Raw genomic sequence first — 106,646 nt, 5'->3', positions numbered from 1 at the left:
TGGTGGCTGTGGAGATATTCTCCATCTTAGCCTCAAGTGCTGGTTTACTGGGTTTTATCTTTTTCCCCAAATGCTACATTATTGTTCTGAGACCCAAACTGAATAGCAAGAACAAGCTAATCAGAAAAAAATGACATATGTTTAGTTGTCCTACAGGTTTTCTCTTATGCTTATGTTAACGTTCAATCAAAACCTACTCTCTTACAACTTCAAGATGTACTGTTTATTGGTGTTACAGAATGTGGGATGAATGCATCCTCTGCTCCCTACTCTCTGGCAACTCAGAAATTGCCATATTGGGGAGTCTTGGTAGCATAAAATGCAGATTTCAAAGTGGTTGCATTGGGAGACATAGATACAGAGACAAAACTACGTCTCCACAACTATTTCTGATGTAAGATCTCAGCCATAGGTTTCATGGGCCACTAAAAATTAAATTAGTATTTGAAGATATTAGTAATTAACACTATGTGTGCATTTTATTTCCCAGTATGAGCACTTCCAGCCTTAATTTTTTTAAAAAAAACCAGAAAGTGAAAAAGGAAGAAAGAAAAAGAAAGTGGACATAGTGCCAATTAATCTCTAAGCTATCAGGAGCTACATTACCTACATTGCCAGGAAACTTAAATCTGTGGTTGTTTTGGGTTTGGGTTGAGTTTACAAAATGCATGGTTATAATACATAGGTATACAGGGCAATACTACATTTTACATTACATGTTTCAGTATAGTTATAAAAAAGAGTTTTTAATGGTAAGAGAATTATCACAGACTCAGTAAATAGATGGGTTGAAATTGGTATATATACCAGTTATTAAAAATGGTTTCTTTTTCATATGTGATCACCTGTCAAAAATTCATAGTCAGTGTTGTGCCATCCATTGCAGTAGATACATTTGTAAGCATGCTTGCAAGAATAATTTGCAAAAGTATGATTGAGATTCTGCATTGTACTGGCAAATCACAACATTAACAAATACTCCAGGTTTTATGTCATCTGCAAGCTTGATAAGGATTCCCTCCACCTCATAACCTAAAGTCCAAAACACACTGCAGAAATCATCCAGTTTCAGATTGCTTTAATTGCCCTTTAACTGGCTCAGTGGCAGGGGAGCCTGGGAATGGCAGTTTATTGTGACACCAGAGCTCTCTGACAAAGGACTTTATCGCACACAGCTTTTTAAACGTTCCGAGGTCCAAATGCTAACAGAACGGAACGGATTTTATCACATAGCCTCATTAGCAAGACATTTACACCCGCTTCCCTTTCCGTTCCATTCACGTCAAATGTGCCCGATGATTGTCTTCCGTCCTCCCTTTCCAGAAAACGTTATGAGACCGTGAAATCCTCTGTGTGTGATATCCTAGGCATCCCAATTGCATCCCCGTCCGATCCCTACAGTTATGACATGCCATGAGACCTCTCCTCCGGACATCTCTTCCCTTGCCAGTTTCCCTTCCAAAATGTGATAACGACTTGATTTTCCTCAAAATTATAGAACATTTTGTATTGTAGACATTTCTTTATATCATAAATACAGCAGGATTCAGTATATGCTACCAGAAAAAGATTTTATGGAGGTAGGGTTGCCATAATTGTCCACTAAAACCTTTGACAAAATATAGGACAAAACTCAGCCAAAATGTAGGACATTTAAGGAAAATGTAGGGCCTTAACTTAAATGTCCTACATTTTGGGCTGTGTTTTGTCTTGCAGTTGTCCTACTGTTTGGTCTAGATTTAGTCCTACATTTTGTCCCGGGTTTTAGAGGACAATTATGGCAACCCTAGATGGAGGGCCATTTTAGAATAGATATTTTACTATGGTAAAGTTCTTATTTGTCCACCACCACCCCTTTTTTTATATAACAATATTCTGTTTGAAGGGAAAGTTACTATTAGAGGATGAAACATGGGAAATGAAATGCATGGAATGTGAATGAACTGAACACACAGGGAACGAGAGTACCCCAAGCTCCCTTTGAAAATCGCGCCAGATTCCAAAGTACGCATGCACAGAGAAAGGGGATGGTCGGGGCGCACTCGGGATGGGATCTGGCTGTGCGGTGATATCCGTTCACAACAAGGTCCAAAAACGACAACAGGTCGTATTCTCAGTTAGCGGTGTGCAATAGCAATAATTCTTTTCGCATTCACATACCACTAAGAACACTTAATGCGATAGCGTTCGTTGTCAGCCCGTTTCATGATCCGTCTGCCTCGTTAACAGGAACGGAACAGGAAAACTCTGAGTGTGATAAGGTTCAAAGAAGGTTAAATGTATCACAAAACTACAGTTCCCAGGATTTCCTAGCATTGAGCAAGGGCAGTTAAAGCAGTTTCAAACTGGTTTATTTCTGGTGTGTTTCGTGGACCCAAGTCAGTGATAAAAATGTTGAGTAGTAATGGTCCTAGGACAGAACCCTGATGTACTCCACTTAAGGACTCCTCCCAATTTGAAGTGCAACCATTTATACTGACTTTTTTAGCAGTTATTCAGCCACTTATGGATCCATCTGCCAGTACTCCCATCTATTCCACATTTAATCAGTTTGCTGTTCACAGTAGATTAAGTGTGTTGAGAGAATGCAAGCCACACTTGAACCCATTTTGATTGCTGCCATACTGCAGAATTACTGCAGTTTGCCACTGTTTTAACTGCCATGGCTCAATGCTATGGAATTCTGGGATTTCTAGTTTTGCGAGATAATTAACCTTCTCTGTCAGAGAATTCTGGTGCTATAACAAACTACAAATCCCAGGATTCCATAGGACAGAGCCGTGGCAGTTAAAACAGTGGCAAACTGCAGTAATTCGGCAGCGTAGATGCAGCCTTTAATTCACACTTGAAGTTGCCCCTTTGGAATTTAAGAGGCCTCTCTATATATATGAAGTAACTGGAAATGCAATTCAACTGTTCTGAAATCATTTTGTAATCATTTATTGCTGAATTCTGATATATCAACGTTTTAAGAACACTAACAGCCTCATGTGAAAATCTTTTGGAATCGTCTATCTGCTATGATGATTCCACTACACTTTGGGGTGAAAAAGGAATGATATAATGATGTTGTGTGAAAATCTTCATAGTCTCCAAGAAGGCCTGTTTTCATGTACCTAACAAAGGACATAATTAGAATATCTTGGAATCTATGTTTGAAATGATGGAATTCCATAACAAGAATACCCATATAGGATGGGAGAAGGCAGTGCTCTAAAGAAACTGATCCTGAGGTGCTTGACACTTTAAACCTCAAAGGTGAGATGCACAACTACCAAGTGAAGTTATTTTAACAATGGAATGCCATGCTGCAAATAACTAGCCAAGGAATATTGCAGCTGATGTTTCCAAATATTTTTCAAAAGCAGACCCACATTAATGGGCCACTCTTAATATTCATATAAAATCATTTCACTATAGTGAAATTCATGTGGACTGTTTGTATGGGTAAATGAAAAAAAAAAATCCTGCAGGATGATGTGTATGAACTTTTCTGTGTCTGTTTTCTGTCACGAGGGCAGCAGCTGTTTGCTATTATCTAACTGAATAGTTTGCGAGACAACACCTGTGCCCAGTTGATTTTTTGCTTCTGACGCCAATCTTACATGTCCACAAATATTTTAACATTACTCAGAATTCTGGGTGTCAGCTTTAATTGCCCTTGCTGGACCAGTGCCAATTTTGAATAATTACAAGGTCTTGGCCTGTTTGTGCTTATGAGGAAAGTCCCTTTGGGAGTTGGCACCAGATGGCATAAACAGTGTTTTGGGCAAACACAGATCACAGCTTCAGAAAACTAAAAACAGAGCTTAGGGTAGTTGACAACGCCAATCATAACATCGCAGCATGTCCTTGCAAACATTGTCATTGCCTTTTCTAGCCTTGAAAGGCCCCAGTCATGATTATGATAATATATACTCTGTCCTTCAAAATATCTAGTTCCTGTACCAATAGGCACTGAATTCTGTAACCTCAATCAATTAGTAAATACAGGAAATAGAGATATAGTTCTTTTTGTAATTTATTTTCTCTTCCTTTTCCCTATCAGATTACCAATATATCTCTACCAATTATACACAATTGTACTCCCATCCCCCCAAAAGAAAACAAATGCTTGATTTATGCTCTGGGGAAATATTTCTCTAGGAATTGTCATGAAATGGCAAGAACTGTCAGTGTTTTGGTATACAAAAGTTGCAATCAATACCATTCATGTAGGCAGACCTTGCACTGCTGATGCAATTCAGAAGGCTGGATCACCACTTTGCATGTAATTCATTGTCTTGTCTGATCCTGATAGACCACTGTTATATTGATGACATTGATTGCTCTGGCTGACTTACTGTTAATGAATTACAAGACCATAAGTCTGACTCACACCATTGCAATTCACTTTTACAATTGTTGTGCAAGGTTGAAATCTCTTCTCACCATATGAAGACCAAAAGTCTCCCCCCAAAAAATACATACAACAACTAGTTTTAAAGGGATCCAGCATATCTATCGACAACCATTTCCATGCCACCAAAGAGCAGGGGGATCAGTGGGGACACATCTAGCTGTTTTCTTGTAGCTGGAGGTACCATGATAGGCATCTCAAAGGAGGTCCCAAAGAACCTGAGAGCAATGTTAGATAAGGAATTAAAGATGAGGAAACTAGATAAAATAGAAAATTGGATGGATCTAAGACTAGAGAAAGAGAGTATTACAAAAATGTATGGTGGGGATAAATATTTCATGGTTTCATTGTATGAAATTAGAACAATGAATTAAAAACTGGAGAAAAGGGAATATAGAAAGAAAAAAGTGTACACAGTTTGAACAATTATTTCAGAAAGGACAAAAATGGAAGAAAATGAAAACTTGAAAGGAATGATTAGTAAGTTTAATAAAATGTTGATGGAAAATAAAGAGGGGAAACGAAGGAGAATACAGTGTGCCCGTGCCATGCATGGACACATTTTATGCAGCTTCCAGCTTACACGGAAGCCGCTTGGGGAGATAAACAATGCACATGCATGCGCCCCATTATTTCCTATGGGGCTGGAGCATAGGCAGATTTTCCCTTACACGGGAGGATCCAGAACAGATCCCCCGCATAAGGAGAGGGCCCACTGTATTTTGAGTGGAATATGGGAAGAAGAATTAGGATGTAAAATATGTGACAAGGAATGGGACAGAATTTGGGAACAAAGACATTTGAAGAGCCTATCAGTAAGAAATAAAGAAAATTTTTATAAATTGATATGGAAATGGTATTTGACGCTGGTGAGATTACAAAATATTGATAAGAATAATTCAAAAAATTGGTAGAGAGGTTGTCAAGAAGTAGTGTCATTTATACATATGTGGTGGCAATGTAAATATGTATAAGAATTTTGGGGGAAGTGATTATAGAAACAGAAAGTATTGTGAATATAAAAATAGATAGAAGTCCAAATATAGCATTGTTGTCACTATATAATTCAGATAAATGGAAAAAAGAAGAAAAAGATTTGATAACAAACTTGCTTACAACAGTGAGATTAATCATAGCAAGATGCTGGAAAACAAAAATAACTGTACAGTTGGAGGAATGGTATAAAGAGGTATGGAAATTAGTAATTAATGATAAATTGACATGCAGATTGAAAGTAAAAAGGGGATTATGGGGGGAAAGCAATTTTGATGGAATTTGGAAAGAATTCATTGAGCAAGTATTGAGAAAAGAAGATGGAAAATTACCTCCACGAGAGAAATTGATATTTTGGATAAGGGTGAAAATGGGTCTGGGGAAGGGGAGCACTGAGGTGGGATATAAAATATTATTAGTCAAGTTGTTATAGTATGTAAATGTAGAAATGGTATGTAGAAAATATGTATATGTATAGGGAATTATGTATTGTATAAAATTTATATGTATGAATTTAGTTTCGATAAAAAATTATAAAATTAAAAAGAGAAATGTGAAGTTTAAATAGGCTCAAGAGTTACACAGCAACTATTATTTTATTTTCTTTTAATAATAATGTTATTAGCTTTAAACCATAAAACATATATTAGCCAAAAAAACCAACTCCATTATATAGATAACATATAACATATTACACAAACAATACTGCATATTTTAAAATACACTTATCCTAAACTAAACTACATTAGGCACTAAACAATGTTTCCGTCAATCTCCCCTCCCCTCTATATCATCTCCTTATACAAAAGTTTAAAAAACCCTAAAATAAACTATAAAGTCCCCCCAAAACAACAAAATTTACACAAATTGTATCTACTAGTTCAGCTACTATTTGCAAGGCTTGATTTGTTGATGCAACTTAGGGATGTAATTCTTTACTGAGGCCCACTACAGATGAGAAGAAAGGGGTGGCCAGAGGCAATTTTCAAAGGCAATTCACAATTCAGGACTTACTTTGTGCAAAATTAACATGTGGTTGGTCAGTGTAGAAATATTGTTATATAATATTTATATATAATGCTATCTAGCAAAGGTTAAAAGAATAAAACCTTTATTTCACTGATAAAAGGAACACATTTGACACATGTGAACCATTAGTGTGATAAGTGAAGCAGCATAGATTCAGCAAAGGGTTTTTTTAGGAATTAAATTTTCTAAGGATTTTACTATATTTATTTATCTATTTATTTACAGTATTTATACCCCGCCCTTTAACTCTAAAGGCTCTCAGAATGGCTTACAATTATTATTATTTTTAATTACACAGTTCCCTACCCTCAGATTTACAATCTAAAAAGACATGACACAAAAGGAGAAGGGAATGGTGGTGTTGATATATCTAAAGAAATATGCATAAAAGAATACAAAAACACTAAATTTGGGGCAAAGCAAACAGGATGGAAAGGGCGGTTTGAAGCTGCCCCTTCCAAATGCAGATTGGGGCCATGGCAAATGCATGCCACAGCCCAAATCCACCTTGAAGCCAGCTGAAAAAGGAGCAGAAAAGATCCACTCCCTTTTCAGTTGGGGAAAAGACGGCTTTTCCCACCCCACCGTGGCCTCATGGTGGCTTCAAGCCGCTCCAGCAGCATGTGGCATATAAACACCATTCCGCCTGAGTGCCTTGAAGCTGTCTACATCTGGACAGCTGCACGACTTCCAGCCAGCTTCAGTATGTCATCGTGATGTGTGATGTCAAAACACTGCTCTCTGATGATGTACGTAGGGTGGCTTAAAGTGGGCATCCATTTGGGGCCTTTTTTTACCTTTCTTTCCTTAATAAAATTTCTTTGCTGTTTAGCTCAGGCCTCATTATTATAATGTATAATTTTGGAGGGAAAATAGAACCCAATAAACCAGCACCAGAGGACAGAATGGAGAAGATCTCCACAGCCACCATATGCTTCCCCTTTGTGCTATGGTAAGTTGGGACAAAGGACAACCAAACACTAAAAAACACCAACATGCTGAAAGTGATAAATTTAGCTTCGTTGAAATTGTCAGGTAACTTCCTGGCTAGGAAAGCCACAGTGAAACAAACAAGGGCCAGGAAGCCTAAATAGCCCAAGGCACAGTAAAACATGAAATCTGAGCCCTCATTACATTTCAGTATGATTATTCCATCAAGTGAATGCATGTCCACATCTGGAAATGGAGGGAAAGTACTGAGCCAAATAATGCAAACACTTGCTTGAATTAAGGAGCCAAAAAGAACAATAGAGTTCACCAGTCTTTTCTGCATCCATTTCTGCATCCTGGATCCTGGTTTGGTAGCCATAAATGCCAGAACCACAGTGATGGTTTTTGCCAACAGAGAGGAAAGGGCCACTGAGAATGCAACACTAAAGGCTGTGTGTTGCAGATGGCAGGTGATCTTTTTGGGTTTTCCAATGAACAGCAAACAGCACAGAAAGCAAAGAAGAAGAGAGATGAGAAGAATGTAGGTGAGGCTCTTATTGTTAGCTTTGACTATGGGAGTATCCCGGTGTTTCCAAAAGGTTCTAAGCACAAAAATTGTGATCAATGAGAATGAAAAAACCAATATAATAGAGATTATTCCTAATGGTTCTTCATAAGAAAGATAGGTCAGGACTAGAGGAATGCATTGATTTTTATTCTTGTTGGGATACTGGCCATTTGGACATTTGATGCAGGTAGCCATATCTTGAAAGAAAGGGAGAGAGAGAGAGAGGTTATTCCAAGATTTCAAGCAATGTTTTGAAAGAATGAGTCATACTGGCTAATAATAAAAATAAAATAAATAATAAAAATTTTATTTATATCCCACTTTTCTGTGACAAGACAATCAAAGCGGCATACAACACATTAAAATCCACATTTACAAATTTATGTCCCAAATTTCCCCCCTTAAAACAGGATTAAACAAGTTACAATTAAAACATCTATTAAAAACACAATAAAAATACAGCGAGGACAGAGCGGTGGGCTAATACATGATGTGAGGGGCAGTCATTCTGTGGCTACTGGTGAAAAAACTCCTACTCTGATAGGAAAGCATCCCCTTACATTGTTCATAGCCTTGTTAGTGCCATCCACAGTAGCCCCACTGACACTTGCTAGCCATCCCTTGTGTAAGTACTATTGATCTATGGTAGACGAATGGTGTAGTTGTTTGACTATTGGATTAAAACTCCAGGAGGCCAGTGTTCAGATCCCCACACAGCCATGGTTACCAGAAGTTGGATTTGACTTGAAGGCACCTAGCAACAACAACCATTGAATTCGATATTGCATTGATCTATCAGTAGAGATCACTTTTTGTATTCTATTTGATTTGTTGATACAATTTGTTGCATTAAATAAAAAGTAGGCTATTTTTGGCCAACCTAGTCTACATTATTTCTCCTACCCTTCTGATTAGAGATCATTCCTTTAGGGCATGGAATACAGTCATAGCAGCAAAATTTCTCTCTCTCTTTCTTTCTCTTGCTGTGGCCAGGATAACAATGATCATTACACACAGAAAGTGGCAGCATCTATGTAGAAGCATAAAAAGAACATCATTACCAAAATACGTTTTGAACTTTGGTCATCTACAGGGGTTGGTTGTTGATACACAAGAGAATTTTTCCAAGCTTAGTCTATGGAACACAAAGTTAGAATTTTCTTGTGTGATCATTAGGGGGAAATGGATATTGTTATTCTAAAAGGTAGGGAAAATATGGGGGGTCACTGCCTGCAATGCCAATGTCTCCTTGGAATTTAGGACAATATTGCTCAAATAAAAGTCAAAGAGGTCAGGGAAGGCTGCATTTTATCATCCAACTTATATGCAGAAAACTTATATGCAGAAAACATCATAAAAAGAGCAGGTTTGGACTTAGAAGAAGGAGGAATAAAGACAGGAGGAAGGAATGTCAACAATCTAAAATATGTACAATATTATTAGCAGAAATCATCATGGACTTGTAACAATCACTGAGGAATGTTAGAGACTCCTCCCTCCATAACTGCCATCCTCCGGCCTCCGAGGGAGTTGACCAGGAGGCCCAGCTCCACCAGGGCTAGCCTGAAGAAGAAGAACCCTCCCTCCACGATAATTGTCATCCTTCGGCCTGTGAGGGAGTGAACAGGCAGGCCCAACTCCACCAGGGCTAGCCTGAAGAAGAAGAGTCCTCCCTCCAGTCCATCTGCCTTGGTCCAGACCTCAGAGGGAGAGAATAACCACTGGACCTCATCCTCTTTTCCACCACCATTTCCTTCTCCTTTTGTGTCATGGCTTTTAGATTGTAAGCCTGAGGGCAGGAAACCGTCTAAATAAAAATAATAATTGTAAGCCGCTCTGATAGCCATTAGGGCTGAAGGGCGGGGTATAAATACCATAAATAAATAAAAAATATAAGTCAAGGAAGAAAGTGCAAAGGCAGGCTTGCTGCTGAACACAGAGAAAACAAAACTAATGACTATGGAAGAACTACCTAAATTCAAACTAGATAATGAGGAAATGCAAAGAGTTGAACATTTCTTGTGCATTGAACAAACATTATTCAGAACGGAGACTGCAATCAAGAGATAAGAAGAAGATTAAGAATGGGAAGGTAGCCATGAAAGAGCCTCAAGAGTAAAGATAACAGCACAGCACTGGAGTTAGAATCATCCAAGCCATGGTATTCCCCATCACTGTGTATGGATATGAGAGCTGGACAGTGAAAAAAGCAGAGAAAAGAGAATCAACTCATTAGAGGTGTGGTGCTAGAGAACAGTTCTGAGGACACTGTGAACAGCCAAAAAGACAAACACATGGGTCCTTGAACAGAACGAGCCTGAGATACCCTTAGAAGCTAAGACAACTAAACTGAGGCTGTTGTGCTTTGGCCACATCATGAGAAGGCACAACTCACTAGAAAAGACAATAATACTGGGAAAATGTGGGTGTAGCAGAAACAGAGGAAGACCAAATGCCAGATGGCTCAACTCAGGGAGGTCACAGGCAAGAGTCTGCAAAAATTAAACAAAGCAGTGGAAGACAGGGAATCTTGGAGGTGTCTTATCCACAGGGCCACCATGAGTCAAAGACAACTCAAGGGCAGTTAACAACAATCATTAAGAAAAAGGACACTCCTTGGGGGGGGGGGAGAGATGGTTGGAGGCCAAGACCATGAAAAAGTATGGCCTACAATTCCTAGGGGAATTCTGAGTTCATTTTTTTAAAGTTTTTTTTTTAATAGAGGAGGAGTAGAAGAATGGACAGGCCCATTATTTTGCATTACTCCAGGCATTATGTACCTAATCCAGACTGAGACAATAGTTTTCTGTACATTGCTGTTTTATATTACTATTTGTGTTTGTGCCTTATTTGTACATGTATATGTCATTTTTGGGACCTGTAACATTTAAACCAGCTAAAAATATTTTGTCATAAATAAAATAAAATCAAATAAAATATATATTGCCTGTTTATTGTAAATTAAATGGTTTCAATAGCGGTTTTTACCTTGTCAAAAATTCCTGAAGTTGAAAGTTCTGATAGTGCAGATATGTAGGTGAATAAAACCATTTAGCACTGAATATCTTTTTTCTTGCTCAGGAACCAACATGAATTTGAAAATAAAACAAAATTGTTCCTAATATAGTTTATTACCAGAAAGCCCTCGAAATTCTAATTTTACCAAAACCAAATACTTTATTATTATTATTATTATTATTATTATTTGGAATAATTGTATTTGAAAAACCTCAGGTTTATCTCACCTCATTAAAATGTCTGGGCCACACAATTTTATCATCATTGATGGTCAACATTTTGCCTGGAAGGGCATGGGGTTCCAGTCTTCCAACATTTACTCTGACAAAAGAGTTATTTGGGAAAGCCACCCAGTTGGTAATATCGAAGCCTGCTATAAAATATCCATTTTGATCAAAACTCACAGTATCTCCAGCACTATTGTTGAATGAGATCCTCCTTAGGAAATGATGGAGCTAGGTTAAAAAAGAAAATGAACCAGAATTATTATTATTATTATTATTATTATTATTATTATTATTATTCATTCGTTTAAAACTTTAAACTACATAGTATATCATGCAACCTCAGGGCTGTATACATGTGAAATTGATATAAACACATATGAACAATTTAAAACAGTAAAAATAATTTAGAAACACATTGATCAAGTTTCAAACCATGGACATAGGCCCAGTACAAACATGGTAGGAAGTGGCATCATGGCGGCACTCCTTCCTGTTTGCAATGCTGCAAAAAAGAAGCCACTCTAGGCAGCTTCTCTTCAGTGGTGCGTTGGTGCTGCAGCACAGATATGGGGTTTACAGGGACGACTTCTAGCTGCACGTCTGTACTGCCCCATAAACATTTTCGGATAAATCAGGCATGAAAGCATTTGTAAAAAGACCAAAGTCTGTTTTGCAAACTATTTTAAGTGGCACCCATCATTGGCCCCACTTCATCCTCCAAGGGCACAGTATTCCACAACTAGTATTCCCCCCATGTCAGCACTGTTTTGCCGACATGTAATTTTTACTATTTTTATTGTATTGTTTTTAACGTATGGTTTTGTTATTTATATTGTTATTCCTGTTGTTCACCGCCCTGATTTTCAGAAGGGCGGTATATAAATAAATTTTTTATTATTTATTATTATTATAGGGGAGAAAGTTTTCTCCTTTGTCTTCACACATTGTATTGCCTGCATTGATGGAACACAGAAGAGCCCCCCTCAGAAAATCTCAATCATACATAATATAAGACAATACACTCCTTCAAGTCTCAAGGAGTTTGTCTACATTAGCCCTATACTGCAAATTTTCCCCAGCCTGGCTGTGTGACATCTATACCATGCAGCCTCCGAACCCCAAATTGGACTTGCGCTGTTTACATGATCCCTGGACCCCCTGACCTGCATTGACTTAAATAATCTTTTGTTGCAGGTTTTCTGGATTCTTCATAACAACAATGATGGTTGCCATCACTTGTGTGGTCCCAATCTGGCCCACTACCATCACTCTGAGGTCAGAATGAGTGTCAAATTTGGAGCCAGAACACTTTGGGGACACTCTGAAGTATTTTGGAAAGTGTAGATGAGCCCTGGGTCCCCAACCATTTATGGTTTTAAATGTCACCATAAGCACATTGCATTCTGACCACCAGTATATTGGTAGCCAGTGCAATTCTTTTTTTTTCTTTTTTTAAGATCAGCATTATTTCATACCTATATGGTATTCCAGTCAGTGATGATTTTGCTCTAACTGCAGCTTCCATAATAAGGTGTTAACATTTCTTCAAGAATCTTACTCTCATATAAACTCATATGAAGTACTCACAGGGATGTTCCCCCTATAGAATACATGCCTCTGATGAAAGAGCAGGAGGGAATGAGATATTTTATACCTACATGGGACTCCCTAAAGGCACCAGATCTTGTCTGATCTTGGAAACTAAGCAGAGTCAACCCCAGCTTTTATGTTTACAGATGGAGTTGTACATAGGCAAAGCACATATCATGACACAGAGAGTATTATAGACTAGTATATGGTCCAGTAATTGGGATCATGGAGATGGGAAAGGCTAATGTTTGAATATGAGTCCGTTGTGAGAAACAAAATTCAAAAATATTCCCTTCTAAATTAGGTCAAACTACCCCATGTAAACTACAGTACATCTCACAGTTGTATGGACCTCAGGATCATTATGAAGGAGAAATGAATGTGCAAAATGTCTGCCTCGCTGGCCAAGTATAGGCCTTTATGTTTGAATTGTAATTACCTGCCATGGCTTTATATTATGGAATCCAACATTTTCTCTTTCTGTTAATCTTTTATAGTTGGATCTGGATAGATATGCAGCATGCAAAGCATGTACCACAGCATAGACACCATTGTAGACATTGTAACTGTGACCCATCATGTTCATTTCAAACAAAGTACTAGGAAGGCTCTCCAGTTTCTCTTCTCCAGTGCACCATTCCTTCTTGTCTTCCTTCATTTTGGATGGTTTAAATGGACAGTTGAATGCCTGCTCCCAGAAATTCTGGAAGAAGTTATCTCCTTTTGCCCAGGAAGGCTTTATGGTGTGAATAAATTTTTGGAATCCAGGCGGCTGCTTTGAGTGAATTGTGAAGGATATGGCACCATGGAAATTTTGTATATCCCACAATTTTTGAATAGACAGAGATTCAAAATCCCATTGGGATGTTACAATCCACACTTTAGCCAGGAGTGGCAAATTATAGAAAGGGACAATAAACAGCAACATTCTCAAATTATGCCAAGATGGGGGTTCTCCGTGTACAAAACATACATTGGCTTTTCTTTCCAAAAGAACATGATAATTTTCTAGCAGTTTTAAAATCAAACCTGTATATTCCTCTATATATGTCCGTTTTGGTGTTTGAAGTATGAATGCATAACAGATGCCATTCTGGGTAAACAGGGGCACCACTGTCTGCAAAAACATGTCCCCATAATCATCATCCGCGGCCAAAAGTCCAACCCATGTCCATCCAAAATATTGAAATAACTGTACACACCCAACATACTGATGAACTTCATCTGGGACCATCTGGTACAAACATGGGAATAGTGTTTTGTCACCATGTGGTGGAGAGAATGACCCATATGTGAGCTGAAAGAAATGGTATATCTAGGAATCAGGTGACTGAAAAAGAGAATGTATATTAGGATTTCTGGGTCCCCATGCATATGTCCTACCTGTGGAATCTTGTATGGATTTGCAATGATGGTCATAATGGCAGACACTTCAGTCACAAGTCCTCCAATAACAGCAACAATGGTCTCCTGATTGTCACATAAAAAGTTGGGGACAAATCTCTGGTGTGTAGAAAGCAAGCTCAGAATGGCCTTATAGGTCATCCTTGCAATGTAGTAGCTGTTGAGTATGTGGAAACCCAAAGTGATATTAGGTAAGATTTTCAGATGTTCATTTATCTCTTTCCTGGCAAATGCCAAGGCCAGGATATGTTGGTACATCTTTGGAATGGAACTGCAATGAGAATTAGAAGCTCCATACAATAACAGCAAGCATATCATTAGCCTTTACTATCTGGACTTCAATGTGTTGCACAGTTTGAAATTAATGATGACAACAGTGAAGCTATTTGCTCCTCCTGGAGCATGTGAAAAGAAAGGAAGGCAGGGACAGCTGGCAGCTTAAATATCAGTGAAGTGATAAATCAATTCTTGGTTTTAATGTGCATTTTAAAGAATCTATCCAAGGTGGGGAACACTGTTTCCCAAAGAGATTTAGCACTTTGACTAAAGCCACAGCAGGTTCACTTACTCCCTGCAACCAAAACCACCAGCTTCCCAGGCAAAATATGTGTGAAATAATAATAATTCTATTCTCTCTTAAGTGTGCCTCAAATCATCAAAAGTATGTCTCACTGTTACATACATCTACATCTCTGAATAAGGAAGCTTCCAAGAACACACACAAAAAATGTCCATGTTCTCTATGTGCACCATTTAAAAAAAAAAATCTCTATGTGCAATATTCCAATTTCAAACATTTTTTTAAACTCTAAAGAGGCAAAGAAATTTAAACATAAAAAGACTTAAGCTTGCTGTGGTGCTACATTTCTCATACTGAAACACAAGCCTTGGCTGTTAAGCAACCAGAAGGAAGGGAGGGAAGGAGGATAATAATTCCTTACACAACTTCATCAATCAATGTGTGCATCGGCTGTTCTATGAAAGTAGGGCTGTTGTGAAAGAAGAAGGCTTGAGAAGCAATCATGCCAATCGTAACTTTGCCTGACTGATAAAACTGATGAGGTATAGGAAGTGGATCATCATGTACAGTGCAATTTATAGACTCTGTCTTGCATACAATACGAAAGGATAGGATGAGCAACAGCAGTGCTACCATTGCCATCCTAATGCCAAAACTGTTATTCCAGTTGTACATTTTCAAAGTTCCAGACTCCAGAGTCATTGTATGTTTTGTCCTGAAAAGAGATTATTGTCTGGCATATCCAAAAAGAAATATTGCAGCCACAGTATCCCTGGCTTTTTGCAAAGTGGTTTTATTTCTAATTTTCTGCCAGCCTCACTGGACAAGGTGTTACCTCTGGATCACTGGCAAATATGCATGTTAAAATATTTATCCCATTGAAATGTTTTAGCTGCATTATCTCTCTCTCTCTCCTCTCTCTCTCATATATCTCTCTCTCTTTCTGTGACTAAGTTAATAACACAGAGTATACTTTCTCATCAGTGAGAGAAAGAAAAGTGAAGTCATGGTAAACTTTATGGTTATTTAAAAAAAAAACTACATAGATTATGGAGTGATTTAGAGAAAATAACCTAAAGTGAACTAGAGAATGACAGAGACCTGCCTATGCCTACCTTCAGTCTTTTACAATATTCTGAGCTAATATAGCATCTTTCAGACATAGTTATTGTTGTTCTTGTTCTTATCCCTTAGAAATACATTGGATAGCCAGACTATGGGGAGAACACTATAATTTTAACAATTACAGGGGATATAATCATGGTCCCTTATGTCTTGGCATTTTCTGTGGCATCACACATAAAATAGCTTGAAAAGTATATGATAATTGTTATTTTCTGTTTTGAGTTGTAGCACAAAGGAAGTGCCATGTGGCCTTCAAAGTGCAAATTTGCAGACACCAGCATAACAGACAAGATATTTTATTTATTTAATTTTCATCCCACCTTTCTCCCAGGATGGAATTCAAGGCAGCTTGCATTTAAAAACACAGGGCAACTAAAAAAGCAATACACATGTTAAATCACAATTTTATTTAGCAGTATCAAATTTATTTAGAAATTACCAAATAAATCAGGCTAATAGGGTCCTGGGTCCATGTGGCAAATGGTGCTATGAGGGAGGGATCAGAAGATCTCCATGGTCAGAGACCAGAAGGCTTTGCATCTGGTGCAAAGTGTCAAGATGCTGTGTGCGGAGAATGGAGTAGTGGGTGATAAAAGACCTTTCTGCTCCATTAGATTCCTCTTTTTGTCACTGCTTCTTGGCCCACCCTTTGGTCACTTTGTGGCTGGCTAGGAATTTTCTCCCCTTTTCCTGTGTTTTTCCCCCTGCTTAAATCACACAGCGTCTGAAGGACTTGAATAGTTTGCTATGGGTAATATTTATCAATTGATTTTCATTTGGCAGGAGATTATAAGAGTTTTTGTGTACATCTTGACAGCACTTTTGATGAGGGATAGAACTCAGAAACTGTCTCTTTAGGTTCTGCCATGGATATATAGGTGGACATTCACATGTGAATTCACATGCTAATACACTTTCATGGTTGCTGTTCCCAAGCTACATGATGATCACCGCTGCATTTGAGAGTGCCTTCTGTTACCCTCCTTAATTGGAGTCCAGGATACTTTGTCCTTGGCTCATGGGGCAAGTGGAGTCACCTGCAGGGGGTGACAGGCAAGTCTATTTAAGGCCTGGCCACTACCTCACATGTCCTTTTTGCTCATTCTGGCAGCCCAACCACTCATCCTCAGTTCAGTGTGAGCTTTGTGGTTCTCTTCGGGGCTGGGTAGGAATTGATTCCCCTTTTACCATTTTTCATCTTGTTTTGCTTTATTTCTGATCACCTCATACTATTTCTTAGGACGTTGACAATTGGGATGGAGTGGTGCTGATAAATAAGTTTCCATTTGGCAGGTAGTGATGGGGACAAAATATTAGATTGGTGTACACCTTGGCACTGCATTGTGGTGGAGGGCTGGGATCTGCAACTGCCTCCATAGGGCACAAGACTGGGAGGGAGGGGCTTGTGAAGGAGTCAGCTCTTGGGGCTGACCTGGGGTTTACTCTCTCTTATAAAGTCATGGGGCTTGGGAGGGAGCCCTCCAGGTTTTGCCCTCCAAAGATGACCATCTGAGATAGCAAGGAATCTCTTTGGATTGCTCTCAGGGTCTGGTGTTTTACCCAAGGGTTGGTTGGGGAGGTATCATAAGCTGACATCTGGCCCTCAACTGGACCCACATCAGGTGGTTCCCCCCCACCTTTGCTTGGTCAGCCCCAGGCCTTAAACATTTAAATAGGTTCTAGGTCACTATAGATGGTCCTTGTTTAACCCAATTGATTTTGTCCGGTTGCATTATTTCATAGTTGGTCAACTACATGTCAACCTCAGAAGCACCTACTTCTCTCTAGTGTTGGCTGTGTGGGAATGGTACTTGATGGAATTGTTTGCATATACCCTTCCGGGGTATTCATTTCTTTTTAAAATAACTGATGCTTAGCTAGGATGAAATTGTTACTCAGAAATTGCCTAAACCCTGCATCTGGAGAAGTGAGATATATCCACAAATGCCCACACTAAAATAAAACCCAATTAATTTTAAAGGTGCTGCTACATTCTTCCTTTCCCGCCCCCCATCCCCTCGTTTCTTTCTGTGACACTCCTACAAACAGCATTTCAAGCAAATCACATCCTAGAATAAAGAACAAATTTATGTTACTTCATATACCGTATTTTCTGGCGTATAAGACGACCCCCAACTTTTCCAATTAAAATATAGAGTTTGGGATATACTCGCTGTATAAGACTACCCTTCTTCCAGCACATACCAAATAAAAAAATTTTAAAATCAGATTTGATTTCAATATGGTAATTTTAATTCAAATGCTTATGACATGCAGGTACTTAGCAGGAAAACCTGTTGTATACAAAGCCTGCTTGGATTGGTCAGCTCTCCCTGCCTGCCCAGCCCTCCCTGTCACCAAGATTTTCTTCTACCATACTTGTACAGCACCGCCCTTGCTACTTTCATACGGTCATCACATACGGAGGGTATGCAGCCGCTGACGTTTTTGAGCTCCCCCCACCATATCTGGTGACCGCAGATTGTCCAGTCTGGCTCAGAAGTTTCTGCCCTATAAGACAACACCCGGCATATAAGACGACCGCCGACTTTTGAGAAAATTTTCCTTGGCTAAAAAGTAGTCTTATATGCCAGAAAATACAGTATTTCTTTTCATGAACTGTTCCCTGATGTTCAGTTCAGGCCTCAGTATAATGATGTAGCATTTAGGGGAAAAGATGCAACCCAGCAATCCAGCACTGGAGGAGAAGATGGAAAAGACCTGTACAGCCACCATATATTTCCCCTTAGTGCTTAGATATGTTGGAAGAAAGGACACCCAAACACTGAAAAATACCAGCATGCTGAAAGTAATGAATTTAGCCTCACTGAAACGGTCAGGTAACTTTCTAGCTAGGAAAGCCAGAAGGAAGGTGACAATGGCCAATGAGCCCAAATAGCCCCAAACACAGTAAAGTATGGAAGGAGAGCCCTCATTACATTTTAGTATAATTTCCCCATCCAATGAGTGCATGTCCACATCTGGAAATGGAGGAGAAGTACTTAGCCAAACTATACATATACTTGCTTGGATAAAAGTACAGGACAAGACAATAGACTTTGCCAGACCTCTCCCCACCCATATACTCATCTTGGATCCAGGTTTGGCAGCCATGAATGCCAAAACCACAATAATGGTTTTTGCCATAATGCTTCACAGGACCACAGAGAAGACAATACCAAAACCTGTTTGTTGGAAAAGGCAAATGACTTTTCCAGATTGGCCAATGAACAGCAAGAAGCAAAGGAAACAAAGGAAGAGGGAGGTAAGGTTAACATAGGAAATGCTTATGTTGTTTGCTTTGACTATGGGAGTGTCCTTATTTTTCACAAATATTCCAAGCACTAAAGCTGTGAGCAAAGAGAAAGAAATAGCCAAGATAGCTGAGGTTATTCCTAATGTTTCTTTGTAAGAAAGGTAGTTTAGTGCCCTGGAAATGCATTGAGTTTGGTCCTCATCAGGATGCTCATCTTCTGGACATCTGATACAGGCAGTCATATCTGGAAAAGAAGGAGTAAATGCTTTAAAATCTTGCAATTCAGTTAAATGTGAGTTAGAAGTAAATATAAGAAACATAAGAACACTTTCTATGTTTATTTCCTGCATTGGATAGCAAATATCCTTGAATGGGTTGGTCTTTCAGCCATGGAAATTCTGTTCCACAAAAGTCTGTATCTTTCTGCTCTTGTGGTTCCCCCAAAAAATTCTGCATTGTGCTAAACTGCTATATTGCAGTGACAGTGTGCTTGTCTACACTAGGGGTAAACGTTCAAATGATGTCCCCAACCTGTTCTACCCCATTCCCATCCCAGGATCCATCCCACTACCTTTCTCTGCAGGGACATCAGGCAGCTGCTGCCATTTACCTCAATGTCCTGGCCAGTTCCCAGCCCAGAATTGTTACATAATTTTTCCCCTCCTTGGTGCTGCTACCATTGGTTCACTGTTGCTTCTTCCAATGTCCAAAACAAGGTAACAAATCACAGTTCAGTGGTGGTGAGGAAGGAAAAACTGTATGTCATGTAGCCTTATTGCAGCATATTCAGGGGGTTTCCCTTGTGTAGACAAGCCCTAAATTATTTCTTCTGTAATTTGGGTCCAGCAATGAACTCACCAGGAAACCTGAAGACAAAACTATTCCTTCTCATCTTTAGCCCTCAAGCTTCAGCACAGAAATAATATTACTGACATACCAATATTATTTTAATGTCAATTGTTATTTTTAAAGTAATAATTATACTTTTAATGTTGATAATGCTGGAAAACTGCATTTGTATTTGCAAATTGCTCCAACACTAGTCCTAGGCAGACTGAGCTCTTAAATGGACTGGCACCAGCTGGTTCTAATCAGAACTTCTCCATTGCTGCTTGGCAAGGAACCTGGTTGAGTGTCATTATTCTGCTCTTCATTTTATGAATTCTCAGATTTTGGGGCTGTGCTGCTTCCCCAATTGTGCCCTCTGCCCCTTCACAGGTGAGTCCTACTTTTGCCCCTCTTCTGGATGAAGCTGCTTTTCAACAGGCAGAACTTTATAAGGGTGTTGTGCAGGCTGCTCTATACCTGGGAGACTTGCCCAAATCCCTTCTTCAAACTCTTCATCTAGTCTGACACTACGCCCTTCAATTGTTTACGTTGACAAAGCTGGTGGGAGAGCAAAAATCTATGGTTGAAGCAATACTCAAAAAGCAACAAAATACAAACCACAGACCATCTTCTCCCTCTCCATCCATCATCTTTTGTTGTTGTTAACTGCCTTGGTGTTTATCATGACCCATGGCAACCTGTGGGATCTTGTGACTTGATGAAATGACTGCCACATTGAAAGAAATATCAGAGATACATCCTCCAATGAGTGCGATCACATTGTTCTGTTTGTGACATTTGAAGTTGGGGACAAATCTATGTTGTGAGGAAAGCAGGCTCAGGGTGGATTTGTATGTCATTTTTGCTGCATAATAGCTGTCGAGGATGTGGAATCCCAAAGAAATATGTGATAAAATGTTGGGATTCTCATTCACTTCTTTGACAGCAAATGCCAAAGCCAAGATATGCTGGTAGTTCTTGGGAATGAACTGTAATAAGAGTTGCAAAGTATCTATTTTATTAAGCAGCAATAAGAACTGCAATGTCATCAAAAACAAAAATCTAATTCCACTCCTCCTAATAAATTATTCCCAGCTTGCAAGATGTAGCATAATGTTGCATAAGATGAACAGTGAAGGAAGATATGGAACAAGCCATTTGCAAATTGTTTCTCCCACAAACAATCAAAAGGGTTTTTGGGTCATTGTAGTTCTTAATAACTGACAGCCTAAATTTACAGAAGTCAGTTGCTTTGCATACAAATAACAATAAATAGCATTAAATAGCATTTTTCAAGAAAATTCTCAAACAACTGGATTAATAGAATGAGACTATTCAGTTCACTGACATTTTTTGTGCTTTTACTCAGTTTATCATAATCGTTGAGGATGTGCATACATAACCATTGCAACAAGAAATAAAATAAGAAATAAAAAGGACATAACATTCATTCAAGCAATTAATAGACACCATCCGTGTAACATGAAATCATAAACACATTCAGTGGCATTAGCCGTAAAGAGACAAATTTCTTGAGAACACTTTATCTAGAAAGTATATGGGACAATTTTTGAGGTACTATAAATTGACCTATATTTGAAACAACTTCACAGGTAAATCATATCAATGCATGATGACTATGGGGCACTTCACAAAAACGAGCATAAATCTACACACACATATATGCACTTACCTCTAAGAGACAAGATTGTGTTTGCAAATGCAATTTCTATACACAGCCACTGTCAGGGAAGCAAAATGGACTGTAGCTCTCTCCCATATTTGCTTTAGCTTTCAAGTAATGTCATCATTGTCTTTATTTGAAGTCAACAGGCTACTAAGTCACCATATTAAAATACACTTTAAAGTATGCATGTATTTACACACACACACACACACACATTCATACATGCACAACAGATTCAATGTTTATTAAAGTACATATAATATAATAATAAAGTAAAGTGATTTCGGAACTAGCATATCTAGTGGTCTATCTGCTGGACTAGTATTCTTTCGGCCTCAAAGGAAGGCAATGGCAAACTCCTTCTGAACTAAACTGGTGGAAATAATCAAATTCAAAAACATGGCCACTTGTCCATAACTGACATGGTAGAATTTCAAGCAAAAGACCCAAGCTTGTTCCTATGTAAGGTGGGAAGAGCTCTGGAATATTACTGGTAACTTCATCCAGTATAAGACAGTGATATTTCTGAAATTTAATGCAAAATGAACAATGTAATGAACAAACTGGAAGTGCATGAGGCAGAGTAGAAAAGGAGATGAGAAAGAAATGGTATGGAAAAAACGAAGTGAAGGGGTAATCGGCACTTTGCCTATTCAACAGCCCATCTAAGAAATGTGCAAGATATACTAATTGTGATGTGGTGAAAGGAGGAAAACTTGTCAGGGGTTAGGAACCCAGACATGTAATGTAGAAGCAGGGCAAAGTCAAAATAGAGAACAATGATCACAAAGTCCCAGTGCCTCACAAATAAAGTAATTACTCATTACTGAAGCCTAATGTCATATTCTCGGTTATTATGAATTAAAAATATTGCAAGGAATAATATCTTACATTGATTCACCAGTCAATATCTGTTCAGGCTGTTGTATGAAAGAAACATGATAATGCTGGAAGCTTGTCAGAGAAACAATTGCACCGATGACAAATTCACCTGGCTGATAAAATTTATGAAGAATGGGACTGTGTGACATGACAGTACAAGCACCAACTAGAAGTTGTCTGAGGTAAAAAGATGATAGAGTGATGACATCATGGCATCATGCCCGAGCTAAAGAAATGCACATGCGCCACAGCAGTACGATATGAGAACGCACTCGGCAAAAGCACCCATTCAAAGGGGGTGCTGTGCAATATATGTTCCCGATAAGTTGTCATACCATTAGTACTTCTCTAATGCAATGAGTCCCATTCCCAGCTCGTTCTGCCGCAGAACGTTTTCAGAATTCAATGGGAACGTTACTGGTTCTGATGCGATAAAGTTCCAGGTTACCTGACCTGGTTGACAGTTTTGGTACAACTAGCATCTTGCTCCAGTCCCCTTTTCCAGGATGTTGTTACTACCTCCCCGCTCTATATCTGCCTCTGTGTACCATTTCCCTTCCAGATAGACTTCCTTTACTGAATGGGAGAAACAGCTGATCATGAGCAGAAAAAGCACTGTGTGGGCTGTGAAAATGGCTGCCCACTGCCCACCTAGGGTGGAGACACCCCTCAAGGCCCAGAGATACCCCACCCGAGGGCCAGAGAAGCACCCATACAACCCAGAATGTCACCCGCTCTGCCCTCATGGGCACCTGTGCAGGCCCAAGGAACATTTGCAGGGGATGGGGTGCAGACTGGGTGTGACTCCACTTTTCTGAGGGGTCATCCAATGTCCCCCCCACACACACACACACACACATCCCCACCAATGATGCCACAGGCTAGAATGAAATTGTTTCCCAGACTTTTGCGCTACAAGTTATATCCACAAAATCTCAAGCTAAAATAAAGTGCTGCCAAATTCTCTGTTCCCCCCAACCCCTCCCTTCATCCTTTTTGTGACACACCTACCACCAGCATCTCAAGCAAAACACATAATAGCATAAAGACACAAATTGATGTCCTTCCATATATTAATTTTGATGAATAATTCCAACTCTATGATCCTATGATTTGTAGTTTCTCTCCCCTGTAATTATTGGAACATAATTGACCTGATAACCCAACCCCAAGGAATATCTGTATATCCAGGGAGAGGAAAATTTTATTATAAGAGTCTTCTCTAATGCTCAGATCATGTCAGGATAGGGAAGGTAGAATGACAGGGCACTGTCATTCTAAAACCTGAGACTGATAGGTTACAGCAATAAACCCATTCTGTCCTGTGGTTTTGTCTATAGGTGACATTTATGAGGTTCTCAGTCACTGTTCAACTCACCTCATCAGTCTCCTTTCTTCTAAAATCTTCCTTACAAAGAACACAATCCAACCTTGTTACACCTTGGAAACCTTGGAAAGTTTCTGCAAGAGGTCTGAGGTGCATGGAATAAAGGCAAGAACAGTTTAAAGAAGTGATGAATTATAAAATAAAGGAAAGGGAGCACTGGGGCAGCTACCTTGTCATATTGATGAATCAATGTAACTATGAAATCAGCAATTATTAACAAAGCTAATGTGAAAAACTGAAAGGAAGTTGAAAGAAAGAGCAAAATGTGGGTCTGGAAGGAAGATTTTGTTATGAAAATTATATTGTTAGTGCTGCTCCTTAGTCTTCTGCCTCCTATTGTGACTGAGACACTTTCCGTTCTTCCCATATTAAAGACCCATCCTGTTCAATGCAGAGTAAGTGATTCCCTCTTTACTTCACATGAATATTTTCAGCCAGGAGACCTTCTCATCGGAGGAATATCTTCCATGTTCTTTCTTTCATATTTTAAAACTGATTTCAACAAACGGCCCTCACCACTTTTAACCAAGAAGCCACTCATGTAAGGAACTCATGTAAGGAATTCTCTTGTTCTCCCTATAGCATGTATTTATTTATCGGATATAATCTAGGAACAGAAAATTAAGCGACAAAATATTTGATGAAGTTGGTGCCTGAAATATAATCTCAAAAGTAACACATTTAGGTTCTTCATTTTATGTCTCTGCTATGACTTCTTCATGATATGTTTTCTATTTAATGAGAATCAACTTTACTTTTGTCAGTACATTATTTCAATGTCATTTAGACATGGAACTTATAAACATCTGTTCTTCAATATGACATGTTTGTTTATTTTCTTATATCCCATTCATGCTTTTTACTGCTTCATTGCCATTGATGTTATCTCCATCATTCCTTCCTACCACAGACTCCAGTGGTTTTAACTTTTTTCTTTATTCAGTAATAGTACTACATTGTATATGTCTGCAGATACTTACCTTATAGTTTTGGCCCTGTGGTATTGGCTTTTCTATGGTATTTATTCTCCTATGGTTTTGGCATTAAATTTGTTTGGGCTTATCTTTCATCCAAAAGATTGCACAGGAATTTTTCAGAATCCAATTCATTCTTATTTTTAATTACTGCAAATTAGCAGTATTTGCTTAACTTGATCATTAAAAATCTCACCCAGGACATTCTTTCCACAGTTGTGAATTGACCAGGTGTTTCCACTCCCCTTATTATCCCATAGTGTGGTGATAATGATGCTACTCTATATGATAAGACTATTGCAAGAATAGCTGCTAAGTACTTTAACCAATGTAAAGCAATATATAAATACCAAACGTTATTCATAGGAGGTTTGCAAATGCTGGCCAACATACTTTTCATAAGCCAATTTCTGGTTAATAGCTAAGAACGGCTTTGAATTGTATCTGCAAAGAGATAGATGGAAAGCTCTTTGTGGCTTTAATGCATTGTTGCATGGAGAAGCTGACATTCCTCCGCAAAGTATGAAGATAGACATTAGATGTCTGGACAAAAAGTATATATTCCTTCATCCGCACAGCAGAAATAATCCAGTTTCTCACCATTTTAACTCACATTGCTCACTGCTATGGAATTCTGGGAACAGTAGCTTTGTGAGACATTTAGTCTTCTTTGTCAGAGAGCTCTGGTACCACAACAAACTACAATTCCAGAATCTCATAGCATTGATCCATGAGAGATATCAAACTGGATTGTTTTTGCAGAGTGGCTGCAGCCTCAGAGGCAGTAAAATAATCAAAGAGCAGTTTGCTTTAAGAAAAAAAGGAGGGCAGCATGATAGCTCTGCTAGGAATGTATAACAACCTCTTCCCTTCCTTAAATATCTTAATATACAAGTTACGTTATGTCCCTACACACTGCACAACGAAGTTGTTTGTCTATTTTTGCCCTTCTGTGTCTCTGTGCATGCTTAGCTTCAGGGGGAGGGGGGAATCCATTAGATATATATCACACAAATGTACAAACTATGACAGTGGGGAAAGGTGTAATGTTTCTGGATCACACTGGAAGTCAGCTCTCTTGTGGGGGCTTTCAATCTTCCACAGGCTTTCTCAACTACAAGCATGGCATTGGTAAAATTTCTCCACAACTTTGATCATGAATTAGCCATCCCACATGCCCAAGACTCATCTCCCTTGTGCAGATGCTTCAGTGTTGTATCATCCGATTGATAGGTCAAAGTTAATGATTACCCTCTCACATCAGTAAATGTTTCACACCTATGGCTTGATACTGCAATTCTCCTATCTATTTCTTCTTTATTCCTATGGTTTCCCTGACAGTCTGGCCAGAGGTTTGGGTGGGAAGGATATATCTGTCTGTGACATCTATGGCTATGTCTGATGTCTAATTTTGCTGGTGAAGGGGAAAGCTAAGGAGGGAGGAAGGAGAAAAGAGCAGGAGAAAGGAGTAATATGATATGGAAAGTTAGGCTAAACAGCAGTACACTCATCAAAAAGACTGAGTGGTACACATGCAGCAGCAAAAAACTCAACATCCATTTTGGTATGGGGAAAGACTGCTAGTTTGTAAGTGGTGGAGACCATCCCAAGATAGATTAATGGATCTGTTGTTTCACTTTTTTTTTCTTTGCTTTTCTTTCTGGTAAAATTTAATAATTAAATGTGAAGCTATGCAGTATATGACAATTTGCACTGAAGGCAGAATTAGGTCTGGAATATGTTTATACAATGAGAAAAACTGCTATTCAACATAATTTTGAAGAACAACCAATATTTCAAGAGAGATCCTCATAGCTAAGAAACCAAACTTTTCAAAGATGTTTCTACAAGAATTTTTATTGTTGTTATTTAGCATGTAATGTTTATTGCAGTGTGGTACCAAAGAACTATCAGCGTATCCTAGCCTTGGTATTTGCAGTCAATGAGATCAACGAACATCCAACAGTTTTACCTAATGTCACCTTAGGATTCGACATCTATGAGAGCTATAGCAATCCACACATGAATTATAAGACCATACTGGAACTGATTTCTAGTCAGCACAGAAGTGTTATCAACTACAAATGTGATGTCCGGAACAATTTGATAGCTGTCATTGGAGAGGTATTTCCTGGGAGCAGCTTTAACATGGCCACCATAACAAACATCTACAAGATTCCAGAGGTAGGTATTTTGGAAAGAAGCACTGAGATGTTACAACAACCATAACGGAAAAATCACATCTTTCTTAGTTTAATTCTGTATCAGGGAAGAATTTGTAGTTTAAAGGCAAAAGTAGGGTTAATGTACTGTACATATGTGTGTAAAGGAGAGGAAGGGAGGGAGAGAGAGAGAGAATGAGAAAGAGAGATCACTTCAAATAACAAACCATTTCTTATTTGATCTTTGAAGGGAAAAAGCCATTAATTTATCCAATGCAAAGTCCAGATTTTTCACAATCTCTTTTAAAACAAATTTTCATGGAGGAGCATTTCTGTAGCTTAAATTGCTGAGCATACAAAAAGATTACATATACTTGTATGTCAGTCTTTTGGGGGAATGTACAAAGAATCATAGAAGGTAAAGTACCATAGAAACATTGAGAGTATGATAGTGTTGCTCCCCAAGAAAGCCTTGAGACTGTGTAATTATTGTTGCTGCTAGCGGTGGTGCTGGTTTTACATACGAATAAGAGGAGATGAATTATTATCGTCGTCGTCATCATCATCATCATCACCACCACCACCACCACCAAAAGGAGTTATTTGGGGGTAAGCATGCACAGGGTTACCCTGAAAGTCTGAATCAAATTCCTTATTCCTTATTTAATGTATTAAACCAATTAATGCTTTCTCATTTCTTAACATACTCATGGAGTGCTGTCTATGCATATCTCCTCTGAAAGCAATAGTAGTGTTATCAATGAAACCAAATAGGTATCTTGGGGGGGGGGGGCATGTTGTGTTATCAAGTCCAAGCCATATAACACAGACACATAGCACACCATTATCCTGTTTCACTTACATATGTTCATATTCTCTTCTAGTTCAAAATTGGCTCCCTTCACCCAAAGCTTACTGAGAAAAAAATATTCCATTCCTTGTATCAGATGGCACCAAATAGCATCCATGAGTACACTGGCATGGTTCAGTTATTACGTCATTTCAGATGGACGTGGGTTGGGATCTTTACTGTGGATTATGATGTTGGAGAAAGATTTTTACAAGAATTAGTGCCACGGCTTTCCCTGAACAAGATTTGCTTGGCTTTTATAGTTAAAATGCACACGATGACTTTTGTTGATGGAATATCAGAATACCATTCTGAATTTAATAAAATTTCAGGTGTCATTGAAAGCAAAGCCAATGTATTTCTTGTCTATGGTGTTACTATAGTAATGGATATTCTGAATTGCTATTACCATATAGCCTTTCTTCATTCACCCATAGGTAAGGTATGGGTTGTGACAGGGTTTTGGGAATTCACAATAGCATCCAATCAAAGATGCTATGATATACAGTCGTTCCATGGTATGCTGTCCTTCACAATTCCTTCAAAAGAACCTCATGGATTTCGGACTTTTCTTCAGAATATAAATCCTTTCTGGGCAAAGGAAGATGGCCTTATTAAGGACTTCTGGGAGCATGCTTTCAACTGTTCATTGAGAAATTTCAACATGCAGATGGGTGGAAAGACTAAGAAAAGCTGCAGTGGAGATGAGAAACTGGAGAGTATTCCTGGGCCTTTATTTGAAATGAAAATGCTTGGTCACAGCTATAATATTTACAATGGTATCCATGCTATTGCACATATTCTGAACATGTTATATAGAAAACACATATCCAAATACAATACACGGGTAGCTAAAAAGGAGGTGACACCATGGAATCTGCAGCCATGGCAGGTAATTCACTCTAAGTAGAATTTTCCTTTCTTACCTACTGGTATGTTAGTATGCAACACTCTTTCAAACACCTGATATATATCCTCAACGTCTTATTAAAATGGTTATTGTAGGGCAATGGATGTGTCTCTATGTTAAGGCTGGATCAGGTACATCACATTCTGCCATTACAATCCGAAATGTTGGAGCATTAGAATGCATATCTGACACACAGAAAAATACATTAATGTAGCTTGTTTGCAGGATTTTAGATCTTGAGCAGATTGAGAAGTACTGTCTGTTTTCTGCTCCGTAGACACTACTATGGTTAAAATATATTTCAGATTATTTCTCCATTTCTATTTTTAAAAATGCAATTTTCAGTCATTGCTGCTCGCTCTTCTAATAATCAGTTCTTGTCCAAGCTCAAAGATGCATTCTCCATTCCTTTCTCTGTCTCTTTTCCTTTCTGTCTCAGTCCCTAAGGATTATTTCTTTTCCCTTCTCTCTTGGCCTGAGCACAATTGCCAGGATAGCACGAGCTCACCCAGGTTATCTCTGGTATGAGGATAAGCAGATATTCACACATCTGTACTTGCACTGGCCCATGACCTAAGACACAGGACCTGTGCTCCACTCCTTACCTTCCCAGCAGTTGATCCAAATGAGAAGCCTTCCGGTCGTCCCATCTGATGCAGAAATGGAGCACCTGCTTGCACCCATGTCGCCACGTGCCTCATTTCTACATCATATGAGATGACTAGAGGGCTTCTCAGTTGGATCTACTGTCAGAATTATAGGAGGGGGGGCTGTCTGAAAAGTCCAGTTTTGGAACTGAGTTTCTTAGAACCTGTAGAAGATAGTGGCTTATTTTTATACATGAAATAATATAAATGACTCTTGAATACATCCTTGTGGCTCTCAGGGTTGCAATATCTTGCTTTACCTTTCTCCTTAGCTCCACCACTTCTTAAAGACTGTTTCATTCAACAACAGTGCTGGCGAGACAATATATTTTGGAGAAAAACAAGAATTAATTAGGGGATTTGATGTTACAAACTGGGTAACTTTCCAAAATCAGTCTTTTGTTAGAGTCAAAGTTGGAAAGCTAGATACTCAGGCTTCTCCAGGAAAAGAATTAACAATTCAGGATGAAAAAATTGTGTGGCACAAAAAATTTAACCAGGTGAGAAATGAACTGGAAATGCCTAGTTCCACATTTATATATGTTTAACTCGTTATACTGACGTGATGTTTTTAATTTGGCTTTTATAGTTTTACTGTTTTTAAGTATCTTTTATGAACCACCTTGAATCCAATTTAAGAGAAAAGCAGAACATTAAACAAATAAATAAATAAATAAAATTAAGTAAATGATGAAGAGGAATATAATAGATGTTACAAATGGATCCCTCTTAAAAGAACAATTTAAATAGGATAGTATATATCTAGTTTTTATTTTGAATTCTTCAGCATTCGATGTAACCTGAAGGGAAGGAAGTCACAATATATCACAGCAAGAAAGGGAGCAGTTTAAATCGTCTGTGTAGGCACAACGTATTCTTATTCATGCCACCAAATAAAGCCACAGCTAATTTAAAGCAATAGATTCAGCACATTTTCTCAATCCTTGATGTTTCAATATAGGTACTTCCTGTTTCTCTATGCAATGAAAAATGCTATCCTGGTTACAGCAAGAAAAAGAAGGAAGGAAAACCATTTTGCTGTTATGATTGTGTTCGATGTCCAGAAGGGAAGATTTCACAAGAGAAGGGTAAGAAGATTTCAGACTAGAAAAAATGGAGGCATAATTATTAACGCTGTCAAGCATATCATGAATCATATAATGTCTGAGAAGATGAAATGTGTTTTCAAAGAAATAATGTACATACCTATCTGGCTTAAATAAACCAGATTCTGTCTGATCTTGGGAGCTAAGTGCCCAAAAGGATTGTTAACAGATAAAAAGCTTTTTGGAAAGTCACAACTAAAAAAAACCTATGTTCTTTATTTGATATGGATACCGCATCTGCATACAATTCCACTCATCCATTCAACCTTGGATGGAGGTAATGTTTACTAAAGATGATAGGCTGATGGCCCTAATGTAAGGAGAATGCATGAAATTTTGAATGCATTTCCATTCAAGACAGGCCTATGATGGTTTACCTAATGAACAACTTGCTATCTAGTGAGCTCAGAGTTGGACAAAATTTTAGACAAGCCTTTTTTGTCTCAGAGATCCTAAAATGACTAAAATATATCCCTTATTTTTCTAGATATGGGTGACTGCAGTGAATGTCCAGAGGATCACTATGCAAACTTCAACCAAAACCAATGCATTCCCAAGGTTATAACCTACCTGTCATATCAAGACCCATTGGGGATCACTTTAGCCTTGTCTGCTATAGCTTTTGCTCTAATCACCATTTTGGTGATGGCAATATTTTTGAAGAACTGGGAAACCCCTGTCGTCAAAGCCAGCAACCCACACCTCACTTTCATTCTTCTTCTATCTCTCCTTCTTTGTTTCCTCTGCTCCTTGCTTTTTATTGGTCAGCCTAAAACGGCGATCTGCCTACTACGGCAAATAGTTTTTGGCATTGTTTTTGTTGTGGCCCTTTCTTGTGTGTTGGCCAAAACTGTGACTGTAGTTCTGGCATTTATGGCTAGCAAACCCGGATCCAAAATGAGAAAATGGGTAGGGGGAAGGCTGACAAAATCTATTATTCTTTTCTGTTCCTCTATTCAAATCAAAATGTGTGCTATTTGGTTAAGTATTTCTCCACCGTACCCAGATGTAGACATGCATTCACTGAGTTGTAAAATCATAGCAGAATGCAATGAAGGCTCCTTGATTATGTTTTACTGTGTCTTGGGCTATATTGGCTTCCTTGCCATTATCAGCTTCTCTGTGGCTTACCCAACTAGAAAGTTACCTCACAGTTTCAATGAAGCCAAGTTTATTACTTTTAGCATCTTGGTCTTCTGCAGTGTCTGGTTGTCCTTTATTCTAGCGTATGTGAGCACAAAAGGGAAATATATAGTGGCTGTGGAGATCTTCTCTATCTTGATCTCCAGTGCTGGTTTACTTATTGGCATCTTTTGTCCTAAACTCTACATCATTCTGTTCAGGCCTGACTTGAATAACAAAAAGCTATTAATTAGGAGAAAAAAATAAAGAAACTTGGGTTTGAATTGCATGTTTTTCAGTATCCCACATTTTTCATGCGTGTGACCCAAGGTGTCTTACAATATGAATTTTAAAAGGATACATGAATTAAAAACTAATAATATTTTTAAAAACCTACCAGTACTTTAAAACAATAAAATATCATTTTAAAAACAAGTCAACAACAATAAAGATGGAACATTAATACCTAATTAAAGACATTTCCACATGGCTATTTAGACTGCATCCACACTGCAGGAATAATCCAGGTTGATATCACTGTAATGACCATGGCTCATTCTTATGGAATTCTGGGAACTGTAGTTCTGTGAGACATTTAGCCTTTTCTTTGAGAAAGCTCTGGTGCCACAACAAACTACAATTCCCAGAATTCCACAATATTGAGCCATGGCAGTTAAAGTGGTGTCCACCTGGATTGTTTCTGCAGTGCAAATTCAGCCTTAGGGGTGAAATGGACAGGCAGAAGATGGACTGGGGCTGCAGCAAACACATGCCAAGCCATGTTGAAGCTGGCCAGAAAAGGAGCAAAAAAGATCCACCTGGAGTCTAGGCATGATCTCAGTGGTTCTTTGGAGAAGCATTTGGTCATACTTTAACTATTTTTTTAAAATAAAAAACATGTTTCTAGCCCTGGTAGCATCAGACTTATAGGAAAAAATGTACATCCATTATTTAACCTAATTATTTTCTGAGGGTGAAATTAAGGTTAGAATGTAAAAAAAATGCACCTCCATGCATTGGAAAGCAAACACCAAAGTATCTAATCCTAACCTCAAGCACATTGTTGACAGAGCCAAACAGACATAGCATCTTGCCAAATGAAAATGTGCATGTATAGCCATATACTGGCAAAAGGATGGCTTTTTCTGTATATGAAAAATGAAACATAAATGTTAACAAACAAACATCTGTCTTAAAGAAGAGGGAATACTCTTTAATGGAAGTGAAATACTGTATACAGAATGTTCCTCCCAACTTCATCCTTAGTGCATACTCCATTTAAAACAGCTTACATCTTCATAGTATCTGTCCTATTTAGAATGGGTTGCTTTTCATGTGACAATGATTGAATCTGCACTGCAGAAATAAAGCAGTTTGACATCACTTTTACTTTTACGGCTCAGTGCTATGGAATTTTGGGATTTATAGTTTTTAGGGCACCAGAGCTCTCAGACAGGGAAGGCTAAATATCTCACAAAACTACAAATCTCAGGATTCCATAACACTGAGACATGACGGTTATAGTGGTGTCAAACTGCTTTATCTCTGCATTAAGAATGAAATAAATATGAAACAAAAGATATGAAAACTTATTTCCTCAATCTTCTTTTTTCTACTGATGTTTCTGAATAGGTGCTACCCATTCCTACATGTATTGAACACTGTTGTCCAGGCTACATCAGAAAAAAGAAGAAAAGTTAGCCGCCATGTTCAATAAATAGGTATCTAGAAAAGTTAGGACTGGTGGCCTGGACCTCTAAAAAGACATCCTGGAAGTATAGGCCTGGCCTGGACCCCTGTCCATCTTGGGGGAAAGTCAAGCTTCATTTCAAATTACAATTTGTAATCCAACCCCAACCCCTCCTCCCAAAAAAAGAAATGGCTTCATTTATATGTTCAGAAAATCATCAGTTCCTAACAATTTTGCTTGCCTCCACCGAATGGAGATCTGCCAAACTAGATCAAACTGATCAGATATGCCTCTCATGTGAGGCTTCAGTGATGTTGAGGCAACCCATCTGGATTTGAAGAGGGTAGATGGTGTGTCTGAGAGCCTGAGACTTCTAGAAAGTATGAGAGCTCTGTGGTTACTTGCCTAGAATTAGTAAATGTATCCACTAGGTTTGCTAGACCTTGGGTGCAAAAGCTGGGGGTTACCTTAACCTGTTTCTTCAAATTCTGATGCACTGGTCCAGAACACACTGCAGGAATAATCCAGTTTGAGACTGTTTAACTGCCCTGGCTCAATGATAGAGAATTATGGGAATTCGTTTTGTTTGACATTTAGCTTTCTCTGTCAAGAGTCTCGTGCTACAATAACTACAATTCCCAGATTCCCTCACTGAGTCAGGGCAGTTAAAGTGGTCTCAGACTTGATTATTTCTGCTGTGGGTTTTTGACCCTTGTCTTACTTTTGCCTTTGGTGTTGTTTTTTCCAGTGGTCCTCCGGAAGGACCGTACCATGATATGCATAATCAGTCAGTCAGTTTATTGTATTTCAAGTGAACCACCATTTAATACAATAAAAAAATGTAAATGTTTATGTAAGGCTGTGTTGTATTTGTTCCAACAGCACTGATATTAAAAAACAAAACACAACAAAGTAGTTCGCTGTGTTTTGTACTATAGCAATCTGAGCACAAAGAGACCTACTTTCTCCTCTGTATTATCTTCATGTTTCAGAGCCTTCCCAAACCACAGAGATGGGAAAAGAAGTACTGTGAATGTCTCATTCCTTGGGGAAAATGGCAGGGAATGGATATCTCTAAACTGATATTGGCCTGTTACAGACAGTCAAAATAAGCTGCTTCCGAGTACAGTGGAGGTATGGTGTTTCAATGATGCATGCGTCCTAAGGTCCCGAAGCACACACAGCCACGCTCCAGTCCTTGGGCTGGGTCTGGCTTGGTGCGACTTCTGGACTCTTAGGACGCATGCATCATTCAATACCATACCTCCACTGTGACTCGAAGCAGCTTTTTTTGACTGTCTGTAACAGGCCATTGTGATTCTTAAGGTATCAGGAATCTTATCCATGTCTGGGAAATTTTCCTGCTAGCAAATCTTTAGTGGATATCTGGATGACACAGAAGAAAATAAACACACCAGGAGAAGAAGTGCTTATAAGCATTCGGGAATTTTCAGAACTGAAAGATAGCCCAGAAGTAGACAGAGTCCTGATGGTGTGTCCTCTGATAAATGCAATGAAAAAGCCACCCCCCAAAGCATCCAGAGAACGTTGTGGTGCATGAGAATTCAGTGAAGAACATTTAAAAAATTAATAGGATTGGACACAGTGCATTGATTCTTTTATAAATTAGGTTTTGAGTCAGATGTTCAGCAAATTTATCACCAGTTCAAAACAGGATCTAACCATGCATGTTCTAGTAGGTTAAATAGTGTTACACATGCAAGAAACAAATGGAAGTCTGGAAGGGATGCTTAGACATCAAAATGCTGGTGTTCTTGATTTTGCTGTGTGGGCTGCATTTTGTGCAATTTTCATTCTATTCATCAGAGTGTGAAGACTAGCCACTGCAGTGTAAATGGTCCACTGCCCATTTCACTTGAAGTCTATCACTAGAGATCATGGGGTTGAACCATGTGCCGCCCCAGGCATTTGGCTGCCAGAGATAGACACAAAAATGCTTTCCTCCTTTCCACAAACAGAAGACCATAATTTTAATTCAAATTGTTGAAGGGATTGTGTTTTCCACTACACTTCAGCTGGAATAGTTGAGCTAGAAAGGTTCAAGTAAACTGCATAGCACTGTAAGGTGTCCTCCATCTTGCCACTTTTCACTGACCCCAGTGCAGACATTTTATCTGTCATGGCTTCCTCAGTCTCCTGGATTGGCCAACTACCAGTTGAAATAGAAGTGCAATGATCTACCACAGAAATTTAGCTGTGAATGTTATTTATAGCTGGTAAGAAGACTATCACCTGCTATCTTGAGCTTGATCCAGACCGGTGCTTTGCACCGACCAAGGCACATACTACGGTTGCGTAGGAGTGGAGCCTCTGCACACACCGCTACCCCAGTATGTGGCGGCAGCGTCATCATGGCGGCCTCCCATCTACATCTAGAATTAATAGCAAAGGAAAGTGTGCCAAGTTTTTGACCAGTGAAAACACAAAGTGCATTTCAGGAATTGATAATTTATATTTCTAATTCTTTTTATATTAAGACCTAAAAGTGTCAGTGCTTCAAATTTATGTTGCGAGTCTTCTGCTTCCATTCCTCCCCATTGTGAATTTCTGTCATTTCTCATATAATGGAGTATGTTTTTTATCTGAGATGTGTCAAAACAGAGATCTAAGATTTCTTAATATCCAAAACCTATACTGTACTTTGATAGAAATTTTGGATGTACATGCTTTGTTTCATGAGATAGATGCTCTAGAATGATGGACAGCAGTCATTTGGGCCGATGGCATCCATCAGTTAGTGCTAACCTCACCATGACATTTACTTTTTAAAAATACATTTCGTTTCCCAATCAATTCTTCTAAGTCATAAAATGCTGTTAGGAATTACTTTTCTGTGGAGGTTGTTTACAGCAAGTATTATAAAAGATCAATTTCTTTTTGGGAATCTGAAGGAATAAATCTGAAGAAAGCATGACTACTGAGGAACAGTGTCATGATACTAGCTGGACATTTAAGTGTAAGACATGAGACTGGCATCACTTCTGGATAGCGAGATCTTGGTCATCTGCAATGATGAACCTTATCATTGGCAGCTGCTTGTGCATACACTTGCACACAATCATGGCACCCATGTATATAGGTGGCTCAGATGAACAACCCCATTTTCTAGGAACCACATAATACCCTTTTGATAAAAATAACATGAGGAGAGGGTGATTTACATGTTTCATTACTTATCAGAATAAGCTTTGGAGCCATATTACATTGAGCATGCATCTGCTGTAGTTTGTGTGCGTGCGTGTGTGTTTTGGTGTCATATATAATAAAATATTACTAAATAAAAAATTTTAAAACATTCTCCAGGCTATGACTTTGTATTTAATCCAGAGACATTCTTGCCATGATGTGCTATGAACTTCTAAACTGTTCAAGGCAAAAGGACCCAGGACGTATGCCACCTAGCAGCAGCGAAAGCAACAAGTAAAACTAAACATTATATGTATCTATTTTCTCAGGTGATTTCACAAAGGCCAAAATTACTCTTGAGAAGTAATTATCTCCCCCTGTCATTGTTGAAACTGCTGATTTTCTTCCTGCTAAACAAAGGAACTCTATGGACCACGATCAAAGTCAACAGTTCTTCCATCTGAAAAAAGAAACTATAAAATTCCCCATGCTGTTTAGAAGTTGGGATAGGTAGGTATAGGAAGGGTTTTGTCATTCTGTACTACAATATAGTTTTAATTTTTCAATGTTATTTAGATCAGCTGGTGGCTTCATCATTTTTTAGCAAATAGAAATACATATGATGATTAATTCTGTGCATCCTACACATACACACACACACACAGAGAGAGAGAGAGAGAGAGAGAGAGAGAGAGAAAGTTGCTTATGGTGCTTATGATCTTTTCCTGAAAATTTCATTTAGCATTTCTATAAAGCTCTTATATTCACAGGTTTTTTCCTGTTACATTATCTTTTTAAAAGAGAATTCTCAAAGTTTTGTGTTTTGTAATGTCACATATTAGCAAAGGTTCTGATTATCAGATAATAGCTATCAGGATATTATCTCTCAACTCCCCCCCCCTCCCAAGAACAAGTACGCTTAGATTTCTTTTTCATTCTGAGAGGAGAAACTGGGAGGTAAGCACAGTATGTTCTATAAGCCCAAGAAGAACACAAGGAATCCTTTTGAACTGGAAGGAATGGAGAAACACTGCAGCAGAAGGTCTTCTACTGGCTAAATATGTAAATCAGAATACCAAGAGAGGCACTGAAGTTCAGGGAAAACCAAAGTAAACAGAATGCCAGTAAGCTATTGATGCAGTTGGGGAAAAAATGCAAATCTACATTTGGAAGATGAGTTTTCTCAACCTGATCGCTATGATAGTGCTGTTGCTTCTTCTACTCCTGTGTCATACTGCATGCAAGACACATTCCATCAATTGCACTATACAGGATGATCCTCACCCAATTCCTTATGCATTTTATCATCCAGGAAATCTGATCCTAGGTGCTATTGTTTCCCAGGTGTTCTTCCTGCATAATCCTCCTTCGTTCATTGAACTGCCAGTACAGATGCTAATTGATGAACCCGTGTAAGCAATTATTTTTGTATAACATGTTAAGATCAAAATTAAGAAATCATTCATCTCACACATTACAGATCTCTGTTTAGCATGGAAAATGACAGTGAGCTAGAGCAAACTGTGATACCCTAATAGCTGTATGCCTATAATAAATATAATTATGTTAGAAAATAGAAGTTGTTTCAATTTAAAACTCAGATTATAATCTTAAAATAATTCTCCAGGTTGAGAAATTTAGGCTGTGAGTAAACTGATAAGAACATCCACCAAAGATAGCAAGGACGTTTTATGGTATATATTCTGTCGAATTTGTTTTTCAGAACTTGCACAGGTTCTGTGTACTTTGGGGTTATATATATATATATATATATATATATATATATATATTAACACAGGGATTATTTTACATTTATAAAATATACAGATCAAACAAAGAAAAAAGAAGAAAATATAAAACTTACAAAATATCTCTACAAATAAAAAGGAAAGAAAAATACAAATACGTACATTTCCTTCCCCAAAGCATTTGGTTATACTTGAAACTATAGTTTAACTCCCTTTTAATGCTAATAAAAATCTCCTTCTACATCTAATGAATTGTAACTATTATTCAAGCCCACTTATTGACAAATGAACCCATTTTCATTTTTAAAATGAAATAAACAAATTCCACTCTTTTAAAAAGTTAACTGGGAATTTCTCCTTGATTAACATGGTCAACATATCCATTTCAACATGTTCATTAAGCTTTATCAGCCAATCTGAGTTGGTGTCATATAGTCCTTTCATGTTTTAGCATATATACTGTAGTTCTTGCAGCTTTAATAATATACAGGACAACTCTGCCATGATTTATCTCCAGTTTTGAGATTTGATTTTTTTTAATGTTTGTATGCTTAGATAACTGCTGAAAGGTGAATAAAGACTGCAACTGCCAAAAAATATATATATCGCTCCTTATGGTGGAGGTATCTATTTCCTTGTTCCAGGTATTCTTTAAAAAGCTGTTAACATGCCACTTTCGTCAATACCATCACTTTGTACTGTTAACTGGCATCCATTCAACTCCTCAGTTTTGAATATATGAAGAACAATTCTGTTGAAGGCTACCCCATGTACTTCTTTTTGCTTAAACAGGCTATATCTTTCATTACAGTTCAGTACCAAAGAACTATCAGCACATCCTGGCCTTGGCATTTGCTGTAAAAGAGATCAATGAGAATCCCCAAATCTTATCTAATATTACTCTGGGGTTCCACATCCTCAACAGCTACTACACAGCAAGTATGACCTGTAAAGCCACTCTCAGCCTGCTTTCTGGACAACATAGGTTTGTTCCAAACTTCAAGTGTAATCTTCAGAGTAATCTGATGGCTGTCATTGGAAGCCTTGTTTCTAAGACCTCCACAAATATTGCCACAATTTCTGCCATCTACAAGATCCCACAGGTAAGACATGCAAAAATGTATGGATATTTTACAGTGGTGGAGTACTGACATTCTCTTGTAAACCACCTGAATAATCATGATGGATTTCATTTCAGCTCACATTTGGATCATTTTCTCCACTACAAGAAGATAAAACACTATTTTCTTCCTTGTATCAGATGGTCCCAAATGAATACCATCAATACATTGGGGTTGTCAGACTACTTCAGCATTTCACATGGATGTGGATTGGACTCTTTGCTGTGGATGATGACAACGGGGACAAATTTTTGCAGACAACAGTGCCAATGCTTTCCCTTCATGGCATTTGTTATGCCTTTATGGTTAAAATTCCAAAACAGGCCTATATGAATGAGCTGATAAACTTGCTTATTGGGCAAGTGGAGAAATATTCAGTTTTGATGGAAAGAAAAGTCAATGTATTTTTTGTATATGGGGAACCTCCATCCTTTCAAGTACTGAGATTGCTACTGTTTCTAGCATATAATTGGTGGGGATTTCCAGCAATAGGTAAAGTATGGATTGCTACATCCCACTGGGATTTTGATTCATTGTCCATTCAGAAGACATGGGGAATGCAGACTTTCCATGGTTCCATAGTCTTCAGTGTTCACTCCAATCAGCCATTTGGTTTCCAAAAATTCATTCAGAAGATAAGTCCCTCCTGGGCCAAACAAGACGGCTTTATCCAGGCTTTCTGGGAACAGGCATTCAGCTGCTCATTAAAAATATCCAAAGAGCAAGGGGAGAAGAAACCATGCACTGGGGAAGAAAAACTAGAGACAATTCCTGGAACTTTGTTTGAAATGAACATGACTGGCCATAGCTACAATGTCTACAATGCTGTCTATGCTGTGGCACATGCACTGGATGCCTTATACAAATCTAGCTCCAAGTACAAAAGATCGACAAAAGGAGGGAGAATGATTTTGCAAAATGTGCAGCCATGGGAGGTAATTAAACTGTTGTGCTTTTTTTAAAAGCAATGTGGAATATAACTCACAACTAGTGGAAATTGTGACCTCTGATCCTATAGTGGGGTGAAAATCTTCCAGATACTGGCTGACATTTTTATGTATGTATAACGATGTATAAGTGGTGAAGCAGATTTGCACATACAACATTGTGCATTATAGTTGCACATTGCATACCATCCTGCAGTAATTGACATGTGTTGTCAAATGTTTTGTTCTGAACAGGGGTTGCATACTGCTGCAGAGAATATCTCTGCATATATATATATATATATATATATATATATATATATATGCTGAGGGGATATGCAGTTGCAGCCACTGTATAAAATAATAATTGTGGGTGGGTTTTTTCACATATCCCTGCTCACTCAGAAAGGAAATAAAAAGTTAACTACAAAATAATGTACAAAATAAGAACATATTATATACTGTGTGAGGAAACAATTATTTAAGTTCCCATTGTTACATTTTCTCTTCCCACCTAGCTCCATCCTTTTCTTAAAAACATCTTGTTCAATAATAGTGCTGGAGACACTATTCATTTTGATGAAAATGGAGCATTAGTGGCTGGCTTTGATGTGACAAATTGGTTGATGTTCAACAATGAATCAGTGGTGAGGGTCATATTTGGAACAATGGATCCTCAAGCTCCTCTGGGCAAGGAATTATCTCTCAATGATGATGCAATTGTGTGGCACACAAGCTTTAATAAGGTGAAGATATTTAACTGTAAAGACTATTCATATTTATTTTATTCTGGGCAGGCTTTTGTTTGCCCTTGACCTGATGTATTGGATAGGGATATTGGAAACTTTCAGTCTCAGTTTCACTGCATATCTTCATACCCTGCTGTTATTTTCCTTCCATCCTTTGTAAGCACCAAGCTGCAAGACCTTGTTTTTGATTTCCTGCATATTCGTATGCATTTTTACCCATAGTTTACCTAATATAAAAATTATGTATACATTTTCTTTAATTTGTACAGTATGCATTTTTTCACATTGGCTCAATCATTTTGGCATATTATAGTAGATCTGGATAATGTTGTCTTCCATTGCAACTGTCAAAAAGACAAATAAATGTGTCCAAGAGCAAATCAAGTCTGAACTGTCTCTAGAAACCAAAACTCATCTGAGACTGGCATTCTTTGGACAAATCATAAAAAGACACAACATATTAAAAAGAATAAGATTCTTGGTAAGGTAGAAGGCAGTAGGAAGAGACCACAGTACAGACGAATAGACTCAAGGAAGCTACACCTCTGAGTTTGCTAGACCTTGATAATAGCATGACTTAGAGCTCTCAAATATAGAGTTGCCATAAGTCAAAGATAACTTGACAGAAATTAACAACAAAAAGTATTTTTTCCTCTATTCCTCTTTTTTTCCTAACTAGAAAAATATAAATGAATGGTGCAAAGCTAAAAAGATAATATTGCATTTTGATTGTTATTTTTCTATGTCATATGAGGGTTGTTTTTGTGTGCGTGTGTGCCTTTAAGTCATTTCTGACTTATGACGACCCTATCGTCGGGTTTTCTTGGAAAGTTTCTTTAGAGGAGGTTTGCCATTGCCTCAGAGGATGAGAATGTGTGATTTGCCCAAGGTCACACAGTGCACTTTCATAGCTGAGCTGGGATTCAAATCCTGGTCTCCCACTGTCCTAACCCAGTGCTCATACCAGTACGCCATGCTGGCCCCATATGAGGTTATAAAATTTAACATAGGTTAAAGGGTCACTAATACCCCAGAAGGGTTCAAACTAACCTTAATAGATTTGAGAGCTAGAACAAAACTAGCAAAATGAATTTCAGCAAGAATAAATGTCAAGTACTGTACTAAATTTGGGCAGTGTGGAAGAGTAGGGTTCACCAGAAGCACTGTCTCAGCTGTTCCAAATTTCCTGGACTCAAGGAGAATTGGCTGCTGGCCTCAATTAAAGCAGCAGCAGGGGCCAGGAATGCAATAAAAGAGCACTGTTGAATGCTGATAGGGAAGAATGGAGGAGAGATGGGATGCCAGAGGAGAAGGTTTTCAATTAACTCCTTTACATCTGATCTCTGGGAGAAGGAAGAACTGTGGGAAAAGACTGGAGTAGCAGTTGGATTGAGACTTTTCCTGGTTGCCTCACTGGGAAGGATGCCCAAGTGAGTCAGAAGTCCAGGGAGACTTGGGAGTTTAGCGTGCACAACTAAAATATCCGGCTTACCTTGTTCGGTTTGAATCCTCTTCTGGGATGCAGCTGGATATTATCAGACAAATTTTGCTACAGAAGCTGCCTCTGGCCTAAAACCTGATTCCCAGCTATGCTTAGCCAGCCAATTTGCAATGTCAGGAGCTTCCCAACTTTGCAAATTGGCCGGCTGAGCATGGCTGGTAGCTGGGTTTTAGGTGGGAAGTGGCATTGGCAGCAAAATGTGTCTGATAATCTGGCTGCATCCCAGCAGAGGATTCAAACTGGGCAACATAAATCAGATTGTTTAGCTGTGTGATAAACTCCTTGGAGAAAGCTGAGAACATGCTCTTTTCCAAATGAGAATACCAACCAAGGAAACCAGGTATACCCAAAACAAGGTTAACCTGGTCTTGGTGTTCTTTCTTTCTTTCTTTGGTCATCCCTTTCCATTACTGTTTCAACATCTCCATAACCAGTACATCAGGCACACACCAAGTGCAGGGATCAGACAAGAAAGTAGTAACAATCTGCTTGTCAAATATATACTGTGGATTTTATTGGTGCTAGTCTGTTTTCTTGTTCATTCACAGGTTCTGCCCCTTTCTGTCTGCAATGAGAACTGCTATCCTGGATACAGCAGGAAGAAAAAGGAGGGGGAGAAGTTTTGTTGCTATGATTGTGCGCCATGTCCGGAAGGGATGATTTCATATCAGAAGGGTAGGGGGTAAACTGTACAGATATTTCAAACATATCCTATAGCAGAGATGCCCAGAAAGTACATCTTTATTTACTTTTATACATCTAGGTGATTTGCAAAAGATCTTTAAGGATTTATGACAGCCAATTATTTAACAATAACAGCAACAAAATGACCTCACCTTCTCCCATACCTTTCACTGCAGAAATTAACAATGTTTAGTGGTATCCAGGAGTGCGTTATTTAACTGTAAAGACTATTCATATGTGGAGAGGCTGTGAGCTGTTTTATTGGAAACATAGTTATGGGCTATTTTAAAAAAAAAGGTATCTTTACATAATTCACTTGATAGGTCTCGGTGGTTTAGTAAAAAGTAAAATAAAATAGTGGAAACTGTCAACCCAAGCCCTACCCACACATGACCGGAAGCAAGTCATATACAGTCAATCCTCCACATTTGTCGCTTTGATTTTTGCAGATTTCATTGTTTGAGGATTGAGGAATCTCTAGGTCTTTCAGCATGACTCCATAGAAGGTTGACCATAGAGTTATGATGGAAGACCTAGAGAAAACACTTCTTTAGGCATTTGTAAGTCTTCCAACACAATTTGATGGTCAGTATCCACCTGATGTTGCCAATAGAGTAATGTTAGAGGATTCTGGGAACTGGAGTTTTGTGAGATGTCTAGCATTCTTTATCAGAAAGCCCTGGTGTCACAACAAACTACAAATCCCTGAATTTCATAGCATTGAGCCATGGCAGTTTAAGTGGTATCAAACTGGATTATTTCTGCAATGTGGTCACAGTCATAAATGGCAAGTAAAACAATGCATGGAATGGATCACCAAGAGTTTGATCAACCTCTGATATCTGAATTAATGGTGTCCTGACTCTCTAGAAGAAGAAAAAAACTCATAACCAACATACGATCATTTCTGTATTCTTGATTTAAAAAAATGTTTTAGGAACATAAGACCACAGAAAGAGCTGTTTTCCATGTCTGTTTCAAACTTTTTCCATAAATCTCAAAACCCTGGAATAATTAAACATTTTTTCCTGTTTTCAGACATGGATGCATGTGCCAAATGTTCAGAAGATCAGCACTCAAATTTGGAACGGAACCAATGCATTCCAAAGATTATAAGCTACCTTTCATATGGGGAACCTTTGGGGATCACTCTAGCTTTGTCTGCTGTTGGCTTTGCCATGATCACAGCCTTAGTACTTGGAATCTTTGTGAAAAACCATGGCACTCCCATAGTGAAAGCCAACAATCAGACCCTCACCTACATCCTCCTCAGCTCCCTTTTTCTTTGCTTCCTCTGCTCCTTGCTGTTCCTTGGGAAGCCAACACAGATGACTTGTCTTCTTCGGCAAATAACTTTTGGCATCATCTTCTCTGCTGCTCTTTCTGCTCTTTTGGCAAAGACTATCACTGTAGTTTTAGCATTCATGACTACCAAACCAAGTTCCAGGATGAGGAAATGGATTGGGAAAGGATTGGCAAATGGCATTGCTCTTTCCTGTCCATGCATTCAAGTGGGACTTTGCACAATTTGGCTAAGTACTTTCCCACCATTCCCAGAATTGGATAAGTATTCTTTAAAGGGGGAAATAACATTAGAATGTAATGAGGGCTCAGTTGTCATGTTTTCCTGTGTGCTGAGCTATATGGGCTTCCTTTCTCTTGTCAGTTTTACTGTGGCTTTCCTAGCCAGGAAGTTGCCAGATAGTTTCAATGAAGCCAAGTTCATCACTTTCAGCATGTTGGTATTTTGCAGTGTTTGGTTGTCCTTCATTCCAGCTTACCTGAGCACCAAAGGGAAATACATGGCAGCTGTGGAGATCTTCTCTATCTTAATCTCCACTGCTGGTTTACTAGCTTGCATCTTTTCCCCTAAATGTTACATCATTGTGCTGAAGCCTGAACTAAATAACAGGGGCCAGTTAACAAGGAGAAGCAGTAGACGGATATAAATTATCTGATGTGGGTGTACAAGCACAAACCTGAGATTTGTAGTTTGGGGGCCAGATCAGGATCACAGCAACCGTATGCCACAGTCCCTATCTGGCCTTTCCACAGAAAGGGTGGTGTAGCCGTTGCCGCGTCTTTTATCTTAAATGTACTCTGACAACACCTATGTTAAACTTTCTCATCCATTGTAGCAGGAAGCCAGTAAAAGGGCGGGGGGGGGGGGGGGGGAGACAAGGTAGAGAAATTATTAAATAAGTAAATAAATGCAGTCACTTTCCCTTCCTTTAAACCCTTCCTTGCAGGCAAGATGAGAGAAAAACATACTTAATTGGGAGCTGTGGTGTCAAAGCATTTAAAAAGTGTAATGAGCATGACGTACACCAACAGCACCCCCAAAAAAACAGTTTTGGAACCTATTTGGTTCACAAAATGATATTATGCAGATCTAGGCAAGCATGAAAGGCGCTAATAGCATAGACAAGTGATATTATTGCACTGTTTAGTCCAGCCTCACATTTCAGGAAACCTAGACATGAGCTCATTGCTTTTCCTACAGGAAACTTTGAGTTGTTAGAAGCAAAAGTGAGGTAGCTTCTTAACGTTTTTTGTTTCCAAAACTGTGAGAAGAAAATAAGAGCTTAGTCCTTTGGAACAAAGTTCCTTTGATTATTTATTTATTTATTTATTTAGTGTAAAAATGTAATCAACATCTGCTTTTGGACACACCTTGGATTTAGCTCAAGGCTAGGAGGTATGCCCACAACTGTAGAAATTCAATGACTATTAAGTGCTCTCTGGCACTTTGTAGAGTTTCATTCCAATAAAGTGAGGAACTGAGTTTCTGTCCCTTTGTCTCATTTATGATAACTATCAAATCTGTTTTAGTGGTGGCCTTGATCAGACTGTGGAGAGGGGAGATTTAAAAACTCCTCCCAGAGAGTCACTTTAGTCTGCTCGTCTGATCAAGAAACTTCAGCAGCAGATAAGCCAGAGCTTCTCCAAGTGATTTAGCCCTGTGTATCTTGTAGTGGTTTGAGTGTTGGACTACAGCTCTGGAGACCAGGGTTTGAATCTTGGCCTTGCCATGAAATCCTCTGGATGACCTTAAGTCACACTGCCCCAGCCTGAGAGAATGGCAAGGTCAACCCCCCTCTGATTAAACTTGCCAAAGCCCTGTCCAGATGGGCCATTTTGTATGTACAGTGGTACCTCGGGATACGAAATACCCAGGTTACGAAATTTTCGGGATACGAAAAAATCCCATAGGGAATTATTGTTCCGGGTTACGAATGTTTTTTCGGGTTACGAAAAAACTTTTGGTGCTTTTCGGCGCTATTTTACACGGAATCGCGGCTTTTCCCCATTAGCGCCTATGGCATTTCGGCTTACGAAGGCTTTTCGGGTTACGAAAGCGGCCGCGGAACGAATTACTTTCGTAACCCGAGGCACCACTGTACTCCATACGTACTAGGGTTGCCTGGGGGCGTCTCTTTTAGATGCCCACAACCCTAGTACGTACAGAGTACATACAAAATGGTGGCACCCTGTTCACACGGGCGCCACCATTTTGACGTAACAGCTGCATCACATCCAAATGGCGCAGCGTGGCCATTATGTCTTGGTGCCGCTGAAGGGCACTTGTGGAGCCCTTTCAGCGGTGCCAGAAGGAGCTCTGTTTTGAAGCTCCTTCTGCCACATGTATCGCTGGCGCGGCCTTTAAATAGCCATGCCAGCGATACAGAGAAAGGGGCCAAGCGGGCCTTTTCTCTCTCTCTCCCTGCCACTGTTGGGGTGTCCTTGGGGCATGAAGCCCCAAGGACACCCCTTTCCAGGCTGTGGGGAAGCGACCAGGCCAGGAAAAGCGGCGGATCAGGGCCTCCGGGGCTGCCGCTGTGGCAGCTCAGGCCCCAATCCGTTGGGGAAAGGGGCAGGTGCAGGCCATCCCAAAGTGGCGGTCTGTACACCGCCCAAGAAAACCTTGTTATAAGTTCGCTTTAGAGTTGCAATGAGTCGGAAACAACTTGAAGGCATACAAAAACAAAACATGCCCTAAAGATGCCAGGTCTCATCTGATCTTGGAAGATAAGCAGGCCCAGCCTTGGTTAGTACTTGGATGGGAGACCATCAACCAATACCAGGTGCTGTAGGCTATATGTCAGAAGAAGGAACTGGAAAAACCAGTATTGCCTAAGAAATTAATAGTCTCCATAATGTTGACAGGTGACTTGAATGCACATGCACACACATTCAAGATCATTCTCTTTCTACAGATGCAACAATCTTAGTTTTTTGGTTTCTCATTTTCCACAGAGGTTTATGATATTTCTTCTTAAGAATTCTTCTCCAAGAAAACCTTGTCAAGCACCTGATAATGAGAGTACTGAGCTACACAGGCCTTGAAGGTGTGGACCCAGAAAATTACACCCACATCATACGCAGACGCATTATACACTGCTTACAGCATATGCTGAAAGCAGCACTGCTTCTTCCACGCCATGTGCCAGAATAAACAATGGTGTGAGTGCCCGTGGCACGCATGTGCCGCCACCACACACCGCCGCAAGCATGAGCCCCATTACTTGTAATGGGGCTTGAGCATACACATTTTTGTTTTACATGAACGGTTCCCCCCGTAAAACAAGGGTGCACTGTATGTTGGTAGTCTTGCTCTGATTCCACCAAATCATACAGCATCACAATTTAAATGGTGTTGTTTAATGGTTGGAGACCTTTCTCTTTTTTGCATGCATAAATTAAAACATTTCATTAATAAATACTTTTAGAAATATCACTCAACAAGCATAAATGGGCCAAACATTAAATGGGAGTGATCTCATGAAGAATAACATCAAATGGAAGTGATCTCTTAAAGAGGATGCATAGTAGCATGAGTCATACTGTGTATCAAATTCTGCAGCTAGTGATTCTGCATTTAATATGAGCTTTCAACTTACATTAAACATGAGTGACCAGTACTTTTGAATAATTTTAGTTCTTTACAGACACAGCCTGAACCATTTATTTCTTCTTGTCCTCAAAGTTGAAAACAGTTGTAAAATTCAAAATGCTAGCAAAAGTTTTGTTAGTTGTGATGCAATTTCAAAATCTAATGTGCTTGACAGGCTATCATCTTCCCTATCATTATCTAAATTACTGGTTTCTTTTTTGTAACACAACAGCTTTCAAGAGATCACTAGCAAGATCAACAACTGTATCTGGAAAAGGGTATAAGAACTGACATTTTAAACATATAAACCACAATTAGAGTTTAACTTAGGCATGAGCCTGGTTATTCCTATGTACGATGCTCTTAATTACATTTTTGTCAGTATTCTCTTGTCACAATTCCAAAACATATAACGTGAGTACACTTCTTTCACTTCCCTTCTCCTTCCACAATTAATCTTCCTCTTCTTTCTTTCTTACCCTGGAAAAATGACTCTTATTACAAAATTATGACTAAGCACACAGATTTCTTCCTTTTGACCAAATGTTTAGTACCACAGTGATTATGTATAAGCCAATATCCTCAGTGTCATCCTTGTGCAGGGGCTATGCTAATCTTCTCTGTATCGTTCCAATTTTAGTATACAGGAGGATTTCAAAAAGAAAAGAAGCTTGTGGATCTTGTTCAGTCCAAGAGGTCGAATGAAGACATAAAGAAACTATGTTGTGCAGGGACATTGGAAGGCAAGGAGCCATTGTTACCTTAAAAAATACAGTACTGACATCCAATTGCCTGAACAGGGCAAGCAGAAAGTCAGTGTAACAAGAGCGTCTTCCAGAATGCAAGGAAGCTAGAGCATAACTGGTAATATATCCATATACAAAGCTGACCATGGTACAATGGGTGCCAATTTTTGGAAACAACGTTTTTTCAACAAGATTGTAGTGGTGGTGGTATTACTACTTGTACTGTTGAGTCGTACTGTATGCAGGACACATTCTATTAACTGCACCATAGGCAATGATCCCTTCCCTATTCGTCATGAATTTTACCAGCCTGGAGATTTTGTCATTGGTGGGATTGTTTCTCAAGTCTTCTTTCTCTCTAACAACCTCTCTTTTGTGGAACAGCCTACAAAGATACTGACTGATGAACCCCTGTAAGAAATAATTTTCTTGCTGTCTTATTACTATGCTTTATTAGCCAAGTAGCATCCCAAGTTACTTGGACTTGTCATTCCTTCCACTACTTCCATTATTTTGCTTTCCTACTCTTTGTTCTGTCTCATACTTTGTCTCTGCCTTTATTACCTCTTAATCACTTCCAATCTTCTGGGATTTTTTAAAACTGTCACTTCATATTATAACATATTAGAGATACTGCCATTTTCATTATCTCTATTGTTTTCATCCCTCATATTTTCCTGGCCTATTTCCACATTATGCAGCATAAAAATCAGGCTTATCAGTCATACTTAAAGCATACTTGAACACTCAGTCAAATCTGACAGCTTTATAAGAGGAAGTACATGATACAAGTATCTGCCAAAACAGTTTTGTTCTGCTTTCTTCATACTTTTCATTCAAAAGTGCATTAGGAATATATATTCTTTAAAAACTAATTTGTGAATCAATTATCAAGTATCATGAACAAGTCCAAAATATATGAGGCATTCCTCTCAAATTAGCTGACATTGCAGAAGTTTGTAGTGGTGATTTTAGAATGTTCCTCTAACTTCAGTTAATATGAATAATCCATCTTGGTCCAGCCTAATGTCATTTTACATGTTTCTTTCATTGCACTCCAGTAAGTGCAGGCATTAGATTATTAGGCATTAGAATAATTTCAAATCATAGAATCAGAGAAGTGGAAGACAACACAATAGCCATCCAGTCCAACCCCCTGTTGTGCAGTTATGTTTAGCTCTTAGTTCTTCTGTTTCTTTTAAGTACCCTATTTCTCTTATTTCATTTTATTTAAATCTTTCAGTGTATTGTCTACTATGGTTTTAAACCCCCACCTCAATCTTGAAAGCTTGCCCTAAGAATGATGATGAGCCTGAGTGCATTGGCATTGGTTTTACTGTTTGGCTGCAAATTTTGTGTAAAATTGTGAATTTTAAATGTGGATTATTTTAATGTGTGCACTATATTTGTCCTTTTAAATTGATGTTTGTTTTAAGTGATGTGTTTTTAACTGGTGTTGTGCATTTGTTAATTGTTGTTGTTCCCTATCTCAACCCATAAGAAGAGACAGGTAAGAAATAATAGTAATAATAATAATAAGTTAAACAACCTGAAACTCTTCTTGCAGCTCAGTGCCCAAGAATTACCAGCATATACTGGCTTTGGCATTTGCCATCAAAGAGATCAACAAGGATCCCAAAATCTTATCCAATTTTTCTCTGGGATTCCATATCCTCAATAGTTACTATACTGCAAGGATGACATATAAGGCCACCCTGAGCCTGTTTTCCACTCAACTTAAGTTTCTCCCCAACTTCAAATGTCACAGGCAGAACAATCTTGTAGCAATAATTGGAGGATGCATATCTGAAATCTCTGCCAATATAGAGATAATTGCAGACATCTACAAGACTCCACAGGTAAGCTGTATACATGAGGGTTTCCCAAGTGTTAGATGCCATCTTCATTTCAGATAAGCATTTAATGAAGTTCACTGGGACTTCTTGTCTAGCAAACGGGTTAAACACAAGCAAGACCAAAAAAAACCCCAAACAAACAACCAGATGAATCAACAGTTCATTGGAAATCTGTAGTAGTAGTAGTAGTAATAATAATAATAATAATAATAATAATAATAATAATAATAATTTTATTTATATCCCGCCCTTCCCAGAATCAGGGCGGCTTACAACAGAGATTAAAAACAATGGTGCCATAACAATATAAAACACTTCTACAGGCAAACCATACTAACAATAAAAACAAGACAAAAGTCAACAGGATAAAAAACCCCTCAGCCCAACGTCTTGGCCACGGAAGAGGAGGGAGGCCCACAGGATTTTTTAATCGGGGAATGCCTGTTGGAACAGGAAGGTTTTTAAGTCCTTCCTGAATTGGGCCAGGGTGGTAGTCGAGCGGAGCTCGGTGGGCAGCGTATTCCAAAGGGCTAGGGCAGCCGTGGAAAATGTCCTCCGGGTGGTGGAGGCTAACCTAGCCCCAGGCACCTTCAGTAATTGCTGCCCAGACGTTCTGAGGGTGCGAGGCGGAATGTACGGGGAGAGGCGGTCCTTTAGGTATCCTGGGCCCAAGCCATTTAGGGCTTTATAGGTGATCACCAACACCTTATATTGAGCTCTGAAGCGGATGGGCAGCCAATGGAGGTCTTTCAGCACCGGTGTTATATGGCTGGTCCTGGGAGCGCCAGTGACCAGCCGGGCTGCCATATTCTGCACCATTTGCAGCTTCCGAGTTTGGTATAAGGGTTGCCCCATGTAGAGTACATTGCAGAAATCCAGTCTCGAAGTTACCAGAGCATGTACAACAGTTTCTAGGTCCCTCTGGGCCAGGTATGGGCGCAGCTGGCGAATAAGCCGAAGCTGATGACAGGTGCTCTTGACCGTCGCATTCACCTGAGCAGTCAGGTGAAGCGACGAGTCAAGAAGCACCCCCAGACTGCGCACGGAGTCCTTCACAGGGAGCGTGACCCCGTTCAGGACAGGTGGAACCACTGCCATTCCTGGACCAGGAGAATCTATCACTAGTACCTCCGTTTTCTCTGGATTCAACTTGAGTCGGTTTTCCCTCATCCAGCCCATTACTGACTCTAGACAGGCCATGAGAGGAGAGACGCCATCCCCAGTCACTGCATCAGTCGGAGACATAGAGAAAATGATTTGGGTGTCATCAGCGTACTGATAACCCCGCACCCCATGTCTCCGGATGATCTCTCCCAGCGGTTTCATGTAAATGTTAAATAGCATGGGAGACAGAATGGCTCCTTGAGGGACCCCGGTTTTAAGGGGCCTCTCGTCGGAGCACACGTCTCCCAGCTGCACCATCTGGGACCTCCCGGAGAGGTAGGACCGGAACCACTGGAGCGCAGTGCCCCCGATCCCCACCTCTGCCAGGCGTCCCAGAAGGATACCATGGTCTATGGTATCAAAAGCCGCTGAGATGTCCAAGAGCACCAGCAGGGACACGCTTCCCCTGTCGATGCTCAGACGGAGATCATCGACCAAGGCGACCATGGCCGTCTCAACCCCGTAACCCGCCCGGAAGCCAGTTTGAAATGGGTCCAGATAATCCGTTTCATCCAAGACCGCCTGAAGCTGGATCGCAACCGCCCTCTCGATCACCTTACCCAAAAATGGTAGCAGCGAAACAGGCCGAATAGTTGTAAATGGCTCTTCATGAATCTAAAGGGGCAGGGGGTTAATGAAGAAGTGAATCCTAATGAGAAGTGCTGGTGCAAAACAAAATATTTTTATTGACTTTACTGCCAGATGGCAGTAAATTTGGTAGAATGGGAAAACAGGGCTGAATATAATATTAGCAGTCTCCCTTGCAAATACTAACCAGGGCTGACCCTGCTTAGCTGCCAGGATCAGTCACGATCTGTTTCCTTTATGATATTTAGGCCTCTGGTTCAAGAGTACCGTAGGTTATGTCAAAAGGATCTCAACATCCCTGTTGACCACAAGCTGATCATGAATACTCAGCATAATTCAGCTTTAAATGAAGGTGACCCTGATCTTACAGAGAGTATAATAGAAAAATTGAAACTTGTTCTGTAGCGGACAAGACTATCAAAAACAAATTCTCTGAGGAAAGCTAAAGAACCTGGCTTTATCATCACACAGAAGAAGACAAAGCCTGGGTTCCTGCAGCCTCGGATGACAGAACTCAATTTTGGGAGAACATTCTTAATCATAAGCACTGTTTCACAGCAGTAGTTTGGTGGGGACTTTCCCTAACTGTAGTTCTTCCAAGAAGAGAAATTGAGTTGTCTAATTCTGGATTTCATTCAAAGTGAACCCTTAAAAGAAACCCTTAAAATTTGTGCTTTTAAAGTGCCAATCTCTTATATGACAGCTAGAGAAAAAATCCTTATACATTTTATTTCAGCTCACATATGGGTCCTTTTTGCCAGCACAAAGTACCAAAATCCATTTTCCATTCTTGTATCAGATGGTCCCAGATGAAGCCCAACAGTACAGAGGAGTTGTACGACTACTTCAGCATTTCAAATGGACATGGATTGGGCTTGCTGCTGCGGATGATGACAAAGGGGACAGATTTTTACAAGTGATGGAGATGGTGCTTTCCCAGAATGGCATCTGTTCTGCCTTCACTGTCAGAATTCTACAGTGGGCATATGTAGATGAAATTATTGATTTGTTTTTACAGCAATGGGAAAGCTATAATATTGTGATTGAGAAGAAAGCCAATGTCATTTTTGTGTATGGAGAGCCTCCCTCTTATCAGAGCTTGAGACTCTTGCTGTTTGCAATACCATTTTTAGGATTGCCACCTCTGGGTAAAGTGTGGATTGTTACATCCCACTGGGATTTTGCATCTTTATCATTTCAAAAAATATGGGATCTACAAAGCTTACATGGTTCCATTTCATTCACTGTTCATTCCAACCAGCCATTAGGATTTCAGGAATTCATTCATATGATAAGACCTTCCTGGGCCAAAGGAGATGGTTTTATCCAGGATTTCTGGGAACAAGCATTTGACTGTTCATTAAAAAGGAATAACATGCATGAAGAGAAGAAACATTGCAGTGGTGAGGAACAGCTGAAGTCTCTGCCTGGAACTTTATTTGAAATGAACATGACTGGCCACAGTTACAATGTCTACAATGCTGTGTATGCTGTGGCACATGCTCTGCATGCTATATATGAATCCAGCTCCAAACATGCTAGAGTGATAAAAGGAGCAAGACTGACATTATTGAATGTGCCATTATGGCTGGTAATAGCACCTTTTTTCCCCAAAGTAAAGTAGTATAATCTAATTTTTTAAAGAATTCTAACATTTCACTTTTAGATTAGCATAGCCAGCCACAATGGGTTGTAATTAGACTGAATGAAACCAGCTAGGTTGGGCCCATTCATTACTATTTTAGGATTCAGACCATTAAAAACTGGGTGTGGGGGGGAGGGAATCAATTTGCTATCAAGCAAATGGCAAAGAAATGAGAAAAATAAAAAAACTATCCCATATAATATCAAGGGAATTGCAGCAAGCTTGCTCATTGTTGTACTTTCAAGACCCAGATTTTTTCCCCTTCATACTGTCTTTCAGTATAGGTCCACCACTACTAAGTGGAAAAACAGTATTTTCATGATCTAGCTCTTCATATATCCCTTTTCATTATAGGTTCATCACTTTCTAAAGAGGATCCTATTCAATAACAGTGCTGGGGAGACAGTGTGCTTTGATGAAAATGGGGAATTAGTCACAGGATTTGATGTTACAAACTGGCTGATGCTCTCCAATGGCTCAGTTGTTAGAGTGAAAGTTGGACGATTGAATCCTCAGGCTCCGCCAGATCAAGAGTTAACCATTAATGACGACCAAATTGTATGGCATGAAAGCTTTAAGCAGGTGAAGCATAGTGATTGAAGCTTGATACATCAAATGGAATGGGTCATTGTTGGATTGCCCCTTTTCCAGCCAAATTGTGCTGGGCAAATTTAAAAAAAACAGAATTGCTATTCTTTCCATTCAGTGCAAAGTCAGATTAAAAATTAGCATGGTCAAACTTGTTTGTTTCACCTGTGTTTACTTCCACTTCCCTATGGATGGCCATGTTAGATTTATGAACTCATTAATTCTCTTTAGACAAGGAAAAAGAGGGGAGAACCTTGCCTCCTGTTCTATGTCACTTGTTGCTTCTGACCAAATGTTGTCATATATGAAGTGGTACAGGGAGTCTGAGTATTGGAATAGGACACTGGGAGATCAGGGTTCAAATCCCTACTTGAGCCATGGAAACCTAATGATGACCTTGGACAAGTGACACACTCTCTCAGCCTCAGTGGAAAGCAAAGGCATATCCCTCCGAACAAATTCTGCCAAGAAAACCCTGTCATAGGTTCACCTTAGGCTCACCAGAAGTCAGAAGTAATTTGAAGGCACACTATAACAATCACAGAAGAGATTAGTTTAGATGTGGGATGTAATTATCTTAGCAGGGATGGGAGTGTGCCTTGGACAGTAAAATGTGGTAAATAAACCATGTTCTGTTTTCAGTCTGTTCCACATATTTGCAATCCTGCCTCTCTGCATATGTGGAAGTAGCTTTTGAAAACATACTGTTATTTGCCAACTTCAGTCCTGTTTAAAAAAAATATCACAAAATCACTGCATATTTCCGGAAATAATTCCTGAGTACAAACCTCATCTTTAGAGCACCTTTATTACTGCTAGATATTCCAAGCATGATATTCTAAGCCTGGAAACGTATCTTCAATAGTCTCTTTCATAGATAATGCATTACTCTACTAATTAAACTAATACCGCCAAGAAATTTATGGAAGCCAATCAAATTTTAATTCCTGAAAACTTTACCATTCCATTGCTCTCTTTTACATCCCATAGTCTATCAATAATGCTACTTTTTAATGATCTCATAACTTGCCCCACTCCAACTTGAAAGAAGAGATAAAGGAAGGGATACATCCATGTCGAATTAGATTGTATGAATTAATTTTGCTTCAAGTCTTAATTTCATCACAATATTCCATATATTCCATTGTTGTCCTTACTGAATTTCAAGTCCAAACAGATATATTGGCAGATGTGGATGGGAAACATAGACAACTGTGGCAGATCATGCCATTTCTCCTGAAACATCACTGCCTCATAAACTCAATGGGATTAAGCTAAATCTGGGCTGCATGATCCCTGATTAAAATAAGATTTTACCAACTAGAATGGAGTTTCCCATTGGCCATGGCTTGGAGAAATTTATCAGTTAACTGTAAAAGCAATCAATCAATCAATCAATCAATTAATGTCAACTAACTGGAAAACAGAGTTCTCGTGATACATTCCTCTCCTGTTCATCTTTCCTCTTGATTCTGGACAGGTTCTGCCCCGTTCAGTGTGCAATGAGTACTGCTATACTGGATACAGCAAGAAAAAGAAGGAAGGAGAGGCATTTTGTTGTTACGATTGTATTCCATGTCCAGAAGGGATGATCTCTAACCAGAAGGGTGAGACATGATACACAGAGATATCAAGAAATTCCATAATGTATTAGGAAACATAACTACAATGATATGAGGAAGCCATCCATAACTGAGTAGTGTTCTTCTCTAGGGTCCTGAGTAAAAATGTTCTTCTAAAGGTGGCATTTGCATGCAATTATATTCATTGCCTGGCATTATGTTAAGCTAGATGTGTACATCTATAACTGTTTAGCATCCACATATACAATATTGCCATGATTGGCCCAGTTTAATTAAGCATCCTTCTATTCAATAACAAATTTTCAATTTATTTCATAACAATTTTTTTTAAATAAGTTAGCTCCTATCACTGGTCATTACTAGATTTCTGTGTCCATTCTCAGAAATGAAATGACAAAACAGTATAATGCCTTTTCTTTTTAAACATACTCTTACAAAGGTTGGGGCATAAAATATTTCAAATAGTTCCTGGCCTATTATACAAGAATACAAGTGCACCAATTTCCAATTATATGAATGTAACTATTAACAACAACAACAAAACAGAAGTACTGATCAGTCTTTTAAAAGTCCTGAACAACTAAACAAATCCTTTTTTCTCCCCATCAGACTTGGATTCTTGCATTCAATGTCCTGAAGACCAACATCCCAATGAGGACCAAACTCAATGCGTTCCCAAAGAACTAACTTACCTCTCTTTCAGAGAAGATTTGGGTATCATCTTAACTATCTTAGCTACTTTTTTCTCTTTGATCACAGCTTTAGTACTTGGAACATTTGTGAAGCATAAAGACACTCCCATAGTTAAAGCCAATAATCGAAGTTTGACCTACCTCCTTCTCATCTCACTTCTTCTTTGCTTTCTTTGCTCTTTGCTGTTTATTGGACCTCCAGAGAAAGTGACTTGCCTTCTCCGACAAATTGTTTTTGGCATTGTCTTCTCTGTGGCTCTTTCCAGCATTTTGACAAAAACCATCACTGTGGTTCTAGCATTCATGGCCACCAAACCAGGATCTAGAATGAGGATGTGGGTAGGGAAAAGACTAGCATATTCTTTTATCCTCTCTGGAACATTTATTCAGGCAGGTATTTGTACCATTTGGCTAAGTATGTTCCCTCCATTCCCAGATGTAGACATGCATTCATTGGATGGGAGAATTATACTAGAATGTAAAGAGGGCTCAGCATTCATGTTTTACCTGGTTTGGGGCTATTTGGGCTCCCTGGCCATTGTCAATTTTGTTGTGGCTTTTTTAGCCAGGAGGTTACCTGACAGTTTCAATGAGACCAAGTTTATCACTTTCAGTATGTTGGTCTTTTGCAGTGTTTGGCTATCATTTATACCAACCTACCTCAGCAGCAAAGGAAAATACATGGTAGCTGTGGAGATCTTTTCCATCTTGTCTTCCACTGCTGGCTTACTGGGTTGCATCTTTTCCCCTAAATGCTACATCATTGTAGTCAGGCCAGAGCTGAACAGGAAGGAAAATATCATGAAAAAAAAAATGAAAGAATAATTATTTTGCCTCTTTATAGTCCAGAAAAAAATATGTTTCAAGTTAAAAATATGTTCAGCAAAGGGGAAGGTGATTGAGAAAGAGAGAGGACAATTAAGCTAGCACAGAGCTTGTAAGTAACTATGTAGTTCCAGATCATGTTAAATATATTGTAACCACTTTTCTCAATAATGAAGGAATAACCAGTTTACATTACAATTATAATGTAAAGGGAGATTTCATTCCTTTTGTGATATAATTAACTTAAAATTCTATAGACAAAACTTTGTAGACAGAAAATTAATCATCACTGAGGTAATGTTTTTTCTGAAACAAAAGAGGTTTGTATTGTCACATTTCACATTTTTTAAAAAAAAATCCTGCAAACTGTTTTATTTTGGATAAAGTTGTTAGTGATGATAGAATTGGGTCTGGTAATGTTTATTGAACCTATTGATTTTTTAAATAAAATTCTGTGCTGTGTATGTGTGTTGTCATTGACTTTTCTCATGATATTTTATTTAAATAATAATAATAATAATTACATATTGCATGGCTCTTTAACATTGGAACGGAATTGTCGGCTCCCCTTTAGTGTCCCTCTAGCGTTACTGAATTGTCTGGGGAGAGGGAATTTCCCCTGAATGGAAACTTTGTGTTCAGAGGAAATCAACTCCCTTGTTTTACTCTTGTCTGGGTTTCCTGGCCATTGTCAGCTTCCTTGTGGTGTTCCTAGCCAGGAAATTGCCTGACAGTTTCAATGAAGCTAAATTCATGACTTTCAGCATGCTAGTGTTTTTCAGTGTTTGGGTGCTGTTTTTTCCAGCTTACGTCATCACCAAGGGGAAATACATGGTGGCTGTGGAGACTTTTTTCTATCATGTCCTCCAGTGCTGGGTTGCTGGGTTGCATCTTTTCCCCTAAATGCTACATCATTGTAGTCAGGCCAGAGCTGTACATTAGGGAGCAGCTCATGAGAATAAAAACTGGAAGAATATAATATTGTGTCTTTATAATGAGACATATTGAATTTAAAATCCAGTAGTGTGAATGTTCTAAGAATCCAAGGGTGTTAGCTTAGGCCCTGTCCAGACCAGCCTGAAAGGCCAGCTTGGGGGCAGAGTTGGGGCATAGCGTCTTGATGCTGTGTGCCTGCCTCCACCCTCCAGGGCATCCTGATGCTGAGCACCACTCCAGATGGCTTGTGGTGTCATGGCACACCTCTGGTGTTGTGTCCAGATGATGCAATGCTGAAAGGATGCCATATAGCCGCAGCACCCTTGAAAGGCCGGATCAGGGTCATGGCATGAGGTTGCCACGGCTTTGATCCGGCTAGGAAAGGGGCGGTCTGTTGAGCTCCTTACATAGATAAACCACGATACCTCTTAATGGCTCAATGCTATAGAATCTTGGGATTTGTAGCTTTGTGTGACACTCTGAGAGAGAAGACTAAATAGCTCATAAAACTAAAAATCCCAGGATTCAATAGTATTGAAACATGGCAGTTAAAATGGTGTCTGTATTATTTCTGCAGTGTAGATTGCAGCCCTGAAAGCCCTTGCAACTGCATAGGACCTACCCTGTTTCCCCAAAAATAAGACATACCCATAAAATAACCTGTAGCGTGATTTCTAAGCATTTATACAATATAAGCCATACCCCCAAAATAAGACATGGTGATAGGCCCAGCGTGGAATGGAAGGGGGCGGGAAGGAAGCGGAAAGATTGGGGCCAATGGTTCTAAAGGAAATGGAGTTGCAAGAAATTCAGAATGGAATTCCAGGTTTGGAGAGTTATGACAATGTTCCAGAAAAAGATGACTTAACTATATTTGAATAAATGTAGATTGTTGTGCCATACTTAATAAAAATAAGACATTCCTTGAAAATAAGCCATAGGGTGTCTTCTTCAGGAAAAATAAATATAAGACAATGTCTTATTTTGGGGAAAACATGGTAGTAAAAACCCCACATCTCATTGTGTACTTTACACAAAGTTCCATGGGATCTGACATTAGAAGGCATGGCAGCAACCACCAAAACTTCTGAGCTTATTGTGCTTCCTGCATGAGCACATGAGGGTGGAGGTATGGGAGTGATAAGTATAAGAAATTTTGGCGCTGTACAGATGGGCCCTATGGGTGCCATTGTTACGTGCAAGGGGCAGCGCTTCCAGACACAACTCGTCCCTCGCATGTGACGAGGGCATCAAAATGGTGGCACCCTGTACATATGGGCACCGCCATTTTGACGTGTCGGACGCCTAGCATCCGCACATCCCGGCGCCTTTGTGACACCACAAGTGCACCATTGGTGCCTTGCGGCGTCACAACCGCGCTGGAGAAAGAACATGCTTTTTGCGGGTTCTTTTTGCGATACGAGGAAGCCGCACGGTTTTGAGGGAGCCGCGCGGTTTGTCCACTGCAGTTCCCTCATGCAGCAAACCAGGGCGGCAGGAGACCGCCCTTTTGGGGCGGTCTGTATCCCGCCATACATACCAATGCCCAAAGATACAAACTATTAACCATAATAATGTTTTATGATGTGTTTTGTAATTGGTTTTAAACTCTGTGTAAACCGCTTTGATCTTTTGGGAAAGCGGTATATAAATAAAATTTATTATTTTATTTATTATTAATACAATACACAATCAACAGTCTTCCCCTCCCTAACTCTTCTTGAAATCAGTGGTGTGAACCATAAAACTCCTTTGGCAGCTTCTAACAAAGAAGGATGGCTTGTGTTTATCTTTAGAATGGAATTCTCTTTCTCCCTTCCCACCTGCAGCTAGTGGAATAATTCAAATTGCTTTGATTTTGAACAGTATTGTTAAAATGTGAAATATCAAGTTACCTAGGTGATCTTACTGTGGTATGCTTATGTAAAGTGTCAAGTGTGTGCAAAACAAATATGCATACATATACCTTTATTCTTTGAATTAATAGCTGAGGCACTATTACTTTTATTATTTAAGCAATAAAAACATCCAAACATTGAATTTCCCATGGAAGTTTCTGCATCATTACAACTTTAATTACATCTGTACTATTCACACCTCGGTTGAGGTACCAAATTCCAGAGCTCATAAATACTTGAACCAAGCATTGAGAAAAGCAAAATCTTGAATGTCTGTATTTGGATACTATAAATATCCGTGTCCTTTTCCAGCAAATCATGATGCCAAGGAGGAGAATGTATTCAGGGTATCAGTAAGCTGAACCTATTTGGACAGGTGGCATTTGAATTCTGAGAGAGTTATGAAAATACAAAACCTGTGAAGTTAAAATTACTCCTGCTACTAAACCATCACCAGGGGAAGGATTTCTCTCTCTCCTGCCACCATCATAGGATTGCCTTATGAGGACATGAGAGAGAGCCTTCTTGGTACTTGCTCTTATTGCTGCTTTTTTTTTTGGTCTGTCTGTTCAGGCCCCTGACTTAATTTAAAGCCCTGAAGCTGCTTTAATCAGACAATCCGTGCTTGAAGGCAAGGATACAGGATTGAAGAAATTCTGTCTACACCTCCTCCCCATAGCTGGGCACACAATGATGGCATTAGCACTGAGATACATTGGGGTCCTTGAGAGGTCCTCAGCTATGTGTTTGGCTTAGATGAGATATTGGTAGATACTTCTCCAGTCCTGCCAGTTCACACTGAAGCCTGTTTGAGGTGGTTTATGGGAATAGGTTGGGAAGAGGCTTTGGGGCTGCATGGTGGGGATAAGAATATCAAACTGTGAAGCATCAGAAAAAGCACATCTATGTATCTAATGAGCACAACATGCAAGGAAATATTCCTATCTGAATTATGACCACCATGTTTCCTTTATTATTATAGATTCCAAATCTCCTGATTTGCATGCTAGCTGGTCAAGCCTTCAGCAATGTAATGGGCAATGTGAGGCTCTGTGTTGGCAGATCTAAGACCCATCTGAAGTGAGACTTGCCTAGCCATCTCTGCTGAAAAGCATTTGAGCAAGGATGTTCAACTGTGCAAATTTACCAGCATGCCTATTTTCAGCATTTCCAGTAAAATCTATCTAGGAGACAAACAACTAAACTCAGTATTTCCTTCTCATTAGCTGCTCCTTGTTGTTCAGCTCTGGCCTCAGAGCAATGATGTAGCATTTAGGCAAAAAGATGCAAACCAGTAACCCAGCAGTGGAAGCCAAGATGGAGAATATCTCCACAGCCACCATGTATTTCCCCTTGGTGCTCAGGTAGGTTGGAACAAATGACACCCAAACACTGCAAAAGACCAACATGCTGAAAGTGATGAATTTAGCTTCATTAAAAATGTCAGGTAACTTCCTAGCTGGAAAAGCCACAAGGAAGCTGACAGTGGCCAGGAAACCCAGATAACCCAAGACACAGTAAAACAAGGCAGTTGAACCCTCATTGCATTTCAGTATGATTTCCTCATCCAGTGAATGCATGTCCACATCTGGAAAAGGAGGAGAAATAATCAGCCAAGCTATACAGATGCCTGCTTGAACAAAGGAGCCAGAAAGGATGATAGAGCTTGCCAGTTGTTTCCCCATCCATTTCCCCATCCTGGATCCTGGTTTGGTAGCCAGGAATGCCGAAACTACTGTGATGGTTTTCCCCAAGATACTGGAAAGTGCCACAGAGAAGATGATGCCAAAAAACATTTGTCGGAAAAGGCAGGTCACCTTTCCTGGCTTCCCAATGAAGAGGAAGGAGCAAAGGAAACAGAGAAGAAGTGAAATGAGAAGGATGTAAGTGACACTCTGGTTGTTGGCTTTGACGATAGGAGTATCTTTGTGCTTCACAAACATTCCAAGGACTATAACTGTGATCAAAGAGAAAAAAACAACCAAGGTAGATAAAATAATCCCTAAAGAGTCTGTGTAAGCAAGATAGCTTAGAATTTTAGGAACACACTGAGTTTGTTCCTTATTTGGATATTGTTCCTTGGGACACTGAACACAGGAATCCATATCTGTGGAGAAAGAATATGTTACATTTAAATAGTATATAGTGCCCACGCACATGCACACATACTACCCTTGTATTACATTGATATGTCTTTATGTCATGTTTCCTACCTATCTGCTGAGAGATCATCCCTTGTGGACACAAAACACAATCGTAACAGCAAAATTTCTCTCCCTCCTTCTTTTTCTTTCTATAGCCAGGATAGCAGTTGTCATTGCACATAGAACGGGGCAGCACCTGTCCAGAATCATGGACATTGATTAGTATTATTATCTACAAAATCTAATTATTCCAAAATATTGTGTCACTTTCACCAAAGCACATTTCAATATTATCTCCTCTGATTTATTAAAGAACCACTGCTTTATTAGAGGGAATCCCTTATACGGAATATGTTTGCCCTTATGGAGAGAGTTCTGAAGAGTGTCTATCTCATGTCCAATTTTTCTGTACCTTTTACTAATTTATTTCATGTTTACTACTAATTAAGTTCCCAGGCAAGTCTGGCAAATGAAACCTGGTGCACATACTAGGAGATTCTGATAAAAAAGTATAACAGAAGCAGTTCTTCTTTTCCACTGCTAAAATGTGAAAGTCTATGATATCTAAACTTGTGCAACAGGTAGTTCTGCCCACTGGCCATTAAGACCCTGACTGTTTTTATAGATGACATTAATATTTTTATATTTTATATTATGCATGATTGTGGCTCATGTGATGATAATAATAAAGGTAAATTTAAAGAGAGAGAGAAAGAGAACTCATATAAACATTTAATTTTGTTTTTATTATCATGCTATTTTTAACAATTAATATATTTGAAGGAAATATTATATGCTTTAAATTATATGTTTTATAGAGTTATTTTAACACATTTATGTATTTAATGTGTTTCCTGATTGTTTCTGGGCTGTAATAAAAGGTTTTTGTTGTTGATGAGCACGCACACCTTGAAAATGTATTTTCCACCAATAGCAATTTGTTGTGGCTGGGGAGTTTATCACATGGGAGGAATTTCTCTTAATTTCGAATGAAAAGAAAGTGGGGCCAGAATGCATTCACGTGAACTTGCTAGTTCAAATTGTGTTCGAACTGACTTCCCATTGCCTGAAAATAGCTTGCCATTGCCCAAAATTGTGTGTGATCACTTCTCATGCAATAACGTGAAACCCCATGATTGCGTTCAGACTGACTTCCCATTGCCCACAATTGCATGTGGTAGTCTATCACGCAATAATGTTAAACTCCATGATTGTGTTCAGATTGCCAATGGATTATACTTCCAATTTCCCTTGTCTAATAACATCCTGGGTAAGCCAAGCTCTATCAGACTCTCCTCAATGTCATATATCTTGCACACACAGGAAAAACATCTCTCCTGCTCCCATGTTATGCAACTGTCATTGTAGCCAGAAGAAGTCAGCACATGTCTAGAATTATGGAAGCAGATAAACTATAGGAGGATATTTCTCAGAGATCTCACACTGGGTAGATCAGGGCTGTGAACACAAAGGAATAAGGAGATACATTTGGGAATTAAACATTGATAGGGTCTCAAAATTTGATTAATGCATCAGTGGCCTAGATTCAATTGTTAGTTACAAATAGGGTACACCCATTAAACGAATGGTACTTGTAGTCGTGTTGACTTGCCAACTTTCCATTGATTCAGTGGCACTGCTCTAGTTTGGACTAAAATTGAATTCATTTATGCCATTCTGAATAGTAAGATATTGATGCTACTCTAAAAGTGACCGTCGAAATTGCTTTGTTAGTTCATGCAGATATATGAATGACTAACAAGGTGGGAAAGATGCAACCTGAACCTTGATTTTCACCCAGAGATAACTTTAATGAAAATATTGTTTCATATTTTAACATCTTCAAAAGCATTAAACTTCATTTATATGAAGTGACCACTGAGAGCTACATTTCAGGGCACAACACCATGGTCCCATGATCAGAAAGGCCTCCAGGTCCAGGATAATATGATTTCTACAGTTTGATGTATAATAATACACTAAACCCTGGGAAGATAATTACATCCAAAATCTTAAAATATCTCACTGGAGAAGTGCTTACACCAGTGGACATTGGTACCCTGCTCTTCACTGTAGACAAGGTTTGGAGTTCCAGAGTGTGTGAGCCTTTGCTGGACAGACTCCAAGAACCAGTCACCATTGTCAGGAGCAAGCAGTATCCAGCACCAATCCAGAATCAAAACCATAAATCAGAGTCAGGACTAAGGAACTAAGGGTAGCCAAGTCATTAAACAGTCCAGGGGTTATCAGTCTGTACACTTAGATAAGCTGAGCTGTCAAGAGGAAGATTGATGTTGTATTCAGCAGGGTACCTGATGGCTGTAACTTTCTTTTATAGCCAGCATGTTCAGCCAATGCCCAGGTTCCAGCAGCATTCAGGGAGAGGGTTCCACAGCTGTGCTCCTCTCAGTGCCTTGACTGCAGCCTTTCACTTCATCTGCATGGTCTGGGCCTAACACTTAAGCCCTCCTCCTTTCTCTGGGCCTGGGGGGGTCTCTCCTCCAGCTTCTTTTCCTGCTGAACAGAAGGAGGATTTGGCTGGCTGTTAGCATCTACAGTGACTCCTCTAGTGTTAAATTTGGTTTCTTTTCCAATTAAGAGGAACTCTCAAGAAGGGGCATGACAATTGGTGGTCAGTGGAGCAGAAATTCCATTTCAAGCTTTACCCTTCAAACCTTAAAGGAGTTATCCATAGTGTTGAAATCTGTCTTCTAATTAAGTTCTGCACTTTGGATAGTTCCTTTAAAGTCTAGATTGAATTCCATGTCACCATTCTACTAACAAGAGAATTTGATCAAAAAGAAGAAAGTGGCACAACAGGGGAGACAAGACCTCTCTCTCTCTCTCTCTCTCTTTCTCTCTCCATCCTAAAGATGAAATTATGAAGTCAAAAATGTATGTGAAGTCTCTTACAACAATTTGACAATTTAGATGAAGTTAAGATGATTAACCTCACCATTCCTTTTTATTGTTTCTTTTTTAAAAGAATAGAATTGTAATAAAATGCCATCAAGCATAATTCAGCATCCAGAGAAGCAAGCAGAGGAATGAAATTTGCTCATAAATGATCTTGTCATTTGATATACTCAGTGATTTATATCTGTGACTCACCCGATTAAAGATTTTGTGCCACACAATTTGGTCATCATTAATGGTTAATTCTTGGCCTAGGGGAGCTTGAGGATCCAGTCTTCCAACTTTGACTCTAACCACTGAGCCATTGGACAACATCAGCCAGTTTGTAACATCAAATCCGGTGACTAATTCTCTATTTTTGTTGAAATGCACTGTCTCTCCAACACTGTTATTGAATGAGATGCTACTTAGAAAGTGATGGACCTAGAAAACATTTAAAAAGGGGAAATGGGGTTTAAAATTTTGAAAATAAGCTTCAGAAAGATCTAACTCAGCTGAAGTCCATATATACAATGATGTTGTATTTCTAGTTGTCATTTTCTTACAGTTGACTCCTTCCAAGTAACCAGTTATGAATAAAAATACAGTGGGCCCTTGTTATCTGCTGGAGTTTGGTTCCAGGACTCTCCATAGGTAAAAAAGTCCGTGGATGCTCAAGTCCCATTAAAGACAATGGCATAACAAAATGGTGCCCCTTATAGAAAATGGCAAAATCAAGGCTTGTTATTTGGAATTTATACTTTTAAAAAATATTTTCAAGCAGAGGATACTTGAATCTGTGGATAAAAAAATCCATAGATAAGGAGGGCTGACTGTATTAGTTATGAATAATAACTATTTTAAAATCTAAACATGGTTAGTGTGGACCCATTAGAATCAATGAAGTAACTCATTATGAACTTAAAACACAATGATTTCACTGGATCTACACCTAGCAAGTTTAGATCCCAAATACCAACATGGTCAGAATTATTATTCCAAATCTATTTTCAATACCAAACCAATTTTCTGTAATTGTATTATGCAGAACTGCCATCCATTTTTCCCTCTGTATCACAAGCTAACCTCCCCTTCAAAAAAAAAGCATTAAATTTTAATTACCACCCATGGTTGAAAAGCCCATTTCCATCCATGTGCCAACCTTCTGTGCTTCAAAATGGATTTGTATCTAGCATGCAATGCATGTGCCACAGCATAGACAGCATTGTAGACACTGTAACTGTGCCCTGTCATGGAGATTTCAAACAAAGGTCCAGGAAGGATCGCAAGATTTTCCTCCCCAGTACAGGGTTTCTCCTCCTCCTTCCCCTTAGAAGGATTTAGAGAACAACTGAATGCTTGTTCCCAAAAGCCCAAGATAAAACCATCTCGCCTGCTCCAAGAAGGTCCAACTGACTGAGCAAATTCTTGGAATCCTTTGGGCTGATTGGAGTGAACAGTAAAAGATATGGAACCATGAAAGGTTTCTATGTCCCAGTCCTTTTGAATAATAGATGATTGAAAATCCCAGTGGGAGGTAACAATCCACATTTTGCCCAGTGGAGGTGATACCAAGAAAGTTGTTGTAAACAGTAGTACTCTCAAAGAACCAAAGGACGGGGTTTCACCATATACAAAAAATACATTGGCTTTTCCTGCAGTAAAGTTGTTATAGATTTTCCCCTGATTAAAATATACATCTGGTATGTTGTCATTATAAGACCAGTTTGGTAATCTGTATATGAAGGAATAGCAGATTCCATTCTGGGAAAGCATTGGCACCATTATTTGTAAAAAACTGTCTCCTTTGTCATCATCCACAGCAAAGAGTCCAATCCATGTCCATCTGAAATGCTGAAGTAACCTTACAACTCCTCTGTACTGTTGGGTTTCATTTGGGACCATCTGATACAAAAAGGGGGCATGGAGTTTGGCAGGATATGATGGCAGAAATGATCCATATGTGAGCTGAAATCAAATTTAGGGAGGAAATTCAGATAGATTATAAAACAAGATAGTCTTAATCAGAGGGAAAAGGAGAGGGAAGCTACAGCAATGGCAAACAATCATCCTTGAGCTCAAAAACACAAACACTCCTTTTGTCTCCTCAAAGACAGAAATAAACATAGTGTGCCTCTTCCTACAACTTACCTGTGGAGCCTTGTAATTTGCTGAAAGGATGGCCACATTGGCAGAGATTTCAGAGATACATCCTCCAATGAGAGCTATCAGATTGTTCTGGTTGTGGCACTTGAAATTGGGGACAAACCTATGCCGTGTTGAAAAGAGGCTCAAGGTAGCCTTATAAATCATTCTTGCTGTGTAGTAGCTGTTGAGAATGTGGAACCCCAGAGAGAGATTGGATAAGATTTTGGGATTTTCATTTATCTCTTTGACAGCAAATGCCAAGGCCAGGATGTGTTGGTAGTTCTTAGGCACTGATCTGCAAAAAGCATTGCACATTCTTTTAACAAGTAATCACCACAAGAACAACATATTTTTTTTCAAATGTGAGGCTTAATTCAAATTACACTGAATCAAATGGTAAGAAGTAAACCATCTGAAAAATGTGTTTTTCTCAGGAATAGTTTTTGGATCATTCCTGCATCCTGCACTTATTATGTTCAATTTCTTTGCACACAAACAGTAATAACAAAAAGAACCCAATAAGGTAGTCCTAAGCACACTGGTCATATGTAACTTAACCTTTTTTCCAAAGAAAATTCTAAGCTTCACATATACCCAGAGAGACAGACAGACAGACAGATAGACAGACAGACAGACATTTGCCCCAATGTGCATCATCTTACACTTGCTTATTCTGAATCTCTTTTGTCATTTTCCTCTTCTTCCTCCCAGTTTTCAAATATTGTTTTGGATGTGCTTGCTATCAATTTTTCTTCTAAATAATTTAATATCATTAGCAAACACAGCCACCAGACTATGCCACTGCAACCCCAGGTACAAGCTTAAAAGTGTCAGTCCTGATATAGGCCCTTGAGGGACCGCATGGCACATATCCCTCCATTGCAAGAAATGATAATTTATTCCTACTTTGCTTGCTGCTCTTTAATCACTTTTCAGTATGTAGGAGGACTTCTCATGTCCCAGGACTACTATGTTTGCTCAGGAATCAAAAGACTACCTGGGGTATGTAGCAAGCCATTAAGCAGTAAGCGGTTGCTGTTGTTTTTAGTAATGGTTAAATAATCGATAGTGGAGGCAGTGAGATTCCATAATGAGAAATTGAAAAGAAAAAAGACAAAGAACAGGGTGGGAAGAGAGTGGCATGGAGAGTCAGCTCAATGTAGTGCCATTAATTGGGCAGCTGCCTTTCCAAACCTGCCTTCCTGCTTCCCCCTCCATGCTTTCACCACCTCTTTCTCCTCGTGGCTTGAATAAAGATGATGGCACTGACTGGCAGTGTAAAGGAGGGAAGGAAGAGCAAGAGGGGGGGAAGGAGAGCATGGGAGGGCAGCTGTCCATGAGACTTGATGCCAACTCACCCACACCTGCACCTGTCTTGCTCATGGTGGCATCCCATGGTGGCTTTCTGCCATTGCTGAATATTTGTGGGGTTGGGTGCCACTCAGGAGGTGAGAGTTTGCTTTGTTTTTGAGTAGTAAGGCCCACCTGATAGTGGCTGCTCAACCACGCGGGTAACATCAAAGAGGGAAAAAAAGAGAGTCCTCTAACTTCTGAATGCAAGGAATAAATATTTTAAATAAAATAAATCTGCCTTTGGGTGCTATTTATATTATTATTATATTAATTATTATATATTATTTTATTCCTCACCCTATTTTCCACAGAATTCCAGAGACCAATAATGTCAGTTTTAACTGTTTAAGTACAGTCAGTCTTCCACATTTGGAAGTTGGTCATCACCACCCCTTGGCGATTTTTCCTGTTCCTGACCAAAGCTGGATGCTGTAGTGTGAGTTGTGCATAGCAATCTCAATTTGCACACAGCAGCCTCCTCGGAAACTAGAAGGCTTCCATGTCAATGGACATACAAAGTCTCCTGCTTTTGAAGTGGGGAGTAAGATCCTTTATACTTTCCACTCCCAAAGCTGGGAAACTCTTGTATGCCCATTGAATCCAAAACTTCTCGTTTCAGGAATGGTGAGCAAGAACAATCCTACTCCTCACTTTCAAAACTGCTGTGAGACCACAAACAAACAGGGACAACAGTGTGATACAGCAGACAAAAATGCTAACACAAATCTGATTACATTAACAGGTCTAAGCATTCAGATCGAGTAAGAAGTCCACTCTATTTGGTTGGTCAGATCTCACTTGGAAGCAGCACAATAATCTGAGCACCCACATTTCTCCCTATAAGACCCACCACACCTTTCCTGGAAATATTGCCATTTCTTCCCACAGTATTCTCCGCACCACCATCTCCAAAGTATTTCCCCACCACTAAGTATCCCCACCCAGTTTCTTCTCCACCATAAGTCTGCATTGACGCACTAGGACTGGAGCCTAATACCAAGTTGTGCACAATCCATTGTCAAACAAACTGGTTTTTTCCCATATATCTCTGGCAAAAGTGCACATAGTTTTTCATTTCTAAACTATTGAAGGGTAGCCTAAGAATAAAAGCACACACACACACACACCACACCCACACCAGATTTGAGTAATGAGGGAAAATGTACACAGTGGGTTGCGCTACATCAGCAGAGAATAGGGACAGCATTCTGACAATTCAGTATATTTAATTTTCTTTTGCCATTTACAATATGGAGCTGGTGAAGAGGCGCTCTCCCTTAACTGGGATCCACTGGGAGAGGCGGGAAACACAAATACATATTATTATTATTATTATTATTATTATTATTATTATTATTATATCTTTTTTAAAAATAAATATCGGCATAACTGAATGCAGTTCCAGATCAGTTAAACCTGATTTCAAAAAACAATGTGCCACCAAAGAAGCACTAAACTTTTTGTGTTATAAAATATTGCTGCATGTGTTTTTATACACTGTCCATTCATTTTATCATCCATCGCTTTTTAATACCACTATTGGGCTTATTATTTACAGTTACAACATATACACTTGAAATAACAGAAACTACATTAATTCAAAGGTTTGCTAGCATGAAGGCTACAATTTATAGAAAAGGCTGCCAAGGAGTTATGAAGTGGGAAAAAAAACTTGAGAACTCCTGATATTCCTCCATATGTATAAAGGTACATGCCTTGATCAGGCAATTGGAAAGGCGGGATATAAATAAAATATTATTATATTATATTATTATTATTATTATTATGATTGATTAAAAACTCCAAATCTAGTGAGAAGGACATAGCAGAAGGCATTTTGATACTTATTCACAAGGCGGTCTTATTATATGGTTAACAAACATATTTTTAAAAAAAAACTTTTCACCAATTTAGTTGAAACAGACATTAAACCTACTGTTATGTTATTAAACACTGGTACAGAGCATGATTCATAGACATGTTTATAAAATCAGCAATCATATATGAGTTCTCTTCGTTACCATCCGGTTGCAATTTGTTTGCTTCTGTTTTATTTTTACTTCAACTCTTTCTGGGTTTGTCAAAAACTGTCCTGCCAAAACTAACCTCATATCTTTTGTTTACGATAGGTCACTGGTTTAGTAGATTGTGATAATGCTTTAAGTATCCTTTATGTGGATCAGCAAAACATTTCAGAGGTTACCATGATGTGTTGATTAAACATGGAGGAGATGGAAACACTATCAGATGGATCCATAATAGGTTGGAAACCCATCCTGAAAGATTTGACACCAGCGGCTGTGGTTCAAACTGGAAGGAGGTCTCCTTTGCGCTGACTACTATAATCCAAAATTGCATACCTAATTGTTTGCTTGCATTTTCTTTGTGCACATTTTATATTTTTCAAGTTTGACTCCAGTTTTTTTAGGATTTTTTTTTTCTTCCTTTACACTTATCCTTGGTTATACTCATCATCATCTGGATTTCAAACTTCCCTTCTTGATCTGTGATATGTATTCTAGTGCATCTTCTGTTAATATGGTTTTGAATAGAACCCAAATGTCAAAGGCAGATTTAACCCTTTTTATTACTTCCCCATAACATCCTTTTACCAGTTTCCTCATTTTTCTAAAAAAAAAAAAAAAAAAAAAAGGCTATTTCAGAAATCTTATCTTTTTGTCATTCCTAACATGCATTTATCTGGTCAAATATAATTAAAGTCACTTGTTACAGCTTGGCTCTCCCTTATCTGAAATGCTTGGAACCAGAAGGTTTTTTTTTGGATTTTGACCTTTTTTTAATACCAGCATTTATATAGACATACATAATGAGGTATCTTGGAGATGGAACTCAAGTCTACATACAAAATTCATTTATGTTTCCTAGACACCTTATACACATAGCCTGAATGTAATTCTATACAATATTTTTCAATAATTTGGTGCATGAAACAAATTTTGTATACACAGAACCATCATAAAGCAAAGGCGTCACTATTTCAGCCCCCCATGAAAAACGTTTCGAGTTTTGGAATATTTCAGAGTTTGGACTTTTGGATAAGGGAGACTCAACTTGTATTATTCCTTCTTTTTTATTTATTTACTTCTCTTTTTTTCCTCGCCTTTTATTTTATTTTATTTTATTTTTCACCCTTCCTAACTTCATTCCCCATCTCAAGACCTGAACATTTTGATGATGAAGGCAAGGAGAAATCCCTTTCTAAATCATTTTGAGGATTGGTATTGACACTCACAGCAGTTCTGTGGTGAAGTGAATAAATAAATGATACCAGATGTAAGGAGTGATTAAGCAAATTATATCAAGTCATTCATATTACCTGAAGTCAGAGACATATTAGTGCAATTGAAGGGAATCTTCATTAGCAGTTGACATGAGAAAAGGTATTACAAAGGCAAAATGCAAATGGTAACCTTGCATAAACCCACAGACGCTTCAATGCAATATTGCAGATGCTTCATATTTGTAGCTGGGTGCCAATATGCAAGTTGTTGTTGTTTTTTTAAATCTATCTATCTAACTAACCATTCATCTATGAGGATGAACATCTGCTGGCAAATATAGGCAAATATGCACATACATCCTTTGGGAAGTTGAATTGATTTTGGTTCCCTCCCAAATCTGTTTTACATTTCAGCAATAAACCCAAAATTCATCCTATTTCAGAAATAGCACTGGCATACTATTACCAACAACAGAAAAGAATGAAACATGGTTTTATTTCTAAATAGTAATATGAAATGAGACATTTAAAATTCAAAAGACATGGAAGTACATGAGCAAGGTCATGGAGGGGAGCATCGTGGAAAATCTCAATGAGAACATAATCTAGCATGTGAATGTTTCATGAAGACTTATCAGACCTTATCAGACCTTCTTTCTCTTCACCTTCCCACCAGGGCCCTCCGTTCTGGTAGTCAAGGGTTCCTGTCTCAGCCCAGGATTTCCTCTGCCCCATCCCGGATTCGCCCCTTTTCACTTGCTGCCCCTCACTCCTGGAACCTTCTTCCTCCACAAGCAAGAGCCATCACTTCTTTAACCAGCTTCAAAACGGAGCTGAAAACCATCCTATTCAGAGAAGCCTTCCCAGGCATCGCATAATTGTCGCTTACTATCTGATGTTCTGTTGTTGGCTGTTTATCGATCCATTTCCTGTATTCCTATGTACTGTATATGTATTATCCTACTTGTGATTATGTATTTTCCCTGGATAATGATTAACCATCCATTATGAAGCCTTGCCCTCCCTCCAGTCCATCTGCCTTGGTCCAGGCCTCGGAGGTTGAGAGGAACTGCTGGACCTCTTACCCTTTCCCTCCACCACTCCCTTCTCCTTCTGTATCATGTCTTTTTAGATTGTAAGCCTGAGGGCAGGGAACCGTCTAACTAAAAAGATTGCATGTACAGCGCTGTGTAAATTTACAGCGCTTCATAAATAAAGGTTAATAATAATAATAATAATAATAACAGTAGGATTATGAATGGTAATTTATTAGAGATTTTTACCCATCAGGAGCAATGTTAGGCAAATTACATACACACACATACACGCCACAGCAAAACAATGATCATGAACTCAAATATTTCAGAAATACAAAGTGTCTTACATGGTTAGTTCGGTCAATGTCCGTGAAGGCTCTCTCATGAAAGACACTTCATCATTGAAGAAGGCCACCTGTGAAACAATGGCACCAATGATGAGATCACCTGGCTGGTAAAATTCATGAGGAATATGCAGAGGATCATCAGGTATGGAGCAATTCATCAAAAGTGGTTTGCATATGATACGACACAGCAGAACAAGCATGCATATTGCCACTAGCATGAGCCTTTTGAGAAAGCTTCTCCTCCACAAACAGAATCCCATGTTTCCCTTTACAGCATGATCTCTGCCTCTCAATGCTATTGTTGCTGCTTCTGTGAAATAATGGAGGATCCCATATTACCCAGATTTATAGCTTCTGCACCGCAACTGAACAGATGTACCCTAAACTGATATTGACAGTTCCTGACTCCTTCCTTTAGCTTCTAATGGTGGTATATTATCTTTGTCTGTTACATATAGATGTAATTCTGATTTTTGCATGGTGCTGAAAAAGAAAGCAATCAGGTTTTATACATTTTTTGTTGTTATAAATTATAGTTTTGTAAGGGCTTTGATGAAAAACAATTAGGCTGACTACTAATCTTGCTAATGCACCCTGCAAATCCTCTGTGTAAAAGAATGGACACTGTAATTTTGACAATGATAGGGGAGATGATGGCTTCCTCGGGGTCATTGTTAGCATCTGGGTCTTGTTAGTCTTTGTTTTCAGCCTTTGTTTTTAAGTGCTGCTAGATTTTGAAGTTGCGTCATGCATGAGAAAATTCACAAAGATATTTTCCTTAATGCTGTGAAAAGTAGTTTTCTTTTGTGAGGGGCAAGAAATGAATGGCACACCGCTGGTCAGTGCAGGTCTCTTCTGTTCAGAGGTAGCTTAATCTACACTGAAGAATTAATGCAGTTTGACACCACTTTAACTGCCATGGCTCCATCCTAAGGAATTCTGGGATGTGTAGTTTTGTGAGATATTTAGCTAGATATTTCTGGTGCCATGACAAACTACAAATCCCAGGATTTTATAGGATAGAGCTATGACAGTTAAAGCAGAGTCAAACTGCAGACAGACAAATATTTTAACTGAGTTTAGAAAATATTTGAGGAGTATCCACACATTACATCTGCTATGATTTTGTTACAGATGGACGAAGATCCTGCACTAAAAGATAAAACATAAAATTCCACCTCTTTTCCCCTCCACCTTGACCCCCCTTTTTCATGTCTGCCACCTCATGACATGGTCATATACTGACCAGTGAAGATAGGTTGGGAAAGTGTCAAGATATCTGCCTATAGGTAGACATGCAATAATGCTTTCATCCCCTGGGATTACCAAAGGGCCCTTAGGATACCTTCATCATTGTTTATCCAGCTATAGGCACATAGTTAAATGTTTCTCTTCAACCTCACACTGGTCTCCACAATCCAGTAAATGGCCCGGGGAAAAGTGCAAAGATGAAAAAGATTTTGAATGACTTTTTGTCATTTCACATGGGAGGTAGTGATTTCATGGGTGTTAGGCTGGATTTGTGGTCCCATATGTCAGTAACCAGATCTCATGGTTTGTTGCTTAAGCACTGAGTTACAAAATCCTCACTTGCCTTGGTCCTCATTTGTTTCTTTCCCTTTCTCGCAGTATACAAGAAATCTTTATGGCACTGATAACTAGTACAGCTCACTCTTCACCAGTATGTTTGGCAGTACCGGTATGTTTGTCATTAATCTGTTTCACAGAAAGAGACTTGACTCTTACCACTAATTATGTCTTCAGAAAATCATTTTTTTTTTCCCTTCGCAAGTGACAGTACTGAATCTTCTTAAGATTCCAGTAGGTTCTTGTAACTTCCATGTGAGTGGAATAGTAAATCTTTTTGAAATTTCAGCCTGACTTTGGAAGAATCTAGTCAAGCTGCAGAAACCAAGTAGTTCAACTCCTTGGACAGCTTCTTTCAAATTCAAAGTAAACCTCAGAGTGGATTTGCTGTCTCACAGGCAGCTTTGAAGGTTGTGACTAAAGCAGAGTATAGGAAGCCTATAACACCCTGCTAAATCAGCTCCATCAGCTGCCATCCCATTTCTGGGAAGAATTCATTTAAGGTCCTCCATTTTTATTAAATATCCTACATTTTGGGCTGAGTTTTGTCCTGCAGTTGTCCTACAGTTTGGTCTAGAATTTGTTCCACATTTTGTCCCTGGTTTTAGTGGACAATTATGGCAACCCTATTTTATGGCCTTTAAAGCCCTGCATGGCTTGGGTTCAGACTATAAGGAAGACAGTATCTCCCTAATAAAGTGGAGAAAAAAAATAGAATTTTTTGCAAAAGACAAAGCATTAGCAGCACACAAATGTTATTTTCTTAACAGTCTACTGATGTTGTTCTACATGCACATTTTTTGTGCAGGGATTGCATAAACATGGGGGCTCTACAGACCACCCCGATAGAGCAGCATCCTGTGTCCCTTTCAGTGCCAGATTGGGGGCACAGCAACTGCACATTGCAGCCCCAATCTGGTGCTTTGCCGACTGTAGAAGAAACAGCAAAGTGCTGCTCTTTTTAGAGCTGGCAAAAAAACACCCTTACCACCGCTGTGGCACTTTTCTGTGTTCCTTTCAGCGTGGAGTGTGCAAACACCATGCCAAAGGAGTGCCGTGATGCCACCCACTGTTCAGGTGGGCAGTTGGGCAGTGTGACACTAGCACGGGGGCAGTATTGGGGCATGTGGCACCACATCCCCATGCTGCCTCCTTGCTGGTGCTTCAACTCGGTTTGTACAGCCCCTAAGTCCAAAACTCTGAAGACTCTCATCAGATTCTTTCCAGCTGATAATGTCACTACTTTTCCCACTGTTGTAAAAGCCTAAACTAACATCAGAATGCATAGACACCACTGTTTGTGAAAACCTGGTTCAATAACTACACATGCAAAGGTGGTTCATTAAGTGAGCCAAACTTATCACAAAAGGTTTATTTCCAATGGTACATAAGTAAATTTTAAATCATAGAATCATAAATCTGCATGTTCTTCTGTCAGATGGCATCAGGCAGTGTAGAATGTGAGTAAGTTTAAGATGCATGAGAGATGAAAGGCGAGTTGTATCCACCAACCTTAACATTAAACATTTGTGGTAAAGATGCAATTCAAAATGGAGGAGGAAACTATATTCTTTCATGTCTGATTCTCCTGAGCTGATCTCTGCTGTTCAGCTCAGGCTTCAAAATAATAATATAGCATTTGGGGAAAAAGATGAAAGCTAGTAAACCTGCACTAGAGGACAATATGGAGAAGATCTCCACAGCCACCATGTATTTCCCTTTGGTGCTCAGGTAGGCTGGCACAAAGGACACCCACACACTGCAAAACACCAGCATACTGAAAGTGATAAATTTGGCTTCATTGAAACTGTCTGGTAACTTCCTGGCTAGGAAGGCCACAAAGAAGCTAACAATGGCCAAAAAGGCTAAATAGCCTAAGACACAATAAAACATGGAGGCTGAGCCCTCATTACATTCGAGAATGATTTTTCCATCCAGTGAGTGCATGTCCACATGTGGGAATGGAGGCGATGTACTTAGCCAAGCTACACAAATCCCTGCCTGAATAAAGGAGCAGGGAAGTACAATCAAGACTGCCATTCTTTTCCCCACCCAGGTCCTCATCCTGGATCCTGGTTTGGTAGCCATAAATGCCAGAACCACCATGATTGTCTTTGCCAAAATGCTAGAAATGGCTACAGAGAAGACAAGGCCAAAAACTGTTTGGCGGAGAAGGCAGGTCACCTTCCCAGGCTGTCCAATGAACAGCAAAGCACATGCAAAGCAAAGGAGGAGGGAGATGAGGAGAACATAGGTGATGCTCCGATTGTTTGCTCTGACAATGGGAGTGTCTTTGTGCTTCAGAAACATCCGAAGCAACAAGATTGTGATGAAAACGAGAGAAATCGCAAGGGTAGCTAAGATGGCTCCTAAGGCTTCTTTGTAAGAAAGATAGCTTACAACCCTTGGAATGCACTGAGTTTTGTCTTTGTTAGGATATTGATCTTCTGGACATGTTACACAGGCATTCATATCTGAAAGAAAGGAAAAATTCATTAAATATTTCAAAATGTTGAGTAATATGTACTTGAGAGTATTTCCCAATGTATATGGAGAATGTATCTTTTGATATCCTTTACTTCTGAAAGTTTACTTCTGAAAGAACAGTCCTAAGCAAGTGACCAACTCTTCTGTACTTAGTATTTAAACCTTTATCCCTTCTTGGCAAAACATCAACCATTTATTTTGGAATCTATTTTTACCCAAAACAGTAACTTAGGACAAAGTCTAGACCTATATTTCAATTAGCTGCAAAATATGTGTGCAGTGCTTTGCATTTGTTTGTTTTTTTATTTGTTTTTATTTAGAATAGACTATTACAACATCTAAGGAATAAAGAAGAAGAAACCCCATAACCTTAGAAACACCCCTATTAAAACCAACATTTACACATTTAAACAATTAAACATATAACAAATATTTACATTTGATCATCCATATTGTTATCCTTCTATTTGTTCCTTCCCTTATATCTGGATGTTACTATATACTGTAAGCTATACACTTGTTCCTGGTCTATAACTTATAATGTTAAATTCACATGATGCTTTCCGTTTTTCAATTATATATCAACCTTATTTCTTTGAGCTTTTTAGTAACACATTTCCTTCAATAAAATTCAATACACTCCATTCTTTTTCCATACTTTCTACAGATTTTCCCTTTAGTAAAGCAGACAATATGTCCATATTCTTAGCCTCGTAAAGTCTGCTCAGCCATTCCTCGATCGGTGGGATATTTGGTGTTTTCCAGTATTGTGCAAAGGACATTCTTGCACACGTAACCATATATAAAATAACTCTGCTTAACTTAACGTTTTTGATGCCATGCGTCATGTTCAGTAAAAACATGCATTTGGCAAATGTTGTTGCTGTTTTTGCTGCTTTTATAGCTGCAGCTGGCTTTAATAATAAAATGTTTTTATTTGGCATTGGAGACTTCTGTCCCCAAGCATGCTCTGACAGCACATAACAGGACAATCTTTCTGAAGCTCCAGGGTCTGAGTGTAGTCAGAATCTGGATAGTAGAGCATTTTGATGCTCTGATCACTATGAACTCTTCCTAAATTATAATCTAGCATCTTCATCCATTGTGCTTTACAATGAACAGCAAGGCAATTTGGATCACAAAGAAACCAAATGTAGGATGACATCTAATCACTTCAAATCAAGACTGTGTTCACATTTTGTTTCAGGTATCTCTCCCTGATGATACTCTGGACTTCTGTATTTCTTTCTCTAGAAAGTACATTTGTCAATCAATTTTGAACAAATAGGATATTTAGAATTAGATTGGTGTTCCTGCAGCTATTCATTTTTGTACAAGTTCAGGACAGGTTTTCAAACAGATGAATGATTGCTTGACAGACAGACAGACAGACAGACAGACAGACAGACAGACAGAGATAAGTGTTGATAGCTTTGAACAATTTTACATGTAACTTGATATGAAGCAAATTTTATCAACTGTGGATCCTACCAGTCAAACATTTGTTTCATAAATGAAGTCATTAACATCAATCCAAAAGATTATTAATGAGAAGTACAGTGGTACCCCGGGTTACGAAATTAATTCGTTCCGCGGCGCCCTTCGTAACCCGAAATCTTTCGCAACCCGAAAAAGCCATAGGCGCTAGCGCTGGAAGCCGCGATTTCGTGCGAAAAAGCGCCGAAAAGCACCAAAAAAATTTTTCGTAAGCCGAAAAAAAAAACGTAACCCGGAACAGTTTTTTCCTATGGAATTTTTTCGTATCCCGGAAATTTCATAACGCGGTGCTTTCGTATCCCGGGGTACCACTGTATGAAAAAATGTCTCATGTATCTTAGGCTGTATATATCTCTTTGATATTTCTGAACTGACCATCTTCATAGAAAAAAATAAGTACAGACATCACTTTTCTCCATTTGTTACATGTCTCACTGATTCCAGATCTTAAGAAATATCATCCTGAGTTAATAGTTTTGGCATCTTAAACTTCCATAGCTTAGTGAATGCCAATCTAGCCATACCGAAAGTGGTTCTTCTTTTTTTTCTGCCATTCACTCTCTGTTTTTAGAAAACATCATAACATTCCTTATCCTGGAACTGGGACTCTATGGTATTTGGAAGCTTCAACACTGTCTTCAGTGAAGCCAGTTACTAGATGGAAAAGATGGGGTCCACTACCTATGGCTTCTTGAGTAAGAGAAAGAGAAGTGCAGATGTGTGGGATGAAGTCAAGCTTGAGAATATTAGTGCACAGCAGAAATGAGGGTGGTATATTTTTGTGCAGATTTTTTAAATATATGTTTCTGCAGTAAACATCCTACCTTTCTGATTAGATATTGTCCCTTCTTGACATGGAGCACAATCATAGCAACAAAATGCTTGTCCCTCCTTCTTTTTCCTCATGTAGCCAGGATAGCAGTTGTCATTACACACAGAAAGGGGTAGAACCTGTACATAAACATGGGGAACAACTGTAAAAATGAAATAGTGTCTAAGTAGCAGTTAGTCTCATGAGTGACAATATGAAAGATGCAAATTTTTGCCCAGCCAGAGTTAAGGGGGAAAATACGTCAGACGCTCTTTCAAATGTGAGGTAAGATTGAAATTTACTCCCTTCCATACCAACTGTAAGGATGCATTAGTATGTCCTGAATGGGGTCATGCTCCCCCTGAAGGACTCAGTTCGCAGCTTGGGAGTGCTTCTGGACTCGTCGCTCCAACTGACATCTCAGGTGGATGCGACGGTCAGAAGCGCTTGTTATCAGCTTTGACTGATACACCAGCTGCGACCCTGCCTGGACTGGGGGGACCTTGAAACTGTAGTGCACGCTCTGGTAACCTCTCGATTGGATTTCTGTAATGCGCTCTACATGGGGCAACCCTTGTACCAAACCCGGAAGCTTCAATTAGTGCAGAACATGGCTGCGAGATTGGTCGCTGGATGTTCCAGGGCAGACCATATAACACCTATCCTAAAAGATCTCCATTGGCTGCCTATTCGCTTCCAGGCCCAATACAAGGTGTTGGTAATTACCTATAAAGCCCTAAATGGTTTGGACCCAGGGTACTTGGAGTACCACCCCCCCCCCATATAATCCGCCCCGCACACTTAGGTCAGCTGAGAAGAATCTGCTGAAGGTCCCAACTGCGCAATATGTGGTGACCTTGCAAAGGGCCTTTTCCATCTCGGCCCCAAAAATGTGGAACAACCTTCCTGACGAGCTCCGTTCCACCACCTTCCTGGATCTTTTCAGAAAGAACCTTAAGACCTTTTTCTTTCACCAAGCTTCCCCCCCCCCCATGAGATGTGATATTATGCCCTCTCCCCCTATTGTGTAACAATTTTCGCAATGTTTTTGGATCAATTCATCTAAGCTGGCTGTGTAACAGTTTTTAATATGATATTTTTACATTGTTTTTATTGATATGTATGTATTTTATGTTGAATTTTAATCTGTAAGCCGCTTTGATCATCGTGGAAAAGCCGATAAAAATAAAATCTATTATTATTATTATTATTATTAATTAATAATAATTAATATGAGATGACAAAATGAAGGACACATGGAACTAAAAGACATATGAAGATGAACCCTAAACTCTAAAAAGTGAGGTGGAAACTGCAATAAGAGAAATAGTGAAAAACAAATCACCAGGAACAGATGATATTCCAATTGAACTGCTGCAATCCACATTGACAGAGTAAACTCTAGTGCTAACCCACATATGTCAACAGATATGGAAAACAAAATGATGGTCAACAGATTGGAAGTGATCAATATAAATCCCCATCCACAAAAAGGAAGACACAAGAGACTGCAGCAACTATAGAACCATAGCACTGATCTCCCATGCAAGCAAAATCATGCTCAAAATTCTGCAATATAGACTCCAACCATACATGGAGAGAGAAATCCCAGAGGTTCAAGTGGGATTTGGGAAAGGAAGAGGCACTAGAGACCACTGAAAATATACGATGGCTAATGGAGCGCATGAGGAAATTCCAAAAGAAAATCAGCATGTGCTTTATTGACTATAGCAAAGCCTTTGACTGCATAGATCATGAAAGGCTGTGGAATGCCTTTAAAGACACAGGAGTGCCAACACATCTGATAGTCCTGATGAGGAATCTGTACTTAGTTCAAGAGGCTACTGTAAGAACAGAACACAGAGAAACAGAAGGGTTCCCAATTGGCAAAGGGGTCAGACAAGGCTGTAGCCTTGCACCCTATCTGTTCAACTTGTATGCAGAACATTTTATAAGAAAAGCAGGCTTTGACACGGAAGAAGGAGGAATGAAAATAGGAGGGAGGAGTATCAACAATCTAAGATATGCAGATGACACCATAGTACTAGCAGAAAACCTCACAGCCCGGGAACACCTACAAGGGAAGATAAAAAAGAAGGTACAAAGGCAGGCTTAATGTTGAACATAAAGAAAACAAAAATAATGACCATTGGGAATACTCAAGCCCCATTCATTTGAATGGGGCTCGTGCATGGTGGCGCGGTGGCGCAGGAGCACGTGGGGCGCCACGGGTGCGCGCCCCATTCATTTGAATGGGACGCACCGCCCCGCATGCCCCACGCGCTCCCCGTGGCTTGAACGCATACACTCAAGTCCACGTAAAGCGTGCCTGCGTATAATGCGGGCACACTGTACCATGTATGGATGTGAAAGCTGGACAGTTAAGAATAAAGTCTATTGATTTGAGATGTGGTGCTGGAGAAGAGTGCTGAGGATCCCATGGACAGCCAAAAGGACAAACAAATGGATCCTATAGCACATCAAGCCAGAAACCTCCCTGGAATCCAAGATGATCAAACTGAGACTGTTGTACTTCAAACACACCATGAAAAGGAAGGAACCATTGGAAAAGACAATAATGCTGGAAAAAATGAAGGGAAGTAGGAAGAGAGGAAGGCCACATGCTAGATGGATGGACTCTATTAAGGAGGTCATGGGTATGGGTTTGCAGGAATTTAGCAGAGCAGTGGAGGACAAAGGGTCTTGGAGATGTCTCATCCATATGGTCACCATGAGTCAAGATCGACTCAAGGGCAGTTAACAACAATAGGAAGGAACTGAAGACCTTCCTATTCCAATCTGCGTTCCCAATGTAATGTAATGGCAATTCCATCTTGCCCTCCAACCCTTCCCGACAGTAAGGGTTGCTGGCTTAGGGGTTTTAATTGTTGATTTTAATATTAATGTATTGTATTGCACTGTTATTTTGTATTGCACTGTAGTTGTAATTGTATTGTTTTGAATTGTTGTTAACCGCCCTGATCTTAGGAAGGGTGGTATACAAATAAAAGTTTTATTATTATTATTATTCATTATAACAAATAAGCTACAGATCTAGTCCATTCAGTTACATTATAACATCATTCAGTGTTCATTAACAGAATATAAGCATTCAAAACAGATGTTGAAAGTTGTACCCCAGCGTCTAAAGGGCCACTGATTGTTCATCCCAAATATAAAGGCATTTCCACCCTCCATAACATCATGAAGTCCATGGATTTTCATCATACGTTTATTGACTATACTTTTTCCCCACATTGTTTGCATGGTAGAAGGGAGAAGAGTTGGATTGCCTCCTATGTAGACAGGCCACATTAGAGGTCACTTTGGCTTTCCCCATCAAGACTTGGAGAGCTGAGGGATGGAGCTGAGGTTATAGACAGTTCTACCTCCCCTCACCAAAACCCTAAATCAGCCAGAACCTTCAAGCTGCATACACTTCAGAAATAATCCAGTTTTAACTGTCATGGTTTCATCCTATGGAATCCTGGGATTTGTAATGTGTTGTGGAACCAGAAATATGACAGAGAAAGCTAAATATCTCACAAAACTACAAATCCCAGCAGTTCAAGCAGTTCAAGCTTCATTAGTTGGGCAGTACAGATGCAGTCAAAATGGCCTCGACCTATTCATTTCCGTTTACTGATTTTTTTTAACAAAGAAACAAAGAAGCCATGATTTCATTGTTGTTTTTTAAAGATGATATCCAAGCTATTTCAGAAACTGAAGAAAAGAGAGAGATTGAAGTGACCAAAACAAAACATTCCTCTTACTCAGTCATGGATCTCTATATTTGATTCACCTGATTGAAGATGTTATGCCAGACAATTTGGTCCTCGTTAATGGTTAATTCTTGGCCTGAGGGAGCCTGAAGATCCAGTTTTCCAACTTTGACTCTAACCACTGAGCCATTGGGCAACATCAGCCAGTTTGTAATGTCAAAACCTGCAACTATTTCTCTGTTTTCATTGAAGTGCACAGTGTCTCCAGCACTGTTGTTGAATGAGATGCGACTTAGAAAGTGATGGAGCTAAATGGTAAAAGAATATTAAGAAAGGGAAAATTAGCTTTTGGACACCTCTATTTTTCCTCCTTGTTGGAACAGTTTGAAATTGTGCCTTCAGTATCTCCCTTTTGAAAAACTCCCATCAATCCTGAACTCCCTTTTCTTTTACTATTCCTGACCACGGGATTACCCCCAGTATTTCCCTGAGTTTGTTGAAATCAGCTTTCCTAAAGCCTAAAATGTATGTCTGACTATATGCCTGGTGTCTCCTTTCCACTGTATAACAAATTCCAGGAGAACATGATCACTCCCACCACTAAGGATCCCACCACTTGCACCTCATTAACCAGGTCATCCCTTTTGGTTAGGATCAGATCTAAAATGGCTGATCCTCTTGTTGCCTCTTCCACCTTTCAGACAATGAAATTGTCTTCCAGGCAAGTGAGTAATTTGCTAGACTTTAATGTTTTGACTGAGTTTGATTTCCAACAAATTTCAGGATAGTTGAAATCTCCCATCACTCTTCTATCTGAGAGAGTGGTCATCTGTTGTAGAAAAGTATTGTCCTATTCCTCCATCTGACTTGCTGGTCAGTAGTAGACTCCCACAATAACATACTTATTTCCCTCCCCTTTAATTTTTATCCAGATGCTCTCCATCTGGCTTTCAAGATTTATGTCCTGGATCTCCTCACAGGTGTAGACATCCCTGGCATATAATTCTCCAGTTAGTCTGACATCAGTACCAGGAAAGATTCTAAAGCAGATTATTAAACAAAGAGTCTGTGAACATCTATAAGGCAATTCCATAATCACAAAAAGTCAACATGGGTTTCAGAGAAATAAGTCATGCCAGACAAATCTTATCTCTTTTTTGATAAAATTACCATCTTGTTAGATGAAGGGAATGTTGTGGATATAGTATATCTTGATTTCAGTAAGGCCTTTGACAAGGTTCCCCATAACATTCTTGCAAACAAGCTTGTAAAATGTGGACTAGACAAGGTAACTGTACATGAATTTGTAATTGGTTGACCGACTGAACCCAAAGAGTGTTCAACAATGGCTCCTTTTCATCCCAGAGAGAAGTGACCAGTGGTTCTTTTCTGGCCCCAGTGCTATTCAACATCTTTATCAATGACTTGGATGACAGAATTGGGATGCATACTTATCAACTTTACAGATGACATCAAATTAGGAGGAGTAACTAATACCCCAGAGGACAGGACCAAAATTCAAAATGACTTGAATAGACTAGAAAGCTGGGCCAAAGCTAACAAAATGAAATTCAACACAGGGAAATGTAAGGTACTGCACTTAGGGCGGAAAAATGAAATGCACAAATATAGGATGAGGGATACCTGGCTGAATGAAATACATGTGAAAGGGATCTGGGAGTACAAGTAGGCCACAAGTTAACTTGAGTTAACAGTGTGATGCCGCAGTTAAAAAGGCCAACGTGATTTTGGATTGCATCAATAGAAGTATACTGGAAGGGAAGTAATAGTGTCATTGTATTCTGCTTTGGTCAAGCCCCACCTGGAATGCTGTGTTCAATTCTGGGCACCACAATTAAAAAGAACAATGACAAACTGGAGCATGACCAGAGGAGGGCCACCAAAATGGTGAAGAATCTGGAAACCATGTCCTATGAGGAGAGACTTAGGCAGCTGGATATGTACAGCTGGGACAAGAAACAGTTAAGAGGTGATATGACAACCTTGTATCTTGAAGAGAAACGACAACGCAGAAAGAACCGCAACCCGGAAACATCACCCAAGGAGACTTTCCACTGTGCTTTCTGCAACCAGACCTGTTTATCTCGGATTGGCCTTTTTAGTCACCAACACGCTTGTACAAAGCGCGGGATGAGTCCTTCCTGAATCTTCATTCACGAAGCAAAGTCAGAGAGAAATAAGTATTTGAAGGGCCGCAACATTGAGGCTGGAGCAAGCTTGTTTTCTGCTGCTCCAGAGAATAGGACCTGGAACAATGGATCCAAGTTACAGGAAAAGAGATTCCACCTCAACATTAGGAGGAACTTCCTGACAGTAACAGCTGTTCGACAGTGGAACACACTTCCTCAGAGAGCGGTGGAGCCTCTTTCTTTGGAGGTTTTTAAATAGAGACTGGATGGCCATCTGTCTGGGGTACTTTAATATTGAGTTCCTGCATGGCAGGGGGCTGGACTGGATGGCCCTTGTGGTCTCTTCCAGCTCTATGATTCTATGATTCCTTTTTCTACATTAACAAGGTCTTGAAAAAACTTTGAATTCAGATTACCTGCCATGGCTGCACATTTTGAAATGCCCATTTCCATCCATGCGCCAATCTTCTGTGTTTCAAGATGGACTTGTTGCTAGTATGCAATGCATGTGCGATAGCATAGACAGCATTGTAGACACTGTAGCTGTGACCAGTCATGGTCATTTCAAACAAAGTTCCAGGAAGAGTCTCCAGGTTTTCATCCCCAGTGCAGGGCTTTTCTTCCCCCTCCCTCTTTGAGGAATCTAGAGAACAACTGAATGATCCTTCCCAAAAGCCCTGGATAAAACCATCTCTTCTTGTCCAAGAAGGTTTAATTGATTGAGCAAATCCTTTAAACCCTTTAGGCTGATTAGAGTGGACAGTGAAAGATATGGAACCATGGAAAGTTTCTATATCCCAGTCTTTTTGCATAGACGGTGATTCAAAATCCCAGTGGGAAGTAACAATCCACATTTTGCCCAGTGGAGGTGATGCCAAGAAAGTTGTTGTAAACAGTAATATTCTTAAAGAATAAAAGGATGGGTTTTCACCATATACAAAAAATACATTGGCTTTTCCCTCAGTAATGTTGTTATAGCTTTGCCCATGCTGAAAAACTAAATCGGCCATCTCCTCTGTATAAGCCCAGTATGGTAATCTGTATATGAAGGCACAACAAATGCCATTCTGGGAAAGCATTGGCACCATAGTTCGTACAAAAAGGTCTCCTTTGTCATCATCCACAGCAAAAAGTCCAATCCATGTCCATCTGAAATGCTGCAGTAATGTCACAACTCCTTTGTACTGGTGGGTTTCATTTGGGACCATCTGATACAAAAAAGGGACATGAAGTTTGGCAGGATGTGGTGGCAGAAATGATCCATATGTGAGCTGAAATCAAATGTATATTTTATTTTTAAAAAATCAGATAGATCATATGCAAGTCTTAAATCACAACATTATAGGAGCCAGTGTAGGCCACCTGTCACATGTAGGAAATTCAAGTTTACTGGTAAACTATAAATTGCGCAGCTTCTTTTTGGCATAGTTGCAGTGAAGGAAAGGCTTCTTATCCTAGTGAAAAGTTTCTGTTATTGTATTGCCCTCTTCATTTATGTTTTTCAAAACTGATGTATTGGCCCACTACCCAAGGCTATTTTTAATCTATTTAACAAGATCCAGTTCCTTCCTCTTTTCTGCAGAGAGTTTGTTTCCCATGCTGATCCAAGGATTTAACATGAGATTCCTAGTTTTACTACATTCTGTAGTAAAATCTGCAATCGTTGGCAGAGAGACAGATGGATGGATGGATGAACAGACAGACATATATGGTCCCAGCAGGAACAAAGCCGGGGGGAGGGGGTTCTTGGGGTCCGGACCCCCCCCTTCCATTAGAAAAATGAATGGTGCGTGCTGCTGCGCCGCTGCACCCAAGCCCCATTATAATGGTGGCACTTAGTCTGGACCCCCCCTTCCTAAAATCCTGGCTACGTCCCTGGTCCCAAGAAGTGTATGTGGTATACTATATATGTTCAGTGCCAAATTAAGAGGCCCTCTAACTTCTTATGTCCCTCCACATTTGTGGCTTTGACCTTTGCAGATCTGATTATTCACGGATTTTATTAATATATTCTCTCTAGGAATATCTAGGTCCTCCAGTGCATCTCTATGGTCAACTTTAATGAAAAGTCACACTGAAGGACCTAGAGATTCCTAGAAAGAACACTTCACTTGGCATTTGTAGCTCCTCCAGCACAATTCTATGGTCAGTGTCTGGCAGGTGTTCTCTCAGGTAAAAACATAGTGTTTTTGTTATTTGTGTTTTTTTCACATTCACAGGGGTCCAGTGCCACTAACCCCAGCAAATGTGGAGGGACAAGTGTATTCAGAATAGAACATTTAAAGCAATGGAATGTACTCTAACAAAAACATAATTGATTTCAATTCATCTTCTCTGGCATGTCTAAATCTAGATCCAATCTCATAATTCAGTCACTACAGCCTAATATATCACTTTCATTCATTTTCTTTTTAAAATGGCATTGCATTGCAGACCAATGCAATGATCCAGAAATCCCTTTCCCATGCACTAATGCCAAATCAAGTTTTCTTCACTGTAATGCTTTTCATTTGGTATATGCTAAATCAAAATTTTGAAACGGCCTCTCTTGAACTGAATTTTGTTCCATTCAGCTTATTACACCATACTGTTAAGGACATTTTGAATTTCTTTTGTGGTATTCTGGCCCTTGTCACCTATAGGTTAGCTACGTGTTCCACCCATGTCCACCAACTGATGGCTAATGAAATGAAGAGAATCTGGACCAGTCACGAGCCCTTGGTCCAGCAGCGTCACTAGGGGTGTGGGGGAGTGTGGACCTCACTGGGTGACACCCAACCGCTGCCCCCCCCTCCAGCTGCTGGTCGTGTGTTCTTGCTATCAGGCAGCTTCTTCCCGGGGTGCTGGCCAGGTGCAAAAAGAAAGCAAGGTAACAGAGCTCTCCCCTTTTTGCTCCTATGTTCCTTTCCCACTGCCTGTTGCAGCCCATGATGGGGTAGGGGAAGAGAGGCTGCTGGGGGACCACCTCCTTTTTCTTGAGGCGTTTCTTCAGCACATGCATGCACGCAAGCACCCTTCCTCTCAGCAGGTCTGAGGGGGAAGCTAGTTGTGTCTTTCCCCTTGGACCCATGCTGAGGTAGGGGTGTGTGTGTGTGTGTGTGTGTGTGTGTGTGTGTGTGTGTGTGTGAAGAATCCCAGCAAGGAAAAGCCTGCAAGAGGGCAGCTTGCTCTTCCATGCTGAGTTTCTTCAGTGGGTGCAAATGCACAGAGACACACACACACACACTCCAGGCAGGTCTGTCAGTGAAAGCCAGTTGTATGTGTCTGTATGTGCTTGTGTCTGTTGAAGAATCACAGCAAGGAGAAGCATGCATGAGGATACCTTGCTTTTTCTTAAAGAGATTCTTCTGCACACACAGGGACACATGCCTACCCTCTTCCTGGCTTTTCCCTCAGACCTGCATGGAGAGTACCCATATGTCTGCATGTATTGAGGAAACTCAGCAAGGAGAAGCCAACCACTGACCTCAGGAAGGCTAGCATTATGGACTTCCAGAAGTCATTGAACTGCAGCTCCAGTAGACCCAGCCTGCAATGCCAGCAGTGAGGAATAATGGAAATTGCAGCAGAATTCCCATCTGTGTTCTCCTAGTATCATTTGGCCTTTGTGTGACTGTTTCTCTCATAGCATGGTTACATTTTATGACTACTGTTTCCTGGGAGCTTAATCAGTTTTGGGCTGTGTCACATTGGTTCCCAGTGGTATGGTGTTTAATTCCCATTCTGTGCTTTTAGCTGTGCACCATTGGTATCTGATGGGACAGGGACGTAGCTAGGATTTTAGGAAGGGGGGGTCCAGACTAAGTGCCACCATTGTAATAGGGCTTGGGTGCGGCGGCACAGTAGCACACACCATCCATTTTTCTAATGGAAGGGGGAGTCTGGAACCCAAGAACCCCCCCCCTTGGCTACATCCCTGGGTGGGATGTGGTTACAGGACATCCCCCCCCCCAGTGGATACCAAAATCCATGGATGTTCAAGTCCCATTAATAGCAATATAATATACTGGAATAGCATAATAGTGTTCCTTATTAAAAATGACAAAATATAGGTTTTCATTTGGAATGTATGTATTCTTTTAATATTTTCAAGCCATGAATGTTTGAATTTGTGGATAAAGAATCCATAGAAAGGGAGGACTCACTATCTTTCTTGAGTGTATCTTACACCCTTTGGGGGGGGGAGGTTTTTTACTGGGATTGTGTATTGTTGCTATGTGCCTTCAAGTCATTTGTGACTCATGGCTGCCCCAATGTGAACCTATTATTTGAATTTCTTGGCAAGATTTGATCAAAGGAGGTTTACCATTGCATTCCTCTGAGGCTGAGAGAGTGTAACTTGCCCCAGGTACCAAAAGAAGTTTTCATAGCTGAGTGGGGATTCAGATTCTGATCTCTACAGTTTTAATGCAACACTCAAACCACTATACCACGCTGGCTCTAAACCTGGAGTTAACTTGACAAAAAGCCTTCTTTAAAAATTTAAATTTAATTTAAAGGTGTAACTTTAATTTGGGGAGTTGTTTATGTCACTATTACTGCCTTTACATTCAGTGATATATAAGAATTCTGATTTACGAGTAAAATTAGTACAAGGAAAATAACAAAGGTTTCTCTATGGTGTGGTATGGGAGGAGGTCAGTGGGAGGTTGACTCACCGCATTGCCTGACACCAACCCTAGTGACGCCAATGCCTTGGTCACCCCTACTCAACATTTCCACCCATATTCGTGAGGAGCCATTGATGAATTTTTAATTTGCTTGCCAAAATATCTGAAAAAACTTTAACAAATGCTTTCCTGAAATAAAAAGTGTGTGCCAAAGTTGAAAAATCCTCTTGAATACAACTTACCTGTGGAGTCTTGTACCATGCTGAAAGGGTGGCCACATTGGCAGTTATCTCAGAGATGCATCCTCCAACAAGAGCAATCAGAATATTCTGGCTGTGACATCTGAAATTGGGGACAAATCTTTGTGGTGTTGAAAATAGGCTCAAAGTTGCTTTATAAGTCATCCTTGCAGCATAGTAGCTGTTGAGAATGTGGAACCCCAAAGTCAGATTGGATAAAATTTTGGGATTCTCATTGATCTCTTTGACAGCAAATGCCAAGGCCAGAAGGTGCTGGTAATTCTTAGGCACTGATCTGTAAGAGGTATTGAAGGCTGTTTTACCAACAACAATTTTTCAAAGCTGAGCTTTGCCTCATATTACGCTGAATAAAAGTGTAGTTGAAGACTGTAAAAAAAGTAAACCATCTGAAATAGATGTTTTTCAAGGTAATCTTTGGGTCATTCTAGAATTTAATCAACTTCATCTATGTTTATTTCAGTCAGGAGCTTTGAACACAAATAACAATAGCAAAGTGGCCCTATGTAATGTATAATATTTTGGCCAATGTACTGTATTTAAAGAAGATGCTAAAACAGAACATGTTATATGAGAGTGTTTGATTGATCGTGGTTTTTTGTTGTTGTAGTTTCAATCTCTGCTAAGCAAAGGCAGGATCTATGTATTTGTATTTTAGGAACAAGAAATGTAGAATGACATAAAAACGTATGTTTAAAGGAAGATCTATGCTGGGTAAGACCAAAAGCTTACCTAGTACAATCTTGTGTTCATACAGTGTATAATCAGTTATTTAGAAGGAGCTCAACAGCAAGATATTAGTTCCACAGTCCCCTCCATCCAAATACCTATTTTTCTGATGCTGGAAACAATACAGACAGATAGATAGATAGATAGATAGATAGATAGATAGATAGGCATCACCTTACACTTGCTTATTTTGAATTTAATTTTTTTATTTTCCTGCTCATTCTCCCACTTTGCCGGGATTTTTTGGGAGTCCTTTGCTATCCATTTCTGTTCTTACAACCCTAAATATTTGGGTTATAGCATGGTGTAGTAGTTTGAGCATTGGACTAGGACTTTGGACACCAGGGTTTGAATCCCATCTCAGCCATGTAAACCCACTGGATGACCTTGGCAAGTGACACACTCTCAGCCTCAGAGGATGGCAATGGCAAAACCCCCCCCCCTTGAAGAAACATGCCAAGACAGCACCATAATAGGTCCCTATTAGGATCATCAAAAGTCAGAAGCAAACTGAAGGCACACAGCAACAACAAACTCTGAATTATTTAGTGCCATTAGCAAACACAGCCACCATATTACTCCACTTTAACCCTGTAACTGCTTTTTGTTTTCACTAGCTTATGCATTTATCATCAATGTATTTAAAGTCTCCTATTATTACAATATTGCTTCTTTTGGCAGTCTTTCTGATGTCATTCTGCATCTTAAGACCTGAGCATTTCTGTCTATATCTATCTATCTATCTATCTATCTATCTATCTATCTATCTATCATCTAGCTAGATAGCCATCCATCCATCCATCCATCCATCCATTTAGATAATAGGTATTATGCACATATTTCCAGTGATTTTGGTTACCTCCCTAGTATGTTTGCATTTCAGCAATAAAACCAGGTTGCTATTTATCACTATGCATGATAACAAGACACTTGGGAAACTGTTTAAAATATAACAAAAACAATGAAACATGGTTTATTTTGAAATAGTAATATGAAATGAAACATTTAACATTCAGAAAACATGGTCACAGCACTGAGGAAAATTACAAAAAGATCATAAGCTGTTATCTGGTTGTTTCATAGAAGCAGTAGAAAAATGGTTAGGATGCATTCATTACAGCAAAGTTAGTCAAATACAATTTACAAGTGGTTTATATCTATCATTATAATATAGAAGCAAGGCAAAGCAAATTGTACAAAAACAAATCAATATGCTCCAGGAATATATATTTTAATGATAGAAATACATAAATGTCATCTTACATAAATGACACATGAAAGCAATGGAGAAAGAGAGAAAAACTACCTGTACATAGTTAGTTCGGACAATTCCTCTGTAGACTGACTTGTGAAAGACACTTCATCATAGAAGAAGCCCACCTGCGAAACAACTGCACCAATAATGAAGTCACCTGGCTGGTAAAATTCATGAGGAATAGGCAGGGGATCATCAGGTATGGAGCAATTCATTAAAAGTGATTTGTACAGCAGAAGAAGGTGGCATACTGCCACAAGAATGATACCATTGAGAAACCTTCTCCTTCCAACACTGAATCCCATGTTTCCATCTACAGCATTATTGTTGCAGTCTCTCTGAGATTATGCAGGTTCCATCATTACACAGTTATAGCTTCTGTACAGGGTGTGGTATATAAGTACCCTTCACTGGTTTTGGTTGTTCATTCTCCTCACTTTATCTTCTAATGGTGATATATTATCCTTCTGTTTTTTAAAAAAATCTTTTTACCTAGTTGTATAACTATAAGCAATCAAGTTTTATACAGGGTTTTTTTTGTTGTTGTTGCAAATAATAGTTTTTAACAGAAGCAATTATGTAGTTTGACTTTTGATTTTGCTAATGCAGCCTGGAAATCCTCTGTGTAAAAGAATGAAAACTGTAATTTTGACAGTGACAGAGGAGAAGAGGGTTTCCCCAAGGTCATGATTACCATTTGGTTCTTGTTGGCCTTTGTTTTTAGGAGTTGTGCCTAAGTGTTGTTGCATCATGCATGACAAAAGTTAAGAAGTATTTTGCTCAATCCTATGAAAACTTGTTTTCTTTGAGGAAGAAAATGCAAATGTCATGCGGTTGTTTAGCATAGGTTTCTTCTGTTCTTCTGTTCATAGGTAGAATAACACAGGTCCTGTGGCTCTTACTCTGTACAATACAATAAGGAATCCATCTAGTCTTGTTTACTTCTTTAAAAAGCAAGAAATGAGTGGCTAGTGGCCCTGTGAGTCCAGACTATTGTCATCCAGAGCAATATGAGGTCACAGCCTAGGAGTAGGAACGGTGCAGCTTGTGTAGTATTTGCATAATGGCTGGTATTTGTATCATGCTGATTTGCAACCCCTTTCGGGAGATCAATTTCATTTCAATTAAAATTGGTCTGGTTTATGGTTACCAATAATTTGCTGTAACATATTGAAAGGTGTCAGTTGTTTCATTGTTTACTCATTAACAAAAAGACCAAAGAAAGATCATTCGCCACAAGGAACGCACCATTTAAAAGCAAGCTATTGGCATAGGGGGGATTATGTTGCTGGCTAGAAATGAAAGGTGTAGAATCTGAGTAGATTGGCACAAAAAGGCCACAAGTTGGCTACCATAATGGCTCCTCAGAGAAAAGACTACAGATAGACAGAAACATCTTCATGATAGGCAGTCCTGTTGTTTGAAATAATTTCACACAGGTATCTTGCTCTTATCAAGAAGTTTATTTATTTTAAAAAGACATTCCTACACCCTCATAGATTTTGGGTACATTATGAAAGTGAGTTCACGTATAATAACAATTCACACTGATTCATATTGATTTTATTAAACAGATAGCCTCAAGAAAACTGAGTGAAGCAAATGCACTGTAAAAACAGAAAGATGTCCTCAGAAAATCTGATTGAATGACCCTCCCTACTGTTAACTGGAAATGCCTGTAATGTAAATTGTAGCATCATGTTTGGGGAGTGTATTGGAGAGATCAGATTCAATGCTTCCCCCAGATTCTATATCCATCATACTGTAGCTATTCCAATACATTGTGCAAGTGAAAACTGTCACATCTGAAAAGGAAGGTTTTGTTTTGTAAAGAGCGGGGAAAAAACCAGAGGCATATTGTAGGAATGCTAGAAGAATTCTCTCTCAGTGTATCTGGGAAAAACCTAAGTTGCATCACACAAGAAAGTGTGAAGGTGGAGATTATCTGGACACTCTGTTGTTTAACTCTCTGGTAAGAAACTGAGATGCAGTCTTGTAGAATCCCATTGTTAAAACAAAGTACAGAAAATTAGAAATGTATAGTTTCAGGAGATCACAGGCTTTTAGAATCAGATTTCATTCACCACTTGTGGGTAATTTATAGAGGTCATCATGACTTCATTTGTAACTCCAATTCATAATCTCCAGAGTAGTGCACAAATATCCTTTTTGATAGACTATTTAGATGTCTACATTCCCCTTTAGCTCTGCCAGGGAAGCAGCTGTGGACAGCACATCCACATAGAGGTAAGGCAACTGGAGGCAGAAAACACAGCAGACATATTGAAGATGATAGAAACCCAAGTTTCTAGAAAGTACTATAGCTGTCTGAGTTAAAATTGAGAAAATATAGTTGAAGAGCAGCAACAGTCTGTGCAGAAATTTCAGTCATTAGCACAGGGATGAAGGGGCAGCTCAGAGTCCAAAATCCTTAAGGCTAATATCACATCCCAGAAAGGTATTGCCAGCCCACATGCACTCAGCTAGCTGAGGCCCTGCAGTGAAGAAAGAGAGGATTAGGCAATGTACAATACATTATTTCTGGACACAGTCATATCCACCTTACTGCTTTGATGTAAAGAACTATCCATCTATTCACTTCAGATGGTCCTGGAGATGCACTGAGGAAATCTGTCAAAGAAGTTTTGAAGGGCATCTAATCACAGAGACGAATGCCCTGTTTTCAGGCAGTATTCAAAATGTTTTCCTGGAACTGGGAATAAGGGACCACCTAACCCTTTGTCATCCTTTCCTTACATAGGAAGCAACACATCAGAAGATGAGATGGACTTGTTTGTTTGGAGGCTCTATGAGCAAGAACCCTGGAAATTTTGCTTTTATGAAACCTCTCCTGCACAGATAAGAACCTCTTTTCTCCAGACACATAGCTTTCTACATTAGTAAGCAAAGACAGCAGAGGAGAGCTAGGTATCTCCTATTCACAAGTGCAGGAAGGCACGGTGGAAGGATTTGGGCTTAAAGGACATAAAAGCTGCTACTTTTCCTAATTTTTTTTTGGGGGGGGGGGGAGGATTTAGTATAGTTGTCATGTTGCTTGCTGGATGAATTATATACAGATCATGATCATTTGTAATATTATCTGGTCTTGATTTCCAGTTTTTATTTAGAACGAACACAAGTAACTAGTCCTTGTATCACCAGTGACACAAGTCAAACTATCTAGTCACTTTTCTGGACCATTGTTTTGTGAGAAATGAGTCTTCTCAGCCTTTACTGACCCATTGTTTTGAGAGAAATGAGCCTCATATTTTAGCCTATGACTGAGATCACATCTCTGGGGTGTCAGAAAGAGATCAGGGCCAGCTGGAAAAGAAAAATAAGAGGTTCATTTTGAACCTACTGACAAGGGCAGACAACTATGAAAATTTTAGTGTAGCTATCACTAGCCAGCAACTATCCACTACAAAATAAAAAGAGCAATGTTAGGACTTTGTGCTTTCATCTTTCTCTGTCCAGCATGACTCATGGAACAGGATTCCATTGTGCAATGCAGCAGACATCTATGTAAGCTAAGAGATATATCATTGACCCTCTAAAGTTGTTGCACTTTTGCAGCTGCTTTCAAAATGGCCCAAAATGTCTCAGTTTCTCTCCTCCTCCTCCTCCTCCTCCTCCTCCTCTTCCCACTTCCCCCCTTTGTTCTCACCTTACTTGAGTTGCTGCAAAATGAGTTCATAGAGCAAAAGTAGTCTTCAATCAATTAACTCAGAAGTGGGGAGAGGAGGTGGCGGAATCTTGCTTTTCCCAGTTGACACAGAGAAAAGCAAATTGCTGCAGCCTCTCCTAACATGTGCTCTTTTGACCACACTCTGATGTTGCTTGGCCACATGTGTCCCAGTTTTTAACTGTGAACTTTTGGAGCGTATGATATCATACTCATCGTACAGAATATATATTGGGAAATGTAACTTAATTTTATGCTTAAAACATAATACACACAACACTCTGAAAGAACAGTCCTCGTTGTCATCACTAAGCAAGTTCAGCATTTCCCTACCTTTTTCTATCCCTTTCCCTCATGCTGTACTCCACACATACCACCTTTACATTGGGATGTTGCTTGCCTGCTGCTGGCCACAGATTTGAACACAGATAAGAGAGCATTCCCCTGTGTAAATGATCTGAGGAATTGGCTGGACAAGCTTGGCCTCAAGCCCAGGAGGCAAATCCCAGCAAAGAGAAATGTCCATCATTACTGGATCAATGGATTTCTTCATAGACTGTAATGCCTGTAGAATAAGAAAGATCTCATAGTAAATTGGGCAGGGGATTCTCACAAGCCCCTATTGCAGGAGTAAGAGACCAAGCATGTGCTGCCTTCTCCTTCAACCCCTACCCCCTCCTTTCTTTTGCTTCATTGTTTAATGATAAAGCAATCTTCTCTACTTTACAGTTACCATTGCTGCTTCTGGGAGGGTTCTCATATCTTTAATAGGCTAAATGTGAACATTATAGGTTCTCCTGCCTTAAATCTATGTAAGTGTTCTTATAGATACCATACATTAATCTGCACCTTGGGAACAAACTGCACACACATTCTAAAACACAAATGTTAAAAGTAATAGGAGTGTTAGGAGGGCAGATACATTTCACCTCTATCTTTCACTTATGGTTTGTATGCTGAATTCTCAGCCAAAGAAACATACAAAACATGGTAGTGACTCCTTCAGGATTGAGGCAAATATTCCCCCCCCCCCAAGCTGTTTTCAACTGCTTTTCCAAGTGAAGAGAATGAACCTTGGAAGAACTTCTGTCTGAAACCACTAAAAACTGTGGCTTCCCTCCATTTTCCTATTCATCATATGTTTCATGTTCCTGTTGAAATGGCACAGCAGAAAGCCTGAAGTCTAGAAAATGGAGATGACATTAGTACTGAAAGGAGAAATGTGGGGAAGAGAAATGTGGGGAAATTGCCAAGTCAGATCATGGATCCATGTAGCTCAGAAAAGAATATACAATGACTCGCAGTGTATCTCCAGGATTTCAAACAGCAGTCTTTCCTCAACCCTCCCTGAAATGTTTGAGGTAGAACCTGGAACATTTTGCGTCCAAAGTATTTGTTTTATCATTGGTCTTTAGTTCTTGTCCATGTTTTGGGTGGGTCTAGTGTATCACAGTATGATGGTCATCGACCATAATAAATTTCATTTCATTTAGTGTATCACAGAGAAAGGCAAAACGGCTGGGTGCTACTCACCTTGGCCTGCATTTTCTCTGTCTCGTGGATGAACTCAGCAGAACCATGACCTGCTTCAGCCATACCATTTAGTGTATGGAAGGCAGACCATTCACCAATTCCAAAGGTGAAGCATCTGTAGAGGAGGAACAAAAAGACCAGATCAAAAGCCTGCTTTAAACCACAATGAGGTACTGAAAGAGATATCAGCTATCAAAACTTGCTATCCAGCTAGTATTTTATTCCTTCTATCAATGAAACCAAGAGTTTCTCAAAGAAGTGAGCGCTGGATTCTAAGGCCATGTTTGAAGTTTTGCCAGAAAACTACTTCACCTTCTTGCTTCCTCAAGGCTACATCCATGGCCAAGTCTCCATGACCTTGCTCCATCCTTTTCAAAGGATCACTAAACCTGAAAACAGGTAGCATGCAGAATCTAATAATCAGTTCTTACCTGTGGGAGCAGCTGTGAGTTTGAACTTCAGCAATGACCTCATCCATGTCAGATGTTTCCCTATGTGTGAATATGAAGAGCTAAAGGGAAGGAAAGAGTTAAAAGTGAAGAAAGAATCTTCCCTTTCTCTTTATATTGGCTTAGTGATTAATCGAATCTTGATAGAAATATTTTCTCAATCCCAAACACTAAAATGGTAGGTGGCTTGTTGTCAGCAACTAGAATCAGCTTTCCAGTCTGTAGGACTAGTTCAAATCCTCCTGAGAGATAGTATCTCAAGACTGATTGTTATATGCAAAAGTATGAAATATGTTTAAGAGGATAGTGAAGTACAGAGGGAAGGGGTTGAAATGCAAAATCTCAATGGAACACAATTCATTTGACTTGCTAACTGTCATCCATGCCTTAGTTTTATCACATCTTGACTACTGCAATGTCCATTATATGAAGCTACCTTAGAACAGTGCCCATGAATCAGTTGGTGCACAGGTTGTAGCAAATCTGCTAGCTGGTGCATAGTATGAAGATCAGACAACTAAGACACAGAAAACCATGATCCCACTGCCAGTTACTTTCCAGCCACAGTTGTTTGTTTTAATCACTGTCTCAGCAACCAACTCTCCAACTTTATACCTGCCCAGATACTGAGGAGAGGCCTTCTTGAGAATGCCATTACTGGTAGTAGAGGCCTGTTTGATGGGTACATGGAAGAGGCTTTCTCCTGTGTTTCTCCCAGATTCTGGAATGCACTCCCCCCCTTAGGGCTCATCTAGGCTAAGCAAAAGTTTCAAGATTCATCAGGAGTTGTGCCTCATACTTTTCAAGATATTTTTAATCATCCATACAACATACCTCCTGCCATGGTCTATTTCCTGTGAATTTTCTAGCCATTATATTTTAAACCCTGGGGAGTGATGGTTTTATTCTGTTTCAGGGATTATCAATATAGGCAAGGGTAAATTCCCATGTCTGTATCCATTGTTGTGTTTTGCATTGTACTTCTGAGTGGTCCTACTGATGACACACTGAATGGGACTGTGACCTTTGTATAGGTAACAGGCAATGTGCATCCTTAAAGAGCTACATAGGACCAGTTTGTCATTACACATCTAGGGAATTTCAACAAATGGTGATCTCAGTACCTGGCGAGCATATCCCTCATAGCATGGTTGGCTGTAAATTGCCTTTAGTGGTTGCAAAATCTCTGCTTCTCCTAAATTGGCCTTTAGTGACATCACACGCCGCAGGGAGTCCAACATGGTCCACTGTGTGTACTTTACACTCTTCCTGCAGAGGACAATATAGAATATATAGTGCAAGAAGCTGAGTTCCCTCCCCTTATTACTAGCCACCCAAGTTTCTGCACTGCAGAAATAATCCAGTTTTGACACCACTTTAGCTGCCATGGCTCAGTGCTATGGAATCCTGTGAGATTGTGAGACATTTAGCCTTCTCTAACAGAGAGCTCTGGGGCCACAACAAACTACAATTCCATAGCCTTGAGCTATGGCAGTTGAAGCAATGTCAGAGTGGATTATTTCTGCAGTGCAAATGCAGCCTTTGTCCTTTGACTCCAGAATTTCCCTGGCCAGGCTCATACTCATCACAAGTATTCACATGGGTCCTCAAAAAGCCCACCAACCCTCAGCCCCAAATACTTTAAGCCAAATAAAATATCTCCATCTTTTCCTCTTACTTTAGTTCTACCTACTCCTCTCTTCAGCAGACTGACTGCATTTTAACTGATTAACTGCCCAGCTTCAAGTCACTGAATGAAGCCAATGTACCAATGTATAAGTATCTACTCAGAAGTAAATCCCACTGATCTTATGGGGGGGGGGTATTCCTAAGAAACTTGGTACAGAATAACAGTTTTAATCAGCATTGCTTTACTCATCAGAGAAGTTCCTTGAGAATTCTGAATAAAAGGAATTTACTATCTGAAACCAAAACACTTAATAAATTAAATTCTATGTACTTCCGATACATGAAACTGTCCCGGCATAATTTTAAGGATGAGGTGAGGACCAGATTTTTAAATCTATTTCTCCAGCTTCTTTTAAGTGAATTGGTCAAAGCTAGGAGGAAAGGAATCCTTTAATTTTTATAAGCTGGAGGTTGGTCTGAAAAAGAAAAGAAATTAGGAAGAGAATCTAAAGTAATTGTTAGTAATATGATCCTTTTGATGCTTACGGGTAAAATGAATAGTAGTTGCATCCAAATGCATAGATGTTGAAGTAACTTCCCAATGGGAGACTCTTCAACAGAAAAATCAGCATTTCCTAAGATAAAAGTTAATAGTCATCCTGCCAGGTAGCCTTAGTACACCAAAGTAAATCAGTGATACTATTTCAGTAAGTTACACAGTCCTAACTGATCCATAGACTGCCATTCTGTGAATAATTCCCTGTCTGTTTCCATTCTACAAATCTTTCTTTGTATGTCCCAATATTATTTCATTCAAGTGTTCATGTTGTGTGTATTAAATTAAACTGGTTGCCACTCTAATTCCCAGTGCAGAAAATATATAGACAATTCACCACAAAAATGCAGGGAAAAAAGCTCTTCTATTCTTTATAAGATGACATAAATATGGCTAAAGGTTATTTTTAATTTGAATCTTGTCATTCTAATCTTTTGCTGTCTATTATTTTAGCTGCCTCCCATCCGTGTTTTGCAACTGCTATTCAATTCTAACCCACAGGTCATCCTTTCTTGTCCAAAACTGTTTCCATTGTGGTCCCTTTGGGTCCAGTCTGGTAGCACCTTAGCACTCTGAATACGAGATTGAGAATCTGGGTTCCTCCCAGTGCTGTAAGACATGTTGTTGGAGCAGTCCACCAGGAACAAGAATTCACCAGTAGCATTCAGACCTGGTTTTGGGGCAGAGACCTTGGGATACAAGTTAAGCAGAAGCACTGGCTCTCTCATCAGTGAACCTATGTTGTAAAAGAAGAAGGGAAGGAGATGCTATATGAACAGGGATTCAAGAGACATTTCCACATGCAATTGCAAACACTTGCAGCAGGCATTCATAACCCCTGCCCACATGCCAAACCTCCAGTGCTTTCCTTTCTACCATTCATAATCCTTGCTCACCTGGATCAACCCCAGGTTTCCCAGGTTCTACCAGTGCCACAGGCTTATGAAAATCCTCTTCATAATATATCAGCAACTCCACATCTTGGTCAAAGTGATGCCCTTCTGCCAGGGAAATCTTGAGTACCATAAATAAAAACAAGAGGGCTTGATATGATGTCATAAAAGCTCCAAAAGAACTCTGTTCTCAGGTTTACCATTGTAGAAAGCCAAAGACATGTGGAATACAGTGTGCAGTTATGGCCACCACATCTAAAAAAAATGTTGCAGGGTTGAAAAGGGTAGAGAAAGCGGCAAACAGAATTATGAAGGAACTGGACTTACTCTCCTATGAAAGCTTTAAAAATGTAGTCTTTTAATGGTGTCTTCTAGCACTACCACCAACATGTATCGGCTATATACTGTCTTTCCCTCTTTTGAGGGTTTTGTTTGGGGGGGGGTAAGACATGGATTTAAGAAATGGTGATGAAATACAGGAGGAGTAAAAATTTAACGTGACGTTTAATTTTATCGCATTGCCCCCAGGGACAGTCTCAGCGCAGAACGAAAGGGAGTGGGATGGGACTGGAAGGTGGCCAGGGATGCATTTTATTGCACACTGGAACGCTGCCACCAGACATTCCCATTCACAATCAATCCCAGAGGAGGCAATTTTCAGGAACGCTTCTGAACAGTTCCCGAAAATGGGAACGTCCAGTGGCAGTGTTCCGGCGTGTGATAAAATGCATCCCTGGGTGCCTTCCGGTCCCAGCCTGCTCCCTTTTGTTCCACGCCGAAACCGTCCCTGGAGACAATGCAATAAACTTAAGCGTCTGCAATAGTGCTTCCTATCCAGAGGACAGACATTTAAGGTGTGCCACCCCTCAAGTAACAACACTGATAGACTGAGGCTTAGATATAGCTATCAGCAATATTGTCTCTCCAAATACATGCAGTTAAAAATGCTCTTTCTGACAACACTTAACCCCAGCTCTTCAGCATATCAGTGTTCTCACCTGGGCAGTCGTGTGGTCTTCTGTTGTGTACTGCAGGCCTGCAAGGGTATAATTTGACTCCACATGAGAGATACCATAGTGAAAATCCAATGTGGTACTCAGGCTGAACAGGCAGGAAAGTTGCTCCTCAAGAACTTCTGGTATGCTCTGCATGGCACTGTCATCTTCAGAGGCTACATAGAGGGATACAAGTAACAGCTTGTTAGTTGATATTGTTGTAGAGGAAAGACATAGACTATAAAAGATATCTGAAGAGGCATCAAAGACTTGGTAGTGAGGGCTGGGACACAGTAAAGAACCTCAGTGGAGAACTTTTGTTGGGGTAAGTAGGAGGAGTTGGCTGGTTGTGAAGAAGTTTCTTACCCTGAGGTACATAATGAGGATTTGGTACAACTGGCAAGACAAAATGGGTGGCCCCACCAGGTGCCGGAGCCAAAGCCTGGACATAATGTAGTTTTAGTGTGGCTTCTCCATCTGGAGGAAGGCTACCCAACATGCATCCAAAAATGTCTCTGTCATTTGGATCCCATTTAAAGAGGGCAGCATCTTTTCCCCAGATTTCTTCTACCTTTTGCTTTACCTGGAGAGGATGAGAGAAAGAGGAGGGGAGGTACAGAGATCTTGGACAATCAAAAACATGGATATAAAAGGACTGGAATGAAATTGTCTATTCTTCTGTTCCCCAATCCTGCTGTTCCCATGGTTTAATTATTGATAGATAATTCTTTTTTTCTTTCTTCCTTCCTTTCTCTTCCCCACCTCCCACACCAACACAGCCACAAGGGTTCTTTTTGAAAGGAAGAGCCATTTTAGAACTTGTCCACAAAGGAAAGAGAAGGAAGAGAAGGAACTTTGCATATGTGTATGTAAATAAGTGTGTCCACATTATTTACATTTAAATGAATATGTGTATGAGAATGTGTCCCATCCATTTGTGTGGGGATCCACACAGCTGAGCAACTGCTGAAGAGCTGTGTGGTGACCACTGCATGTGGTCCACTATAGTGTATATTCCTCCCCTTGAGAACCTCTGGAAATGATCCCCCCCCCTTCCCAACTATCACCCTCACCCAGAAAAACAATCACTTATGAAAAACATAAATTAATGAAAATCAGGTTTTAGCCTATTTCTGATGTTTCCCCTTCTTGACTAATGAAAATCAGCAGTCACTGTTAACAATCCACTTCTTTCCTTTTGCTACTTTCATTAAGCAATAAAATCCCAATGTAGTTGTTCATAAATTGTGTAAGTATACCCTCTCTCAAGGTGAATCCCCTTGGGTTATTACACATTCCTATGAGGTTGCCTGGCAATTGGCCCAGATTTACCCAGTGAGCTTTATTTCTGAGAAAGGGGCCTCATTCCCACTTACTGATAAATCGGTTTCCGAGCCAAATCCATAATTCAGTTTAGCAGCAGAGCATGGTTCACAATACATTTGTGCTGGGGGAGACCGGCGGGGGGGGGGGGGTGGAGGAGGCAGGCCAGGAGGATGGAGCAAGGTAGTGGAAGAAGGCAGGGGACAGAGAGGCAAGGAACGGAGAGGCCAGTTATGAGAGAAGCATTGCAGCTGCCCCCGTCACAGGGAGTGGATTTGAATCCACGTGGTTCCCACTTGGGCTGAATCAATTTATTTCAAAGTACAGTGGTACCCCGGGATACGAATGCGCCGCCTTACGAAATTTCCGGGTTACGAAAAAAATCCATTGAAAAAAACTGTTCCAGGTTACGAAGGTTATTTCGGGTTACGAAAAAATTTTTGGTGCTTTTCGGCGCTTTTTCGCACGAAATCGCGGCTTTCGCTATTAGCGCCTATGGCTTTTTCGGCTTACGAAGATTTTCGGGTTACGAACGCGGCGGCGGAACGAATTAAATTCGTAACCCGGGGTACCACTGTAAATAGATTCAGCTCAAAAGAGCAGGGAAAAAACAGCATCTTTTTGATGCAGGTTAAATGGGTCAAAAGCATGGCCTCCCTTTCGGAATCACTTCAGCGATTCGAATTAAGTAGGAACCATGCTCTTCTAAACCGGTTCATACCTAATCACGGTAGTGGAAATGAGGCCAGGGTTTCAATCCAGGTCATCCTGATCCAGGTGTAGTATTTCACCTACTCTGCTACACAGATTTGCAGTAACGCCATCAAAATAACCTGCAGAGGCCTTTATAATCTATGCAAAGCTGACTTCCATGACTAATTCCAAGCACACAAATTAGCTTTCTGTGTTTTGTTTTTTAAAACATCTCAACATACTGAAGTATTTCTGATCCATCTTGAAGATCATATTAGACCCTAATATCCCCTACACTTTGGCCTACATACCTGCTCCTTTTCCATGATCTGGGCTTCAGCTCTTTTTCCATCCATGATGCCTTCAAAGGCATAGACAGCAACATCCTTGTCCAGACGCACATCAACAACAACCTCCAGGGAAACAGTGTCTTTATTCTTGTACTGAAGCTCAATCACAACGTTTGCTATGAAATCTTGGATCACCACATCTACTGAGATGCTTTGGATAGGTACTAGCACCCAGATGCAGAGAAGAGGACAGAAAGGTGGGAGAATCTTAGATAACTAGCTTCTCATTTATTAGCAAAGTTAAGGCTTTCAAAGTAGGCAAAAGGAGTTCCTAATCTTTTCAGAAATAGACCTCTCCCATATCCTTCCACTTACTTTTGCCTCCACTGGTGGGACACAGAGGAGGACCCCTCCTGCAGACCTGTTTTCTGACAGGTACATATAGGGAGAGGTGCTCTTTCAAGATATAGTTCTGCTACTGATAACTTCCAGGAAAACAAATTCTCTCTCTCTCTCTCTCTCTCTCTGGAAAAAGGGCTGGTCTGTAGCAGCTGGTGGGCTGCACCACCCGTGAACTTTATGAATTTCAGCAATTTCCCATTTCCTTCAAGGCTTGTGTTTTTTCTACTGTACATTGGGCCCTTGGTATCTGCTGAGGTTTGGGTCCAGGATATCAAACTCCATGGATATTCAAGTCCCATTAAAGACAGTGGCTCAGTAAAATGGTGTCCCTCCTATAAAATGGCAAAATCAAAGTTTCCAACTCAGCCATCCAAATGGGTGATGGTCTTTAGCTGGAACTTAATATCAAATAAGAAAAACCTCTAGATAATTAACTAGATCTTTGAAGTTGGCACAGGGTTTTAAACACACACACACACACTGCTCCCCTCCTTCCCCAACCTACCTTTCTTCTCTAGTAGCATTCTTGAATCCATTTTTGTTCATGGAAGCAGCTTTGTCTGTGAAGAATCTATTGAAGTGAAGTATGCATTATAAGATCAATTACTGTACTTTAATGAAAGACTTAAACAGGGACATTTCTTCATGCAGACATAACCAATTTTGATTTTAAAAAGGGAGAACAGTAGATTACACCCCATGCCACCCCACCGTGGTCAAGGTGAACAATAGCCGAGATCAGTAAAGTTCCTTTGGCATCGCAAGCAAAAATATTGTAGATATTTCCCCCTTCATGGAAGCAAAAGTAAAATAACAATATAAAATAACAAGCAATTGGATTTTTTTCCCTCAAAAGCTGCCCAAGATAGCTATGTAATTCTGACTATTAGCAGACATAGCCCTGCCAGTGTGATGAATTTGGATACAAATTAGTCTTTGACTAATGAGTGGAAGATAGGACTAACCAACGACATTGTTGTCTGTTGCAAAGAATAACACACACACACACAAAATTTCTACACATAGATGTTAACCAATCTAGCAGCTAGATCTTCAACTCTGGCTCCCTTTACTGCACCTGAGGGCAACAGGTTAATTTATAGGCCACAGAGTGGTATTCTGCCACTATGTACTGCTAGGCAATCTGCTTAATGATAGAGCTGGACTTAGAGCAGTGGTTCCCAACCTGTGGGTCAGGACCCCTTTGGGGGTCAAATGACCCTTTCATGGGGGTCACCTAAGGCCATCGGAAAACACCTATTTAATTACAGTTATGAAGTAGCAACGAAAATAATTTCATGGGTTTGGGTCACCACAACATGATGTGGTGTAT

The 106,646-nt window shown here is 39.6% G+C and overlaps 7 protein-coding genes and 2 pseudogenes across 10 annotated transcripts in view; 3 read left to right on the top strand and 6 right to left on the bottom strand.

Annotated features, from left to right (window-relative positions):
- Positions 1 to 4,481: 4,481 nt before the first annotated feature.
- On the bottom strand, positions 4,482 to 14,416 carry LOC121933769 (vomeronasal type-2 receptor 26-like). The gene is made up of 6 exons (XM_042473760.1): positions 14,138 to 14,416; positions 13,194 to 14,051; positions 11,165 to 11,392; positions 8,823 to 8,949; positions 7,219 to 8,116; positions 4,482 to 4,617 (listed from the first exon to the last, which is right to left on the bottom strand). Exons 1-6 carry the CDS (start codon positions 14,414 to 14,416, stop codon positions 4,482 to 4,484), a joined length of 2,526 nt encoding a protein of 841 aa, XP_042329694.1.
- Positions 14,417 to 17,842: 3,426 nt separating this feature from the next.
- On the bottom strand, positions 17,843 to 19,301 carry LOC121933768 (annotated as a pseudogene).
- Positions 19,302 to 22,588: 3,287 nt separating this feature from the next.
- Positions 22,589 to 31,881, top strand: LOC121933767 (vomeronasal type-2 receptor 26-like). The gene is made up of 6 exons (XM_042473759.1): positions 22,589 to 22,638; positions 26,710 to 27,001; positions 27,864 to 28,271; positions 29,659 to 29,886; positions 30,348 to 30,474; positions 30,980 to 31,881. The coding sequence occupies exons 1-6, from the start codon at positions 22,589 to 22,591 to the stop codon at positions 31,879 to 31,881; spliced, it is 2,007 nt and encodes a 668-aa protein (XP_042329693.1).
- A 2,813-nt stretch (positions 31,882 to 34,694) lies between these two features.
- LOC121933766 (vomeronasal type-2 receptor 26-like) lies at positions 34,695 to 45,129 on the top strand. Its single transcript, XM_042473758.1, has 7 exons — positions 34,695 to 34,796; positions 37,724 to 37,863; positions 39,011 to 39,302; positions 39,398 to 40,255; positions 40,765 to 40,992; positions 43,045 to 43,171; positions 44,219 to 45,129. The coding sequence occupies exons 1-7, from the start codon at positions 34,695 to 34,697 to the stop codon at positions 45,127 to 45,129; spliced, it is 2,658 nt and encodes an 885-aa protein (XP_042329692.1).
- Positions 45,130 to 48,631: 3,502 nt separating this feature from the next.
- LOC121935840 lies at positions 48,632 to 48,731 on the bottom strand (annotated as a pseudogene).
- A 242-nt stretch (positions 48,732 to 48,973) lies between these two features.
- Positions 48,974 to 57,761, top strand: LOC121933765 (vomeronasal type-2 receptor 26-like). The gene is made up of 6 exons (XM_042473756.1): positions 48,974 to 49,233; positions 50,589 to 50,679; positions 53,228 to 54,019; positions 54,428 to 54,655; positions 56,142 to 56,268; positions 56,854 to 57,761. Exons 1-6 carry the CDS (start codon positions 48,974 to 48,976, stop codon positions 57,759 to 57,761), a joined length of 2,406 nt encoding a protein of 801 aa, XP_042329690.1.
- A 4,039-nt stretch (positions 57,762 to 61,800) lies between these two features.
- Positions 61,801 to 76,491, bottom strand: LOC121933764 (vomeronasal type-2 receptor 26-like). Its single transcript, XM_042473755.1, has 7 exons — positions 76,336 to 76,491; positions 73,761 to 73,864; positions 67,786 to 68,077; positions 66,757 to 67,602; positions 65,851 to 66,078; positions 62,809 to 62,935; positions 61,801 to 62,702 (listed from the first exon to the last, which is right to left on the bottom strand). The coding sequence occupies exons 1-7, from the start codon at positions 76,489 to 76,491 to the stop codon at positions 61,801 to 61,803; spliced, it is 2,655 nt and encodes an 884-aa protein (XP_042329689.1).
- A 419-nt stretch (positions 76,492 to 76,910) lies between these two features.
- LOC121933763 (vomeronasal type-2 receptor 26-like) lies at positions 76,911 to 93,170 on the bottom strand. Its single transcript, XM_042473754.1, has 6 exons — positions 92,917 to 93,170; positions 90,867 to 91,158; positions 86,431 to 87,222; positions 83,945 to 84,172; positions 80,156 to 80,282; positions 76,911 to 77,821 (listed from the first exon to the last, which is right to left on the bottom strand). Exons 1-6 carry the CDS (start codon positions 93,168 to 93,170, stop codon positions 76,911 to 76,913), a joined length of 2,604 nt encoding a protein of 867 aa, XP_042329688.1.
- A 1,178-nt stretch (positions 93,171 to 94,348) lies between these two features.
- The window catches only part of LOC121933033 (von Willebrand factor A domain-containing protein 5A-like), a 13,059-nt gene continuing 761 nt past the window's right edge, over positions 94,349 to 106,646 (bottom strand). Inside the window, exons 2-12 of one of the 4 annotated variants that reach the window (XM_042472241.1) lie at positions 105,819 to 105,884; positions 104,933 to 105,135; positions 102,972 to 103,188; positions 102,609 to 102,781; positions 101,614 to 101,731; positions 101,213 to 101,453; positions 99,657 to 99,801; positions 98,515 to 98,594; positions 98,084 to 98,198; positions 96,884 to 97,115; positions 94,349 to 95,360 (exon numbers count right to left, since the gene is read on the bottom strand). In XM_042472241.1, the coding sequence (XP_042328175.1) occupies positions 96,930 to 97,115; positions 98,084 to 98,198; positions 98,515 to 98,594; positions 99,657 to 99,801; positions 101,213 to 101,453; positions 101,614 to 101,731; positions 102,609 to 102,781; positions 102,972 to 103,188; positions 104,933 to 105,135; positions 105,819 to 105,849 (1,509 nt within the window). In that variant the 5' untranslated portion in view covers positions 105,850 to 105,884 and the 3' untranslated portion in view covers positions 94,349 to 95,360; positions 96,884 to 96,929. Of the gene's footprint in view, positions 95,361 to 96,666; positions 97,116 to 98,083; positions 98,199 to 98,514; positions 98,595 to 99,656; positions 99,802 to 101,212; positions 101,454 to 101,613; positions 101,732 to 102,608; positions 102,782 to 102,971; positions 103,189 to 104,932; positions 105,136 to 105,818; positions 105,888 to 106,646 lie in introns of those variants that run through there. The other 3 variants (XM_042472242.1, XM_042472243.1, XM_042472240.1) reach the window with 3 other exon arrangements.

This window comes from Sceloporus undulatus, chromosome 6, assembly GCF_019175285.1.
Source record: "Sceloporus undulatus isolate JIND9_A2432 ecotype Alabama chromosome 6, SceUnd_v1.1, whole genome shotgun sequence".
Lineage (NCBI taxonomy): Eukaryota > Metazoa > Chordata > Lepidosauria > Squamata > Phrynosomatidae > Sceloporus > Sceloporus undulatus.
Note: the sequence above shows the minus strand (reverse complement) of the source record. Positions and strands in the feature narration are given on the sequence as shown.

Bases quoted from the DNA above. Each gene is read 5' to 3' on its own strand.
- LOC121933765 (XM_042473756.1), top strand. From the start codon at position 48,974: ATGGGTGCCAATTTTTGGAAACAACGTTTTTTCAACAAGATTGTAGTG. The intron at 49,234-50,588 runs GTAAGAAATAAT...CAAATGTCACAG, and splicing joins ATACTGACTGATGAACCCCT to GCAGAACAATCTTGTAGCAA. The intron at 56,269-56,853 runs GTGAGACATGAT...TCTCCCCATCAG, and splicing joins GATGATCTCTAACCAGAAGG to ACTTGGATTCTTGCATTCAA.
- LOC121933766 (XM_042473758.1), top strand. From the start codon at position 34,695: ATGACACAGAAGAAAATAAACACACCAGGAGAAGAAGTGCTTATAAGC. The intron at 37,864-39,010 runs GTAAGCAATTAT...CTTTCATTACAG, and splicing joins ATGCTAATTGATGAACCCGT to TTCAGTACCAAAGAACTATC. The intron at 43,172-44,218 runs GTAGGGGGTAAA...TCCTGTTTTCAG, and splicing joins GATGATTTCATATCAGAAGG to ACATGGATGCATGTGCCAAA.
- LOC121933767 (XM_042473759.1), top strand. From the start codon at position 22,589: ATGGGACTGTGTGACATGACAGTACAAGCACCAACTAGAAGTTGTCTG. The intron at 27,002-27,863 runs GTAGGTATTTTG...ATTCTCTTCTAG, and splicing joins ACATCTACAAGATTCCAGAG to TTCAAAATTGGCTCCCTTCA. The intron at 30,475-30,979 runs GTAAGAAGATTT...TTATTTTTCTAG, and splicing joins GAAGATTTCACAAGAGAAGG to ATATGGGTGACTGCAGTGAA.
- LOC121933764 (XM_042473755.1), bottom strand. From the start codon at position 76,491: ATGGGGATGTGGTGCCACATGCCCCAATACTGCCCCCGTGCTAGTGTC. The intron at 62,936-65,850 runs GTGAGTCACAGA...GATTCTGGACAG, and splicing joins GGCACAAAATCTTTAATCGG to GTGCTGCCCCGTTCTATGTG. The intron at 62,703-62,808 runs GTAGGAAACATG...CTTTCTCCACAG, and splicing joins GATGATCTCTCAGCAGATAG to ATATGGATTCCTGTGTTCAG.
- LOC121933769 (XM_042473760.1), bottom strand. From the start codon at position 14,416: ATGTACCAACATATCCTGGCCTTGGCATTTGCCAGGAAAGAGATAAAT. The intron at 11,393-13,193 runs GTAATTACAATT...TTTTTAACCTAG, and splicing joins ATAATATAAAGCCATGGCAG to CTCCATCATTTCCTAAGGAG. The intron at 4,618-7,218 runs GTAAAAAAAGGC...CATTGCTCTCAG, and splicing joins ATTTTATTAAGGAAAGAAAG to GTTCTTTGGGACCTCCTTTG.
- LOC121933763 (XM_042473754.1), bottom strand. From the start codon at position 93,170: ATGGGATTCAGTGTTGGAAGGAGAAGGTTTCTCAATGGTATCATTCTT. The intron at 80,283-83,944 runs GTGAATCAAATA...GTTTATGTACAG, and splicing joins GGCATAACATCTTCAATCAG to GTTCTACCCCTTTCTGTGTG. The intron at 77,822-80,155 runs GTAGGATGTTTA...CCTTTCTTTCAG, and splicing joins GACAATATCTAATCAGAAAG to ATATGAATGCCTGTGTAACA.